The sequence below is a fragment of the Spea bombifrons genome, chromosome 1, assembly GCF_027358695.1.
Source record: "Spea bombifrons isolate aSpeBom1 chromosome 1, aSpeBom1.2.pri, whole genome shotgun sequence".
Lineage (NCBI taxonomy): Eukaryota > Metazoa > Chordata > Amphibia > Anura > Pelobatidae > Spea > Spea bombifrons.
Window position 1 is genome coordinate 53946682 of NC_071087.1, and position 144179 is coordinate 54090860.

Below are 144179 nucleotides of genomic sequence, written 5' to 3' on the forward strand. Positions count from 1 at the left end.
ACAGCATTTGTAAGGATGAGAAGGCTTGGCTCGCAATCTCCATTCCTGGTCATCCCAAAGGTGTTCGATGGGTTGGCGCTCAGGGCTCTGTGCGGACCAGTCAAGTTCTTCCACATCAAACTCATTCAACCATGTATTTTTGGGCCTTGCTTTCAGCACTGGACACAGCCATGCTGGAACACAGAAGGGCCCCAAACCGATCCCTGGAAGTTGGAAGCATAGCATCGTCCAAAATGTCTTGGAATGACCCCAAAATCTTGTGGAAAGCCTTCCCAGAAAAGCAAAAGCTGTTATAGCTTCAATGGGGCAACCAACTACATATTAGTGTATTTAGAATGCAATGTATTAAAAGTCCCTGTTGATGTTATAGTCAGGTGTCCCAATACCTTTGTCCATATAGTGTACCACCCATAGGGCTAAAACCTTGCAATGCATCCTTTCCCCATCATTTTCTATGGAAAAAACTCTAAAAACAAAAACACTTGGTTGAATATTAACAGATCATTTAAATGTGAACATAATATCTGTAAGAAATTTAACTCCACTACCAAAGAAAACAGTGTTTTGGACTAAGAGAATATGTGAATTTCTGCACAAACAATGTCATATTTCTCATTAGATGTAAAAAAATGTTTTAAATAGGCTGCGCATATAGACAAAGTTAACGTATACAAGAATATCTAAATGTTTAAACATTAGGTAAGTAAACACTAAATTTTTTCTTTTTTTGTTGTTGAATGTATTCATAGAAGTTCCACAGGAGGAAATACATTTTGCAAACTGTGCATTTTTACATTGGGGACAAGTCTGTGTGTGTTATGAGTGTGTGTGTTAGCATGAATGTGTGTGTTAGCATGAGTGTGTGTATTAGCATGAATGTGTGTGTGTTAGCATTGAGCCTATATGTGTAAATGTGTGTGTTAACATGAGTGTGTAAATGTGTGTGTTAACATGAGTGTGTAAATGTGTGTTTGAGTGTGTATTCATTTATCCATGTTTGTAGAAAAAATGTGTATGTACAGTCGTGTGAAAAAGAAAGTATTCCCCTTTTCAAATTCTAATATATGGTCTTACATAATAACAATCATTTGTTCCTTAGCAAGTCTAAAATTAGGTAAATACCGTATTTGCTCGATTATAAGACGACCCTGATTATAAGACGACCCCCCAAAATCTGAATATTAATTTAGGAAAAAAAAGAAAAAGCCTGATTATAAGACGACCCTATAGGAAAAAAGTTTTACCAGTAAATAAATAATAATTCATGTAAACTATTTGTTTGTTTTTAATTTCCTTTTATTTACCAACCTGCCTTCCAGTTATGCACATCTGCCCCCAGGCATGCCTTATACCCTCCTATATGCCACTCTGTCCCATGATATGCCTTTTAACCCCCTATATGCCACTCTGGCATATAGGGGGTTAAAAGGCATATCATGGGACAGAGTGGCATATAGGGGGACACTTACATACCCAGACACTAATATACCCACCCAGACACTTACCTACCCACTGAGACACTTACACTTACCTACCCACCCAGACACTTACCTACCCACTGAGACACTTACACTTTCCTACCCACCCAGACACTTACCTACCCACCCAGACACTTACCTACCCACCCAGACACTTACACTTACCTACCCACCCAGACACTTACACTTACCTACCCACCCAGACACTTACCTACCCACCCAGACACTTACCTACCCACTCAGGCACTTCACTCACCGCGATGCCTCAGCAGGCGCTTGCTGCAGCTCCCACGGGATTACAGCATGACGCTATGTGACCCCGTTAGGCCCCGCCTCCTCCAGAAAATTGAAGAGGTCTGCTTTGGGACAGCGCAGTACCGCCGGATTCCGGTCCTGCTTCTGGAGGAATCTCCCCAACCGGCTCTGCTTCCCCACAGTGGGCGGGCTATCCCGGGAGCAGGAAGGTACGCGCTTATGCAACCTCGGCTGCTGCTGGCACTTTCGCCGGCGCTCGGTGATAGACGCCGGCAGCAGCTGAGGTTACCATACAGGAGGATCCAGGTCCCCTGCAGCGATGCGGGGGATCTGGATCTTAGTCTAAGAGTCAGACCTCATTTGAGGTCTGATTAGAAGACAACCCCGATTACAAGACGAGGGGTATTTTTCAGAGCATTTGCTCTGAAAAAAACCTTGTCTTATAATAAAGCAAATACGGTACAATGATGTAATGATATATTTAACAACAATGAAGCCATAATCCCTTGATTACTTGATCATCAGTAAGTGTGACCACCTTTAAAAGTCAAAGGTTTAGCAGTTTGCTGATCTAAAGCATTCAGATGTGTGCTAGTACATTGCCAAGGAGGAAAGACATTAGCAACAATCTTAGAGAAGAAATTGTTGCTGCCCATCAATCTGGGAAGGGTTATAAAGTAATTTACAAATATTCCATCAAATTATTTAAAAGTGGAAAACATTCAAGACAGTTGACATTCTCCCCAGGAGTGGGGGTCCTAGTAAATTCATCCCTAATGCAACATTATTTACACATCTGAACCACAAATATACCTAGATAGACAAAACATTTTGTACAATTCTCTCTCTGCATTCTTACTTTCCAATGTGAATATAATATACCCCTATTTCCCCATGTATAAGACGGTGCGTTAATTTTGGGGCCCGATGTATTATCATGGGATGTATTTTATGATAAATGTATTATCATAAAATTCATACTCATCCTCATCACTCCCATCCATTAACTGCCCCTAAATTAACCCTAAAGACCCCATCAACCATAACTGCCCCTAAATTAACCCTGAAGGCCCCATCAACCATAACTGCCCCTAAATTAACCCTGAAGGCCCCATCAACCATAACTGCCCCTAAATTAACCCTATCAACCGTAACTGCCCCTAAATTAACCCTAAAGACCCCATCAACCATAACTGCCCCTAAATTAACCCTAAAGGCCCTATCAACCATAACTGCCCCTAAATTAACCCTAAAGACCCCATCAACCATAACTGCCCCTAAATTAACCCCCACCTCCCCTAACTTTCAGCAGCCCAAATACTAATAATATATTAGTATACTTACTGTTAGATGAGTTGCTGTCTGAGCAGTGTGCATGCCATAAGGAAAGGGGCAGGGCCAATCGGCAGTGAGTCAGAAAGGGGTGGGGCCAATCGGCAGTGTGGCTGCAGGGAGTTACTGGGAAGTACCGTAGTAACTGCAATCTACAACCACTGTATAAGACGCACCCAGTTTTTAGACCCTGCATTTTTTCGAAAAAAAGGTGCGTCTTATACGTGGGGAAATAAGGTAACCATTGTTAACTGGCTACCTCTTTAATCCAGACTCTTTACCTTTTATGCTTAGTGCACAGTCACGTCTCTATCTAAGCAGATGCTGACTTCAGCTTTCTATAACTGTGCTAACTGTTAATCTTATTTTTTAGCTAATTTTGTATGTAATTACTTTTTTCAAGTAATTATGTTTATCTGTACATGTCAGTGCCCTCCAGAACATACTTAAAATGAGAGAAAGCCCACTGCATTTATCCTGGTTAAACATGTTCTAAATAAATATTCCCTGATCTCACATGCCTAGTAAAATAAAGTTATTTTGTAGATGTTTGCATGCAAAGGAATGCAAAGTTGAAACATGTTAGTTGAGTTAACCCTAAACTTCACTAACCGCTCAACTTCTTATTATTAAGTAAACTCACAATAAAGGCAGATAACTGCATTATGCAGTTTTAATACTAAAAACAGGATAAAAAATACAACGCTTAGTTGAGACTATATAGAGAGGTGAAGGATAGGGAAATTTCTTCGTAATAGTAGCAACTTGAGTTTTGAGAGGAGACTTTGGAGCACGTTTGTCACATCCACTATAACTATGGTATTTTTACAAAAAAGCTAAATTTAGGGCGTTTGTTTAGATCATCAACACCAGTGACCTGAATCTATAATTTATTATTGAACCCCACAAATAAAAAAATGTTTCTTGAATCTTATGGTCCTTAAAAAGCCTGACGGTAAATTAAAACAACTATTTATCACAAATTCCTACAACAATCAGTATCTTATTATGAGGAAGTCTTTATCCTGTGAAAATGGCAGTATTTAATATTGCAAAGGAATTACACATAAGATTAAAATTAGTTGGAGGAAGCAGAAAAACATTCAACAATAATTCAGCAAAAAGAGGTTTCCAAATAAACATTTAAAAGGATGCTAAAATAAAGCCTTAGAGTCCTTCATCAAGAACATCTACCCAACTCTAAACCAATTATGTTGCTAGAATTCATCATGTGTATTGTAATCTTTGATTCACCTTGGACAGACATTAAAAACATTTTCCATGTATACTGGTCTATTCTATATTAAGTAATCTTAAAAAGGTTATCCGGCCCCCTCTGTCACCACTCATATGGCATCCCATGATGGCAGATAGGAACCATTTGGCCCATGTAGTCTGCCCAACCTCCATATTTTGTATGGATGTTTTAGACAATCATAAGAAGATTTTGATGTGACCCCTTTAAATGGGTAAATATTTATAGCTTAATTTGACCTGAAAAAATGTATTATTTATTTTTCCCTAGTACAAGGGTGGGTTCTTTCTAATATTGTTATCTTAATGCAGCTATAGCAAAACTATTAAAATATGCCTGGCCTCCCAATATTTCTGGGAAAAAATGTATCCCCGGTTGACAATATATTATGTGAATATGTTAGCCCTCTTTGGAATGCTGAGAAATATATATTTTGAATTGTGTTGGGTATAAAAAGGGGTTCAAGTGTAAATTAAAGCAAGGTGGCAGTCTATTCAATCTTTAGAATTTGAACTAAATATTGATGTTTACCTTTGGCATTTAAATACTTACTACAGCCAACTTACATTTATAGTTGCATAAAAATACTCTACTTGAATCAACCCAACTTGTGCTGGGAATTGATTATGAGTATTAAATGAGACTTATAGGAGACAAGTAATAAAACATATACCTTATCTTAATTTAAAAAAATAATAATTAATTGGACAGACATTAACCCTACCTGGGGCGCTTTATTTGTATCTTAGTTCATTACCTACGCCTCTTAAACCCACAGACTTCAGTGGAATTCCACTGGAGATTTATACATAAACTCAACAGTATTATATTTCTGTAACTTTACATTTTTTATCAGAAGAAGGCATCTTTATCTATGTATGACAGGCTTTTGTTAAACATTGTATTGTGTAATGTAATTTGTTATTGAAACACCATGATTTTCTGAAACTTTACCTTTGGCTCTTTGTGACAGCTAGTGTTCACTAGAAGTCTTTGCTTTCAAAATAAATATTGTACTTCTTGACATTTTAGAATGCTAACACATTACTTCCTTAGTGTGTATTATATTATTTTAAAAAAGAAACACATTAAAAGCATGGTAGATTTTTATGTACCTGTATAAAAATATATACTATAATGTGTCAATGTTTCATTTTTTTTTAGAACTTCTGTTTAGTTTGTTAGAAGAAAAAATGTATGGAGGATGTTATCTTCAAAAGTATGTTAGCTAAAACACAGATAATAGACTTATTTTCTAGATCCCATCATGACTCCAAAATATATGAAATAAAGGTTGCTGAGTCGGACTAAACTAAAGATGTGCTTAAAATCTTCCAAAATGGCACAGAGACTGATATAAGAATCAGCGCTATTCTGATTTTGAAGCAAATGTGAGAACCTGACCATCAAATATCTATCCTATTCTTTTGTTTGAGTGGATTCCATTTTTGTCTTTTTAGCTTGTGCACTTGTGCGTGTTTATATACAATGAGCAGATGTTCCTTTTTATTACTCATTTGTGTCTATTCATTAAATGGCACGTAAACTTAAACTCCTATAACTACTATATTAAAATAAATATTTAAAAATAAATATATACAAAGAATAATATCCCCACTTACTTTGTGCTGTAGAGGGAGGTTGTGGGTCACACAATGCGATCTTAGTTTTTATAGAATGTGCACATTGTATCAAAATATGTACTTACCTGTAACTAAGTACAGTAACTGAAAAATAAAAGCCTAAGCATATAACATAAGTTAAATTATTTCTAAAACACAATGTTACAAATTCTTTTTATACCATACCATACCCAGTTAATTATATTTTAAATTTAAAAGGTAAGGTGTGGAGGGCATCATTTAGTTGGGCATTTATTAAGTTCAATATGCCATTTATACAAATATTTAGGCAAATGCTAAAATCAGGTATAGATCAGCCTACATGGTTACATTTATAGAATCTTTCTGGAATAATAAAACTTTTGTGAGCTGAAAAAAACACAGATTAATTAACCCACAAATTGCTGGTAAATGCAAACTGAATTTTTCCCACTAACAAATTTTGTCTCAGCTCCTTGAACAAGCCCCACCTCTAAATATATGTGTGGTACAGTTACTGGCACCCTTTCAGTCAATACTAAGTCTCCTATAATGCCTTACAAGTTTGGAGAATACGTGGCAAGGGATCTGATACCATTCCGTAATACAGAATCTCTCAAGATCCTTCAAATTTCGAGGTTGACACAGGTTTTCTATGGGTTTCAAGTCAATGGAACGGATGACAATGGTAGGACCATGATTTTGTGGTCAGTAAAACCATTTGTGTTGATTTTTATATATGTTTTGGATAATTGTCCTGCTAGGAGATCCAGCAAAGGCCCAGTTTAAGCTTTCTGGCAGAAGCAGTCAGGTGTTAAGTTAATATCTGTTGAGTCCATGATGCCATGAATCCTAATAAAATGCCCAGGTCCTCTTATCTGGCAGAAAAACAGCCCTAAAACCTTAACCCCTTAAGGACAATAGGGGTTATTACTCGTAGTATATTGTGGGACAATGGCTATTTTAACATTTTTCGGTGTTCCTGTTTAGCTGTGATTTTCTTCTTTCTCATTTCGTGCTCCCACACATATTATATATTGTTTTTTTCAGGACAAACAGGGCTTTCTTTAGATACCATTAATTTTATCATATCATCTAATTTACTATAAAAAAATGATAAAATATGGGGATTTTTTGTTAAAAAAATACTTTTTCTCACTTTTTAAACAAAAAACTTTTACTCATCTGCAAAAACGAATGAAAAAACCTGCTAAATAGATTCTACTATTTGTCCTGAGTTTAGAAATACCCAATGTTTTTGTGTTTTTTTGCTTTTTTCTGCACGTTATGGGGCAATAAGTACAGGTAGCGTTTTGCTATTTCAAAACCTTTTTTTCCAAATCTGGTAATTCTTCCCCCCATGTGCCATTTCGGGTATCTTTGAAGCCGGCCAATGCAATTTACCCCATCAAGTCATATATTTTTAAAAACTAGACACCCCAAGGTATTTCACATGCTGGTAATTTAACCCTTTCCATGCACTAATTTTACCACCAGCCTTTGTGAAACTTTATGGTAGTAAATTTTTTTGTATTTTTTTCACACACGTTGTACTTCAGGTATAAATTTATCGCTCCTGGTATATGTCCCTGTCAAACAACACCCCAATATGTGTTCAGTAACATCTCCTGAGCGCAGTGATACCCCACATGCATGGGTTTGTTGGGTTATTTGGGAGGTAAAAGGCCGCCTTTGTGAGGTGTGTATTTTTTGGCCATTTAGACATCTGATCCTACTGCCCCCATGTCCCATATTTGGGACACCTTTGAACCCGGCCAATTCAATTTATCCCATCCACTCATGCATTTTTTAATACGAGACACCCTATGGGCATTTGTAATGCCAATATTTTAACTCTTTCCATGCTGGAATTTTTGTAAAGATAAAGAATTTTAGGACTTGCTTATTAATTTTTTTTTTTTATTTTTTTTGGTGACAGTGGGGATTTTTATATGTTACCATATTATTTTTATTATTTTTAAACATTTTTTTTAATTTTTTTTTTTTAATTTTTTTTTTTTTTTTTTACTAATCTCTCATTAGTGAGCTGGGCTCCATTGACCTTGCATGGTTGGATGCAGTACCTGCATTCAACCTGCAGGAGGAGCTCGAGAGTTCACAAGAGGGTCTGGATAGACCCTCTATGAACTCATTTCTATTGTTGATGCCATCCTGTGAATGACGGCAACGTCATTTACAGGATGGCACTTGTGGTTGCTCTTCGGAGCAATCACAAGGTGATCGGGGTGGGGGGGTAGTGTTACTGACATGCCTCGATATCGAGGCATGTCAGTAACACCATTTATGCTTAGGAAGCGATTCAGTTCGCTTCCTAAGCTGTTTTAGCCGGGCGCCGCCGCGATCTTTCATGATCGGTGCGGCGGCGGCCATTTTTCTTCCGGGGAGGGCTGCCAAGGGCTGCCCTCCTCGGATCCACGGTCAGCCTCACTTAGGAGGCTTCCGTGGATGCTGCAAAGCCGCCGATCGCGGCGAAAACGCCGCGATCGCGGCGATGCAGCTATTTAACGGCAGCCCGTACATGTACGGGCATTGTCGTTAACCCGTTGCACGGCAACCCCGTACATGTACGTGGATTGTCGTTAAGGGGTTAAAGAGCCACCACCATATTTAACCATGGGCCTGAGGTACTTTTCGATATGGCTACCTACTCTGTGTGTGCCAAACATACTTCTGGTGTTTATTGTCAAAAAGCTTATTTTTGGTTTCATCTGACCATAGAACCCAATCCTATTTGAGGTTCCGGCAATGCCAGGCAAACTGAAGATGATTCAGTTTGTTTTTGGATGAAAGTAGAGGCTTTTTTTCTTGAAACCTTTCCAAACAACTTGTGGTGATATAAGTGACATCAGATTGTAGTTTTGGAGACTTTCTGATCCCAAGATGCAGCTAACTTCTCCAATTCTCCTGCTGTAATCCTTGATAATATTTTGGCCTGTTACAGTGTGCTGAGACAATATAGACACACAATCTCTTCTAGGTTGATTCATAACATTTCCAGTGCCCTGATGGCGTAAATTGGCATTTTCAGTGCTTTTGCTATTTTCTTATAACCGCTTTCCATTTTGTGAAGCTCAACAAGTTTTTTGTCACACATCACAGCTATATTACTTGTCTTACCCATTGTGATGAATGACTAAAGGAAGGCCTATTTCCTAAAATGTATACCCATGTGGAACAGGAAGTTATTGTTGAACAATTTTCTGTTCCTACAATAGGTGTACTAAAAATTTAAAATATCAATGGAAAACGGGTCTGTGTTTATGAATCTTACTGTAATTATTGAATAACATTTACTGTATGAATATATACATATATATATATATATATATATATATATACAATGTTATGCTATCAATAACCACTAACTATTGAGTATAAAGTCAGAGTCCATACTCCTTGTTTTCTGCAATTAACAATATTTATTAAGAGAGGCGAAACAAACTAACAGTACATATTAGACTTGGGCACCAGGGGGCTCTTCGTGTTCGTCTTCGTGCTTGTCTTCGGGGAAAAAAAATCTCTGTATTCCGCGAATATTCGCCTGTTCCTGTCTTCTCTTCGGGCGAATATTCGTGAACATTCTTCGTGTTCGGTTTTCGTTTTTTCTTCGTTTTTTCCGGTTAAGGGTTTAATACGGGGTTAACGCGTACCGCAGCAGCTCTGGTGCCAGGAGTTTAAATGTCTGTATGAGCAACTCTATTGGTCGTCAGCAGAGGGCTCGTCTGCCAATGGGAGACCAGTGGGATCTGCCGGGTAAGTTGCAGCATTGGGGTTTTAAAAGTCTGTACGAGCGACTCTGTTGGTCGCTCGTACAGACTTTTGGGCTCCTGGTGTACTTGTTGCACCTTAAGGGGTTAAGGGGCCATGCAAGTGGGCCTGTTGGTCGCTTGCACGGCCATTTAACCTACGGATTTCCGCTCCCGTTATGTAACGCAGCATCGAAGGGGCTAACGGGAGCGGAAATCCATAGGTTAGCTGTCAGGGGTTACAAAGGCCGTGCGAGTGAGCCTATTGGTCACCTGCAGGGTCTTCATCTGGCATCAACCAATTGGTTGATGCCAGAGGAGGTCCCTGTAGGCGACCAATAGGCTCATTCGCACTGCCCTGTAACCCGTGACGGCGAACCTGCGGATTTCCACTTCCGTGAACTGCCGCGATGCCGCGATGCCGCGGTAAGTTAGAAGGGGGGGAGACTGGTAGACGAAGACGATCACGAAGATCTTCGTGGTGTGTGTCTTCGTCTTCGCCTACGTTTTACCGCCGCTGTCTTCTCTTTGGTGTGTCTTCGGAACGAACACGAAAACGCACTCTTCGTGTTCGTTTTCATGTTCGCCCGAAGACGAATGCACAAGTCTAGTGCATATGCAAATTGCTACAAATTAGTATATGCTGTTACCAAACTATCTATTCATTGATTGAATGGAAATAACAAAGAAACAGCAGGATAAACCTGTAAAAATGTGATACAATTACTACTCCCTTGTGATCATCTCCATGCAGACTCAGAGAGAGGGGGAGTTAGCAGGACTTTATAAACACAATAAGTCCTCCTTCTGCTTTCCTGGTAACCTATGTTCTCCAGTGACCCTTAGAGACCAAGGTGAACAGAAAAGGGAAAGGACATTGCACTGGGGGAGGGAGTGGAAGGTGACCAAATGCCTTAACTGATTTGCCATGTGCTCTGCACAGACGAATCTCCATTAATGTTTGTGACCATTTTAAGGTCTTGTATAGAGAGGCTGTGCCCATTCGATCTCTGCATCAGAACACCATTTCACTTCATTGGCATACAGTTGGTTGTCAACCATGCCTTTCTTTTTACAGGAATGTACTTTAAATAATTTTTTTCACATGAATTCATTAGGGTTGCGACTAATTGTACCACACATATATTTCACAATTATTATTATTTCTTTGGATAAACCTGTGTTATGTTTGCGATTGTTTGATATCCATGAAAGCAGAGTCATTTTTGTGTATTGTTTGTGTATTGTATTGTTTATATATATATATATGTTTATATACAGTTGGCTGAACTAGAAAATACACCCTCTTTGAAATCAATTGTTTTACAAATCAGTAAACACTTAACTGCTCCTTAGGAGGTCTAAAAACAACACATTAAATATTATACCGTGTAATGATTTATTAAAAATAAAGCCAAAATGGAAACCGTGTGTGAAAAATAAGTACGCCCTTACAGCTGCTATATGAATTAAGATGCTAGGTAGCAGACAGGTGCTTCTAATCAAATCCCTTGATTAATTGAGCATCAGCAAGCATGACCACCTCTATATAAAACATATATAAGTTTTAGCAGTTTGCTGGTCTGAAGCATTCATGTGTGTCTTAACACAATGTCATGGAGGAAAGACATCAGAAATGATTTTAGAGAAGCAATTGTTGCTGCCCATCAACGACTAGCTTGGAAGCTCGCAAGAGCAGGGCCCTCTTCTCCTTTGTACCAGTTTGTTATTGTGTGTTATTTCCGAATAGCAGTTTGATAAAAAAATATTTCCCATTCTGTTTTTTACCTTTACTGTGGTAATCATAAATTGTATGTCTTACAAGAACACAAGAAAGACTTGCTTCCAAGCCTCAATTTTGTTTTACAAACCTTTTACTCCTTTGTCTACAGCTACTTTGGCTCGATGCGTTTGTTGGGTTATGTTGCTTTAACTGGATGAATACTGTTTGTCCATATAGTATATCTTTAGCTGATTTACAACTAAAATAATAATAATAATAATTATCAGTGGAACAAGAGCACTGAAGTACGTGTTCAGAATATAGATTAAACATTAAAAACTAAAATTTGTGGCTCATGTCTGTGTATGAAAACCAGAGGCTCAAATATATGAGTCTTCCTCTTTTGTGGACTTAAAATGGGGATCAGGGGCTCAGCTGATCATTGCTGAATGGGATCTAAAAAGGTGATTATTTTTCCCCCTAGGTTTTCACCTATTGAGTGCTTAGGGGGTAGGTAGTGATTTTCACTATCCACCCAAGGTGGAGCCAGAATGGTGCTTGAATGGACCTTATTCTGATACGGTTAGGGTTTTTTATTGTTTGTATTGATATCCCCATAGAACACAAGGTGTGGGTGGATGCAGGCACATCTTGGAGTGTGTGTCTCAAATTAAGTTTAGGTACTTTAATTTCCTGTCACACTGAGCAGGTGATTGGGGTAAGGAGGGGTGTTTATGGTTCCTCAATACATCCCCCACATGTTTATTTATTGACTTCCCATCCCACTGTACATGGCTAGTAGGAAGAACTGGACAATTACTGCCATTCCCGTTGATTAACAATGGTCCTGTGCCCTTATTATTTATTTATTTATTTATTTATTTTCCAATATATGTAAAGTTACAGGACCTAGCTAACAACTCTCAGTGAATCTGCGAGCAGTTTGAGAGTGTTAGTTTGTGGGGCATGTAACCTCAATCACGTCAGGTTAGTGGAGTTACTTGACTGACTACTCGACTTCTCTGTGAATAGACATTACTGCATTGTGTGCTGTAATGTAATGAGAGAGGTTTACACCGGTCAATTGTTTTTTTTATATTTTTATCTTTAAGTGAATTTCCTGCATGTATAAGGAAAATGTGTTTGGTTTTTGTCATGTTGATAAATGACATTATTTTCATAGCCTGTGACTACTGATACACTAATGAAATTCCATGAACACAATATTATTATTAGTGCAGACAGGGCTAAAGCACCTGAGTCTGTGCAGATGCGGCACTGTCAGAGGAATGATTAGAGATATACCAGGGGTTTTCAGTGTTTTTGTGCTTTAATTTTACTGAATACATGTGTCTGTGTCACTGTAATATAATTTTTAATATCATTTTGCATTTGGAAAGTCTCAGGGTCAGCTTGTATCTAAAGTCCTTCAGTATGAATATACTTTTTACCCAATCATAATTTCCCTCTTCAAAAGTAATCATCCCCCTTAACCTGACACATGGAAACATGAAATTTAAACCATTTGACCTATCTAGTTTGCTGATTGTTTTCTGAATGTACAAACCTCAAACATATTTGTTTTTCAGCCTTGTCTTATGCTCAGGATAGCCTACGGCAAACCCAAAGGTGCTTAAATTCCCTCATTCTATTAACTTCTACCAGACTGTTAAATGTATGTAACACAAACCGTGAGACTACCTCAGCTGAGACCAGACAGTGCTAAAAAATAGCTTAACCTCTAGTTCCCATTCAGAATAGGCTATAGGATTTTATACTCCTACTAGCAGGTACTCACTGTAGGACAGGCTATTGAAGCAGCGTCTGTTTTTGGCTGAGCTAGTCTCACCTTTTGTTGTACACAGTTTTTCTTTATTGGGACTCTCTAGGGCAAAACATGCAGCCAGCGGACCAAATACTGCCCTCCATACACCGATAAGCGGCCCACATGAGATTTGCAGCAGTAACCACACTTCCAAACAAAGCCACACCTAAGCTACACCTAGGCAGGTGCACAGGAAGCACAGTGCAAGGGGTGAAGTCTGTGCCAGCTGAACCTCCCTACCTACTTCGCCAACTTCTTCCACGTCCCTGTCTCCTGTCTCGCAGCGCTGCTCCTTCTCCTGCCTCTTCTTGTTTGTTTGTCTTCTTTTTTCGCCAACTTCTCCCTGTGTCTTCTTTCTTCGTCTGCTTCTTCATGAACCAGGCCTCCTAGAGCACTTCTGCAAGAATGAAACCATCTGGCACACACTCTTCCCCAATTGGAGGAACACAAATGATGATGATACCGTACCACTGTCACTGTCTGGCTTAGTATATAGTCATGGGAGTTATGCTGAACCACCATCAATGATTTCATCAAAGCTATTTTCATGTTCCCAGAATAATGAGACATTGACAGTGGTAGAGGATAACTTCCATCACTATATACTGGACCTGACAGTATGGAAGGCATGTTATGTTAAGATTATTTCCTGGAAAGTGTTTTATGTGTTTTTAAACCTTTTACTATGTTTATGTTTATCCAGAGTTGATAGATCAAATGACGGCTTAGTAAAATTAAATTACATTGTGATTTTTTATATATATCTAATGCATTTGTTTGTTTATTGTAATTGTTGTGTACATTACAATTTGAGGACACTTTATGAATAAAAAATAATGGTTTACTTTGACAAAGTGACAAAGACTAAGCACACATTTATATAATAAATAATTTCAGTTAAATCAATTAAGTTGCTGTTGAGTTACAGCAGAATGTGCCTTTCATGCCTTTTTTTCCCTCACCACATGCATTAGGGGTTGAATAATTAGGGGAGTGAAGATGTCCTGGGCTCACCCTTTCTTCAGTACTGTGCGGGTTGGGGGGGTTATAAGTAGGGCTGAAACAACTAATCGATAAAATCGATAATAATCGATAATGAAAATTGTTGACAACGATTTTCATTATCGATTAGTCGAATCGATTTTCATCGATTATAAAAAGAGGTTTTTTCAGAGCAAATGCTCTGAAAAACTCCTCTCCTTATATAATTCGACCTCAAACAGAGATCGGATTATAACACCGGAATCCAGATCCCCCGCAACGCTGCATGGGACCTGGATTCCCCTCACTGTCGGCCGGTCTCTCACTTCCGTCTTTCTCCCCCCTCCCATACACCCCTCTGACTCCTCCCCCTCCCATACACTGCTCTGCCTCTCTCCCGACTCCCTGGTGTTTTGTGAACCTCCGTTGCTGACAGGCACTTCCACTGCAGCTTCATAGAAGCCTCAGCGTAAGTGAAGGGCACACAGTAAGAGGAGCTGAAAGGTAGCATGCAAGCCATCATTGACAGCCCAGAGTACATGCTGGCCACCCTCTCTGAACCAATGGTTAAGATTAAAATAATGTTAAAACTTGGTGCATGAGAAGCAGCATAAAAAGAGACATGCTACGCGAAGGAGAGATGCAGAGATGGAAATGGAAATCCTCAGCAGCACCTTCCTTAATCTGAGGGATCAATTAATTAAACTGGTCCAGTTTATGGAGGGAATCCCTTAACATACTGCTGGATGTGTGTATCCATTAGTCATCCAGTGCAATACCAAGTGTGGTTCCTTAACCCTAACTCCATAAAGTGTCAAGGACCTCCCCCTTTGGGAAACGCCCTTTAATGTCATTCCCAAATCGAAAAATACCCCCAAAGTGTATTGCCCAAAAACAAACACAGAAAAACAAATGAAAATGTTGTCTGCATACTTGCTGTGCACAAGTTGAGTGCTCAATGTATTCATGATGTTGTGTGCTTCATTCTTGTATGGTTTTTGTAAACCAGCCCAGGTAATTGCCAAAGGGTACTTGACCTTGATATTTTTAAAGCAATTATTCATTCATATACAGTAGGTAGAGTATGTAATTTTCAAAAGTTAAACCTTGCACTCTTGTTACAGGATAAAGACAGCATACAACATGCACAAGCTGCAGTCTATAATACTTTATACACTTAGAATGACCTTATTTACTTAATCATCACTTCCTTTGTACTAAATATCACATAATTATAGAGAAGAGGCAGAAAACTATTCTTTTCATATTTATAGGAATTACTAATTTCCTGCCAATTAAGATTTCTTCATAAAGCCTTGATTCTTTTCAAGATATTTGCTTTTCTCATTAAGATCAAAATATAAAACCATAAACAGACAAATTATTATGGTTCAAACAATCATGCAAAATATGCAATGTAGCAACTGTGTTCATTTTTTCTAAATGTAAACTACTTGCATATGCCCTTTAAATGCAGTCGCGACCCCTGCGACCCCGGTAGTTCCGCCACTGACACCACTCACTTGACCCATAAAGCAGTCATCCATCCAGTCCCGAGACCTGCAGCAATCCTCCTCCCTCACTGACACTGCACATCCAGAAATGGTATCACATCTTGGCATGCACATACTCTAACAGTCTCTAATATCCCAGGATAGTCCCTTTTCTGGGTTCTTTCCCATCAAATACAGGTCTGTCCAGGTATAAAAATAGTGCTTATCCACAGTGCATTACACTGTGCACAGGACACATTGCGTTTTAACTGTGTATGTCTAAGATTTGTAAATAAGTTCCAGACTACCCAGTATCTGGCACCTGTCAGTGGGTGGGATATATTAGGCAGCAAGTAAACATTTCATTTATGTGTTAGAAGCAGGAAAAATGGGCAAGTGTAAGGATCAGAGAGACTTTGAGAAGGTCAAAATTTGGATGGCTAGATGAGTCAGAACATCTCCAAAACTGCAGCTCTTGTAAGTAGGGTGACCACATATTACCGCATTTGCTCGATTATAAGATGACCCTGATTATAAGACGACCCCAAAAAACCGGAATATTAATTTAATAGGAAAAAAAACAGAAAAAGCCTGAATATAAGATGGCCCTATAGAAAAAAGTTTTACTCGTTAATATTAATTAATGTAACTTGTGTAATGCATTATACCCCCCATATGCCACTGTGCCCCATGATATGCCTTTTAACCCTCTAAATGCCACTGTGCCCCATGTTATGCCTTTTGACCCCCTATGTGCCAACACAATCATGGAGCACTCTGCCTACAGAAATGCCTTATGCCCCCATTTAACACCCCCCCTCCCCAAAATTACCGGTGCTTCTGACTCCCTGGTGTGTAGTCGGAGCAGCGGGAAGACATCTACGCAATTCTCGTAGGTAACTTCCGCTGCAGCCACAAGGAGGTGCAGTTAGCAGCGGGGGTTGTCTGGGTCCATGGCGCATATACCCTCTGGCTGTCAGAGAGAATTCCCCACAGCGAAGGTCTACCCACGCTGCTAACCACACCACCTTCCGGCTGCAGCGGAAGTTGCCTACGCAAATCGCGTAGACGTCTATCCGCTCTCCCGACTACACATCAGGGAGTCAGAAGCACCAGCAGCAGAGGTTACCAGACAGGAGAATCCAGGTGTGGGGGATCTTGATCTTAGTCTCATAGTCAGACCTCTATTTGAGGTCCGATTATAAGACGAGGGGTGTTTTTCTGTCCCCCCCGAGTTATGCTGCCACTCTGTCCCCCCCCGAGATATCCTGCCATTCTGTCCCCCCCCCGAGATATGCTGCCACTCTGTGTGTTTCCCTGAGATATGCTGCCACTCTGTGTCCCCTCTGAGATATGCTTCCACTCTGCCCCCCCCCGAGATATGCTGCCACTCTGCCCCCAAGATGTGCCCCCCTCCCTTAGACTTACCAGTGCAGACTAACGGGTGTCTTACGGGGCCGGCGAGGGACATCTACGCAATACGTGTATACAACTTCCGGTGCCGGCACTTCCCACGGCGGAAGATTCCATTTAAGATTGTTATAGTGCATTGTGCAGACGTTCACCGGCGAGCGTAAACAACCTCCGCTGCCGGTACGTCTGCATGATGTGCTTTAACAATCTCCCTTGCCGGGACTCCCCCGTGGGAAATCCTGGCAAGGGAGATTGTTAAAGCACATCGAGCAGACGTGCCGGCAGCGGAGGTTGTTTACGCGCATCGCCGCAGCTGGTGAACGTCTGCACGATGCGCTTAGACAATCTCCTAACCCTGCTGCCTGCCTGCCCGGCACCCGGAACTGCATGTCCCGGGTGTCGAGGGGTACGAATTGCGCATTCCTGCTATAAACCCCGAATATAGGCCTCACCCCCACTTTAATTCGGGCAAATACGGTATATATATATATATGTATATATATATATATATATATATATATATATGTGTGTGTGTGTGTGTGTGTAGAAACCGCATATACACAATGATTCACAAATACTATTATATAATAATTATTAGCAAGCCTTGGAAACGATGTTGATTTCAGATTTAATAATATACTTAAAATATACATGCAATCATTACAGAGTCATCATTATGAGTAGATTCAGAGTGTTAACCCCTCTATTATCAGGCATGAGCAGATTCAGAGAATTAACTCCTCTATTATCAGACATTACACACACAGTCACACAAACAAACACAGTCACACAAACAGACAAACACTGTGACTAACAGACAAACATGTCACATACACACACTCAAACACACACATACCTGGTGCTGGCTGCAGCTTACACTGAGCTTGTTGTGAAGGAGGGACTCAGCCTATCAAGTGAGGCTTCTGATCTCTCAGGCAATCAGGAGAATTGAGAAGTCTCTCCTGATCAGCAGAGACCTCCTTCACTCAGACTTCTAAGCGGATTGAGGCTGCCAGGGACCTAGGACTTAAAGTCCCATTGCGCGACTGTCCCGAGCAATCCGAGACATATGGTCACCCTACTTGTAGGGTATTCCCAGTCTGCAGTGGTCAGTTCCAAACGTGGTCCACCGAAGGAAAACCAGCAAACCAGCGTCAGAATCATGGGCAACCAAGGCTCATTGATGCATGCAGGGGGTGAAGGCTGGTCCGTGTGGTCAAATCCAGGATGCATCCATGGAGGACTCGCCTCACAACTTACAGGATCTGCTGCTAACTTCCTGGTGCCAGATATCACAGCACACTTCCTGAGGTCTAGTGGAGTCCATGCCTCGATGAGTCTGGGCTGTTTTGGTGCAAGAAGGGGGACCAACACAATATTAGACAGATGGTCATAATGTTATGGCTGATCGTTATATACACTGTGTTACAAACAAAAACCTACTGTTAATGAATCCCAGTATACTGTAAAGTATAAAACTGCATTCTCGACTCTTACATAAAATAATGCCAGGATGAGATTTAACACATATATTTGTTTTATTTCATGTCTTCTTGAATAATGAATTTTATTGATGCAATCTAAGTAATGGCTAACATATGTTGAAGTCATGTTTAAAGTATATGTTCCTTTAAGACTTTGTTTGTAGTGCAGCAGAACATTAACTTTTTGATAGCAACATCAGCTGTTAGAGACAAAGGACTGTCATTTCTCAATCCTTATCATTTTACAACAGAGAGTAAAATATGTAATATGCTGAGATAAAATGCTCTTTAGAGGTAGGCCATTCTCTTAAAAATCAATGAATCCATGCAATGAAACAATTAGTTGCCATGTTTCACTAAAGACATAACAGTTTGCATAGATGAAAGGAACACACAGATGTTCAGTTCTCTCACTAAAATTCTGTTAGTCATGTGGAAAATAGGAAATGATCCCATGCATTCCTTAAACTGTAGCAATAGACATTGAGTCCAGTATTGGTTGTAATTGGGCCATGCATACTGTATATGCCTTTCCGTGAATTCCACAATATAATTCTTCAGTGGCCCTGTTTTTTTCTCTTTACATGCTGGTGTTTTTATTGTGACAATTGTGACATTTTCTTGGGCAGAGCTGCTCAAGCTGATGTTGGAAAAACTGCCACAAGAGGGATGTTCAAGAGCTGTACCTCTGCTGAATGCTAAGGAGATCTTTAAGGGATAAGGTGTTATAGATTATCATGGAACTAACTGCCTGCTTGTTCCTGAATATACTGCAGTTGACGGGTGTTAGTTAAACACGAGTTACATTTATAGCTTATGGTTAAACCAGGGAAATTACTTTAGGAGCTTGAATTTTTCATAGTTGGAAAGGATGAATCCATGGAGATCAACCCCTTAAGGACTGAAGCTTTTCCATTTTTACACTTAAACGCTAAAGGATTTTTAGGACTTTTGCTATCTTGTTTTCTATCATAATTGCCCGTTATCAGCAACCATCACTCCTGTGTCCCAATGGCACATTGTATTAGCTAATACAAAGTTTAAGTTTAAAAGGTTAATTGATCATTAGAAAACCATTTTGCAATTATGTCAGCACAGCAAGAAATGAAATTGTTTCCCATGAAAACAGCTAAGTGACCCTAAATGTTTGATTTCATCATTTAGTAAGAAAAAAAAATAGTGGCAAAAATAAGTAAACAAACCAAAAATTGTATGGGGCGCAGGTACATAAAAAAGAAAAGAAAAAAACAACACAATATAGTGTAGATGGTATATCCAATATAGTGATGAAGTGTGGTATTGCACTCACAAATAAAGAAGGTGATTGGAACCCATCAGCATGGACTGTGTAAAATCTTTAATGTTCTTCATATAAATCTAGAAAACAAACTAAAAATGGTGCAGTATCTCTAGGGAAAATATAGATGTACCAATAAGAATGCACTCACAATTTTTCATGCACCAAAAGTGCATATGCCGGCGTTTGATATAAAAGTCCACCAAAAGGTAGGATGTAGTGAAGTCCAATTGAGTCTTTCAACGCGTTTCGCCTCTTGGGCTTCTTCAGTTGATTGCTGCTAACAGTCCATGCTGATGGGTTCCAATCACCTTCTTTATTTGTGAGTGCAATACCACACTTCATCACTATATTGGATATACCATCTACACTATATTGGGTTGTTTTTTTCTTTTCTTTTTTATGTACCTGCGCCCCATACAATTTTTGGTTCATTTATAATTTTACACTTTGAGGAAGAGTGTCGTTTGGGCAGCTGCGGTCATTTTTTGGGAAGTATTATTTTACATATTGATTTATTTATTTATCATTCACTATATTCCACTTGAGTAGCACGTAATTTTAGGTTTATTCACGGAGTTATCAAAAATAAGTAAAACATAAACTATACACAGCCAGTGCAAATGATAAAACAAAATCTATTTAGATATTTGTCATAATTTAGGAAACACCTCTTAAGCCTACTTGTAGTTACAAGGCTAATTATGAAAGATAAACCCTTATAGAAATAGGAATACTAAATAGATTAAAATATAACATTTATTAAAATGACTAAAAAGTCCCAAAATAACTAACCATGTACTATTCCCTGTCCATACTCCTATTCAGTCTATTCACCCAAGTAAACAGATACTACTGCTCAATACAGACTATAAACCTCAATTACCGACTGTTCTGAGCCTCACGATGCAAGATCACATTCTATCCCTGCATTTGATTCATTCTTCAAGCAATCACATTCTCAAGAAGGGGGCCGACATGCTATTGTGGACTTCCGGGCATGGAGCAGCAGTGGTTCCTCCTCCAATTGCAGTAAGAGGACGCACTATTACACCCCGGCTATAAGTGTGAGCTTTGAGGGGACGTAATATTCCATCCTCCGTCCTAAAGGGGTTAGTATAAATGACACACAAAAAAAAAACAATATTCTAGGAGACATAGCAACCTGGTTCCTGGGATTCATCAAGATTTAGTTTACCTTAGTAATAGCATATACAAGCCATCGCAAAGTTGTGGCAATATTCTGACAGCCTTGTGTACGATATTCTTTTTTATGAGGTAATATTACATGTTTGTGTTATCTGCCAACATCTGGAAATCATGCATTTGTGAGACACCTTGCATTTATGTTGATGTTACCCAGGAGTTTGTTGAAATGTTCATAAATAAATGTTCATAAAGCCTCAAGCCTGTCAAGGGTATGTTAGGATACCATGGCCTTTGTTCAGCTATATGTTATAGATAGCCTTAAAAAAATCCTTACAGGTTATTGTGTGATATAAAATGGTTCTGGTTTGATGACATCCATCATCCAGCTGTATCTGACTTTACATTTAATGTATTTCACTTGATGCATTATGGCACCCCAGCATCCTATTGCTCCATCCTGTGTCCCATATCAGGAAACGTATCAGGATTTCTATCAACGCTTTCCGAATAGAAAACTCCTTAAAATTGCTCTTTATGAACGTTTTGTAGATCCTAGCATTGGGATCTCATTGCTGCTAACACAAAAAATCCCCAGTTTTATATACCACTGTATGACTAGCAGGCTTGCAGTGTTTCTTTTTTGATAGATTTATTTGTGAATTTTTTTTTCCGCCCAAATGACTGATGACAGGAATTCTTAAGATGAGGAGTGAAGTTACATTTTTTCTTGTCTCTGTTGTCAGCAGCTCTTCTTTATACTTTAGCAGAAAAACACACAGGAAACAAAATCTGTGAAAACTGAATTTTTCTACATGTCATATTTTCTTTGCATAAAGTTTCTCTCTCTTTTTTTAAATGCTCATCTCTACTGTCTGCAGTCTTCTGTCTGTGTTGCACTTTTACTGACTCACATGTATTTTGAGGTATATGAGGTATTTTGAGGTATATGTATATGTAAAACGTATATGTAATTTATTTATCAACAATAAATCCATATGTAATCACATTTCCAGGGCAGAATGTTCTTTTCTATTTATGTACTGAACTGTGTGATTTTATTAAAGCTATCTGCTTATCATGAAATAAATATAATTAGCATTGTATTTCCTGGCATGCATTGTATCCATAATTAAATGATTCGATTCAATGATATCTGACGTTTGAATGATCTTACATACATTTGAGGAGAGAAAAAAATATCTTTATTCAGTAACACTAGCAGAGTAGTTTTGTGGGAAAAAGTGATATTTTGTTTCTGTAAGAGAATATTGCATGCTTTTCTTCTTTTATTCTGTAACATCTTCAGTGGGGTGCAGGGAAAAACATTTTGCTGCATTATCCATTGGAATCTACAGGCTTTCTATTCAAAAGCAGAGGATTTTGCCAATGTGTGGTTCATGGAGGTACCTGGGAATTTACCAGAATAGGCTACTTAGAGCCCCCCTACTTCTCGCTTTTTTTCTCGTTGAGTGGCTTCAAGGGGGAGGGTAGCCATGTATGGGACTGGGGATTGCCTTATCAGCCTTAAATTAACTGGGAGTAGGAGGGCAAGTGGGCACATAGTCTGTATGGAAAAACACTGCTCCAAGGCCGGATTAAGGAATTTTGGGCCCTGGAGCATTTATACAGGAAAAGCCCTTTCTCTGGATTTTCTGCCTGTAGCAAGCTCTTTTTTCCCGTTTTGCTTTCTGTCTCTTCCTTCTGTTTAATTCTTTCCTCCCTCTTTGGCAGTATTCCCTCCTGTATGTTACTTGTGGTTTGCAGCTCCTATCAGTTTCTGCAATGTCCAGCAATCATTCTCTCTCATCTCCATTGCATGCCAAGAAGTGATGTCATTTCTGGGTGTGCAGTGTGGGTGAGGGAGAATGACTGCTGGACGTTGCAGGATCCAGTTGGATCGCTGTTTCATAGCGCAGGTGAGAGTTATGAACCTATTGTAACGCCAAGGCTTTGGAGCAATTGCTCCTTGTGTCATTATTCTGGCGCTGCATTGCTCCCTCGCTCTCAGAAAGAGGCCTACCAGTCAGAGCGATCTTTAATAGTGATTTTTGCCTTGCATTAAGGATGGCCCTGATACCAGTGACTCACTTATCTGTGTTACACTGATCATAGCTGGACTCACCTCTTTATGTCCTTAGCTGGAAAGTACTTCAGCCCCAGAGTCTCCATTCCTACTGAAACCCTTTCGGGGATGAAGGATCCTTAATGTCAATGATGATTCTCATGTTTATAACAACTTGTGGCTTAATGTCAGTTTCGGATTTACATGCATGGTTTAGTCTATGTTAAATAATAACAAATATACCCACCGCAGAGGATTGTAAATTGCACCTGAGTATATGTATATAACAAAATTTGTCAACAACTCGCATATTAATGAACAAGAGTCTTGCCATAGAAATTGAAGAAAATGTTTCTGTGTTTTCTATGTGATTACCCTTTTCTCTATAGGGAGTTTTACATACCCTAAATACTGGAGCTTTATTGCCGTTTTTACTATATGTTGGTTTGACCATGGTTTTCAAAGTTTTTTTTATTCATGCAAATTAAACATTTCCTTCAGGGCATGTTGGGCTTTGCTGTGAAATCTTAAAACACATAAAATTTAATAATCATTAGACTTTCCTTTTAGTAAAACCTTTTTTAATGAAAAAATGCCTGTTTTGTGTGTTTGTACAAACCAACGAAAATGAGAGCCACCTTCAACGAAACTGCCAAAAGTGTTAAAAATTCATCATGACGCTTTTGACGCTATTATAATGCGTTTTGGCACTCGTTGATGAGGGACTGTGTATAGGAGGATCAATGACTGATAGGTAGAAGTAGTCAAAAAAACAGGGGGTTGTCATGATTGTTATGGCCGTGATTGATGGGTCCAACAAGATGAGGGAGGTTTTCCTTTTTTCTCTTTGGCCAATCAACATTTACAAGTGGAGGGGACAAAGATTACATATATAGCGTATTTGCCCAAATATAGGACGTACTTTTTCCCCCCACTTTAAGTCTTTAAATTGGGGGTGCGGCCTATATTCGGGGTCTAGCGCCCGATGCCCGGGACATGCAGTTCCGGGCGCTGGGCAGGCCGCAGGGTTAGGATACAGATCCCCCGCAGTGATGCAGGGGACCTGCATCCTACTCTCTGATACACTCAGACAGCCTCCCCCCTGCCAGCACTTATAGTTACATAGTTACATAGTTACATAGGCTGAAAAAAGACATGCGTCCATCAAGTTCAGCCTTTCCTATATCTGTTAATTTGTTGCTGTTGATCCAAAAGAAGGCAAAAAAAAACCCCGGCTTCGCTCTTTCCAATTTTGCACTAACCAGGGAAAAAAAATTCCTTCTTGACCCCAAAATGGCAGTCAGATTTCTCCTTGGATCAATAAGCTGTTTCCCCATAATTAAAGATTATATCCCCGAATATTACGTTTTTCCAGGTATCCATCCAGTCGCAGTTTAAACGTCTGTACAGACTCTGATAAAACTACCTCTGCAGGCAGAGAATTCCACATCCTTATTGTCCTTACTGTAAAAAACCCTTTCCTGTGCTTTAGTCTAAATCTCCTTTCTTCCAGTCTAAATGCGTGACCACGTGTCCTATGCATAGTCTTGTTTATGAACAGATTTCCACAGAATGGTTTGTATTGGCCCTGCATATATTTATATAATGCTATCATATCCCCTCTGAGGCGATGTTTCTCTAAACTAAACAGATTTAAATTAGTTAACCTTTCTTCATAACTATAGTGCTCCATTCCTTTTATTAATTTTGTAGCCCGCCTCTGCACCCTTTCTAGTGCTATGATATCCTTCTTTAGAAAAGGTGCCCAAAATTGCACAGCATACTCAAGGTGCGGCCTTACCATTGATTTATACAGAGGCAAAATTATATCTTTATTACGCAACTTGATGCCCCTTTTTATACACGACAATACCTTACTGGCCTTAGCAACCGCAGACTGACATTGCACATTGTTGCCTAGTTTGTTGTCTATAACAATTCCCAAATCCTTCTCATTTGTCATTACCCCTAATTCACTACCGTTTAGGGTGTAGGTTGCTTGTATATTCGCTACCCCGAAGTGCATAACTTTACATTTATCTACATTGAATTTCATCTGCCATTTGAGTGCCCAGTCCCCCAGTCTATCTAGATCCCTCTGCAGCACAGTAATATCCTGCTCGCCCTGTATAACTTTACCTAGTTTAGTGTCATCTGCAAACACAGAAACATGACTTTCAACGCCTATTGCCAGGTCATTTATAAATATGTTGAATAAAATTGGTCCCAGAACAGAACCCTGTGGGACACCACTTACCACTTTTGACCAGCTTGAAAATTTACCATTTATAACAACTCTCTGTTCTCTACCTCTAAGCCAATGTTCTACCCAAGAACAGGAATTTGCATCTAGGCCAATTTCTTTCAGTTTGAATACTAACCTATTGTATGGAACCGTGTCAAACGCCTTGGCAAAATCCAAGTAGATTACATCCACTGCAACACCCTGATCGACACTTCTACTTACTTCTTCATAGAATGCAATTAAATTAGTTTGACAGGACCTATGTTTCATAAAACCATGCTGATTTATGCTAATAATACTATTCTTCCCAAGGAATTCTTGAATATTATCCCTAAACAGCCCTTCAAATACTTTCCCAGCAACGGAAGTTAGGCTCACAGGTCTATAATTTCCGGGCACAGAGTTGGAACCCTTTTTGAAAATAGGAACCACATGTGCCTTCCTCCAATCCTCTGGTACAATTCCTGAAAGAAAAGAATCCCGAAAGATTAGAAACAGAGGTTCACTTATTTCCTGACACAGCTCCTTAAGTACTCGTGGGTGAATACCGTCAGGCCCCGGAGCCTTGTTAACATTAATTTTCTTTAGTTGCTCCAGCACCTTGTCCTGGGCCATCCACTCACAGTTTGACTGAAAATTTTTCTCAGTGGTCCTATGTATATCCATTGCCATAGGTCCCTCCTTAATATATACTGAGGAAAAATAGTTATTTTAAGTTTCTGCTTTTTCCTGGTCCTCCTTAACCAACACTCCCCTCTCTGTTTTTAATGAACCTACGTTTTCATTCACTTCCCACGGGGGAGTGCCGGCACAGGAAGTTGTCTAAGCGCATCGTGCAGACGTTCACCGGCAGCTGCGATGCGCGTAAACAGCCTCCGCTGCCAGCACGTCTGCACAATGTGCTTTAACAATCTCCCTTGTCGGGAATTCCCACGGGGGGAGTCCCGGCAAGGGAGATTGTTAAAGCACATGGTGCACACGTGCCGGCAGTGGAGGTTGTTTACGATCACATCACCGCAGCCGGTGAACGTCTGCGCGATGTACATTAACAATCTTCCGCTGTGGGAAGTCCCGGCACCGGAAGTTGTATACGCGTTATGCTTAGATGTCCCCCGCCGGCCCTGCAAGACCCCGTGGAGTCTGCACCGGTAAGTCTGGCGGGGGGCACATCTTGGGGACAGAGTGGAAGCATATCTCGGGGAGGTAGACTGGCAGCTTATCTCGGGGGGGATAGAGTGGCAGCATATCTCGGGGGGATAGAGTGGCAGCATATCTCGGGGGGGCAAATCTTCGTGACAGAGTGGCAGCATATCTCGGGGGGGCAGGAATTTTTTTCTTTAAAAAAGCACATAACTTTTAGGGTGCAGCCTATATTCGGGTGCGGCCTATATTCAAGCCAATACGGTAAGTGCGCTGATGCCATTTTAAATTATCAGTAGCAACAGTTACAGACTAATGAGAGTTGGAGCGTGAGTCAGTGGTTTGGAAAAGCTGTACTGACTACTGTAGTATATTACAGGGACTGCAGCAGACATTTTCCCCCTGTTTCTGAGTTGAGTATAGTTGATTAACATAGTTGGCCATTTATGCTACGAACCAAACTTATAATTTGTGGACAAGTTAATTTTTGCTATAAAAGACAAGTTAATTGTCTTTTATATAATCTATTATTCTTAATTGATAAATAAATATTGGTGGCTTATTGCACCTATCATCTGCCAACTTCTGCCTGCCCATGCCCAGTGCTCTACTACTGCCACTGCACCTCTTTGACCGTCCTTACTAATATTTTGTTTAGACATTTCTATAGTATTGTCTTAGAAATTCAGTCCTACTTCACAGGGCTGCAAACACTTATCATCTGCCAGCATCTACCTGCCCAGGCCCAGTGCACTACTACTTCTGCTGCACCTTTTTGATCGTGCTTACAGTACGGGAACTTTTTTTGAAAGAAAATTCTATAATATCGTCGTGGAAAATCCGGTCCTGCTCCACAAGGCTGCCTATCACTTGTCAGTGTCTACTACTGCCACTGCTGTTGCACCTCTTTGATCGAACCTTATTTTTGAAATGTCTACAATGAAAGGTGAGTCCAGAAGATGTCAGGGACCTCCTCCATTGCGACTGCAACCCCAGCAAATGTCGTTTCCGAATTAAAAAGGCCCCCAAATGTTGTCCAAGCCAAACGGCCGGGAAATAAAATTTGTCGCTCAAAAACGAACGTGGCAAAAAGGAAACAAAAATTTAATCCGAAGCGTTTTTGCTCGCAGTGCACATGTCTAATAAGCATTATATATACTTATTAGATTTGTGCATTGGTACGGATTGCAAATTGTCAATTCGTACTAAGCCCCGAAAACAAGGCCAGACTCCTCACGAATCGGATGAAAACTAAGCAAAAACTTTTTGGCTGAAATTTGTGGGTCCACATTCATTTACACTCTCTCACAACCTCACAGACACACACACACTCGCATTCTAAATCACTCTCTGAATGTTTCCCTACCTTCTCTGCCGAGCATTGCCGCTTCTTCAGCACCTTCTTCTTCCTCATCTTCTCCATTCTCTTCCCTATTCAATTTGAAATCCTTTATCCTTTATCTGGTATCTTCTTTCTTTGTACACATAACCCGTAACCCGGTGTGAACTTCTGCCAAAGTGGCGGAGCTGTGGTGACGTTTTCCCCAATCCTCCAATTGGGGAGGAGGACGCCACCGAAAACAGCAACTGAGGGCAATATGGCAGCACTCACGGCGACGTCCACTCTCGATCCTTCAATAGAGGGTAGTCACGCCTGGTAACTCCTATAGTTAAACCAGCTAGCACTACTGTTGCAACATAACAAATAAATCAACAATAAAAATTAAGGCCTTTTCCAGTTTGGAGACTAATGTAAACATTACTTACTGTAGTGTAGAGACTGGAGGTTATTATCCTTTTTGCTATTTTGATTTTGTTTTTGTTGGATTCACACTGGGCAAAGTTTGTTAACACTAACTTCAACAACTGAGATAAGAAACCCATTATTTCTTTCTTGATAGGACAGAGTTGATTGCTAAATTCAATCTCTTAAAGATGCAATCTCCACAATATTTAACCACTACCCTTTGCCAGGGCCAGGCCAACGCATTGTGCTGCGTAGGTCCATGGAAGAAATGCTGTCCCTCCCCTAAAAAAGCTTCCACTTAGATAATAAAGCTTGCACTCTAATATAATTTAGTTTACCAATAATGCTCACATTCTAATGTAATTCTGTTTACCAAATAAGCTCACACTCTAATGTAATTCAGTTCACCAAAAAAGCTGGAACTGTAATGTAATTCAGTTAGGTAATAACGTTTGTAATTAATTTTACCAATAAAGCTTGCACTCTAATACAGCAAATGACAGTGTTCGGTGTGCATACAGCACAAAAGACTTGTCCAGATGGACCAAAAACTATTCAGACAATATTGTTTTGCAAAATATGCAATATACAAAATATATACCGTATTGGCTCGGATATAGGCCGCCCCCGTATATAGGCCGCACCCTAAAAGTTTGGTGCTTTTTTAAAGAAAAAGTTTTTTTTCTTTAAAAAAGCACCAAAAAAAACATGCTGCCACTCTGTCCCCCCCCCCGAGATATGCTGCCACTGTCCTCCCTCCCCGAGATACGCTGCCGCTGTCCTCCCTCCCCGCGATACGCTGCCGCTGTCCTCCCTCCCCGCGATCCGCTGCCGCTGTCCTCCCTCCCCGAGATACGCTGCCGCTGTCCTCCCTCCCCGCGATACGCTGCCGCTGTCCTCCCTCCCCGCGATACGCTGCCGCTGTCCTCCCTCCCCGCGATACGCTGCCGCTGTCCTCCCTCCCCGCGATACGCTGCCGCTGTCCTCCTCTGCCCCCCCCTCCTCGACTTACCGGAGCAGACTCCCGGGTGTCTTGCGGGGCCGGCGAGGGACATCTACGCAATACGCGTATGCAACTTCCGGTACCGGAAGTTGCATGCGCGTATTGCGTAAATGTCTCCCGCCGGCCCCGCAAGACACCCGGGAGTCTGCTCCGGTAAGTCGGGGGTGGGCAGAGGTAAAACGCTTAGATAACCTCCCGTGCCGGCACCCCCCCCCCGTGGGAAGTGCTGGCAGGGGAGGCTGTCTGAGCGTATCGGGGAGAAGGATGCAGGTCCCCTGCACTGCTGCGGGGGATCTGTATCTTAACCCCGCTGCCTGCCCGGCGCCCGGGACTGCATGTCCCGGGCGTCGGGCGCTAGAGCCCGAATATAGGCCGCACCCCCACTTTAAAAACTTAAAGTGGGGGAAAAAAGTGCGTAAATAAATAACACCGTGAACAATAAAACCAAAATTACGTGCTCTTATAGTGAACAGTAAAATAAAAGTAATACTTCCCTGATTTGGACCGCAGCACCCAAACAACACTCTCCTCCAAGTGTTAAAATATGAAACCAACGAAATTTAGATGGGGCGCAGGTACATATAAAAGGGAAAAATAATAATACAATATAGTGTAGATGATTTGTTCAATGTGAAGCTTAAGTGATATAATGCACTCACAAATTGAAGAAGTGAATCCAACCCATCAATAGGACTGTAAATAATCTTTAATATTCTTCTTGAGAAAATCTAAAAAACAAACTTCAATGGTGCAGTATTCCAAAATCAAATATAGAAAAATGGAAAAAAATGCACTCACAATTGTATATGCACTACAAGTGCATATATAGGCGTTGAAAGTCCACCAAAATGTGGGGTATATCGAACTCCAATTGAAAATCGACGCGTTTCACCCGTAGGCTTCTTCAGGAAAATCAATTGAAGCATATGTCCATAAAAATTCAATGTAAAATCAGCATTCCGAAAAAAGTGCGGCCTATATTCGAGCCAATACGGTATATTAAATTTATATGATCAAAATATGTAATATACAAAATGACAAGATGACAAAATGTGTCATCATTATATAGCTTTATAAAACTAATACGCAGCTGAAAACATTATATTATACAAAAAACAAGAACTCCTTCAGGCTTGAAGACATAATATTATGTCCTCCAGTGCTTCAATTATCCGCCATTGGCAGTAGGAATGCTGCTGTCTGTCCGGGGGCCACTGGTAAACCAGTAGCAACCAATAGAAGTATCAATACAATATTACAATATCCAAAATACATGATACAAACACAGGAAATGCAATACACAGGTACACACTAGGGTACCTAAACAGAGCAGATCCAGATTTTTAAATATGCTGCACAGCCTGCCCCAAGGGCAGAGTATAGAATATTTTATATTGTCCTAGGCAAGGGGATCCAGGTTTTTGAACCTGTTAAATGACACCTTCATGTCACAACTGGTACAAGCACCAACTAGAAAGGATACTTGTTTGGATCTGGTGATAACAAACAATGTTGATCTTGTGTCTAACATTCAAGTGGGGGAGCACTTGGGTAATAGTGATCACAATATGGTCTCTTTTGAAATAAACTCAAAAAAGAAATTGCCCATGGGGAATACTAAAACGTATAATTTTAAGAAGGCCAATTTCAATAAGATAAGGGCAGCTCTACAACTTATTGACTGGCAAAAACTCTTCAGGGATAAAAATACTGAGGAAAAATTGAGTATTTTCAAACAAATATTAGCAGGGTACACTTCTCAGTATGTACCACTAGGAAACAAATATAAAAGAAACAAATTGAAACCGATGTGGCTTAGTGGAGTCGTTAAGCAGGAAATTAAAAATAAGAAAATGGCTTTTACAGCATTTAAATCAGACGAATCAGAGGCATCCTATATAAGATATAAGGAAGCCAATAAAGCATGCAAAAAAGTGATTAGATGGGCTAAACTAGAAAATGAGAGGGTGATTGCCAAAGAGAGCAAAACTAACCCCAAAAAATTCTTTAAGTACATAAATTCTAAAAAAACGAAGAATGACAACGTAGGTTCATTAATAACAGAGAGGGGAGTGTTGGTTAAGGAGGACCAGGAAAAAGCAGAAACTTTAAATAAGTATTTTTCCTCAGTATATGTTATGGAGGAACCTATGGCAATGGAGATACATAGGACCACTGAGGAAAATTTTCAGTCAAACTGTGAGTGGATGGCCCAGGACAAGGTGCTGCAGCAAAAAAAGAAAATTAATGTTAACAAGGCTCCAGGGCCTGACGGTATTCACCCACGTGTACTTAAGGAGCTTAGTCAGGAAATAAGTGAACCTCTGTTTCTAATCTTTCGGGATTCTTTTCTTTCAGGAATTGTACCAGAGGATTGGAGGAAGGCAGATGTGGTTCCTATTTTCAAAAAGGGTTCCAACTCTGTGCCCGGAAATTATAGACCTGTGAGCCTAACTTCCGTTGCTGGGAAAGTATTTGAAGGGCTGATTAGGGATAATATTCAAGAATTCCTTGGGAAGAATAGTATTATTAGCATAAATCAGCATGGTTTTATGAAACATAGGTCATGTCAAACTAATTTAATTGCATTCTACGAAGAAGTAAGTAGAAGTGTAGATCAGGGTGTTGCAGTGGATGTAATCTACTTGGATTTTGCCAAGGCGTTTGACACGGTTCCACACAATAGGTTAGTATTCAAACTGAAAGAAATTGGCCTAGATGCAAATTCTTGTTCTTGGGTAGAACATTGGCTTAGAGGTAGAGAACAGAGAGTTGTTATAAATGGTAAATTTTCAAGCTGGTCAAAAGTGGTAAGTGGTGTCCCTCAGGGTTCTTTTCTGGGACCAATTTTATTCAACATATTTATAAATGACCTGGCAGGAGGCATTGAAAGTCATGTTTCTGTGTTTGCAGATGAAACTAAACTAGGTAAAGTTATACAGTGCGAGCAGGATATTACTGTGCTGCAGAGGGATCTAGATAGACTGGGGGACTGGGCACACAAATGGCAGATGAAATTCAATGTAGATAAATGTAAAATTATGCACTTCGGGGTAGCGAATGCACAAGCAACCTACACCCTAAACGGTAGTGAATTAGGGGTAATGACAAATGAGAAGGATTTGGGAATTGTTATAGACAACAAACTAGGCAACAATGTGCAATGTCAGTCTGCGGTTGCTAAGGCCAGTAAGGTATTGTCGTGTATAAAAAGGGGCATCAAGTCGCGGAATAAAGATATAATTTTGCCTCTGTATAAATCAATGGTAAGGCCGCACCTTGAGTATGCTGTGCAATTTTGGGCACCTTTTCTAAAGAAGGATATCATAGCACTAGAAAGGGTGCAGAGGCGGGCTACAAAATTAATAAAAGGAATGGAGCACTATAGTTATGAAGAAAGGTTAACTAATTTAAATCTGTTTAGTTTAGAAAAACGTCACCTCAGAGGGGATATGATAGCATTATATAAATATATTCGGGGCCAATACAAACCATTGTGTGGAAATCTGTTCATAAACAGGACAATGCATAGGACATGTGGTCATGCATTTAGACTGGAAGAAAGGAGATTTAGACTAAAGCAGAGGAAAGGGTTTTTTACAGTAAGGACAATAAGGATGTGGAATTCTCTGCCTGCAGAGGTAGTTTTATCAGAGTCTGTACAGACGTTTAAACTGCAACTGGATGGATACCTGGAAAAACATAATATTCGGGGATATAATCTTTAATTATGGGGAAACAGCTTATTGATCCAAGGAGAAATCTGACTGCCATTTTGGGGTCAAGAAGGAATTTTTTTCCCTGGTTAGTGCAAAATTGGAAAGAGCGAAGCCGGGGTTTTTTGCCTTCTTTTGGATCAAACAGCAACAAATTAACAGATATAGGAAAGGCTGAACTTGATGGACGCATGTCTTTTTTCAGCCTATGTAACTATGTAACTAACTATGTAACTATGTAACTAGGTAGGTAGGTAACAGAATGCTTGCTTGTATAGAGAGAGCTATCAGAAGTAGAAAGAGGGAGTTGCTCATGCCACTGTACACAGCAGTGGTGAGACCTCACTTGGAGTATTGTCTACAGTACTAGAGATTGTTTCTCCAGAAGGATATAGATATGTTGGAGAAAAAATGATACTAAAATGGTTCATGGATTACAGGATAAAACTTACCAAGAAAGGTTAAAGGATCTTAACATATATAGCCTGGAAAAAGACGTGACAGGGGGGATATGATAGAAACATTTAACTACTTAAAGGGAATCAACACGATAAAGGAAGAGAGTTTATTTAAAGGAGAAAAACTACCACAACAAGAGGACATAGTATTAAACTAGAGGGACAAAGGTTCAAAAGTTACATCAGGAAATATTACTTTACTGAAAGGGTAGTGTTTGCATGGAATAGCCTTCCAGCAGAAGTGGTAAATGTTAACACAGTGAATACATTTAAGCAAGAATGGGATAGGCATAAGGGTAAGCTAGAGATAGGATAGGGCCAGGGACTAAGGAAAATATTCAGAGGTTTCTGCAGACTGGATGGGCCGAATGGTTCTTATTTGCTATCACTTTCTATGTTTCTATTTCCAGCAGCACATCAAGGGCCTGCTGCCTGTCACCAGCGTGCCTACAGACTGTACCATCCACTGTGATTGCACAGCTGGCTGAGATGAGGTGAGTGCACCCCTCACAGGACCCTGGTGCAGCTTGCAGCAGCCTGCCTGCCGGTAATGGGTCCCGGTGACGTGACACCTTGGGTACTCACAACCTTTGCCAAACTGGAAAATGTTTCATTAATAGCAATGCTCTGTATTCTGTCTTTCAATTACTTCTCCATTTAAGTACAAATAATTTCTGACAACATTATACAACCTATATTGTGTCATGATATCAAATGTCTTTGCAAAATCCCGGTCAGCCACATCCACTGCATTTCGCTGGTCTATATTGTGTTTTACAATTTTATGAAAAGCAGTAAAGTAAGTTTGACTGAGCTACGCTTTCACTGAAGTCACGCCCACTGCCAGACCATAAGGCCGTTTCTTTAAGAATAGAAAAGTAAAGAAAGGAAGAGAAGGCAAAACAAACTAAGATAGAAGAAGAAAAGGTGGAGGAAGAGAAATAGGAACAGCAGGAGAGGAGATGCAGGAAAGGTAAGGAACCATTGTGAGTGTGTTAGAAAGCACAAAGCATGTGTTGGATGGCCCTCTGTGCCTGGCTCCACATAAAGTGATGGGAGGTAAGGTGCACAACCCCACCTTAACTCCTATCACTATATACTGAGCCAGACAACTATTGTGGTACCACTATCGGTGTCTGTCTCAGTAAATAGTGATGTCAGTTATGGTGTATCACTATCAATGTCTGGCACATTATATAATGATGCCAGTTATACTGTAGCATCTTCAGTGTCTGGCACAATATATAGTGATAACAGTTATGCTGTACCACCGCTAATGCCTGGCTCAATGTAAAGTGATAGCAGTTATGCTTTAACCACTGTCAATGTCTAGCTCAGTGTATAATTGTGGCAGTTATGCTGTACCGCCTTCAGTGTCTCGCACAATATATAGTAACGTCAGTTATGCTGTACTACTGCCAGTGTCTGGCTCAGTGTAAAGTGGTGGCCAATGCTGTATAATCATCAATGTCTGGCATAGCATATAGTGATGGCAGTACCACTGTCAATGTCTGGCTCAGTGTAAAGTGATAGCAGTTATGCTTTAACCACTGTCAATGTCTAGCTCAGTGTAAAGTGATGGCAGTTATGCTGTGCCACCGTCAATGTCTGGCACAGTGTAAAGTGATAGCAGTTATGCTGCACCACTGTCTTTGTCTGGCTCAGTGTATAGTAAGGGCAGTTATGCTGTACCACTGTCAATGTCTGGCACAGTAAATAGTGATGGCAGTTAGGCTGTACCACCGTCAATGTTTGGCTCAGTATATAGTGATGGCAGTTATGTCACATTAAATATATTTTATAATTTTCAGATTGATTTTTTGTATTTATATATTTATGATTAGAATCACTTGTATTTTTCAATTGCTGCCGAAATATAATGCATATTTAATAGAAATTATATGTATGTGTAAAAACCACAAATTGTTTAAGAGTTATCTTTTTTTATTTACTACAAATACTAAAAAATAGATATAAGGGGTGAGAACCACAAAGGATTTCTATTCAAGGGATCATTTCTGTTAAAGATGCTATCTTAAAAAATTTTTTAATATAGCCCCCAAACCCCCAATACCAGTTCTAAATGAGCTCTTTTTTTATACTAAATGGCTTAGATCTGTATATTAAAAAAAATATGTGTATCTTTTTACTGCCCATAAGATAACAAATATTTATAAGGAGGGAACTTCATGTTTGATGTCAAGTTGGTCACTATATTTCTACAAGATGCTTCATCTTCATATCTGTCACTCCACATTAATTAATGTCAATAAATGATATGCAAAGATACTTAAACTTCCTGTAAGAAAACTTGCTTGGGTCACTTCCAGTTCTTCGTGATTATCGGTTTAGGGGTTCTGGTGCAAAAGATGATCCGCTTTTTGCTAGGACTGGTTCATTTTATATGGCACATTTTGCAGTCTGATATGTTCAGAAACATAGCCTTCTTTTAAGCAGGGACCATGTACCAATGGGAAATGACTTTCCTATTTGCTTTCCAAAAGTTTGTGCATTTTGATTCTCCTTTGGTGTTATGTATAGCTTTGTTTCATAACTTCAGAAAAAATCTAACCTTACTCTCCTCTTCTCATTTTCCCATTTATAGTAGTATAATAGTGTATTTCACTCTTATGTAATAAAAAAATATATATATTTGGAATTGCAAATTTTGCTTGTATTTCTGGGAACTGCCAAATTTCCTTCTTTTGAACAAAGTATCCGCATGAAGGGATGCCAGATGCTTTCCAACTTGTTAGACTAATATTGTCTGTGAAAAGGTGTAGAGATTCATGGTGACCTTGATAGATTTTATTAAATCTATTAGACCTTTAGTGTTAAAGTCCCAATTTTTTAATGCCAATCTTGAAGTTGGAAGCATGTTAATAATTTTAGGTCTCCTTGTAACTGGGTTTCAAACTAGTTGGTGAAGGGTGGATACATGTTTTCATTTTCAATTTAAAGCTGAGTGATTAACGGATTTTGAAGTTGTTTGCGCCAGGATAACTGCTTGATGATATATATATATATATATATATATATATTTCTTTAAAACATTACCGATTGTGCACAAACTTAATGAACTGTGTTACTATAGTAACCAGAACACAATAATGCTACACTGCACCTCCGGGTATGTGCGGTGTCATGACACACATGCGCACTAACGGCAATTCAAATATATGTCCTGATGAAAGTCAGCAATGACTGAAACGTCGACTTGACTTTGTTTGAATAAAGAAAAGTTGTTAATTTGAAGACCTGGAGTGCTGACCATCCTTTGAGAGTGCTTTGTATGGAAACTGCTGGTTACTAGCACCAGGCTTGGAATATTTGGAATGGTGTGCAATGGACTTTGTGAGTAAATGTAAGTAAATATATGTATTAAGACCACTCTGTGTTAGAGGAAGTTGTAAGATGCTAACTTTTACTGTTGGTCTTGCTTTTCCCTAGATGAACACATTGATCTATGTTTGATATAAATTGATTATAGATTTTGGCAGAAGAACAGTGCAGAATAAGTATAACAGCCTAGAAAGTATGTTGATTTTTTATTGTGGCTGTCATGCCCATCCATTAAATGTCCAGCGGTTTCCATTCTGTTAAATCTATTTTAGTAGATGACCAAAGTTTTGGAAAGTTTTGTTGTAACATGTTCTCTAGTTTCTTTGTTAAATTCCAAATCTGCTTTTGATCTCCCTGTTTCTTCTAAAGTGAGTCTATGTTTATATGGGTTGTTCAACCCTTTGACATTTAGTGAGAGAATCGAAACTATTCGGTATAGTGCTGAGGGAAACTATTTTGATGGTTAAATTGTAACTGCTGTCAGCAAAGAGTAAGGATTCTGCTTTGACGGAAAAAAGAAACAGCAAAATGAATTCCACATTATGATACATCTGTTTGTCCCCCAAGGAGGTTTTATATTTTAAACAATACTGTACATCATTACGCAGTGTTATTCTGTGTATTGGTCAAAAGGTGATGTTGTTTTGAGTTGTTTTAAAACATGTTTTATACCCTTAGGTGGTAGCGTGTGGGGGAAATGCAGAGGGGTGGATGGAACTGGGGTTGGGTATGCAAAGTATAGTGTGCTAACATTTTTTATTACTTTCAGTTCCCTTACAATTGTTAAATCAGGTTTTGGTCGCAGAGGGCTTATAGAGGGGCTCTATGGAATTATATTGCCTGATCATTTTAGTTAAGGCATTAGTTTTGGATTAAAGTTTGTCTTTAACTTTAGTTAAGCTAGTACAACCAAGTTTTAATGCCTTAATTTTTTGGACACTGCTGGCCATTCCTTTGTTGTTTTGCTTAAGGGTTATTATTATTTTATATTGATCATTCTTGAATATTATTTGTGTTACTGGAAACTCCCAATGGTATTAAATATCATGTGTTCTTAGAAACTTAGTTTCTTGAACAAAATGGGGCACGCATGCTACAAATCCAATGTCCCATAGTAGTAACCAATGTATTCAATTGGCTGCACCAGCACTTAAGCATATTGAGTAGCTGTCAAGTGGCACCAGCTTCTGCACTTTACTTTTGTTCAGTCCCCAAGGTTTATTTTCATTGACCACACTATGTTTGAAATACACTATGTTATCAAAAAGATGTGGACAGCCCTCCTAACTATTGAGTTTAGATGTTTCGGCTTCAATCATTGCTAATGTGTATACAATAAAGCATATGGGCATGTCATTTCCATAGACAAATGTTGGCAGTAGAATGGGTCATACTGAAGACATCAGTGACATGATAGGATGCCACCTTTGCCACAAGTCAGTTTGTGAAACTTTTGCTCCACTAGATCTGCTATTATTGTGAAGTGTCTAGGAGAATAACAGCTCTGCCAGAAATCAGTAGACTATGCACACTTACAGAGCAGGGATAATGTGTGCTGAAGTGCTAAGCACTTAACAATTGCCTATCCTCTGTAGCATCATTCACTACAGAGATCCAAACTCCCTCTATAAGCAACATCACCACAAACAGTATGCGGTATGAGTCTCATGAAAATGGTTTCCATGGCCAAGCAGCTGCACACAAGCTGAACATCACTATGTGTAATGCCAAGTGTCAGCTAAAGTGGTGTAAAGCACACCACCAATGGACTCTGGAACAGTGGAAACATGTTCTCTGGAATGATGAGTCACACTTCACTATCGGGATTTAGTGGATGCCAGAAGCATGCTAACTACAGGAATTGATAGTAAAGTTTGGTGGGGGAGGTATAATGGTCTGAGGCTGTTTTTCAGGGTTTGGGTGAGGACCCTTAGTTCCACTTTAGAGTAATGTTAATTACAGCATATAAAGATATTTTAGACACTTATGTGCACCAATGGCACCAGGTCTGAGAAGGCACTTTCCTGTTCCAGCAAGGTTGTGCCCCTGTGCACACAGAAACGCCCACAAGGACATGGTTTGACAAGTTAAGTGTAGAGAAACTTACGTGACTTGCACATAGCTCTCCAATTGAAAACCTTTGGAGAAAAGATAGCAGCACATGTTTGAAAAGTATAATCTTAGTTTGGATATAATTTTTCATTTTTTTTTCTAACTGTTTCAATTACGGGGAAATAATAAACAGTGTGATGTTGGAATATAATTGTCATAAATGTCCCAAGTGGATGGTTACAGAGGCATTCTGTTACTTGCTACCAGGAATTAACCTGAAATATGCAATAAGATGTGACACACGCCTACACCCAAGTAACGCCTTTTACTAACAGCTGAGCTAAATAAGTATATCACTATCAGCTGCTAATTGGCTTAAATGTTAAAACTACTTGAAAAAAACATGTCTCTATTCTGAAAATAAACTTGATATTTTACTTGCTGGGTTTAAGACTCACATCTGCATCTAATTTTGGTCTTTTAAAACTCATGTTGCATACCGATGATATAAAATGCTGTTACACACACATTAGTAGTATATGTTTTTCCTAACGAAATAACTTTATTTTAGCTTATTATTTTAGTTTATTAACAATTATTTGCATCACAAGTCCCCTTAAACCCCCAAACAATCATCCCTATCTTTTGGGGGGATATAGTAACTTTCCTCTAGTGGCAAGGGGTTAAAAAATGAATATAAAATGCTCCCAAGCATTTTTCATATAAATAACAATTCAACTTTATCTCATGAATCCATCATTCATTTCTGTTCCCTTGTTTGCAGATGTTTTAGCACTTTAAGAGATTTTATCAATTGAATTTGAAAATAACCATGTATATGCTCTGTGATACATTGTGGAAAAACCATACAAAGGGCAAGAAGGGTTTGTTGGTCTGTATGTCCTATCCAAAGGGTGCTATACTGGCCTTAAAAAAGAAATCACCGTTATCATTAATGGCATTTGAAAACAGCGGCCTCTGTATTAGTTTGTGTTAAACGTTTTAATACTAGTAATTTGGTTCTATAAAAAGAGTAGGATAGGAATAAGCTGCTGACAGAATAACCCAGGTCTTGAGGTAGGAGCAGGCGGCAGACTGAAGTCATGGGAAAATAAAAAAGGATGGATAAAGGAAGTCTAATAGAATGCAAACATTAATGAAAATGAATGAATTTATGAAATAGTGTGTGAAATAGGATAGTGTGGTCTAATATGCTCATTATATAAATATTATAGAAAAAAAAGCCCCCTTCTGGTCACATATTCTCACAATGGTCAAATTGATAACAGCTTCTGTTAACTCTCTGACCCCAAAGATGGTTCTGTTCAAAGTGATTCCCAATGTTATTCCCAAAGTACAGAGAATTATCCTTTCTCATTTATTCATTGCTGTCACTTCTATTCTCCCTAGACACTGGGGTAAACAAACTGTCCCAAGTACACAAGAATTGTAGACACTTTATAAGGAAAATAAATCTCTAGAACTCAGTGTACGTCATTTGACGATAGAGTACTCTACAATAAAGTACCATTGGGGTGAATTTGATAGGAAGCTTCATAACAAGTTTAGGTCAGAATGGGACTCTACTTAGGAAAAAAAGAAAAAAGAGAAGTGTATTGTGTCATTTTCTAAGTTCAACTGTGATATATTAAGATTGTACCTTGTGATTGTACCCCTCATTATACTCTCATGTGGATGTACTGCAGTATATATAAAAAATTAACATTAACTATTGTAAGTAACTGAACCCCTCCCCCTCCCCTTTTTTCTTTTTTCTGTATTCTTCTCTTAAAAGTTATACTTATTTCTTATATGAAAAACCTTTCAATAAAAATGAATTGAGAAAAACAAAAATATTGAAAGTTTGAGAAAGAACCAAATTAAGAGATTCTGCAGAATCCCACCATGAATGAGATTCAGCTATTAAATTCATGTAAGTGCATATGATGGCTGGGGTGTCTCTTTAAGAACAGAGATAAGAAAATTAAATCAATCAGCCAGCAGCAATTTCTCAATCTGTAGCCGTAGGGCAAAGAAACATTACTTTGATTTTAACATACACTTGAATACACTCAACTTTTTTTTTGAAAGTTAGGGTTTTGTCCAACTTGTGTAAGCTCACTCAAACTTTAGTGAGTAGATGAGAAACACATTCAAGCAATAGAGATAAAAACATAATGAAAGGATTTTATTGGTGTGTCATAAGGGGGAAAGGGTTAAAGCGAATTTATGAAATTATGTTGTTGTTAACCTCAGTTAAAATCAGACCATATTATTAAACTATTATATATTTTATCTGGAAAGAAGAGAGAATAATGGAGGGTATAAAGTAAAGATACTAAGTAAGCCATTTCAACAAAACTGGTGTAAGGCTAATTATACTGGTATAACAATGATAATAATATGAGAATGTATTAAACACCAACACTCTCACTGAACGGAGAACAAAATACAGATTTAAGTGGTTGAAAATGACACATGAATTCACGTACTCTCACTCTTGTTCCCTTTTAGAGATTGTTCATTTTCTAAATGCTAACCTCCATGAAAGCGCAAAAAAAAGATGAATTGAATGCATGCTTTTACAATGTTTCATTGCTCTGGAAAACAAGACAAAAATGAATGCTGGGTTATGTGAAGCCCTGTACATTATGTAAGAGAAATGGAAACCTTTGATGTTACTTTGGTATTCCTGCTGCTGTCTTTGTGAAACAACTAGAGGTGTTGCATTTCTGCAAAGGTTTTTGTGCAACTAAAAACGTTGTCTATGTATTATTCTCTTTCTTCCTACCTTTTTTTGTCTATAACTATTGCTCAAATAAAAAGTCTAAATGCGTTTTAATTGAGTTTTAAAAAATCAGTGAAACCTAGACAACTGGCATTATACTATTAAATTTGAAGATCATTTTGAGAAAGTATTGACTGTGCGGAAAAAAAATTTTGCAATGTGGTTTTCAAGTTCACTGTTTTTATGTCTAGTTATGAGTAACTTTCATGCAGTTGTTATGTTTCGATAAATGTGACTGTCACAATTATTACACAGATTCACCTAGACATCAAGTTGAAAACTGAATTTTGTTGAAATGTACAGGAAGGGTCGGTTAACATACATTTTTGTCTTAAAAAAAAATGCCTACTTGTAATGTAATGCAGCCAAAGTGCTCAATAAAAGCGCCAAATACCAACGTGCACTTGTTCCTGTTAGATCCTCTGGAAATCTCACATGAGCCAGCAACGAGTACCCTACACATAGGCATTGCTGAGAAGGCAAATAGCTGGAGGGGCAGAAAAACAGACCATAAAATGGAGAGGATTTTGATGCTTTTGGATGAAACAATGTTGATAGTATAGTAACAGTCAGGCATCATATGCCTTAACGTTATCTTTAAAATGGTTTTATTGTAATGTCTTAAGTTCACTGCTGCTTTGTAGTTTTTGTTATATGTAATATTTCTGGTGTGATCCCAGGCATAGATGACAATAGGCAAATATGTTGCATCTTTTCCTCTTTTTGTGGGAATCCTTTGTTACTTCTGTTGTCTAAAAGTTAGGCTTTTTAATGTTGTAACACCCTTCAGATGAAGAAAATTTTAAGCAGGCTTTCAGAACGTTTGCTCCCTTACTCATGCATTCTGTAGGCTCCATCATCTTCCTCAAACAAGTTGGTTTCTGGTAGAAATCGAAGCATATACTTTGAAAAACAGATAAATAATTTGTGTTTGATTTTCAATTGTAATAATGTGACTTTAAATATCACCGTCTTGATGACTTTTTGGTTTTTTTTTTTACTTGTGGGTCCCGGGGGATATGCAAGTTAGAATCATTTTCAAGTGATAAGGCGAGTTGGCTTTAGTGCTGGGCCATTATCCAACTTGTGCTTGATCCTGCAAACATTTACAGTTTAGTAAATAGACCTCTTATTTCACTGAAGTTGACATTCGAAGTGCCCTGTTGTATACCTGTATCGGTGTTAAGGTTATGCTATGTGTATTGTTTCCGAAAGACAGGCTCCTTTGCCTATGTGGGATTGGCGAACCTCTTAGGATCAGTAAGGATTGTGGAATTGTCTAGTGCATGCTCCTTTTACCTAGATCACATTGCCAATATTCTTCTACTTAAATAAATGATCTTTAAAATAAATTTATATTTTAAAATAAATTTATATAGTGCACTCTGGGGCTCTATGCGTGACATTTGTATTATGGAAAAACTAACATAGCACTGCAGCCCAGGTGCCATCTACATATAAGTACTGTTTTACTGCTAACACTCAATAAGGGCATATATCTCAACTCCTTCAAATGGCTCATGCTCCTTCCCTTTCGAGGGCGACAACTAGATCTGCTAGCATTTATTATGTATTTATTGTAACTTAGAAAGGTGCAACTGCCTTCTCCTCTTCCAGCGTAGGTTGGAATGTATTTGTCTTGGCTCGAACTCTGCCAGGTTGCCACATTCCAGTTCATGATCATGTCAGGTAATTTAGATATTGGAAAGGTTGGCGTTAAGGAAAGCAATAAGTCAATAAACCGAAGGGGGAGAAAAAACCTTAAAGGGTAGAGTAAAATCAATAGTATCTACAAATATATTATCATATTAATTTTGCCCACTGCTGACAGAGCTTGTAACCTTATGAGCTGGGTGTGGTAGTACTAGAGCAATAGATTCCCTCCAGTAGCAAAAACTGCTCCCCTGCGATGTAGAATGACTATTATAGCAAACCTGTTATAGCACCAATGTCTTAAGTAACCCCCTCAGGTCTCTTGGCTTAATTTTATCCTAAATTGCAGTATGTTACAGGTAATTCCACCTCTCTTTTCCTGCTGTTAGATGGGAAAACAATGTCAGGGGCAAAGTTTTCAGGTCTGCTTCTTGTATATATTCTGATACTCAATAAAGCCTTATGTTGTTTTGCCTAGACCTGTCTTTCCCCTGCCGACTCTGGAAAGCAGGGCTGTCTACGGGGTCCTTATCTGTTCGGTCACCCATCTGTTCGGTCATCCTCCTTGTGGTCGACCTGGACACCATCTTGTGACAGCTCAATGTGAAGAGCTAAATATTTCTTCTGCTGCTTTGGTTTAAAGTACTGGACCGCTTTCCCTTGTGCTTTTACCTTTGTTGTGTTAACATATTGTTGGGGAGTCTTTTGTTCTATTAGTAGTCATAAAATCACTTTTTTAACTGTCCTTTTTCACCCCAGTTAGAGCAGGAGCTCGCTCAAGGTGCAGCCAGTCTTGTTGTGTGCTAAGCCACACCCCAGTGAACTTAGATAAAATTGTTTGCTTTTGACAAGACAAACAGTGAACTTTGAGAAATCCTTTTTTTTAAAAAATAGAATACACTAAGCCCTACCTTTTCAGCCCACTTCCGGTCTGGTATCATGACTTGGATGTAACACTCCGATTACCATATACACTGTTTGATACTCTTGTCTGGATCAAGCTCATGCCTGTAGAAGAACACAAAGCAGAAAATAGAGGGTGCTTCAGCCCATAGATGAGCAATTGTGAAGAAGACCTTGGTAGACGCTGCTTGTGAGATGATTGTATGCTTTAGAACATATTCAGGGAAAAATACTTAGTTTATTTTACTTATTAGGATAGGGCTTTCAAAATATGTAGTGCTAAAAATTTTCATTATCTCTTCAAGTCTGGTGTGTACATTCAAGAATAGTAGCCTCATGCTTCTTATAGTCACACTATGTGCTCTGACAAGCATGGGATCCAGATCAATAAACCATTTTAGAAGAAAAAATGCATATGAAGCACTAAATTACAGAAACCAGCAATGCATTTAAATGTAGAACAACGTCTTTACTATAGATAATCTTTAAAATGTTTTGAGTAATTAAAATTGTATGCATCAGGAGAGCTTTTCTCTCTGTGTTGTTTTTTTTCCTTATGGAACAGTAGCCCAATCTATATTAACTAATAAGGAATTAATTAGCTTATTTGTACTGTATGTTGTGTTGTCAGAGCAATGGTTTTAGTTGGCTTTCATTACATGCTTGAACTAGTTTCATCATCCATTTTAAAGCAACAAAGATGAAAAATGCATATCTCAAGCATATAATCTCATGGAAGGTAATAACTAATACATATTCAATCAATGACCATTTTTAGTCATTGGCTTATATGCACTTAACTCTTCAGTTTAAAAGGGGACTTAGGCTTTTGGCACAGGTGATAAATGATCTACTGAGAACAGAGTATATAGCACATATTAGAGTGATGAAGTATTCTTAACTCAAAAGGCTGCCAGTGATGTGTGAATCATGGTTTTGTGGCATGCCTAATACTTTCTTCCCCATGATCCTTTTAATGGTGGTTATCCATTAGCTAGACTGCATGTCAATTTGCTAATGGGACCAATCATTTCTACTGTAGTAGAAAGTTTGGTCCAGAACCCAATTTGTCTGGAGAATTTGGAGAAAGATAAAACTAGAAAAGTGTAAAGGGGAGACTGGGTAATGAAGGATGCAGCACAGCTGTTCATATATTACCTCAAAGTTTAGGGATTGTATGGTATTTAGGTTTTATTTTGTCCTCATGTTTCTACACTTTCCTGTCTATTGCATTGGAACACCATTTTGCCGTTCTTTTCTATAATCTTTGTTTATTAATAAAATGATAGCAGACATTTGAAAGAGGCACATTGATAAACCCAATTAAAGACAGAAATGGGTTGCAATAATTAAAGCTATCCTCTGCTTTTCTTTAGTTCCTCTATATCAAAACCACAAATCAACAAACCAAACAAAGAAGAGTAATTGTGTGCTCCTCCTGGATAGCTTGCAATACAGTGTTGGGGTTTGGGTATTACCATATGCATAAGCATATAAGAAAAGTGTGATATTTAGGAAAGGCTGGATCAAATCATGAAATTACCCTCTCCCACTGTTTTTTTTTTTTACTTTTTTCAGGCCTCCTTCCATTTGATGCCTTCTCAACTAAGGATTGTGTGGGTAGGTTACGGTACGGTGAACTTGGGTTTATTTTACCTTATAGGTTGTTGGTTTTGTTTGTTATTATTAATATTTCCTGATCTGTAAATGAAATGTATTTCTAATGTCAAAACAAGTTCCAAATTATGTGCAATTGGAAACTGTATTCCTGTGCTTTAAAAATCCATTTTGACCAGCAAGACACATTTAAGAAAAATGATAAATCACCAAAATCATAGAATCTTTGTTATGCAATGTTTGGATTGGTTAAATTCACAGTCAATCAAATGAAAATCATTTGATCCTTGAGTGTAATAGAATTAATTAAGTACATAAGTAATACAGTCTTGATATTATGAAGCATAAAGTGCCTTATCAGAGTAGTTGATAATATACCCATGGAACTGACGGAAGAATGTGACCCTCATGACTCGGTAACTGCAAAATAATGACGACTTTAGAGAACATGAAGTTTATCCAAGGAAAAAAGTCAAATGATTAAAATAATGTCAATGGTGCGGATTCTGAGTCAAATATTTAAAGGGTGACAGAAACACTGCACACTAGTGGTAGGATTGAGGACCTTTTTAGTTTGTTTTTTTAAAGAACTCTGCAGATAGGTTGTTCGAAACCTCTTGGAGAACAAACTATAGTTCGTCTGTGGATTTAGGCAGCCTCATATGCTTTTCTCTTTTTATGTAATCAGAGATAGACTCAATGATGTTCGGGGCTCTGTGGGGGGCCATTCCATCACTTCCAGGACTCCTTGTTCTTCGTTAACCTGAAGATAGTTCTTAATGACATTAGCTGTATGTTTGGGGCCAATCAGATGCCTCTCTGATCTTTATATTGAGATGCTGCTGTCTATTGTGAGGATGGTTGCCCAATCTAAGGGTGTTTCTTGGATGAAAGATTGTTTTCAGGACCTGGTGGAGGTAAAGGACAATACCTACAGAGAGTACCATGTTTAGGAGGCCACCAGCCCTTAATTGTGTCACTATGATCATACATGCCCATTTGGCCCAGCAGAGAGGGCTGGTGCTCAATGCTAACTGTATCTCCCACTCCAAATTTCAACTCCTGGCAGTGTTTACGCAATGTCTAAACAGTGTGGGGTTACCAGATTTTACCAGAGGGGAAATAATTAAGTGCATAGGCAGATGGGAATCAGGCCAGTTTAGGAGAGACATCCGGCCCAGTCTTACATGAAAAAATTGATTGTTTTACAATATGCTTGGAAGTTAACTTCTGTCACGGTAACCCCCTGAGGCTGAGGACCCATGGGGTAAATTTCAGATTGGGAGGGGAGCACTGATGAATTCCTGGGGAGACTCCTTGCCTGCCAAGTCCCCTCTTACATCTAAGTCACCCTGAAAATCCCATCTGGTTTGCCCTAACCTGACTCCCATTAACTAGCCTGCTATGGGGGCTCTATATGGCCAGAAACACTCCATGCCCCTGTGGAACTGCACAGCGGCTAAGAACCTCGGCGATGACAGCTGAGAATTGGAACTGTTCCTCTACAAACATCCATTGTCCCACCACGTCACTCTTTTGAGGATACGCTATGCTCATGGTGGGCAACACTCGGAGGTGGTTACGGAGAGGGAGCTTATTTGACAACCCTGGTTTTATTACCCATCTTTAGGACCGCGCAGACTATTCCTGGAGACATTTTAGACGGTGTCACTCAAAGTCTTGATGTCAGATCAAGTCACTTTTTGGAACATAACATCCTTGGACCCTGAGCTCTGCATTGGTATCACGGGATTGACACCGCTTTCTCATTATCACCTCAAAATAGTGACTTTTTTGGGGTGGGCATTGCTGGTCATAGAACAGTATAAAGGTGTTGGGCTGTCTGGTAGTTTATGAGATTATACTCCTGATCCAATTATGTTGTGTGTATAAATATCTGTGTTGTTCCCAATAAAGTCAGTTCTTGTTAATACCTTAATACGAGTTCTGTCTTGTTACTGGGGTAAGTCTCTGCGTTGTCCTTGTCAGTAAAGCACTGTATTGCAATGCCTAGGCTCCTAAAGAGCTGTGTTTCCTGCCCTCTTCGACTCTAGCTCTACCTGAACATTGAAGTCTTGTATTACTAGTGGCTATGGGGAGAAGGAAGCAACGTTTGGCGGGTGTACCCAGTCAGGGGACGGGTCAGCCCCCTCACATTTTGCACATGCGTAATAATGTTAATATGCTTTTTTTGCAGATGGCAAGGCTTGCTTAGTGTGGATTCTGGACACTCTTGCGTCTTGGCAGCACGGTAGGCAGAGAGGTTTGGATTTCTCACAGATCAGAAGGTTGGGCTTTAGGAGACTGAGTTGGGAAGCGTGCATTTTGAGGTTAAGCATCAGGCAACTGGTGTGGAACACCAGGCTTTCTCCTCATACGCGCTGGGGGTAATTATGTGTGCAGTAGGGCTGTCTGTAAGTTAGTTATGTGTGTCATGCTAACATTTAAAATGGCTTTTCCACAGAAGTGCTAGTATGGTCCAACATAACCCTATGTTTGTTTTGGTGTGGTGCTGCAGTAGACAGGGCCAGCAAGGTTACTTCTAGGTCTGCAGCCTACAATGGTGGTGTGGCCATAATGCCTGGCGAGATTAAGACAAATCCCTCGGGATGTTAGGGAGAGATGTAGTCTATTTGAATGCCATTGGTATGGGTCTGCGGTGCCTTGATGTGGCTAAGGATGTGGGTAAAGCAGTGCAGGTGTGGCCAGGCAAAGTGCTTAAGTAGGGTCAAAAATTCTGTAACAAAGTGGCCCAGATTGTTAGTTTGGAGTTTTGAAGTTGCCTAAATTATGGTGGGAAGAGGCATGCCCATGTGGTTACTCATCGTGTCAGGAGTTTTATAATGATCAGCAGCATATGGCAGGCCTGTAGCGTTGTCAGTAGACACATAGAATGTATTAGTTAGAATGTTGAGAAGTTTATATATGATGTCATGCCATTTGGTAAATCTAATATGTTTTTGTATGTTTTATTGGTGTCTTATTCATTTGACAGGTGGGGTGAGCCAGCAAAATGTGTTTCAATCAACATATTAAATTGATGATCTCTAGCACCTTTTTGTTTAAACACACCTAATTGTATGCTACATTTTGTACCTCTTCAAGTGGTCCCTTTTTAATCATTTCCTGCCGAAGCTTTTAGTGAAATTTTTCCTCTCTTTTACACAAAATAAATACACTTTTTGTGTGAATTGTGTACACCTGGTGGGTGCTGCTGTCATAAAACCCACCATTCTGCTATATCCTTCCAGTACAGCTGCGTCCCCAGTATATGCATGTACCAGGCTTTTCTGTAGTTATACGGTCCTATAGGAGACGCACACTTTATAGCTTGCAAACGTAAAATTTTACCATTTCATTTTATGGGCCCATGTTTGTTTTTGGACCCCGTGGCATTTTGCACCTCTTGAAGGGGCCATTTTTTAACCATTTTGCCACAAAACCCCTCATTTTGCATTCTGCTGTATCCCTCAGTATATGCATGTACCAGGCTATTCTGTAGTTATAGGGTCCTATAGGGAATGTGCACTTTTTAGTGCATGGCAGGTGGCAATTTGTGCCATTTTCTGTCAAGGTTTTTTGGGGCATTTTTCTGTATTTATCAAACACAGTGAACTTTATATGAAAAATACAGAAAATGATGTGTAGCATTAGGTGATGGGGTTTTCAGTCATCAGATGGAAGTTAAGAATTGGCAGCTGCTGGGGGGGTGAATGGGAACTGCATGGTACTCCCTAAAGCAATTGCAGACAGGCAAGAGGGACAATAAAATTAAGTGTCCTTCATTTGCCTTTCCTTCGGCACACTCAGCATTCCTTTTGGGGATTTCTCTTTGTGGTTGTTGGTGGGATTTAATAAATGAAGTGGGCGTCAGCAGTCCTTCCCACTCCTTGAACTGTCGAAGGGCCAGGTGCATCAGAAGTCTGCACCCCTGAGATCAGCTGAAATTGCAGAAATGTTATTGCTCTAGGGCGTGACTTTTTAAAAATGAGGAAGGCATTGTGGGTGGCAATCTGCATTGTGTACCATGCTTTACACTTCCTGATGATGAGGTATGGATGTAGCAGCTGGTGTGCCAGGTCAACACCTCCCATGTGCTTATTATAGGCCCTAATGCACACTGGGTCTGCAACAGACAGGGACAGGGATAGTGCTCTTGTCCTGGATGGTGCTGGGCATGCACACATACTTCCTGTCTCTAAACTTAAGTGCCAGCAGCTCCTCCGTGCGCAGAGAGGAGTAGTCACCCTTTTTTAACTGGGTCTGTGCTAACTGTGCTGGCAGCCCCTTGCAGTTAATACCGCAGGCAACTTTCTTGAAACAGTAAATCAGTCGGAATGAAGGGACGCTGGTGTAAAAATGCAAAGTACAGATGGTACCCTTTGTTCATCAGGGGGATATAAAGTCTCACACAATTTTAGGACTGCTTCCCAGATGTCCTGGCCAACCAGTCGTTTCCCTCATAGACCGGGAATGTTTGAACATACCGACTTTCACTCTCACAGTGAATATAGAACTTCACGCCATATCTGTTTTGAAGGTATATACTGTTTGAATACGAGTCTCCCCTTGTACTTCATGAGAGACTCATGAATGGTCAAATTCTGCTCGGGGGTATACACCTCTGCAAACCTGGCCTGAAAGTGGGTAAGAAGGGGGCATCCCATATAGCGTGGCAAATCAGGCTACCATGTACATGTACAAATGCATTGCATCTTGAGCTAGTACATGTACATGGTTTGTCGTGAAAAGGGTTAAGTGGCTAGTTTTTTTCAGTGTATGCTATGTCTTTAAATTTCAAAGCAACTGCATTAAAATTATGAGAGTGCCAGTTAACAAAATGATCTGTTCACCCTATATTATGGGATTCAAATGAAAACAAAAATAACATTTACATTTGCAATGCACCAAAAATAGCATTAACTTTATTTACATTTTTGTTTCTGAAAATGTTAATGCATTACATACAACAGAAGTTTAAGTATATACAAGCATTCACATTAACATCTGTACAAATCATGTATATTTTTTATCATCATAGACCAGTGTGGGGTATATGTTTGGCTTGGAAATGATTTGTTTACCTTATTATACACACACACAAAAAAAATAGTCTCTGGCAAATACATAATGTACACTTGTTTTCAAAGCTAGATTGTTGAGGCAATCATACCATGTCTTTTTGAATTCCATTGTTATTTGAAAACATTTCCAAATCTTCCATTACCAAATCCTGGTCGCTTGTTAAAGGCCTGCGTTTTTCTGATTCCTTTTCATCATTGCTTTGCTTTTCAAATGCAGAGTCTTGGTGTCCTTGGTTTTGGGACATTGCAGGCAAAATGGCATTACCTTGAGCTCTGTGAGAATACATAGTTCTTCTTTCTATTTCCTCTGAGCAGAGCTGAAGTTTGAAGGCAGCCTGAAATCCACGGCGGAAATTCTCATTGAAGAATCCATAAATTATTGGGTTGATACTGCTATTGAAAAAAGCCAACCAGTGTGCAAAAGGATAAATGTAAATATTAATCACCTGATGCTGGTTTTCTGTTAGGTTGGCATAGTCTGATAACATCATTAGAGTCCACAAAGGCAACCAAGAAAGAATAAAAAGTAGAGCAATAACAATAAGCATTTTGATGACCTTCTGCTTTCTGCGAGATACAGCATGTCTTTGTTGCTGGTGATTCTTACTTTCAACATTTAATTCACTCTTAAATAAAGTAATTCCTATCCTAGCATACATAATCACAATCAGAGACAGAGGAGCAAGATAAATATTAGCAAACAGCACTGTTGTATATATTTTCCTCATCTGTGGATTTGGCCAGTCCTCACGGCACCAATAAATAGGACTTGTTTGGTTACTACCACCAAGAACAATTCTAAAATGTCTGTCTTCTTTAACGTGGGACATGACTGCAGTTGGACACATGATAGAGACAGCTAAAACCCAGATGACTACGATAATTACAACAGCAGTTGATATGGTCAGCTTTTGCTTGAAGGGGTAAACAATGCATCGAAATCTGTAATTAAAAAAAATATATATACATAATTATTGTAAGTGAAACCCTTCAAAAGTTTGCAGACATGATGTGCATAGGGAAAAGAAATACGTGAATATGAATTATATAAGATAAACAACTTAGTTTTTTATCATTTATAAATCTTAGTTTAGTTTAAGTTAATAAGAGGGCACTACTAATGTTCCCAATGTACCACAAACTACCCCAAAATACTGGCTCCATGCTAATTGATAAACATAACAGGGCTTAACCAATATCTAAATCAATGTTGACAAAACCTTAAACACTATTGAGAACAGCAAGGACTGGGATCTCTGATGAACCCACCCATGTCGGCACCTAACTGTAGCACCTGGGTCATGGAGAAGCAGATGAAGAAAGAAGACACAGGGAGAAGACAGGAAAAAGAAGACATTAGAACAAGAGGCGAGAGATGAAGCGTAGATGCAGGAAAGAGGGCAGGGAAACAAAAGCGGTCCAAGGAGAAAATAGGGATAGTTTGAGAGAGCGTGAGAGAGTCTGAGAGAGCGTAAAAGAGAGTGAATAAAGGTGAGGGACATTGAATATCTCTTTTCCCAATCGGAAAACACTTTTGAATTCCATCCCAGCTGAAAGAGTAGGAAACAAAATTTGTTGCCAAAAAAAGGAATGAACCAAAAGCTAAAAGAAAAATTAGTCTGAATCATTTTTGGTCCACTTGCCTAAGTCTAGTGTGTATACATGAAAAAGAAGAATTATGGTTACACTGAAATATGGTTAATATAGAAAAAACGGTAAATCGGTTGCTAAATTTTGAAAGGGGTTAATTACTCATTAACAGGTGAACATAGGTAATGTAAAGTGCTGTAGGTGTCTTCTTGCTTTTATTCCACCACTCACCAATCTGTATTAATCGCCACCATCTTCATCTCCTATACTTATTTCATTGCATCTGATCCACGCCTGAATCCCTTATCTCCTGCTGTAATCATGTTTTTCACCTGGTATGGTTATTTTATTGCATCCGATTCATCCCTACATCCCTCATATCCTGCTGCAATCCCATTTTTTACCTGCTATGCTTATCTAATTGCATTTGATCCACAACTGAAATCCTGTTCTCCTGCTGTAGCCCCTTTTTTCACATGCTATGTCTCCCTCTTGTCTATTTGTAGGATGCTGTGTCTTGTGTAGCTTAGTTGCAATTGTTAAGACGAGGTGTGAAATATCTGATCGTCCCAAAGAAACGAAGAAGCGAAGATAGCGGCGGTAAAACGTACACGAAGAAGACACACAACACGAAGAATCTCCCTGGTCTGGTTGATGCCAGAGGAGGACCCTGCAGACAACCAATAGGCTCGCTCGCACGGCCTTTTTAACTCCTGATGGCGAACATACGGATTTCTGCTCCCATTAACCCCTACGATGCTGCGTAGATAATGGGAGCAGAAATCTGTAGGGTCGCCGTCAGGGGTTAACTTGGCCGGCAGATACCACTGGTCTCCCTGCTATAACAGTTAAAGGTCTGTACAAGCGACTTTATCGGTCGTTTCTACGGACTTTTAACTGTTGTAGCAGGGAGACCAGTGGTCTCTGCCAGCTGGGCCAGGATTTTAAAATAGAGTTGCTCGTACGGACATTTAAACTCCTGGCGCCAAAGCTGCTGCATAGTCCATCCCGCGTTAACCCCATATTAACCCCTTCTTAAAAAAAACTGAAAAAACAAAGAAGAAAACGAACACAAAGAACATACACAAATATTCGCCCGAACAGAAGACAAGAACGTGCGAATATTCGTGGAATACGAAGAGCTGGCCGGCGCCCAAGTCTAACACATATGAGAAATTAAACTGGAGAGAAACTACAGTAACTGCAATACCACCTTCCTTTGCAGTCAGCAAGTAACCACCTAATCTTTTTTGTCTAGCTCACCCTAATCCTTACTATGACCCCTACATGGTTTTATTCTTCTTTTCTTTTCCCCTACTCTTTAAACACTCATCTTCCCCTTAACATCCCCTCCACAGTCCATATCTCCCCTTCCCTCTTGCCATCACCCAACCTTAGCTCACATGCCCTTCTCTTCTTCCTTTAAACCCAACCCTAACCAATTTTAGATGAAGGGAGTCTATTCCCACAAATCACTATCCCATTTGTTATTGAACTGAATCTGATACTGAATCTTCTTCCTTCTGTGCTCAGGGGACATTGAATCCCACCATTCTAACCTGCTTCTGCCCCTGCAATCCCAATCCACTGTAATCCCAGCAATCCATGTAATACTGTAATCCTGTGCCCTCTGGAACGCATGCTGTGTCTGCCACCAATTCCATCTCCCTTGTTCTAGTCTTTTTAAATACATTTTTTTCTGTCTGTTTTCCCCAATTGTTGCTGTGATCTACCGGCCTTCTGACCCTAATTCACAATTGTTTGATCACTTTGCCACATGGTTCTCTCTCACTTTCTTTCCTTCACTATCCCTACACTAATACTGGTGGACCTATATATATATATATATATATATATATATATATATATACCTATTAATGATCAATCCTCAGCTTCTGCTTCTTAACTACTGTCACTCTCCTCCTCTTTTGGTCTCTCACAATGCACCACCTCTCCCACGCAGCATGATGGCCACCAAAGTGACCTAGTGTTCTCCCACTTTGTTCAATATCTAATTTTTCTCTGTCCCTCTGTCTGACCACAGCCTGTTGACATTTAACCTTGCCATAACTCCCACACCTCTTCTACCTAAAAAAAAAACCACCACAAACCTTCAGATTATTCCCATTCTCATTTAAACATGCCATCATCTAGCCCATCCTAAAGAAATATTTCCTTAATCCAGCATCCCCATCAAACTACCATCCAGTTTTCCTCTCTTGTGAGTGATATTCTGTCTGGATTATTGCAACTCCTTACTAACTGGCTACCCTTCTCCCACCTTCTCTCGATTTCAAATTATTTTTGTTGCCTTTGATTGGAAAGCTCTATGGAATCTGCTATTTATTTATATTAACAAATCTAATCTCCCCAAAATGAATTTGGCAATCTAGATGCTACAAATTTGTATCTGGAGAAAAAGAGATGTTTTCACTAAAACCCATTTTTAATGTTAGTTTCCTAATAAAATAATGGCAAATTGACTGTTTGGCACACTTTTTAAATCATTCACACTGCTTTTGCAAAAACAAATGAGGAATTACTGGTATGTTTCTATTCTGTTGCAAATCGTTTATTAAACATTTGAAATTTGGCAGCTGAAAAGCCAGTTGAGATCAGTTGCTTTGGGATAATCTTGAAAGGTTTGTTTGATTATTAACATCTAGGAAAAAGTAGCAGTTTCAATAGAAAAGCTCCAGATCCTCCAAGGTTAACATGGTCAACAACTTGTTATTGTTGGTCATTTACGCTATCATAAAAGTGACATCTGGATATCTGTAATTACACCAGCAATAAGCATCAGATAAAGTAATATCTCAAGCATTATTGAACTACAGCTTACATTATACATACGGTAGTTGCTGTAGTTAAAGCTACACAATTATTCTATAAATGAATCATAGAAAAACTATAAATTGGATAGCTTCTCTAGGTAAGGAAAATTCTACAAACTCTAACTAAAGAATTGACTGTCCAGATTATCCCTGACCTTACCTACATATACAGTGTACATACAAGTTACAATATATTAACCATGTGTTCCTTTTCTTTTATCCGTTCACCTCTTTCGCTTTCGTTTTCACTTTTGCTGTACAGATATGTGAGAACTGTTATCTTGCATATCTTATTATTATTTTAAACTAGTTCCATATTTATATTTATGCTAAAAGCTTAGGGTAACTGCACAGTTGTAAGCAATCTCAGAGTACCAGGGATGCATGTGTAGTGTGCTAATACAATGCAGGTGGAGTCTAGGGAGGGTGTCCCAGCTTTCTACTTGCTATTTCACAATGAGAATCTAATGTAAATGTCACTAGGTAATTACTGCCATTGAAAGGAATTTTGCAGGGAACGCAGAAAAGGCTATGCCTTTGATAGATGTCACAGCTGGAAAACAGAAGTATAACAAATTATATGTGATTTTTAGTCCTGGATGGATTATGGTTTTGTCACATTTTATAAAATCCCTGTAAAACTTTTCTAACAAATTGCAAAAAATGTCACCATCATTTCAATCCCAGCTTGTTCTTTTTTAAGTAATGGTTGCTCTTTTGATATATTTCTTTGCAAAATGGGCAGGTATATTCAATAAAAAGTGAGTGCATGTGATAGCAAGGCATAAAATACATGTTTGCCTCTCCAGTAAAGAAAGAAGTTTAACTTAAAAAAGAAAAAGAAATATAAAAAAAGAATCTTCTTCACCATGTGGTGGGGTAAATAGAGATGTACCCACAGGGAGTATAGAACCTACCTAAAACCCCATTACTGCCTATGCCATGCTCAGTAATGTATAGAAAGCTTTAATCTGGCAGCTAATCCCTACTAAGCAAAATATAATTTATGTTATGTCTAGGTTAAGTGACATTTTTTTGGGCACCTACTGTTTTCTTCACATTTGTCTGCAACATTTCAATCTGAAATACCCATAAGGAAGAGATAAAAGCTTATGTGAAGTTACATCTTTCTCTACTTTGGCCCAAAAGGGGTATGTGCTTCAACTAAACAAAGCTAAATACTGGAAACAGAGCTATTTTTTCCGCAGGTCACATTTGCCAGTTGTCTACACCGTCCCAGCATTTAATTAAATTGCCACACGAGAGATAAAATGTACTAGATTCATCCATCTATGACATCTATTACAATGCAGTCATACATTTTCCCTTAGGTTGCTTATTTTCTGCCTTAAATTGCAACTAAACTTCATGCCCCTTCATCCTAAATTATTTTTTGTTACCAAGCATGAATATTGTCTGATAATGCATTATTATCAAGGAAATGATCAATTTAACAATCATGTCAACTGTCTCAATAGTCAAATAATCAACTCAAGTAGTTGAAACCAAAACTCCTCCTTAATGGAAACATACAAGAAAGTCCTAGATACTCAGCCCGAAATACTCAAAGAGGGAGCTGGCTCTTAGAATATAGAATAATAATAATACCGGTAAATACTTTTCATACGAGATCAACTTAATTGTAATTACATACTTAGATTCTGTACAGCCAGCTGTTGGTATATTTTTAAGCTGCTTTATTGAGGCTTATAAAAGTAAAAAATACGTAGCAGCATTAAAATGTTCCCTTAAATTGAATGTTTTTAGATAAGAGGTATAACGTTCTTTATTTTTCCATTAAGATTTAATGGCATTTCCTGTCTAATCTGTTCTTAGAAAAAAACCTTGACTTGACTTCTTACAGTTTGACAGTTTCTCCTAATTGATCCTATCTGATGTAGGCACTGTGTGTACTGTAATCCATTGAGGATTATGACACTAGAAGCCATTTATTTCTTCAGCCCATATTGGATAAAAGAACTTGTTAGCTGTTAAATTTTTTAAATAACTTTGGCTTCTCTGATGGTTCCTCATTGGAATTATCAAAAAAATGTGGCAGAACTATTGTTACACGCATCATTTTCTGTAGCTGTCCAACTGAGAGCTGATGGGCTTCCTTGTGCACTGAAGATCACTCATTTTCACTAACAGTATAAGAGATTAAGTTAAGATTCCCTCTCCTAACCTTAGTAAAGTTTTTGGCACTGCAGGGGCAGTAAGAAACTGGATCACCATCTGCAAGCAAGCAGTGCAAGATGCCCTAAGAAAATAGCTTGTACAAGTCGCCTCCACAAAATAGTGGATAGTGGTTTTCTTTTGGAGAAACGAGTGGCATTTTTAACATTTAAAAAGCCAAGCTGACTTTCATGCATATATGCCCATAGAAGAAACACATATGATTTTTCTATATCCATGAACTCCCCTTCAGGAAGTTTATCTGGCCTTGCGTGATACATAGTTAGGTCAGTGAAATGGCTTTCAAGAAATCTTCCCACATTATCAATGTAATAGACAGGGCCACATCAGCTCTTTTTGCAGGAGAACTATTTGATGAAAGAAGAAAATTATAGGTTCCACTTTACTGAAAACCAGCTATTTAGAAACGATGCCCAACAAGAGAAAATAGAGGCAGTGTTGTCATACAACTATACTACTTTTGTAATTTTATAACAAAGGCTAGTGCTGGCAATGGCTATTACTGGCAAGGATCCTTTTAAAAATAACCTATTCTAGATGCAGACATACACACTAGAAACCCATCTGGATTTCACAGATGGCTGACCTGACCATTGAATAAAGCAATAATTCTGAAAACGTATTATTTTGCTGGGTAATCAGAAAACATTGTTCAAGAGGAAATTGGCTCAAATACTAAATTAGCTGAAGTCCTTCACTGCTTTGCACTCCAGTAATGGTAATATAACGTACACTGAGTACATTTACTGAGTTGCCAACTTCAGGTCAAATGCAGTCTGTAGATGCTGGCTAATCATTCATGTGTGATTTTCTTGTATTGCTTTGCATTTCATTTTGAATTTCTTTTATTGTAGAGCTATTTGAATTTTAATATTGAATAATGGCACATTTTGACTTTTTGTGTTTTAACAAAGTGCAGTATAATTTACTTTGATTCACAGGGGCTGAGCAGTCCTGAGTTTCACTAATTCTAGCAACAATTAAACCGTGACATAAGTGAACTAAACCCAAGTAGTTGAATGTCTATTAAATATGCATTCATGCAGCGGTAACATAATGAGTATGCAGACATTTAAAAACAATTCAATAATGACTTTCAATGTCATCTTTCAATTATGCATTTTTTTGCTGTAAATAGACAAATAGATCCCAAAATAACTGAAAGAGCCATGATTTACCATTCTTAGCAGCAGAAGGTTAAATCTCTTAGAGAGACACACCAGTCATCAGATGCTCTTTAATGCATATAATGGCTGAGTGATCCCTTAATTATGCTGTCTTCCTTACAAATGCTTGGAGGGATTCTAGAGAATCCTCCTGTATGAATTAACCCCTTTCCCTGGACCTCAGCTTTTTACTGTGCAGGAAATGTGTTTCGGGACTGTTCAATAAACTTTTGGGATGTCGGAGTGAGTCTTATTAGATACCATATGCACATGAGCAGGAAGCTCTCCTACTGATTTCAGTGTTGCAAAACTTTGGCACACAGATGAAATGTTCCTTGGTAGCTTTGGTAGCTTCCCCTGAAGGTTATGCATTTTCTATTGTATTTATTTTGCATTTAATGAATGCGTATTAAAGTTCAGGAGGCTGTATGAGGATTTGGGGTGTCTGTTTATTAATATAGATGGCGTGAGTTGTAACCATTGCCTGCTTTAATGTGAAAATATGTGCCATTTGTTGAGACTGCCTATTATTGGTCCAAAAGTAGGCGACTGACATGGGTTGTAGAGAAACATAAGAGAAGCAAACTGACTTAGATTACGGTTATATTCTAATTAAATGTTTGCTATTTTGAGCCAATCATATTATTGATAAAAATTCCAAAGCATTTTAGTGGCAGGAAACAACTGATTTTGTTTAAAAGGCAGCCATGTCTCTTGTGATACGATAAAAATGTGATATATTATTTTACATATGATAAAATCATTCTTATGCTATAAAGTCTGAAAGGCTAATGCCTGCTTTTCAAATTACACCACATATAGTGGACCGGCTGACATAGTGTTCTTTGAGTGGGATAAGAGGAGACACCAGGAGGAAAAGTAAGTGAGGAAAAATACGAGAAATATGAAAATAATGAAAACAAAGATGGAGCAATAATGATCAAAATGAAAAAATAATTTGCTGTGCGAGCCATCCTAAAAACATAGTGTGTTATGACATTAAAGGCTATATTCACTATACTGGCTAATTAAATATTTCAGCTAGTGGAGCTAGTTCAGTGTAACATACAGTTAAAACTGTCAGATAAGTTTACTTCCTCTCTTTACTATCCATTATATAGGGCCAGCTTGGCCAGTCGTACAGGAGAAGTATGCCCCCACCCCGTTCCAGATACAGCCTGTTTTACACTAAAAACATTAGGTGGACCTTGAACCCTTATTGTTACTCACCTATCCACTGCTATTGCTACCAAAGTAAAAACAGAGGCAGATACAGATACCCCTTGAACCATGCCGCTCATCTTACATATTGTGTTGCCAAATGGCCAACCTGTTGAAAAACAGATCATATATTAATGTCACACCGTGTATAACATAACAAATGATGCTTGAAAAATCTGAACAAGTACATAAAGCAGTCATAAAACTATTTCTGAATGCAGTTACTCTGTAAACCACATTTATTGGCAACCACTAAGGTGAAAGAGCAAAAGCTTTTAAATGTCACCTTAACAGCATTAACCTGGTCTGTAAAGAACTGCAACGAGAATGAAAACTCTCATAGTGATTAACTTCATTATTATACAAATAAGGGAGACTGTAATAACATTTGTTTCATTTAATGGTTTATAACCTCAATATTTATTGTTTAATGTACAAAGTTTTAGTCAATTCAAATGAATAATTTACATAATAAATACTGTGTTTCCTAGCAAGGTCCGCCTAACAGGGTTACTGGCTGTTATAGGGTTAAGACCTGGATGTAAGCGTATTCGCTTAAGTATACCACTTGCTGGTTATTGTCACCGTAATTTAAGTTCACCTAGCTAACTCATGGGTTTCTTAAAATCCAATAGCTGCATATTGGATTTTTCAGGCATTTAAACATAAAGTTGACAGTAATTGAGTGAATTAAAACATAATCCATAAAATTTATGATAACACATGAATTAAAAAGTACTGTAAAAAGAATTTTCTATGATTGCAGTGGTACAAGTTGTACAGTAGAATCACAATATGTCCCCTTTAACTGAATACAGTTGCCCCCCCCAACATCACAGCTGGTTTGTGCCATCATTGACCCCAAATTGTCTGTGTCCCTTGCCCCCCTTCCAACATACACTCTGGCACATATGTAAACACACTTACACAAATAACACACACTTACTCATTCTCATCCATGCCAACACATAAACACCTACACATCCATGCTCACACATAAACACCTACACATCCATGCTCACACACACAATTACACATCCATGATCACACACACAAATACACATCCATGATCACACATACAATTACACATCCTTGCTCACACACACAATTACACATCCATGCTAACACACACGCAATTAAACATCCATGATCATATATATATATATACAAACACATATAAATACCCCCCGCTTACCTCTCACTGTTCACCTCTCACCACTCCAGCAGCTTTATCTCCGGCTGCTCGCACAATGCGCATTTTTCAATAATAATTATATTACTATTGTTTCAAATTCTACTGATCAAATCTGCCATTTTTTGTATTTTCTTTTTTTTATATAAATATATATACATTTCCCTGATTCTTTCACATATATGTGATGTAATAATCCCTTAAATATGCCTGCATGATCAAACCCACCCCAGCTCATTGTTGTTTCCTCGCTGTCTTCAACTAAAGGAGGAGCAGACAATGGTTGTATTAATAACCAAACCAAGGGGATCATGTATTTTAAAAGCCCCACTAGTTTTGCTATTATACACAATGACACCATAGATCAGTTGAAATATTTTTTTATTTAACGCTATGCAACCAAAAGAAAATTTAAAAAAATACTGAGAACATAAAAAGCTTTACTTCTTTACATTACGTCTTAAAACATTAACCAAACTCTGGAGAAGAGAACTATTCTATAAGGCCCTTTACCTAAGCATTTTGAAGACTAGACACTGATTAATAATTATGTGTGATGACCAATTGCTAAATTAACTAAATTAATTTAGTTTAGCTAAAAGCTATGATGGTTACAGTTCCTCTTTCACTATGAAATAATTAATTTGTCAGTATTTTTAGCAACCCCCGTTTGGCAATATAAAAAAAATTCTGTACTTAATGCTATACATTAATAAATACATACATACATGAATAAATAATTAAATTCTTTAGCATTGCCTTTAATAGATTATGCAGTACCTGCAATTATATTGTCCAGCAAAGTTGTTGGCATGCAGAATATTCCAACCAGTAGGTCGCTGACAGCTAAGTTCAGAATAAATAAATTTGTAACAGTTCTCATGTGTTTGCTGCTCAGAACAATAAAGCAAACCACGCCATTACCAAGCATACACAGAATAAATATTAAAAGATATGAGATGATGAAAATTGCTGCCACTGGAGTTCGGTGAAGATAAAAATCCACATAACTAATATTCAGCTCAGCATGCTGAGTCCTGTTGATGCCTTTTCTGGGTAACCAGGTTACTGATAAATTTGCGTCCAGTTTCTCATTCATGATTCACCTTAAAGATAAAAAGAAGTTACAATTATCAGTTCCATTTTTTAAGTATGAAGTTCTGCTATTAATTGCAAAATGACTGCGTATAGTATGTAGCAAGAGTGTCATTAAAATACAAAAATAAAACTGCAAACATTAACAAAAACTACACTTAATCAAGATGGTTCAAACAAAGCATGCTATATCTCTTGGTTTCCTTTTTACATTGCTTACAATCAAATTTTATTGCGTGGACTCTAATGTGTGATAATACCCTTTAGAAACAACAAAGGTGTTACTAATTGTAAAATAGGCAGGTGCTTCCAGAGTAAGAATTTGTTTTTGGAACTTTAAAAGCTGAATATTGGGTTTGAGGATTTTATTATAAAAGTGAGTAGTCACATGTGTTCCATGCAGTACTTAGGGGTCTTCTACTGTGTAAACTTATAGTAGGACTTGCTAACTGAGCATTTCATACTGTTATCCTGTAGCTGGATCTCCCTACCTAGCTGACAACATCTCAAGTCAGAGCTTCTTTAATATTTTGACTTATTTGTACGTCTCTCAGGCAGAACAAAAATGAATAGGTCACATGATGTCACTCAGTGTTACTTAAGCTTATAGTCCCTACTTGTACACATGTATTTGTAAATAAGGTGCAGGAAGTGCACTGATAATATAGCTGGAGAATTCCAGCAGAAGTTGGAAACCGTATTTTGTAGGGCACTGTAGAGACATTCATATCAGCTCTAGTTGAAGCGAGAACTCTTCTTTTGTTTTCTTTCTTCTACTTATCAATAGTTGTTTTCTCATTTTTAAAACTTGAAATGAAGACACCACGAATATACAAACATCCTATGACCATGCAATACCTGAATTGCATGTGCGTGACCATCTTCTAATAAATGTTAATTTGGAAAATCTTTCCTGTGCAAGCTAATATGAACTGTATAGAACTCCAGGTGGTAGATGATTCATTTTTTTGCAAGGGTAGTAATCTACAGCTTAATCTTTTCCCACTGGTACAAGTAAATCTTATGTGATATAATTTGTGGATTTTAATATTAATATTCTGCTCCTGCATACAACTATCAAGGGTTGTCCAATGACTTATATTGCTCTTTAACACCAAGTACATAAATACCGTATTTGCTCGATTATAAGACGAGGTTTTTTCCAGAGCAAATGCTCTGAAAAATACCCCTCGTCTTATAATCGGGGTCGTCTTCTAATCAGACCCCAAAAAAATGGCTGGGGCCATGCTGCTTACCGGTCGCGAGCAGCGTCTCTTCCGTTAGAAGCAGGAGGACAGGAAGCTTGTAGCTTCCTCACAGAACTCTATCTCCCCCTCCCTCCTCTGGGGGCGGGGCCAGAGAAGTTGCTGGTACAGCCGGTCCCCTGCAGAAGTCTTCGAGTGAGAGATCTGCAGTTCAGGTAAGGGGGTGGGGGAGGGTTTTTGGGTAAGTATGTGTGATTAATGTGTGAAGTATGTGTGATTAATGGAATGAATGAGTATTTAAATGTTTGTGAATGTGTGTTTGTGTGTGATAGCATGGGTGTGTAAGGGGGGTGGGGGTTGTAGCATGGCATAGGGAGGCTGTAATCCCACTACTATCATCCCCAGGTTCCAGCATGTACTGGCTGCCTTGGCTTGATAGGAGTGTGATTGCTGTTAGCAGCAATCACACTCCTATCAAGCCAAGGCAGCCAGTACATGCTGGGTTAAAAGGCATATCATGGGGCTGAGTGGCATATAGGGGGTTAAAATGCATTTCTGGACCTCCAGAAATGCATTTTAACCCCCTATATGCCACTCAGCCCCATGATATGCATATATACCTCCAGAAATGCATTTTAACCCCCTATATGCCACTCAGCCCCATGATATGCCTTTTAACCCCCTATATGCCAGAGTGGCATATAGGGGTATAAGGCATATCATGGGGCAGAGTGGCAAATAGGGGGGGGGTATAAAGCATTTCTGGGGGCAGAGTGGCATAACTGGGGGGGGGCAGGTTGGCAAATAAAAGGAAATGTAAAAAATATATTTACATGAATTAATATTTACTGGTAAAACTTTTTTTCCTATAGGGTCGTCTTATATTCAGGCTTTTTGTTTTTTTCCTAAATTAATATTTTGATTTTGGGGGGTCGTCTTATAATCGGGGTCGTCTTATAATCGAGCAAATACGGTATATTTTGCACATAAACATGACTGCTTAGGCCTATAGCCTTGCAAACAACCCCACCCAAATTACCTGCAGGCAAATAAACAACAAACAAATCAGTGTGGATAGGGCTTTGGTCACAGCTTTATTCATAACCTTCATGACCAGGAGAACATTAAATAACCTTAAATGAACCGCATACTGCGAAGTAGCACTACCAACAAAGGATGACATCCATTAGATAACCTACTCCACTTCCACCCTTTTACCAATTTTCTGATCATAAACTCACCAGTTATATTTTTTCCAACTCAACCCAAACAAAGAGGACAGGGCAGAGAGATGACCACCATGTCCTACCTCCCTCCTCCAGGAAACTCTGCTCTCTCCAACTGTAGCCATGCCTTTTAAACCCAACTGTAAGCTTGCCTCAACTGCAACGATAGAGTCCCAAAGCAACCCTATGATGTCACTGAAGCGAGGTTTCATAACCACTGGGGAAAAGGTAGACCAACAGGGGATGCCTCTGGAGCTACAGCTCAGAACCTCTGAAACTGCAATCAAGACGATGAGTCAGCTATTTCATAAGAGGTCCTCTGCCTATTCTTTATCCATCTGTTAAACTAAAGGCATCACAGCATCAAATGCCATAACAGTGCCAGAACTTGGGAGATCATAGTGCATGATCACATGCACTATGCTTATTTTGTCTGTGTGGAACACCACACACCGGTTGGTAAGCTCAAAACCACAGAGCTCAATGGCTGCCACAAAAGGGAACAGCTCAAGGAAAGCCATATTTCTCATGAGCCCTGAACCCCCCCCACCTTGCAGGATAGGCCTCTGCACACCACTGGCCCCAACAATAAGTGCCAAAGTCAACAGAGCTCAATACATCTGAAAACAATTTTAGCTCTGAATTCCAGAAGTAAGACGAGTAAGCTTTTCCATATATTCAAACCTTCTTTGATCTGCCTTATCACATTCACATAATGCCTTGCACACTTGATACTAATAGTAGCCAAATACAGACTCCTGCAAAACACCCTCCCAATAGGCATCACTTTATATGCAAACACAAGATACCCAAACAAAGACCTGACCTGCTTGAGCTGAACTTTCAATGACCCCAACAAACGTGTCAATCTCCATACCCAGGGACAACACAATTGTGCAAGGACCTCCTGTCTTATACTCCTCCACAGTTACACCAAATTTCCTCACTCCCTCCCTGAACTTTTCTAGCAAGTGTGAACAATTCTCACTTTCCGCATGCCCCAAGAAAAGAAAATCACTCAGGTAATGCAATATATTAACCGAATCACCCACTCTTTCAAAATTTCAAAGTAATAGCACAATATTGAGCAGCTCATTGGCAGACACATTTAATAGTAAGCCCCTCCAAAATAAATGTCCCAGTTGGCGGAAAGGTCAATAAGTCCTAATAATTTAGTGCATATTTGTGTTACTATAAATGAAAGACATAAATACCAACTAAAATTCACCTGCAATTCAAAACTGGAGTATCATCCATCAGTAACTCATAGACAAATCATCTATGTATACATCAATTAAACTTTTTTTGAGTGAATCGATAATGACATAGGTTTTTTACTGCTTTTTTACAACTTTTTTAAATTTAATAGCAGACACTATGATATATATCGGCAGACATATCAGAGGAAACAAAATGCCAGATGTATACATTCATTAATTATGTAGGCATATGTAAAAGGCATCTTACTTTTTCAATGTCAAATACTGTTGCTGATTTACTCTATTTATAGAGAAGCAAGTGTCTCAAAGACTGCTCATGACTGCTCTAATGCTTGTTCACTCCCAGTAATACTAATTACCTACCCCTGTTATCCTAGACACTTAATGAATGGCACAGCATGTCAGACAGAGATGGAACCAAGTGAGCTGAAACCAAGAGGACCTGTATGTCTCCATATCTGTATTTTCTTTGTGCGCATCCGTCTTTCTGTATGGGTAAATGTTCCATTTTGCTAGTATAGTCCAGGGAAGACAGGTCTGGGTCCGGCTTGGATCTAACTCAACTCCTGCCTAACCATTAATTGGCTTGCCAACCTCTAACATCAACCCTAATGCGTTTTTCTTTCATTTCACAACACATTAAGTAGCTGCTACTAAAGTAGCAGCCCGCTGATGCAGCTCTGCTTTTTCGACATGCTACAACCTTGTAGCTGTTGTTTACAGTATAAAAGAGCACACTGTTGTATCTCTACTTATATAAACAAAAATGAACTGGTATTAAAAGAATGTTTCAGGAAAGTGGCCCCTTAGAGTGGACCTGATTAGGTTATAAAATGTAACGCAAAGTAAAAAATGTAACTGAAAATAGCAAATAAAGAAAATACATTTAGGAAATGAAAAAGAAAAAAGTGAGAGGTTATCAACTTCTTTAATTATTAGTTGAGTTATGTCAAAGGTCATTATTTCAAGCAAAGCTATGACTTTTATTAAAAAAGAAAATTTGTACGAAATGGTAATGCTGATGTTTTTTTTAAGTTTCTACAAAGCCTGCATCATGTTAATGGGTCAAACATACTAGATTAAAATCGGTTTCAGTACAGGCGTACGCTAGAGGATGTTCAAGGTTTCTACATAATTATTTATGAAATGTCAATTTTAGCATCAATCATTTTGAGAGAGTATTGTCTGATCTAAGCTGAATGGCAAGTATTTATATAATTTACATCATCAGTCTATCGGGAAAAGCTAAATTGTTTCAATATAATATACAAGAAAAGGTCAAACTGCTTAAAAAACGTGTATTACTGTGAAAGAAAATCAACTTATAGCATATGTTTACATACAATTCTAGCTAATTGATTGTCATTATTTACAAGACATTATTTTTAATTTCAACACAAATAACTCGGCATATTTAATGCATTCAGATGAAAGACAGGAGTATAGATTTACTTTCTTTTTTACCATAGAAACCGTAAATTGTTGTCAAGGGACACATACTATCCATCTGGATGAAAATAGGAGCATATTTTTGAGAACATTTCCCTTGAAAACAAATATATATGCATTGCCATGAATGATCTATTTTTTAATTGCTTGCAATGCTACAACCCAGTTACACTAGGGCTTTCTAGTGAACTCAGTATTTTACATTCAAATTAAATTGTATACCGTATATTCCGGCGTATGAGACGACTTTTTAACCCGAGAAAATCTTCTCAAAAGTCGGGGGTCGTCTTATACGCCGGATACTAAAACTTACCGAGCCGGACTGGAGAATCTGCAGAGAATCTGCGGCGCGGTGCAGCAAGAGCGGCGCGGTGCAGCAAGAGCGGTGCGGTGCCCAGAAAAACACGCCTCTTTCATCCGTCTGGCCCGCCCTTGTATCCTAGTACCTCCTTCTCTGCCTCTCAGATCGCTTTACTGCAGTCCTCAGAAGCAAGATCTGAGAGGCAGAGAAGGAGGTAAGCGGATACAAGGGGCGGGCCAGACGAGTGAAAGAGGTGTGTTTTTCTGGGCACAGCGCCGCTCTTGCTGCACTAACGCTGCCCCTGGGCACTAATAAAGGTACGGTACTTACGGAATGTGGCCAAAGCAGTCTATAACCTGATCTGAGTGGTCTAAAACGCTCAGATCAGGTGACAGATTCCTTTGAAGCAGCCCCCTCTCCCTGCTCTCTATCTCCCTGCTCTCTTCACAATTTTTATTTGGTGTGCGTGGGAAAGAGGGGTAGTCTTATACGGTGAGTATAGACCAAACTCTATATTTTAACTGGAAAAGTTGGGGGTCGTCTTATACGCCCAGTCGTCTTATACGCCGGAATATACGGTAATATCCAAATGAGAAAATGGACGTTAGGATATTACACAAACAAGTTCTTGGTTCAGTTATAATCTCATGTGAAAAGCCTATAAAATGCTTATGGGCAATGAGTATATTTGTATGTAACATATTATAAGGATTCGTAAATATCTGATGAGTTATTTAAACATCTAAAATAATTACAGTAGCATTTAAGCATAACAAGTATCTGTATTTATTTACAAGTGATTAGCATCTTCCTAACAAAACTGATAGATATTTTCACATAGTTGCAAAAAACACCATATTAAAGTAATTTCTGAATGCTGCTTGCTGCTTTATTAATTTGTTCTCCTTATAAACCCCTTATCACTGACTTAGAACATATATATAGCTTTATGAGTGGTTAACTTATAGTGACTCCACAGTGAGGACATTATAAACAATGTATTAAAAGACGGTACTGGAGCATATGTATACTCTAAGTACATAATTCTTACATAAAATATAATGTTGAAGAAATGGAATTGTACTATTTGTTAAAGTTAAAGGGGTGGTCTAATGCTCCATAAAGTCTCATCAATGAAGAGTGTATATTAAAGTATTTTCATTTGCAATGTGTACCTGGAAAATAAATAATTAAATAAACAAATAAATTACTAAATAAGAGACTTTCCTCCTCTGGGGTCCGTATTTGGCACCAGTTAGGCTAGCTCTGTTCTAGATGCACTATATGGACAAAAGTTTTGGGACACCTGACCATTACACCAACGGGCACTTTTATGGCATTGCATTCGAAATATATATACATTGATATGTAGTTGACCCACCCTTTGCAGCTATAATTGCTCCCATTTTTCTGGGAAGTGTGTCTTTGGGAATTTTTGCCCATTCATCCACTACAGCATTTGTGAGGTCAGGCACTGATGTTGGATGAGAAGGTCTGACTTGCAATCTCCATTCCAGTTCATCCCACAGGTGTTTGATGGGGTTGAGGTCAGGGCTCGCTGTGGGCCAGTCAAGTTCTTCCACACCAAACTCATCCAACTATGTCTTTATGGACCTTGCCTTGTGCCCTGGGGCCAAGTCATACTGGAATAGAAAAGAGACTTCCCAAAAATGTTCCCACAAAGTTGGAAGGATAGCATTGTTCAAAATGTCTTGGTATTGCTGCTTCAGCATACCTACCCATTTTTGACAATGCTATGCTTCCCACTTTGTGTTTTTAAACATAAAAATGTGTTTTACATTTTATGCCACACACACACACAAGCCATTTCATTATTCTTGAACAGATTTCCATTTTTGGTTCTGTGCTTTCTGTTGCCATAAGATACAAGCAAATTTGACAATTGTATCAATTCATCTCGTCTTCTGTGTTCTTTTTCAGTGTCAAGTGTTATCCACTCCTAGAATTGTTTGGTATATGTGTCCCATGTGAACCTAAGTTTTTGAATGGTTTTGAATACAATGTAGAGAGGCAGGCTGGTCTGTGCTGCTCTACAATTTTCAAAAAAGGGTCTGACAGGGATGTTACAATTTTACGTTACCTTGAAGTGAAGGTGCAGCTTCTTGCACACACAAATAAGAAGCCTCCCAGAAGGTAAGTTAGTGAGGGAGTGAGAGAAATGGTGAGTGAGAAAGAGCGAGGGAGGGAGGCAGACATACACGCAGGGAGAGAGTGAGATTTTAAGGAAGTTAGAAAGGGAGTGAGCATGTCTGTATGCATGTGAATGTGCATGAGTGTGTATGTGTGCATGTCAGCATAAGTATGTATGTGTGTGCTCATTAGGAGGACTGTATGTTAGCTTGAGTGTGTATATGTAAATGTGTGTATGTATGTAAAAAGCATGAATGTGTATTAGCACAAGTGTGTTTATGTGTATTTCAACATGAGTGTGTATGTATTACCATGAGTGTGTATGTGTGTGTATTAACATGAGCGTGTATGTATAAATGCGTGTTAGAATGTAGTGTGTATGTGTGTTAACATGAGTGTGTAAATGTATAGTAACATAGTTCATAAGGTTAAAAAAAGACCAAAGTCCATCAAGTTCAACCTATATACATATTGTGTCCCTACTGTGTTGATCCAGAGGAAGGCAAAAAACCCTTATGAAGCAGATGCCAATTGCCCCATACCAGGGGGAAAATTCCTTCCCGACTCCAAATATGGCAATCAGAATAAATCCCTGGATCAACGTTCTGTCCCTATTAATCTAATATCCATAACTTGTAATAATATTGCTTTCAAGAAATACGTCCAGGCTCCTTTTAAACTCTTTTATTGAGTTTACCATTACCACTTCCTCTGGCAGAGAGTTCCATAGTCTCACCGCTCTTACTGTAAAGAACCCCCGTCTGTGCTGGTGTAGAAACCTTCTTTCCTCCAGCCGTAGAGGATGTCCCCTTGTTATAGATACAGTCCTGGGTATAAATAGGTCCTGGGAGTGATCTCTGTACTGCCCCCTTATATATTTATACATAGTTATTAAGTCCCCCCTAAGCCGTCTTTTTTCCAAACTAAATAACCCTAATTCTGATAATCTTTCTGGGTACTGTAGTCCTTCCATTCCCCTTATTATTCTGGTTGCCCGTCTTTGAACCCTCTCCATCTCCACTATATCTTTCTTGTACACTGGTGCCCAGTACTGTACACAGTATTCCATGTGTGGTCTGACTAGTGACTTGTACAATGGTAGAATTATTTCCTTGTCGTGGGCATCAATGCCCCTTTTGATGCACCCCATGATTTTATTTGCCTTAGCAGCAGCTGCCTGACACTGGTCGCTACAGGTAAATTTACTGTTAACCAAGACTCCTTTTCCATGTCAGTCGTCCCCAGTGTTTTCCCATTTAATACATATTCCCAGCCTGGATTTTTCTTCCCCATGTGCATAACCTTACATTTATCTGTGTTGAACCTCATCTGCCACATCCCAGCCCAAGCCTCCAACCTATGTAATCGTGCACTGTCCTCTATTGTGTGAACCACGTTACAGAGCTTAGTATCGTCTGCAAAGATTGATACTTTACTATACAATCCCTCTACAAGGTCATTAATAAATATATTAAAAAGAATAGGACCCAAAACTGACCCCTGTGGTACCCCACTAGTAACAGTCACCCACTCAGAGTATGTACCATTAATAACCACCCTCTGTTTCCTATCACTGAGCCAGTTACTTACCCACATACACACATTCTCCCCCAGCCCAAGCATTCTCATTTTATGTACCAGCCTTTTATGTGGCACCCTATCAAACGCTTTGGAAAAATCAAGATATACGACATCCAGCGATTCACCCCGATCCAGTCTTGAGCTCACCTCCTCATAAAAGCTGATCAGGTTAGTTTGACAGGACCGATCCCTTGTAAACCCATGCTGATATGGAGTCATACATTTATTTTCATTGAGATTCTCCAAAATAGCATGTTCGAGTACATGTTAGTGTACATATATTTGTAGGATGAGAGTGTATGTGTTCATACTGTGAAAGTACTGTGAAATGTTTGTCAGCGTGTATGCTTATTACTGAGGTGGAGGGGTGGCAGTAAATATGACTAAAAGTATGTGGACATCTTGATTGTTGGATCATACTGAAGAGCTCAGTGACTATAAACATGGCACATCCTAGGGTGCCTGAAGTGGAAGCATCTAGGAGTAAGAACATCTCAGCCATGAAGTGGTAGCCCATGCACACTGACAAAGCAGGGCTGCTGGCTGCTGAAGCATGTAATGTGTAAACATTGCCTATCCTTTGTAGCATCACTCACTACATAGTTTCAAACTGCCTCTGGAAGCAACATCAGCACTTGTGCAGCAGGAGCTTCATTAAATGGAATCCAATGCCAACCGTAATATGGACTTGCCACTGCACTCTGGACTAGGTCCCTTAGTTCCAGTGAAGGGTAATATTAATGTTACAGGAAACAAGCACATTTTAGACAATTGTATACTTCCAACTTTGTGGTACCAGTTTGGAGATGGTCCCTTCCTGTTCAGCATGATTGTGCCCCTATGCACAAAGCAAGATCCATAAAGATATAGTGTGACGAGTTTGGTGTGGAGATACTTGAGTAGCCTGCACAAACCCCTGACCTTAACCCTGTTGAATATCTTTGGGATAAATTGGAATGCCAATTGTGAGCCAGTGCCTGACCTCAAAATGCTCTTTCGGGTGCATGATCACACAGTCCAATATCTTGTGGAAAGCCTTCCCAGAAGAGTGGAGACTGTTATAGCTGCACAAGTGGGCAACTCGATATTAAGGCTCATGGTTTTGGAATGGGATTCCCAACAAACTCTTATAGGTGTGATGCTCAAGTGTCCACATACTTTTGGCCATATAGTGTACATGTATGTGTAATAGAACTGGGAGGACAAATTAATCAAAAACCTTTTGTTCAGACAAAGCAGAAAATGTATTCTGAAGACAATAATATGTCGTTCAAAGGTTTGCCATCACAATTTTAAATCTTCAATTCTATCACGATGTTTCCATCTGTTGATATTTCTTGGCAGAGGTAATATTTTCTACTTCTAGTTCTTGTCCTTCATCTGTTTTCTTGTTTTCGTACTTTAAATCTCCAGCATTTTCTTAGCATTTTTCAAGTATGTTGGCAAAGAGTATGATATCAGCCATTTGATCATCCCCATTGATCTGATGCCTTTTATTCCCCCAATTCTGCACACATTTATTCTAACTTTGCAGAAAATAGCTGGATCTTCCAGATGTCTTTTATTATGTTGATCTGAACTTCATTTCTTCCATATATTTAGCATACAAACTGCATACAAACTTTTCTCTTAAATTGGAAGATACACCGATCAGCCATAACATTACGACTACCTGACTAATATTGTGTAGGTCCATTTTTTTCTGCCACAAGCCCTGACTCATCGAGGCATGGACTCCATTAGACTGAAGGTGTGCTATGGTATCTGGAACCAAGGCGTTAGCAGCAGATCCCTTAAGTCCTATAAGCTGCAAGGTGGGACCTCCATGGATGCAACCTAGTACCATTTGTTCTCCAGGTAAGCAACGCACACGCAACCGGCCATCCACGAGATATAAAAAGAAAACGTGATTAATCAGAGCAGGCCACCTTCTTCCATTGCTCTGTGGTCCAGTTCTTGTGCTCACTTGCCTATTGTAGGTGCTTTTGGCAGTGGATAGTGGTCAACATGAGCACCCTGACTGATCTGTGTCTACACAGCCCCATACGCAACAAGCATTAACGTTTTCAGCCATTTGAGCTACGGTAGCTTGTCTGTTGGATTTCACCACAAGGGCCAGCCTTCGCCCCCTACGGGCATCCATGAGCCTTGGCCGCCCATGACCCTGTAGTAGGTTCCCTGCTTTTCCTTCCTTGGACCACTTTTGATAGGTACTGACCACTGCAGACTGGGAACAACCCACAAGAGCTGCAGTTTTGCAGATGCTCTAACCCAGTCATCTAGCCATCACAATTTAGCCCTTGTCAAAGTTGCTTGTCCATTTTTCCTGCTTCTAACACATCAACTGTGAGGATGAAATGTTAACTTGCTGTCTGAATATCCCAGCCACTGACAGCTGCCATGATAACAAGATTATCAGTGTAATATAGTTCACCTGTCAGTGGTCATAATGTTATAGCAGATAGGTGTATTTCTCTACATAAAGTACATTTTACTTATTCCATTGTTAATGAAAGACAATATTATTGTTTATTATAAATATTTCCGATAATGTATGATACATTTTCAAATATCTATTTTGTAATTGTAATAACATAGTGTTCTATTTGGTAATTGAGAGACTAACAATGTATTTATAGCTGTCATGCCCCATATCCCTGTCGGCGCCAGGCATGTTTAACTGCAGCGGGACACATTGCAGGTTGTGCCAGGGTCCAGTGACCACGAGGTAGGCCGCATCCTTTGTTTGGATTTCGGGATGCTGCACAGCCGCCTACAGCAGTCCCTATTGCGGTGTGAGCATCAAGAGAGGGCTCCTGAAGCCCTGATGGCTGATCTGAGGTGACCTCCTACACAGAGCAGCATGGAAGGTGTAAAGGGGCCGAGCCTCGGTACTTTGCTCCCTTAAATGAATTATAGGTCATATGTCTTGGACCTCTAGAATTAGAAGACTATCTGATCCTTGAAGCTGTCCATGTTCCAAACAGAGCTGACTTTGATGCCTGAGTAACAACCAATTTATTCACAACATAGGAAGGGCTGTATTTATGCATTCATTTTTCCTCTGACACCCATAAAGATATTTCTGGTTGTTGCATTAGACCTCATTGTCTTGGGGACATTAGTGAGCCCCAGGAAATGTATGCCTATGCAAAGTCCCTGGTTCAAAACAGTTGATTCAAACTTTCTGTTTAGTTGCCTTTAGAATTAAGAAATACCACAGAAATAAAACATATACCTGTATGAACCTCACAGACATCCTAAAAAATATTGGCTGGTTTAGCTTTTGGCACTGGAAAAAAGTTGTTGGAGAATTTTGATTATGTAAGGCTCCATTTTTGTGCACTTGTCATGAAGTGATACTCTCCCTTAAATGAAGAAAGCACTAAGTTTAAGATTTCATTATCACAAAACTGATGACATTTTTCTTACTTGTCTACATGAGAAAGTACAGGGAGAATAGCAAAATATGAGTGCATACAAATGTTTTATCACAATGCAGGGCCGTAGGAAGTGTGAGGCGAGAGAGGTACTTGCTTCGGGCGTAGCTGCGAGGGGGCGCACAGCCACCAAATCAGCAGCCTCCAGGACTGGTTGGGGATATCACGGATCTCCCTAACCAGCTCAACAGGGCCCCGTGGTGAATCACTTTGCTGCCAGCAATTTGATTCACCACGAAGCCCCTAAAAAAACTGTAGCAATTCTATAGGGGAGGGGGGAAAGGCTGCCTCCCCTGGGCCGGTCTTTAGGGGACTGCCGAGGCTGCTGCATGATTGTGCTCTCCCCAACCAGCTCTGCTCATCAGACACCCCCGTGGACAGTGCGCACCCAGGCACCATCAGCGCTGGTCTGGGGAGGAGGTGTCGGATGAGCAGGGCTGGTTGGGAAGATCACAATCAAACCAGCCCAACATTAGGGAGCACGAGGTTTGTCAATTCAGACCACGGCTTCTGTTCTCCCTAATCACTACACACCGGCAAATGATGCAGAGCGCCGGTATATGACGTCACCCCGGCACTCTGCATCAATAGCCGGCGCATAGTGATGAGGGAGCACTAAAGCAGCGGCCTGGAGTGACAGACCTTGCGCTACCACCACAGGATGAAAGATAGAAGATGACGTCAGCCCGGCACGCTGCATCAATAGCCGGCACATAGTGATGAGGGAGCACTAAAGCAGTGGCCTGGAGTGACAGACCTTGCACTACCACCACAGGATGGAAGATAGAAGATGATGGAAAATGATTGAAGATGATGGAAGATGAGAAAAGTAAGGGGTGTGTATATGTGTGTGTGTATGGGCAGTGTAGGTATTTGTGTGTTTGTAAGTAGGTGTGTGTAAAGGCAGGGGAGTGTGAGGGCAGTGTATGTGTATACACGTGTGTATGGACAGGCTTGTGTAAGGGCAGTGTATGTGTATATGTGTGTTAATGGGAACGTGTGTGTAAAGGCAGCATGTATGCGTGTCTGTAGACAGGTGTGTGTAAAGACAGTGTGTAAGAGCAGCATAAAGAAAACAACCTCTGTAAAAAATAGCTGGGGGGGCACAATTTTCTATTCTTGCCTCGGGCCAAAAGGAGCTAGCTACGGCTCTGTCACAATGGTTTATAGCCAGAGTGATGAACCCATTTTGAATAGCTCATGTGGTATTGGAGCTAGTATTTGACTTTTCTTACTATATAAACAAAACCTGTTTTATAATCTAATTGAGGTTTTGTGACAAGAATTGGTCTTTTCACCATAGCAATCAATGCAACCAACATGTATGCTGATTTGGTTGCTATGGTGATAAGACCACTTATCACCATGCACCATAATTGTTTTTTTATGTATAGCCCCACTATATTAGCTTGTTTTACCATAGAATAGAAATTAGATTTTGTGTAGTCCATCCTAACTCACATTAAATACAGGTAATTTTCAATACGTGTTGTCTATTTACACAAGGATATTTCTTTCCATAATAGTAACTGACATTTCTATGAATCAAATAAATATTGGGACTATATTCAGAATGAAATGCTATTTTAAGTGTATATCTCAGCCCAACTTACTGTACATAAATATCACATGTCAAAAATCACTATGACATGTATTAATTATCTAAGTATCTCAGTTCACTACTTTGTAATTAAGTGACAAATTACATACCATGAGCATATGCTAAAGTCTCATTTATAAAATAGCAAATAAAGAGTTATGTTGATTCTCCCATAATGGCAAATGACCAAGATGCAGAACAACCCACATGCACGTTAATTAACTTTCACATGTTTCCTGATAAAAATATACACCACATACTTGTGCTATATTAGATGTGGTTATGATTACTTTTGATTTAATGCACGTAAAATATTTTAAGGACATATTCATTTTTACATATGGCCTGTTGGCTTTTTATTTCAAATACTGTAATTGTTAAATAGTAATTTTTTTCTCTTTCTTCAGATTAAAATGGTATGGCCATAGCTAACCTTTTCATAATAACAGTATTTAACATTTAGTATAATTGTCAATGTCTAGAGACTAAATTATCTGTGTTTGATATTTAAAAATCAATTTAATTAGGGCAGCTCAGATTTTTAAGGCAGTACACCAAAATAATTGAGGCAGCTTATTTTACAAAACATTTAAGCTGTACTGGGACATGTCCCGGGAAATCGGCAGTCGTGGCTGTATGCCAGCGATTGATGCCAAGTTCCAGGATATGACGTCCACAGCAAAGGTGTGCTGAAGCAGAGGTCAGAAGGAACAAACCTTGTGTTCCCAGGACAGTCTGTGGCAGAGGGAGAAAGGTAAAGTATGGGGAGGGCAAAGGGAGAAATGTAAGCGATGGGGAGAAAGAGGGGGAACAAAGGAAGAAAGGTATGAGATTAAAGAGAAAGGTAAGAAATTATGGCTAGATGGGATGTTATAACAAGAAAAATGACTGGGTCAAAACAACACCAATTTTTATATAGAAAAGACAGGGAGGGCAAGAAAGGGAAGGGGTGGCCCTATAAAACAAAGATAACAGAGAATCTAATCTAACACAAGTTAGTGAGGAGAACATAGAGTCAGTAAAGTACAGTAAATCGTGTAGGTGTGATTTATAGACCTGCTAAACAAGTAGAAGAGTTAGATAATCTACGAATTGAGGAAATGGCTAAAATGACAGTAAAGGGGGAAGTTATAATCATGGGCGGCATTCATCTTCCTGATGTGAACTGGAAAACCCAGGAGAGCAGAAATTCTAAATTCACTACTGGGATTATCTTTAAAACAAGTAGTTGATGAGCCAAGTTGTAAGGAGGCTATATTAGATTTAGTGTATGCAATAAGAGATTTGGTATTGGCTATTACTGTAAATTAACTGTAAAATAGTACACACTAACTCATCTGTACATTACTGCACTGTACGTTTAGGAGCTAGTAATCATTAGTCACTGTGGTTTAATCCCTTCGGTCCCCAAGAATCCCACAGTGTGATCTGTGCAGGGGGATCCCATGCTGAAACACAAAACGAAGAAAAAAAAAAGGTTAGTGATTTTTAAAAAAATCACCAAAATAATACAATAAATAATAAGTTTAAAAAAAATACAATAAAGTGAGCTAAGTGATGTCATTGCGACATCACTGGCATTAATAACATGTTCAAGAGGTTACTAAGAGGACCTCTAACCATTTAAAAAATATATATACCGTATTTGCTCGATTATAAGACGACCCCGATTATAAGACGACCCCCCAAAATCAAAATATTAATTTAGGAAAAAAACAAAAAGCCTGAATATAAGACGACCCTATAGGAAAAAAAGTTTTACCAGTAAATATTAATTCATGTAAATATATTTTTTAAATTTCCTTTTATTTGCCAACCTGCCCCCCCCAGTTATGCCACTCTGCCCCCAGAAATGCTTTATACCCCCCCTATTTGCCACTCTGCCCCATGATATGCCTTATACCCCTATATGCCACTCTGGCATATAGGGGGTTAAAAGGCATTTCATGGGACTGAGTGGCATATAGGGGGTTAAAATGCATTTCTGGAGGTATATATGCATATCATGGGGCTGAGTGGCATATAGGGGGTTAAAATGCATTTCTGGAGGTCCAGAAATGCATTTTAACCCCCTATATGCCACTCAGCCCCATGATATGCCTTTTAACCCAGCATGTACTGGCTGCCTTGGCTTGATAGGAGTGTGATTGCTGCTAACAGCAATCACACTCCTATCAAGCCAAGGCAGCCAGTACATGCTGGAACCTGGGGATGATAGTAGTGGGATTACAGCCTCCCTATGCCATGCTACAACCCCCACCCCCCTTACACATCCATGCTATCACACACAAACACACATTCACAAACATTTAAATACTCATTCATTCCATTAATCACACATACTTCACACATTAATCACACATACTTACCCAAAAACCCTCCCCCACCCCCTTACCTGAACTGCAGATCTCTCACTCGAAGACTTCTGCAGGGGACCGGCTGTACCAACAACTTCTCTGGCCCCGCCCCCAGAGGAGGGAGGGGGAGATAGAGTTCTGTGAGGAAGCTACAAGCTTCCTGTCCTCCTGCTTCTAACGGAAGAGACGCTGCTCGCGACCGGTAAGCAGCATGGCCCCAGCCATTTTTTTGGGGTCTGATTAGAAGACGACCCCGATTATAAGACGAGGGGTATTTTTCAGAGCATTTGCTCTGGAAAAAACCTCGTCTTATAATCGAGCAAATACGGTATATATTAAAAAAATACAAAAAATAAAATAAAAAAAGATAAAAAAGATAATAATAATAAAACCCTTACATCCCGTTTCCCCTACACAACATCTACCCAGTATAACCCTCCTGTCCCGTTCACAGCCCCCAAACCCGTTAAGCCATAAGCATAAAAATTCTACGAATAATGTACACCTTATAGTATGTTCCCTATAACAGTATACACAAAAACAAAAGTTTTAGATTTTAGAAAAACTGACTTTTCTAAAATGAGACTATGTCCCAAGTCGATATCAGACTGGGGCCATTTTAATGGAGTCCAAGAGAAATGGGATCATTTAAAATGAATTATTAAAGGCAACAAAAAATGTATTAGGCTTGTCAGTAAGAGCAAAACATTAAAGAAACTGTGGTAAAGTGGCCAGAATAGTAAAGCACAAAAAGTTAGTATTTAGTAAGTGTAAAAAATCCCAAAGTGAGAAAGACAGACAGATTTATACGATTAGACAGAAAAAGGCAAAGCGAGTTCTAAAAGCTGCCAAAGCACACGCAGAAGAGAAAATTGCCCAGTCAGTAAAAAAGGAGACAACACATTTTTTAGATACATAAATGAGAAAAAGGAAAGTAAAAAAAGGATTAGTTAGATTAAGAACAAAAGAAGGAAGGTATATAGAAGATGATAAAGGACTAGCTGACTGCCTCAATTAATATTCCTGTTCAGATGAAAACACAATGATGAGTCATTTAAAACATATGAGTTTATCGAGAAAAAGGTTTTACTTCAGCTGTCTAAGGTAAAGGCAAATAGGGCCTGATGGATACACCCCAAATTATTAACCCCTTAATGACAAAGCCCGTACATGTACGGGCTCAAAACGCATTGTTTTCAATGGGTTTTGGGATCGCCGATTGTCCTTAAGGGGTTAAAAGAGCGTAGTGGTGTATTAGCATAACTGTAAACATATTTATTTAACCAATCATTGTTAACAGAGTAGTCCCAGAAGATTGTCTTGTTACCAGTGGGGTACCCATTCTCTTTAATATTTTTATTAGTGATATTGCAGAAAGTCTTGATGGTATATTACATAGGTTCTCATCTCGAAACATTTTAAATAGCCAAAGACAGACAACATATTTGAAGGTGTGCTTAAAAACATTGATAGGTGTCATGTATTTACTAGGATTTTTTGTATGTGACTTTGTGACATGTTCTATGTAGCAATATGTAGCTATTTATGTATGTTAGTATTTATGAAAAAAATGTATCTGTATACTATGAGAAATAAAAGGATTTAGATATAGTCCTCGAAATGGATTTCAACCATTTATCACATATGCAAATTACTTAATTTATAATCTCTTACTTCTGATCACTACTAAATGGAAAGCAAACTGGAAAATTATTTTCAAAAATAAGCAATATCCAAAGGACAACCTTTTCTTTTTCCTTAGGCTAATAAAATGTCTTATTTAATAAATAAAAGTGATGTGGTAATATGTGCTGTTTTACAACACATTCTGAGTAAATATATTTGTGTGGGCTGAACTAAGATTGAACCATGACACACAAATAATAATATGCAAGGGACCTCAGATAATGGTTTTAAGCACTATATCTATAATTCTGTTATTACAAAGAAAATTAGTACATGGGATGAATAGTAGAGAATATCCCACCTGGGCATTGTTGTCCACCAGAAGTGATTAATTTGTGGATTTGACTGTGATTTATGACTCAATTCTTCCTTTATCTCAGCTCAATGCTCTGTCATTACTTGACAAATTACAAATTTGCGTTTTACATTCCAAAATAACAGACAAAAGCAGGTAGTCAATAAATAAATAAACCAAGCTTGATTATTCTGTAATGACAATTAGCTGTCTCAATCAGTTTTACTTGCACTACCTCTTAATTTTCTGTTCTTAGATTTAGATTTGCAATTATTTTCATTTGAGAATAACTGTTAAAGATTAGGCATGTTTAATAAGCCTGCTTGATTGATTTAGATGTACAAACTCAAATAATGGTGTTGACCTTAAGATAATTATGCAGTTCCATAAAATATATCACTGTCTCACTTTTGCATCAGCCTTGCTACTTCTTATTAATAAATTGCATTCATCTTCTATGTTATCCCATCATTTTTAGTATCAAGGGCTCAAAACTGCTAACCATATTTTGAATTTCCAACACTACATGCACCTTTATTGATATTGATGTCCAAAATATTTTTTAAAAGACTCTCCAGCCATCACATTCACTTTAACGCATATTAACTGCATGGTCCCTTTACATTTTTCATAGTTGCAAACGCATTGGAGATTCTGCAGAATCCTCCCACGTGAATTTGACACTATACTCCTGCCCCCCCAGCTATTTTCTGTGCAGAAGATGTGATTACTTTCAGTGAGCACTTGGCGAACGAAGCAGTCTGTTCAGACCCTAGTGCGCATGCATGGAAATCCCATTGATTTCAAGCCAGTGTTGGACTATATATATATATATATAATTTTTTCTTTAGTAGGGCTGTCCCTTTAAAACATTTAGAACACCATTTCTTACATAAAATGTTTAATCTGTAATATTGTGTGTATATATATATATATATATATATATCTATATATATATAAGCAAAAAATATGGTATGTAACGCACTCACTTGACTGGAGACAGAACCTTGAGAAAGGCTCATTGAGAGCCGAATAGTTTGACCTTTACTAAGCCAATAAACTTTCTAAAAAGAAGACCCGCTGAGGACATCAACTTTATTTGCATGCTGTATATATATATATATTATTTTTTTTTTACAACATGTGTTCCTATTTGTGGTCTTAGTTATTTATTTATAATCTTCCTTTAATATATTCTTCTTATGTGTTACATAACAGCATGTCTCATTTGACTCCCCTGACTATGCCATGATAAAACACATGGCAACACACGTGTTGAGAGTGATTTTAAAGCTAGAAGAATAGACATTACAAGATAGCAATCAGAGAGCAGACTTTGATTAGGGCATTTGTAAAAACTTTTTTTTTGTTTATTATTTTCTAGTTTTTTAATGCAAGCATAATAAAGGTTACATTTTAACCCTTCAAAGGTCCACACTGTTTTTTTCATTTTGTAGTTGTTTCTCCTCTCCCATTTAGTGTACCCACACAAGTTATCTATAGTTTTTTTTTTCAGAAGAAGGGCTTTCTTCAGATACCATTTTTTGATCATATTATCTAAAAAAAAAAATATGATGAAAAATTAAAAAAAGCACTTTTCTCACTTTTTTAAAAATAATCTTTTACTCATCTACAAAAGCTAATGAAAAACCTGCTAAGTAGATTTCACTATTCGTCCTGAATTTAGAAAAACCCAATGTTTTTATGTTTTTTTTGCCTTTTTTGCCAAGTTATAGGGCAAGAAGTACAAGTAGCGTTTTGCTATTTCAAAACCATTTTCTTTTCCAAATTCTGCCCCATGTGTTATTTGGGACATCTTTAAAGCTGGCTAATGTGATTTACCCCCATCAAACCATATATTTTTTTAAACTAGACACCCCAAGGTATTTTAAGTGCTGGTATTTTTACCGTTTCCATGCAGAAGATTTGGGAAGTGCACATTTTTTAGCTTGGGACTTTGAGATCTGGTCCTTCTGCACTATGTCCTAATTGGCAATACAGCAAGACCGTTTAGGCAAAGAAAGCTTGTTTAATGCTATGACGTGCTTCTACTGCTATTCTTTCATAATTTGACTGAAATAACCTTTTTTACATTTTGGCAAATACTTTAAAATGTCAGATTTCCACAATTTTAGGTACTTTCCCCATTAATAAATAGAAATAAGCTTTACTGAAATAAGTCTATTATGCCATATACCAGTAACATCAGAATTATAAAGTAACTTTCCCATTATTAGTACTCTGTTTTTTTCTGTTTTAATCAACACTTGACATGGAATAAATGTTGAAATATGTGTGTTCAGTCACATATGTAGAACCTATACAAGCATACCAAATTTTAAAATCACTTAAGTATGAAAATAAAGAATTGAATCACTCTAATTCACACTTATACACGTTGAATTGAAAACCACCACGCATTAAACTGCAGATGCCTGTAGTTGTCAAGATAACTAGCGCAGATGCACAGAGGCCCAGTGTTTAACCCCTTAAGGACAATGGGCGGTCCCTAAACCCATTCAAAACAAAGCATTTTGAGCCCGTACATGTAAGGGCTTTGTCATTAAGGGGTTAAAAGTTTATCAGGGAGCAAAGGGGATACAAATAAGGAGTAACATTTAAAACATGGTTTTAGCATCATAGGAACCTCCAATACACAGGCTATGTACTATCTACAATGGATAGTATAACTGGCTTAGCCATGAACAAGCTTTACAAGGCCCACAATTGTGAACAAGAGATTCAGCCTGGGTTTAGATGGAATCTTTCTGTTCAGGTGTGCTCAATTAACTACTGATGTGCTGTTATGAGTATTTCAGAAACTGCTGGTCTACTGGGATTTTCATGCACAACCATCTCAAGGGTTTATAGAGAATGGTCCGAAAAAGAGAAAATATCCAGTCAGCGGCAGTTGTGTGGACGAAAATGCCTTGTTGATGTCAGAGGAGAATGGGCAGACTGGTTTGAGATGGCAGAAAGGCAACAGTAACTTAAATAACCACTCGTTACAACCTTGGTATGCATAGCATGTTAAACCTTGAATTAGATGGGCTACAGCAGCAGAAGACCACTTTGGGTGCCACTCCTGTCAGCTCAGGACACTGAGGCTACAATTCGCACAGGCTCACCAAAATTGGACACTAGAAGACTGGAAGAACGTTGCCTGGTCTGATGAGTCTCGATTCCAGCTATGACATTCAGATGGCAGGGTCAGACTTTGGCGTAAACAACATGAAAGCATGGATCCATCCTGCCTTGTATCAATGGTTCAGGCTGGTGTGGGGGACATTTTCTTGTCACACTTTGGGCCTCTTAGTACAAATTGAGCATCGTTTAAACGCAACAGCCTATCTGAGTATTTTTGCTGACCATGTCCATCCCTTTATGACCACAGTGTACCCATCTTCTGATGGCTACTTCCAGAAGAATAATGCACCATGCTACAAAGCTTACATTATCTGAAGCTGGTTTCTTGAACATAACAATGAGTTCACAGTAATCCACAGTCACCAGATCTCAATCCAATAGTGCACCTTTGGAATGTGGTGGAATGGGAGATTCGCATCATGGATGTGCAGCTGACAAATCTGCAGCAACTGCATGATGCCATCATGTCCACATGGACCAAAATCTCTGAAGAATGTAGCCAGCACCATGTACCACAAATGCCAAGTAGAATTAAGGTAGTTCATTCTGGTACTAGCAAGGTGTACCTAATAAAGTGGCCAGTGAGTGTATATACTATACTGTTATACAGGACTGGACAGGGGATGATAAGGCCCCGGGCCCAGATGGTTTCGATAATTCTTTTTATAAAACCTTTAAAAACCAACTAAGTAAACACCTAGTTGAGATGTTCAATGAGATAGCGGAGAAAAATAAAATTCCAGAAGAGATGTTAAAAGGAAATATAATCCCTATTTTAAAACCAGAGAAAAATCCTGATCTAGTTAGTAGCTACAGACCTATATCCTTATTAAATGTTGACATCAAATTTTATGCAGGAATAATAGCAGAGAATCAAAAAAGTAATTAGTGAATTAGTCCAGTAATGACCAAGCGGGATTCATCCCCGGATGATCGGCCTCTAATCATATAAGGAGAATCCTTGACATCTATGAGTTGGCTATGAGAGAGAGGAGGCCTTTGCTTACCCTCTCACTAGATGGGGGAAAAGGGTTTCATAGGGTAAACTAGCAATTCATCAAAGAAACGCTAAATAATTTTGGCTTTACGGGGAAGATCCTAAACTCAATCGTGGTTCTTTATTTCAATCCTTCGGGTTGAATGGTGGGCACGGGTTTCCAATCGGAATGGTTCAAGATTGGAAACGGAGTCAGACAGGGATGTCCTCTCTCCCCCCTGCTTTACATCCTTTCGGTGGAACCACTAGCAGATGAAATTAGAAAGAACTGTAAGATTTCAGGCTTTACATACAAAGGAGAAGAGAGTAAACTCAATCTATACGCTGATGACATTTTAGTCATGATGACAAAGCCTGTTATTTCCAATATAGAACTCATGAAGACAATCAATAGTTATAGCCATTTTTCAAATTATCAACTAAATAAAGATAAGACAGTAGCCATGCCGATGTTTGTAAACCAAGGACAAATTACCCAATTAGACTCCTGATTTAGGTTTATTTGGACTCATAAAGTATATAGCTATCTAGGAATTAAAGTTACAGCTAATCCCGCTAAACTTTTGGAAGTTAATTTACTCCCTTTAATAAAAAATATAAATAGACAACTAGGCCAATGGAAAAAGATGGAAATTTCATGGTGGGGAAGAATCAATACCATAAAGGCATATGTTATGCCTAAAATTACCGTATTTGCTCGATTATAAGACGAGGTTTTTTTCAGAGCAAATGCTCTGAAAAATACCCCTTGTCTTATAATGGGGGGCGTCCTATAATCAGACCTCAAATAGGTCTGACTATGAGACGACTAAGATCCAGATCCCCCGCAGCTGCAGGGTACCTGGATCCTCCTGTCTCCCGCCCCACTTACCGGTACTTCTGAGTCCCTGGTGTGTAGCTGGGGCAGCGTGTAGATGTCTACGCGATTCGCGTAGACAACTTCCGTTGCAGCAGGAAGGAGGTGTGGCTAGCAGCGGGGGTTGTCTGCGTCCATCGCGCAGACCTTCCCCGGCTGTCAGAGATCAGAGTTCGCCGCGCCGGTGCCGGTGACCTTAAGACATATTTTAGAGTTCTTCCAATAAAGGTGATATCTAATAATGTCAACAATCTCGATTTACGAACCTGGACCCAAAGGGGCATCATTAGTGTCTCTGATCTAACTGATGGAAATAAGATAAAAACTTTTAATCAATTGAGTATAAAATTTGAGTTACCACAAGGCCAACTGTTTAATTATTTGAGGGTTAAAAAACGTGTTACAAAAACATTGATATACAGGAGAGCGATCCCAAAATATAGTAAAATTAAAGAGATTATTGAAGACAGAATTATATAGGAAACTACTGAGCAGATGTATAGAAATAATTAACATGAACAAAAAAGATCGGTCAACACATGCACTTACAAAATGGGCCAGAGATTTAAAAGTAGATATCTCCGAAAAATATGTTTTTACGGCTTTCAACCAAATGTGCAACACGATACATTGTTTGAACCTTTGTGAGGTCCAATATAAATTAAATAATACATGGTACCTCATACCCACAAGATTGACCAAAATGTCTCCAGATTATTCCCCCTATTTTTTAGAGGGACTTTTTGGTAATTTTTTGGTAATATAAGGTGAAAAGGATAAAAGTACTATTTGTTAAAAATCTTGAAGAGAAAGAAGAATTACAATTTTATAAATAAATATATTTTTAATAAATACAATTTAATTTTTGCAAAATTCTTTGTGAATGAAAATAGAAACCAGTCTTTTTAAGACAGCAATTTGTGTTTTTAGAAGACTTGACAATGATTTATATAGTGCTGTGTTTGGTTTTTAGCAAGAAAACCCATTTTAAATTGTTTTATGTGATCATATGTCATGTATGACATTTTTTGCATGGCTGCTAACATATTTTATCTTTCGAGAGGGTTGCTAAAAATCGTTGTTATAAATCTTTTTATAAATCAAACGTTTCACTTTAATCATCAATTAAGAACAAGAGAATTATTTTGTCCTAGGATTTTACATTACATTTTCACACATTCAACAGCTAATCAATACATCATTTGCTTACCCTTTTCACACCATATCTAAGCTGTCGAAATACATTTTAACTTATTAAAAAAAACCTCTGAACTATTTTCTTTTCCTACTGATTTATTATATCACCTATAGCTTGAATCTTATTTAACTGTGCCTCTTACTCCTGCCACCAAAACATGTTATTGACCTTAATAGACCCAGTGGTAAAATGTCCGTAGCGTTAAAATGGGTTTGGTTTAACACAACCGTGCCTACATATTTACAACTTATTCATGTATGGAAGAAGCTGAAACAACCTACTTTTTGTTTAAACATTTTTTGGATCTGTTTTATTACATGTTCTTTGTTATTGCATGTAAAACAGTAAACATCATAGCTGGGTGAGTCAGTGTTGGCTTGAGACAAGTGGTTGGCTTGCCTTGACCTGTTGGCTAAAATGCCTACTAATTTTTGGTAGTTTGCATTGCAATATTTACATTTTTACAGTTGGTTGTAAAGACTTGAGGTATTCAATGAATGAGTCTGGCATTGGGGTGCAAAGCTGCAGACAGGAAGCATCTTTTAGATTATAGCTAGTCTATAGTTTAAATGACTGATAGCCTCGTATTAAAAGAAGTGTTTACTGCACATAAAAGCAGATGCTGAACGTTTGTACTAATTATGTTTAACAAGACTCTTAGGATTCATTTACAATATTCAGTAATAATAATCTCATCCCTTTGTTGAACGTGTAGCTTTGATTGTAGTACAATCAACTCATTTTGTCGCACAATAGTATTATTCAGAAGTCAGTCAATTGGAATCTTCTTGGCACAATGTCTTCCTTTAATAACCTATTTATAACAGATTGGTTCAATTGTTTGATATATCATTAGGCATCCAAATTATGAACTTCATTAAAGAATATACATGTTAATGTGCCAGTAATTATGGTATATCCATGAAATATATTTGTTCTACTACCATCGGTATTGCTATTTTATAACATTATGTTTTATCTATTATTGGAGCTTCCTCAATTTAACATGCTTAGGTCATTAAAAGGACAATGGGCGGACCCTAAACCCATTGAAAACAATGCATTTTGAGCCCGTACATGTACGGGCTTTGTCATTAAGGGGTTAAGTGTCTTATTTCTGTTACACGTTGTCTAATCACTATTCAAAAGCTAGATGCCCATTTTTGTTTTTATATCACTGGACTAACACCACGGTCATTTAAATCATAACTACAATAACTAGCAATATACCATTTTTAATTGCCAAAACACACATTTATGCTAAGCAAATGTAGACAAGATGGGGCATTGTGTATTTTGTCCTAGCAAAAGATCAGTTACCATGCATATTCTAGATACGACAAATATAGGGGCGCATGTAGGGTAAAAACAGAAAAATAAATTAGATATATGTAATATTGTCAAAAGATAAAATAATATACCGTATTTGATCGATTATAAGACGACCCTGATTATAATACGACCCCCAAAATCTGAATATTAATTTATGAAAAAAAGAAAAAGCCTGAATATAAGACGACTCTATAGGAAAAACGTTTTACCAATAAATGTTAATTCATGTAAACTATGTGAACATTTTTTTTTTTAATAAAAGCTATGATTGAGAAAAATATTTTGTTTTTAATTCCTTTTTTCAACCTGCCCCCCCCCCAGTTATGCACATCTGCCCCCTGGCTTGCCACTCTGCCTCAGAAATGCCTTATACCTCCTATATGCCACTGTGCCCCATGATATGCCTTTTAACCCTCTAAATGCCACTGTGCCCCACGATATGCCTTGACCCCCTATGTGCCACTCTGCCTCCAGAATTGCCTTATACCCCTATATGCATATTATGGGGCAGAGTGGCATATTGGGAGGTATAAGGCAATTCAGGAGGCAAAGTGGCATATAGAGGGTTAAAAGGCATTTCTGGAGGCAGAGTGGCATTAAGGGGGTTAAAAGGCATTTCACAGAGCACTCCGCCTCCAGAAATGCCTTATGCCCCCTATTTAACACTCCTTCCCCCTCCCTCCTCCAAACTTACCGGAGCTTCTGAGCCCCTGGTGTGTAGTCCGGGCAGCGTGTAGAGCTCTACGCGATTCGCATAGACAACTTCCGCTGCAGCCAGGAGTAGGTGTGGCTAGCGGCGGGGGTTGTCTGCGTCAGTCGCGCAGACCTTCCCCAGCTTTCAGAGATCACGCCACCTCCTCCCGAATGCAGCGGAAGTTGTGTACGCAAATCGCGTAGAGCTCTACACGCTGCCCGGTGATTATAAGACGAGGGGTATTTTTCAGAGCACTGGAAAAAAACCTCTTCTTATAATCGAGCAAATACGGTAAATGTGATGTGAATGCACTCACAAATACAGCCGATGTAAGAGGCTCTTCAGAATAATAAAAGGATCTTTATTTCTTCCATAAGTCTAAAATTAGATAAATAAAAGGACCAAATGGTGCAATATCTTCCTGCAGATGTTAAACAAGCAATGAAATGCACTTACAGGATCGCAGGTGTAAATAGAGCACTTCAACTTAAAAGTCCGGAGGTGGAGGGAAATAAATCCCAAACTGCTTCTATCGGATGATACCGCTATGTTGCGTCCTCCTTCTCTAGCGATAGCGTTATCATCCGATAGGAGCAGTTTGGGATTTTTAAGTTGAAGTGCTCTATTTATAACTGCGATCCTGTAAGGCTCAAAATCCGTTTTTCATAAGGAGGGGTTAACGCTGCACTGACGCTCTCATGGAGTGAACTGGCAGCTTCAGGCAAGTGACACAACATTCCCCTGCTGCCTGATCGCTCCATGAGAGCGTCAGTGTAGCGTTAACCCCTTCAATGATGCGGCATTTTAGGGGTTAATACCCGTTTTGTACGGGGATCTGCTGCTGTGGTCAGATCACTCCTGGCCAATAGGAGTGATCTTATCATTATGGCAGCTACTGGATGACCCTGTCCTACAAAGAGAGAGGGGCCATCTAGGGTAATTATGAAAAATTATTAATAAAAAAAATACATAATTATTAACTGATCACTTGTCAGTGACATTTTAAATCACTGATTATTGATCGGTCTCCCTGATCAATGTCAGCGGCCTAAACTTGTCACTTACAAGTAATCTGATAAAAAAATATTTAAAAAGTCTAAAAATTGAAATGCCCACGTTCCAGTTTTGACTCCACAATGTCTGAGAAACATGACTTATCTATGCATGTGAGGTATTGCTGTACTCAGGGGGTGTTACTGAACACAAATCACAACTTATTTTGTTTTTTCACACATCTACTCAGAAAAATAATCATGGTGAAATTGCAAAGTGGACGTGAAAAATGTTTTCTTTTTTTGTTAGAATAAATTTGGAAGGCGTCGGTGTGGAATCAGTTGCATGGGACAGGCCAATATGCCCCTAACTAGATTCCCTGAGCTGTCTAGTTTTAGGAAATATATAGTTTTAGGGGGTTAAAATGAAATATGGGACCTCTACGTGTCTCAGATGAGACCTGGACCCAACAAACTGATCTGTCAAAATTCCATATTTGAAAACTGAAATGTGCATGTTCCAATTTTGAACCAGCAGTGCCAGAGAGACATGCCCTACCCATGTATATGGGGTATTCCTGTACTCGGGGGGTGTTTCTAAATACAAGAACTATATACTTTTGTTGAGCAGGTTTTCTTTTTCTGGCCGCTTTTAGGCGCAACTCCCAGGATACCACATTTAAAAAAAATCTTGTTTTGAAACAGTGATGTGCATCATTCCTATTTAACCCTGTAAGTGCCAAAATAAATGAAAATACCAGGCATTTGAGGTGTTTCCAAAAACAGGACAAATACCTAAATACATTGGCACTGGTTATATTGAGTATATATATATATATATATATATATATATATATATATATATAGTATATTGTATAAGTGAAACTGTGAAAATATTTCCTTTTTTTCCTAATTTCCCCCACATTTTTAGATATTTTTCATACTTAATGATGGTTTATTTATATAATTATTATTGTGCTGAAAAAAAACAATATATGATTTGTGTGGGTTCGCTAATTGAGAAGAGAGAATTTACTGTTGAAGAAAGACATAGCAAAAACACAAAAACTGCTCTGGTCCTGAAGGGGTTAATACTAATGTATTGTAATATTTACTAAGTATTTTGCTTCCTAAACAGACATATTAAAATACTGATAAATAAAGATGTACTGTATACCAGTTGTTGCTATAAACACATCCATACATATCCAATTTGACTTAAGGCTTCCTAAAATTGAAAATGATGCTCAGTCTAATTTCACAAATAAACATTTTTAATTTACTTGATTTATGTAAACACAAATATTCTAACTTTCAAAACCTGAGATTTAGCAATGACCAAATGATGTTCATGTATGCCATAAATTTTAACTTCAAAAAGCTAATTGAAAGTAAATAATCCAAATGTATCCAGAAACTCAACGCGTCAGCCACTGTTCGGGGATTTTATCAAGACCTGAGATATCCAGTTTCAGTTATGATACTAAAAGTGAATAAACTTTCCTGAACCTCAGCAAAAATCCTTGGTGTCCTATTTTACTTCTTTGTATATGGATCTTGGTTTGAAGATGCATATATATATATATATATATATATATATATATATATATATATATATATAAAATAGCTCAAATGACACCCTCCCAACATTCAAAAAAACATCTGAAAACCCACTTCAGAGAAACATACCATCTTAGCTACTAGAACTTTCCTGTCACTGATACAACCCCACACTACGTCTCACCCTTTCTCTGTGCCTTATGTTTGTCCTCACCCCATTCCCTCAAGATTGTAAGCTTGAGAGCAGGGCCCACTCCACCTAATTTATAGGTTTGTCTTAGTCTATCAATTCTAGTCTTGTCATACCCCTTGGAATATATGTATTAAGCCCTGCGTAAATTGTTGGCGCTATATAAATAAAGGATAATAATAAATTATATACATGTATATAAATATATATCACTAGCTGACTTATGAAGGCTTACATTTTGACATGTATTATCCTGCTTTTGTGAAACACATTGAAAAATGTAATTGTGGTATTATGAACTTGTATGTTATCACATGTATAAATAATTATTCAGGTTCAAAGCATAGTATGTAAGAGTATATAACAGCAGGTCCAGATAAGGACATTCCTAGTGGGCCACTGGCCAACATAGCTCCATACTCCCTGAACCTGATCTGCTGCTTCAGAGGCAGATCTGTGGTGTATGGGTGTCGGCTGGAAATGCACATTGTGTGAGATTAAAAATGTAGTGTGTAGCTGCATATATCCAACTGGTAGCCGTATTTATGTAATTTAGGTGAGCATTGGCCTTAAAGAGCCATGGGAACCTAATTCTCTTTTAGATTATCAATTGGTTTTTTTTATCTTCTATTAGGGTAAACGGTTTGTTCAGCTCTTCAAGTTGTGGAGCTGATAACTTCGGGAGTTTCTTGTTTTTAAAATATTTGTCCATATTTAAAGATGATTTTCTCCTGTTTGTTAGTCAATAATTTATTGGCTTTATTGCCTCTATAATACCAGGTTTGTTCTGAGATAATTTAGTTGTTTATTTACTCTATTAATTAGATGTTCATTTATCTTGGTCTCTAATTCTCTAATTTTTAAGGCTGTTTCTTTAGAGGGCCAATTTTTGTTAATTTTCGTTTGTTCGGCCAAAATAATATATAAATTTGAAAGACTAATTTCTCTGGTTCTCTTATTTTGTTTTCTAAATTTTATGAGGTATCCTCTAACCACATGTTTACATGCATTCCAAATAACTGTCAGTTGCATGCCCTCTGTTTTATTTTCAACAAAATATGCCTCAATTTGATGTCTTAATTTTTACTCGTCTTCCTCTCTATAAGGCTAGGTTTCCACTTGGGTTTTTGTCCTGCGTTTTTTTCTTGATGAAAAACGCCAGGAAAAACGCCAAGAAAACCGCCACTGCATTTACCTGCGTTTTGGCGTTTTTTCTGGAGTTTTTTCTGGCGTTTTAGCCTTTCTGTGGAAATTGCTTTTTTTGACCTTAGGCAGTTTTTCCAGCCTTTACAAGTTAGAAGTTTCACCCAGCTAAAAGGGATTAGGATAAATGGCAAGTATCTGCCCCCTCCTGATGTCATTTACTTGGTAGAGTTCTACTTAAACGCCCCGGCGGACCCTTTTGTCTCTTTTCTGTGGTTTGTAAGGCATGCTTTATTCCGAATGTCTGCTCCTCTAGGAAGATTGGCCCCAAATGATGGTGCAAATTGTTTGCTGTTGCTTTTGGCACGCAGGATCCAGTCGCGTATGTTTGTTTGTAATGGCATGTTTGTTCCCAATGGTGTACAATTCAATATGAACTTTGTTTTGTGTGAAACTGTTTGTTTCCAGCCTATTTCTCGTAGGACACACAGATACTGGGTCCATCCTCTGCATTGTAACTGTGGAAAAAAACGCCATAAAAAACGCCAAAGCAAAAAACCCACATAGACTTCTATTGGAGAAAAACGCCAAGATTTCCTTGCAAAACACGCCAGAGTGTCAACATGCTGCGATTTTGAAAAACTGCCACAGAGCCCAAAAAAGCAAAAAAACGCCAAAGAGGACTGAAAAAACGCCAAGTGGATATGGCATTCTGTGATTTCCTATTGAAGAACAGCTAACATCTGGCTGCAGCGTTTTTTCACTAAAAAAACGCCAGGTGGCGCTATTGGTGTTTTTATGGGCGTTTTTAGCACAAAAAAAAAACAAGTGGAAACCTAGCCTAATACAGATATTTATCAATCCTGCAGTCTTTAATATTTCTTACATAGTTTGCTTTTAAAATAAGTTCCCCTTCTCCTAAAATGAAATCTATTCGGGAGTATGAGCAATGTGATCTAGAAAAACAAGTATAGTCTCGGTCTGTTGGGTGATAAGTTCTCCAGATGATCAAATCTTTCAAGTATTCTCTTTAATTGTAATGCTTGGCTTTTAATATTTTGACAGGGGCCTATTCCTCGCAATGAGATTCTATCTCTTTGATGGTCAAGAATTGAATTAAAATCTCCCATTATTATATATATTCCCTGTTTAATATTTTCTGATTTGGATAATACCATAGATATAAAACTTGAGGGTGAACGGTTTGGGGCATAAATGTTTACTAAAGTATATACGGTATCATCTATCTTACATACCAATATTATATAGCGACCGTTTGAGTCTAATTCTTGATGGGGTCGTCTTATAATCGAGCAAATACGGTATTATCATAAAATTCATACTCATCATCCTCATCACTCCCATCCATTAACTGCCCCTAAATTAAGCCTAAAGACCTCATCAACCATAACTGCCCCTAAATTAACCCTAAAGACCCCATTAACCATAACTGCCCCTTAATTAACCCTAAAGACCCCATTAACCATAACTGCCCCTAAATTGACCCTTAAGACCATCAACCATAACTGCCCCTAAATTAACCCTAAACACCCCATTAACCATAACTGCCCTAAATTAACCCTTAAGACCCCATCAACCATAACTGCTCCCAAATTAACCCCCACCTCCCCTAACTTTCAGCTGCCCAAATATTAATTGCTTAGCCATGTGGACGCTATAAGGCAAGGGACAGGACCAATCGTCAGTGTAACTGCAGGGGGGACTGTTAATCAGAAAGGGGCAGGTATGATTATCAGTGTGACTGCAGGGAGGGACTGGGAAGTAGTAACTGTAATCTACAACCACTGTATAAGACGCACCTAGTTTTTAGACCCCAAATTTTTCGAAAAAAGGTGCGTCTTATACATGGGGAAATAAGGTATGTTTGGAGAGAGGTATATAACATTGGCATTAGATAAGCTTTGACACACGGCTGGAAATTAGATCCGGTGTTTTTTTGTTGTTTTTTTTTAAGAAGGAGAGATAATGGCAACCAGAAAAGCCACAGAAGCTAAACAGGAAATTAAGAAAGATAGAAAGAAAGATAAAGAAATCAGAGCAGAAAGATCTTTCTTCTCTCCCCACACTTTTAAAAGTGGAATAGACACTATGTCTCCAGAATATTTGGCATTACAAATAATTGCAAACTAATCAGAAGGCTCATTAGACCTAAGAGACAAAGATAATACTCTAGAGCTCCATGCAATTATTAAAGAGCAACTCTCCATATCTTTAGACCATCAGTTGAAGAAATCAAACAAGAAATCAATCGCACTACAAATGTTATAAAAGAAGAGCTGGGGCACTTAGCGAAACGTGTATTAGAAAGTGAACAGAGAATAGGACGGCTGGAAACCCAGGTAGCCTCTCAAGATACAAAACTGCTTGATAGAGAGAAGAAAATACTGGATTTGGAGAGTAAATTGGCAGACCTGGAAGATAGAACCTGTAGAAAAAATCTGAGACTGAGAGGCATCCCAGAAGAGATTACAAAAGAAAAACTGAAAAGTTACGTGGAAGGATTGCTTAAAAAGATGGGAATCCCATCAGAAAGATACCCCTACTACATATCTACCACGCAATGTTGTTATATGTTGTATATCATATAAGATATGCCAAGAAGCTCTCCAATTTTTTAAAGATGGGAAAAACTTAAAAGGAACCCTATGAAAAGATTAAAATATTTCAAGATCCCTCGTTCCATACAAGAAATAAGAGAAGGAGATTCGCTTTAACTACGGCTATATTGAGAACAAACAATATTAAATATATATGGGGCTTTCCAGTTAAAATAATTTTATGGCATGATGATGTTCAACTCACATTTGACACCCCAGAAAAACTAAAACTCTGGATAAAAAAGAAAAGTTTGAAATAATAGCTGTACCCTAACAAAGATATTTTATTTAAAGGGACGAAGAAAATTGAGATATGGGCAAAGGAAAGACATTTGAGATTGAAGTGAAGTTACCAATTTATGATACATGCCGTACTCTCTTGTCATATTCTCTATATTACCTTGTTTGCAGTTCTTCTTACCACTTCGGAATGTAAGATATACATATGCACTTTTTTCCTTCACATAGATGTACTAAACAATTGTATTATAATTGTGTTTTGTTTATAATACGGTTTTTATATTTTCTTGATATATCAGAGTAACACTTAGATTTATTATTTATACTTTAAGCACTAGTATCCCTTCTTGAGAAGGAGTATATACATTATTATTATATGATTTAAATTCACTAGTATATCATTAGGATACGCTTTCTAATTATTTTTTTTTTGTATCTAATTATTTTTTTTGTATCTCGGTCACTAAAGCAATATCTAGTTTTATCATATATAAACTTCATGCACTAGTATATTACACATTATTATATACCTCTCAACACGCCAATACACTATTTATTTATTTTTTATGTGCACACATTAAACATGGTTTCTTATATCACTTATAATTTCAAATATACTCACTCACTCACTCAATATATGCCGGCATACTTATGTTATACCATAGTAACCTCTAGACTCTCTATATACACTTTATGCACTGATAATGGGTTCACATATTATTATACTTTTTTATGCACACTAATGCACTACAAGTTTTCCCTTTTTTTTTCTCGTATCTCTCGTCACATTAAAGCAATATTTAGTTTTATTCATATACATTTCACGCACTATTGTTTTACCCTAATAATCGGTTTACATATTATTATAGACCTCTCAACACGCCTATACACTATTTATTTATTTATTTATTTTCCCAGCCTTCTCTTCCTTCTCTTCTTGTCTCCTTCAAACCCTCAAGACCACCTTTTCTCATAGTGGGTATGAGGGAATTTTGCCATAGGCTTGTCTGTTATTTATGGCATCCCAGGTACCATGGGGGGAGGGGGGGTATTACCTGGGATATATATGTTACATGTTGTTTAGTAATCTTTAAGGTAAACAAACATGTCATTATTTAACTCTTTCCATGTGAGAATGTTTGTGTAGATATAGTGCTTAATATAGGACTTTCTAAAAAAACTTTATACTTTATACCCATATATTTTTGGACTTTTTTCTTAACTTTTTTTGTTGGAACTGGATGGTTCCCCTGATAATTGTGATATCAGTGTGGAATTATTTTTACGTTACTAATTTTTTTCCCTTCTTCTTTGTTTTCTAATTTATTTTACTAGTCACATTGTGATTAGAAAGCTGGGCTAGAGAGACCCTTTTGAAAGCTTGATTATTTTTTTCAAGAACACCGCCATCTTGAGAGCAAAATCTCTTGCAGTGGTGCTTGTGGCCGCCCTCTGAAGCAGTTACAGTGCATCCTGGGGTGCGTCTTCGGTGTCGCTGAGTGCCTTGCTATGGAGGCATTTCAGTGACACTGTTTAAACGTAAGAGGCGATCTTTAATTGCTCTTTTGAATCATGTGTCCATCGCCATGTTATATATGGCAGATGTTGATGCCTAGGGAAGGGGCCACACAGGGCCCCTGCTGCAAGGCTCGGTGTTGTTGAATGCCTCGCAACACCGTTCGGGTGAAGAAAGTGATTGTAGATCACTTTCTACACCCTTTTAAAGTCACAACATGCCAGGCACGTCAATTGTCGCCAACAGGATGTTTTTCCATGACGTGTCTTGCACGTCAATTGTCGTGAATAGATTAAAGAAAAAAAGTAGTATATAATAATCCCCTGCACAATTAAACAGAACTTTTAATGACACTAATTTAAAAGCTAAAAAAGAAAATTACAGGTCACAAGGGAAAGTGTAGCAAAGTATTTCATTGATTTGACTGAATTCCCCTACCGAGAGATGCTGGTTCAATCTGAGAGGACAGAGTAAGCTTTGTATCAAGTAGCTAGCATTTTGTTCACAAGATTTTACCAATCTACAGGTGAGATTGAGTATAGTTATAGATAAATTCTCTTTCCTTGCATGTAGCCTGAACCTGGCATGCTTTTCGTCAAGATATACAGATTGGTAAAAAAGACTGAAGAATTCTGACTGATTTTACTATTTTGGACTTTCTGCAATATAAGCTTACGTTGGGCCTTCATTGTGTATCATAAAGTGAAAGAGTTGAAACCATAACTCTCCTGCTAACTTTCCTAAACTGACCCCACTGACACTGTAACAGTGCTTAGTGTGAGTGCCATTACACTTAAAATGTTTGAATGCCCAAAGAATTCCATCCATGTTGTAGGGAATCAGTCCTACCCTGCCAATGACCATACATACTGCAGAGCACTTCTTGATCACTGTGTGAACAGCACAGGATGTAAAAAAGATTTCTCCTTTAAAAAAAAGATAATTATCAGGTTGTTACAACATACAGGTCCTGTTGTCCTGTTTCACTTCTCTGTGATGAGTTGAATAAAGAAAAAATAAATTACTGAAAAAGAAAAAAACAAAATACAGCTATACAAAAACTGATCAAACTCCTTGTATCACTTCCAGTAGAAATATAAATTAAAACAAACATTCACTGACCACTAAACATTGTCCTTATTAAAGAGGATATATATACCGTATTTGCTTGATTATAAGACAACTCCCAAAAATTTGAATATTATTGTATTTGCTCGATTATAAGACGACCCCCCCCAAATCTAAATATTAATTTAGGAAAGAAAGAAAAAGCCTGAATCTAAGATGACCCTATAGTAAAAAGTTTTACTTGTAAATATTAATTCACATGTAAACTACATTTCATATTGAATAAAAACTATGATTGAGGGAAAAACATTTTTTGTTTTTATTTCCTTTTATTTGCAAACCTGCCCCCCTCCCCAGTTATGCACATCTGCCCCCAGGCTTGCCACTCTGCCCCCAGAAATGCCTTATACCCCCTATATGGCACTCTGCCTCCCTGATATGCCTTATACCCTGCTATGTGCCACTCTGCCTCCAGAAATGCCTTATACCCCCCTATATGCCACTCTGCCCCATGATATGCCTTTTAACCCCCTATATGCCAGAGTGGCATATAGGGATATAAGGCATTTCTGGAGGCAGAGTGGCATATAGGGGGTTAAAAGGCATATAATGGGGCAGAGTGGCCCCAAGTTATGCACATCTGCTCCCAGAAATGCCTTATACCCCCTATATGCCACTCGGCCTCCCTGATATCCCACTTTGCCGCCAGATATGCCTTATACCCCCTATATGCCACTCGGTCTCCCAGATATGCCTCTTGACCCCCTATTTGCCACTCTGCCTCCCAGACATGCCTTATACCCCTATATGCCACTCTGCCTCCCAGATATTCCTTTTAACCCCCTAAATGACAGTCTGCCTCCCACATATTCCTTTTAACCCCTTATAACCCCCATATGCCACTTTTACCCTCCCCGACTAACCAGTGCTTCCCTAGAGTTCTCTCTGTGCTTCAGATTCCTCGGTGTCTAGCGGTGGCAGCGATGCACACAGACAACCTCTGCTGCGTTATAGAAGCATCACACAGGAGAATCCAGGTCCCCTGCAGGGCCGATTAGAAGATGACCTCGAATATAAGATGAGGGATATTTTTCAGAGCATTTATTCTGAAAAAAAACTGGTCTTATAATCGAGCAAATACGGTATAAAAAAAATGGAATTATTGTTTCACTTTTGGTTTATTGGTGTTTAGAAAACAAATTTTGTTTCCTCGAGTTTCTGTACAGATAAAATTCAGAGGGCTTTTTCTATTTGGAAATGAAATTCATCCTTACTCTTTCAAGCTCTCTCTCACTCTCTCCCTGTTCCTCCAATAAGGGGAGAGAGTGTGCATGGAGGCTCTACCTTTTTGTGTAGAGCTTAGGGAGGCAGAGAAGGTAGGGAGACATTAAGAGAGAATGTCAAATGCTTATAATTTATATATTCTTGCTGCAGAATAGTTTGTTTCTTCTAAATATATTATGTTTATTATAAAAAAAAAAGTTTTTTGATGGGGAACGCATGCCTGGATATAGACCTTCTGCAGGATAGAGAGTTGAGAGTGGAGATACTGTGACTGATATTTTCAGACTGAAAAAAAGCACCTGATGTTCTTAAGGCTTCAGTGCTTAGCTCAATTATTTTTAGTTGGCTTTGAAATAACTTTGAGGTGGGTACAGAAAGCAATTATGGACATATCATTAAAATATGTTCAGTCAGAAAACCTGTGTGGGGTGTTGTTTAGCTACACAGAGATTAGAATAGAATAGGAACATGAGCTATTAAACCGAAGATGAGCTTGAGCCAGTTAAATCTGAAACAATAAAATTAACATGAAATAAAAATGTTTTTTTACCCCTTTGCAACCATAGAGTATACTGAAACCCTCTGGAAAAAAATTGTCACAACACCCACTTGTATTTAATAGTATATGTAACTGAAAGTAACATGTCTCCACCCATTATCCCCGGGAACTCTCCAGGCTTGGGCTGGAGCCTGTGGGTGATGAGCTGCTTTCCTGAGTCTCCAGGTCAGTTTCTTAATTTCCTGAACAGAGAAGTGGGGATGATCAGCCCCCCTTCCCACCCAGGTTCTGCCAACTCTCTGATCACTACCACATACTTACCATTCACTAAAGGCTAACTAGAGCTAGCCCCACCTCTTGAAGAAGCTGCTTCCCCAACCAATCTCTGAAAAGTTCCCAGGTATGGCACCCATGCAGTCTGGTAGTCACCAATCCCTACTGAAAATAGTTGTCTCAACTAACTATCCAGTCCACAGGCAGGAGAGACAGAGCACTGTATTTCTACGTAAAAAATAAACCATCCAGATTCATCTCCCTTATTTTTTACAGCTTTTTATATACTTACCTTTCATATATTATTTCTTTGAGGTATTGTTTTGTAGTGCTAGGTTAGTTTGGTTAGTGGTAAAAGGGAATAGTGAGTAGTAAAGTGAGTTATTTTTGACTGTCCTTGATTCTTATATACATTAGTTATAATAAATTTTAAATTATGCAAACAAACTGGTATTAAAATGCAGCCATCTCTGTCCTTGAAAAGGATTATATAATTTGTGTTGGTACAAAAAAAAAATCAAAAAAAATCTGTATGTCAATTGCTGTATTGTACCTGTCGTTATCTGAAAAATGTTCATCTTGTACAGCGCTGCGGAATCTGTCGGCACTTTATAAATAAAATATAATAATAATACAATACTCTTAGTCATTAGAGAGTTTAAGCCTTGGTTAAAATTAGCATAGTGCGTTGTACTTTAAGTTTACTTAACCTTTGTGGTTCCTATGTGTGCCTTTTCTTTATAGTCTAAGTAAATATAAGTACTTACATTTGTAAGTGAATCCTATGTACAAAACCTGCCAGCTTCAGTCTGTGTTTATACATCTACAGAGTAGTAAATTAGGGCCCCTTCCGTTCCCATCTGTTTTTGCAGAGCCAATGCCAAAATGTGAAGTCATGATTTTAGAGGGTCAATAGTCTATATAAGGCTTCCTAAAGTATACCAGGGTATACAAATTAGAAGTACATCTTCAATTTTATTTTTTTTACACATTCGATCAGTATTTGAGATGATAAACTTCAGGTCACAAGGCGAGCATAAATTAATTATACCTGTCTGTTTCATCTCCCCTCCATCTGCGGTTGTCACAGCAGAGATCATATTCATTAAGTGTGCATTCAAACCCATGGAGATTCAGAGTGGGTTTTCAGCAGCTGGCTGGTTGTTTTATGGTTGGTTTTATATGTGCATGTTTTTATTGCTGGCATGAGATTAATACAGCTGTGGGCAACGTCCTTACCCATATTTCAGTGTCATGTTTTCATATGGGAATGGGTTAAGGGGTTGGGATGCAGGGTTCTAGGCCTAAGCAGTCATGAAAAATCCCAGTGAAGTTTGCTTGCAGATTAATGCAGAGGTACAAATGACTGTAAGGGCAAATGCCCACCTTAAGCTACCTCTCAGACATCTATTTAACCCCTTCAATACATCCATAAAATGCAACTCAAGAAACCCTTATGGACCTCACCTTGCAGCGGCAGGGACACATTCCCTGCCCCCGTTTACAACCTCAAACCCGTTAAGCCATAAGTATGAAAAATACTACCCTATAGGGTACTATATGTAAGGGATGCACATGGCCCTCTAGAAAGAAAAAAAATAAGGATGTGGGATATTTCCGTAATCAGCAGATGCAGCTAAACAATTTTGGCCGGGTTTATCTGCTGTAACACATAGCCTGTGCAAAAAAATCTAAGCAACACAGAAGTGTTGGTGAAAAAAGCGCCGAAAATAATTTCTGCTGCCACATTTGACAGTGATTGGCAGCCAAATAGCTGCATGAAGAGTGCCCAAATACCCCTGATAAGATAGTCTGGGTTGTCCGATTTACACAAATATATACTTTTGTGGGTAGTTTTGGTTTATTTGTTTAAAATTAGAGTTGCAATCCCATCATACCTAATGTAAAAATTCTACGGCTTTGTAAAGAATGATGTACACCTTTTAGTATGTTCCCTATAAGTGCTGGGAAACTATGGAACTTCTATATAAATTAGGTATTTCTGAAATCAGGACACCTGAATTGATACATTTGGAGGGGTTTTTCCATCACTTTACCTAATCTAATTTTCGCTAGTTTCTCATCCTAAATTTTCAGCTAATTATCTAACTCTGGTATCAAAAGAAAGCCCTCTCTCCTTGAAAAAAACAATATATAGTTTAAATGGGTAGACTATTTGCAGGAAAGGGGATAATCGCTGAACCAACATACCGCAAAAATGGCAAAATTGCTCTGGAACCTGAGGTACCAAACATCCCTGGGAATGAAAGGGTTAAACATAAACTAGGCAGGATTTTGTAAAGTCACTCCATTTTTAATAATCTTCAAGACTACCATAGAGAGGGTATAAATCAAAATCCTGCTGATCCTGGCAATCATTTAAGTAGGATTAGCAATCATAGAAAAGTGAGGTAACAATCAGGTAACAATCAATTTAAAACACAGTTTTATACATTTTCACCTTATTTGTAAAAAATCTGCAATGAATATTCTAGACCTAACAATGATGAATGATGAGTTAAATAACAGTTAAATAGGCTACATTTGTCATTCCTTGTTATTGTAAATGTATTACAATTTCCTTGCATATTATGCTATTTATAAAAAGTGTTCCAATCCACTCTTATACTTTCAAACTAGATTGTGGCAGCCATTACTGTATGAAGTATTTTGTTCTGAGGCAGGAATTTTCTATGTATATGGAATCCAACCTCTTGGAAAACTGTATGATCTTTATGAGTCTTTCAGGTTTGTCGATCATAGTCATAATTGCATATTGTATAGTGTTCATTATAGCCCTGTCATTACTATTGATCACTGGCTACTATGTTTTATATAAGCCTTTCTAAGAAATTAAAACCGCATTATAGATGTATGCTTATGCACTAACAATATTCTAATAGCATTAATATATTGTATTTATTTCTGGCATGTCTCTTTTTTGTGTTTATTGATCTTGATTGATTTATTATATGTATTGAATAAAATGTATTTTTATATAAACATATTGTGTCATTAAGTAATTTTAGTGTTGTCTTTTTCTTTTTGTATAAATACATTCAATATAATTTTATAATGGTGGTGAAAAATATGTACTGTGTACCATTTGCTTCTAAGTTGAGAGTTAAAGATTCAGATTCAATTGCTACTGCATCAGCTGAGTTTTTGTATCTTATTTATTAAAATGGGAAGTTGCAGGGGAGTTGCTAACTCTGGACAGCTTTTCCGACAATGTGAAATGGAATGAGTTTGCATAATGTTTATTTAAATTAGTTATGTGACTCAATATCTATGCAAGGTGATATGATACCATTAATAGAAATGGCAGTGGTTCTCCTTTAAGCTTGAAAATTGTCTGGATACATATATGTAATGATTAAAAAACTACATTGACTACTGATCAGAGAAAGACATTTCTCATACAAATGACGTGCAAAGAGAGCAGCATATCCTCTAATGATATGGCATATAATGGGTTAACCAAAGTAGAACATTTTTTATCTTGGCTAGAAAAAAAGGTTCTTCTTCAAATGCCATCTGATTTGCTTAATTTTTAGATGTTAACTCAAAGTCATGAAAGTTGTCAAAGCTAACAAATAATTTATTACTAAAACAATTAGTTTGTAGTCTGGATTCAAATGAATTGAAATTATTTTGCCAACGGTGCATTATATTCTAAAACTGGTGATATTAACATATAATATTTAATAAATATTTCAGAAAGTTGTAAGAGAAAATATGCTCACTTGCATTCTTTTTTCACTGTTTAAAAATTCCCAATTCCAGTGTATTAAATAAAAACATTATATAAAGTTCTTATTTAACCTCTTGCACTTGCTGTTCATGACCTATTTCTCTCCATTAGCTGTAACAGTAAAAGAAGAGGAGATGAGGAGAAAGACATTTGCTTCAGTTATGCAGGATTTGCCACTTTGCTGCTAAAAACATTTTTCAAACTATAAACAATTACACAGATTGAACAGAAGAGAGCAGAAGAATGTAAGTTATTTTGATAATGTCAGATTCTGCTAAAAGTTAAGCAGGTAACAGATCCGCTTTAACGGGCTGTTTAAATTAATCGCTATTTTTGGGATTTATGTGATTTAAAGTGATTAATAATGATAGAAATGAAAGTAACAATAACAAGGACACTGTTATCCTCTCCAGATTTTCAGGAGTTTGTTTCCATTAAACATACAAACATTTATGAGATCCAGCTGTTTCAGAATAAAATTGAAATACTGTTATCTTGTAATGTAAAACAGACATAAGCCTGTGTAATTTGTTAATAAAAAGTATTTCTATGCATTCGTTACTTTAGAGTGAACTTGAATGGAGGAAACTATCTTTTCTTATCTAGTATGAGAGGCTATATTCCCTAAAAGTCTTAAAGTATGCATTACAATTAGGGATTAATCTAACCTTGGTGGTGTAATGTAAATTTTATTAAAGACGAGTATATTGCATATCCTTCTTTACTGATTAACCTCCAGCAGCAAAGGAGTTAATAATAACAAGAAGAAACAACCAATCAAAAACAAGCAGCACAATATATCAGTCCCAGAGCCCAGCCATTCCTCCTCTTTCTTTGCAGGTAAGCAGAACAGGATCAGAACCGCCATGCAACTGAGGAAGGCATCAAACAGCAGGGATGGGACCAGGACTGGAACACCTCACAGAGCCGAAGAAAGACCTGAAAGAGTAAAAACAATGTGACAGTACCAGACGAGATATATGAACACCTGGCAACAATAAACAACTGATCATAGGAGACAGCAACATGATGACAATAGAAAACAGCCCAGGGAGGGACAGAACAAGGAAGGGAAATACTCGCCTCCTGTCTTTAATAAAAATTAGATTAATTCTGCACCAAGGCTAGATTAATCCCTAATTTTATAGCAAGACAGGAGGCTTCATATTTAGCAATATTAACCCAGTCCTAGACGCGCAAGCGAAGCGCAAGGATGAGGACGAAAATAAAAGGTCTGAAACGTAGATTCCCGAGACCAATCTGCCACGGACATAATGTCTGAAAGGGAGCTCCCTGAGGAGAAAGCTGCGGAAGCCGTGGCGCCCTGCACCGAATGAGCTCCGAAAAATTCCTCAATCAAAGCCAACATAGGGACAGAAACAGGTCTGAACGGACGGACATAGGAAATAAAGAGAGGCCCAGACAAAGAAGCTCTAAACTGATGTGAAACCGCAAAATAGGAGTGCACACAGCGTGCCACAGAGAGCCTAGGCCGATCAGGGAAATAGGGGTAGGACACCCGAAACGGAGTGAGACTTGGTCCTACGAGAGACAGAAACCAAGACACCCTCGGGAGAAAAAGAATTGACGTCAAAGGCCCTGACGTCAGAGACACGGCGAAAAGAGATAAGGCACAAGAGAAGCGCAGCCTTCGGGGATAACTGGCGAAAAGACAGGTGGTCGTTATCCGGCCATGCTTCTATAAAACTAAGGACCCAAGAGACGTCCCAAAAGACCGTATAACAAGCAGATGGAGGACACGCAGAACCGAATGCCGCGCAGAAGACGACAAACCGAAGGATCTTTCCTGACTCCCAGTCCCTCCACGGGAACATGGGCCGCCAATGTAGCCGAACGGAACAAGTTAATGGTCCCATAGGACTTGCCCTGAGAATAAAGATGGGCGAAAAAATTTAGGACGGATACAATAGGGGTTGTAAAGGGATCAAAACTGTGTTCCAAACACCAGCAACGCCAAATACCCCAAGTCTGGAGACAGGATTTTTGAGTGCCAGGAGCCCAGGATCCCCAGAGTGAATCTCTAGGCGTAGCCAATAGTCCTGACACATTTCAGGATCCCCTGAAACAGTCCAGGCCACCAGCGACAGCCGATCCTGGAGAATGAGGGGATGAGGATTCCCCTCCAGATCTAGAAGCAGATCCAGAGACAAGGAGAGGACCAATGGATCCTCGCACGACATCTCTAGAAGTGGGAAGCACAGCTGAGTCCTCCATAGGGGGGTGAGCACCCTGTCTGCCGAGACAATGGAGAGTCCGCAGAATCATGGAAAAGGGAGGGAAGGCGTAGGCACCCCTGGGCGGCCACGTCCACCACCAAGGATAGTGGGTCCGGCGCCAGCTCAAGAAGACGTAGGTCTGGCAATTTGACCTGGACGTGAAGAGGTCCAGATGAAGAGGACCCTAATGGTGGTTGAGGGCACGAAAAACGCTCGGAAGGAGGCGTCAATCGCTCGTGTCCCTCCAGTGGCGGGAGAACCAGTTCACCACCAAATTGTCTTTCTCGGGAAGGTATTCCACCCGAATGGACAGATGATTGTCCAGGCAGTACTGGTAGAGATCTTTGGTAAGTTCCGTTAAAAGTCTCGACTGCGAACCTCCCAGGCAGTTGATATAGCGCACTGTGGACACGTTGTCCATGTGAACCACCAGAGAGCAGTGGGTGATATATTTCGTGAAGCTGGGGACTGTAAAGGATCCCGCAATGATGCGCAACTCGCGTTCCTCGCTGGTCCACAGGCCCCCCCGTCGCAATCTCTCCAGGACAAAATCCAGAACCGAACCGAAAATGACTCGGCCATTCCACGCATCCATTTGTACGAGCCACCGGCAAAGTTCCAATCGGGCCTCGTCTGAAAGAGAGATAAAACCTTTGTAGGGCCCTACAGGGGTCCTGGGAAAATAACCTGACAGAGGCAGACAGAAGGCCGACAACCCTCGCGAGATCCGTTGAGTAGTCTCTGAATCTCCTTCATGATGGATGTCACCTTGGAAGGAGGCAACCAGAGAACCGCCGCCACGGAGTCCACTGTGAAGCTGAGAGAGTGATGAAACCGAGATCCTGGAAAAGTTGATCCTCCAAAAAATTGGAACGAATGCCACATGCTTCAAAAGCTTTGTGAAGCACCAGGGTGCGGAGCTGAGGCTGAATGGGAGGCATGTGAATTACCAAAGATGCCCCTGCCAACGAAACTGAAGGTATCTCCTGTTGTCCGGATGGATAGGGACCGTAAGATAGGTGTCCTTCAGATCTAGTCGTGTGAGCCAAGAGTTCTCGGGGAGAAGGTCTTGCAGAAGATGGATTCCCTACATCTTGAAATGTCTGTACACAACATGGGAGTTCAGTGAGCGAAGGTTGGTAACAGGGTGAAACTCCCCCGATTTCTTGCGCAACAAGAAAATGTTGCTCAAGAAACAAGAAGGGCCGCAACCCATTCGATTGTCTCCTTGTTGCGCAGAGAGGAAAGGAGGGAAAAATTGATGGGGAGGAGAAACAAACTCTAACCGAAACCCTAACACAGTCTGTAGAACGCAAGGGTTGGAGGCAAGGACAGACCACGTACGGGGAGAAATGGGCTAGTCTGCCCACCTTAGGAATAAGGGGAAATATAGGAACAACTGATATGCTGGTTCAAGTCTTTAAGAAATATCTCCCAGAAGAGAAGGTTGTTAGCTTCCGGGTCCAGTTCCTTGGGGGCCAGCTCTGCTAACTTGACGTCTCGTTTGAAGACAGCGGCCTTGTGCTGCTCTGCCAAAATGGCATAGTTGGCGTTGCAGAGGAGGCAGAGAGCCCTCTGAGTCCGCTCGGTACTAGGTGTGCGTCTAATGGGGTGCCATCCGCCAGTGCCTCGTCGGCCAGGCTCCTGCATCAAGCGTAGCCCCTGCTCAATACCCTTCCTGGAATCCTTCCCGTTTTTAGTGAGGAAAGTCACAAAGGACTGATCGAACTCTGGGATGTTAGACACCTTGGCTGGTAACATGGGGCGCAGGCATTCGGACCTCAGCCGTTGACGTACCTCCTTGTCTAAGGGGCAACGCAGCTAGAATTTGAGGAACTTCGCAATATGGGCAGATGGAGTCCACTCTGCCGAGCGTGGGTGATAAAGAGCCATCGGGTCAAATAAGGGAATGCCCAATTCATCCGTAATTTCAAACGGCTGGTCTGGCCCGGTGGCCGTAGATTTGAGGTTCTCCAAAATTGGCGCCCGACTTCTGCAAGGGGTGACGAGGCAAGCCCCGAAGAGCCGGTGTGATATTCGTCCAGCACCTCGTACTCGGCCGCCAAACCTGTGGTTGGAGAGGTGGTATGTTCTGGAACAGCCGGAAGGGAGACAGCCCCGGATCTCTTCAGAGGACCTTTGCCAGCAACAGGGGGAACATCTCCCCAGGGCCGCCTAAGAGGATTCTCTGGATCCTTTGAGAAAAAAGAGCCATCTGCCTCTGAGTCCTTGCCACTAGCCGGGGATGTAAAAGCCTGTGTAGGGCAAGACAGTTGGGCCTCCGCTAGGAGGTATGTAATTGGAAGGTTCTCACCTGGAGGCTAAGCAGCAAAGAAAAAGGAGGAGTGGCTGGGCTCTGGGACTGATATATTGTGCTGCTTGGTTTTGATTGGTTGTTTCTTCTTGATATTGTTAACCTGCTGGAGGTCAATCAGTAAAGAAGGATATGCAAAATGTGAAGTCTTGCTATAAAATCATAGATATGTGCAGTAAGCAAAGTGTTCTGATTTTAATCATAATCAACAGGAGGCAATATACTCTTACAGGGTCTGTTCACACTTCTCCCATTTCATAGAACTGTAACATTATAAAGATTTAAGAGAGAAAAGAAACAAAGGAGTGAGGGAGATGAAAATTAGTCAAAATTGGTAAACTAAGTCATATTGATGACTATTCCAGGGAATCATTTATATTGAAATGGCTCTTTCTCCACACCTTCACATGGAATGATATATGTCTACAGAATGCTTAATTTACGTTTTTATAAAGTTACAGTCTGATTAGTAAGTACCCGTTCTCTCCATTACATAATTACATATTGTAGACAGAACATTCCAATAGCAATCATTAAAAAAAAATTAAATGCTTACAATTTTAATAGATAGCACTGTAACCTGTTAATGTGCATTGTTAAGGCAAAGTAAAAATACATCAAAAAAAGAAATACACACTATTTCCTAACCAACTTAGGGCAAAAATAATTGCTTTTTTCTTGTACAATGACAAGTTTTCATTAAAATGAGGAAGCCGTGCATATCACAGATCACAGTAGCTGGTTTGATGTTACCATCTAACTATAAAATACCACACGTATATCAGTGTTTTTTTCCAAAACATATAATTTTGAGGGTTTTGTTGTTTAGTCATGGACGAACGCTTCCAATTTAATTTACCAAACCCTTACATAGTTATCTAGACCTTTGGCGTCTGAATTGTCTGCATATTTAAAGTAAAAAGCTGCTAAACACTTCATCTTGTCAGTTTTAGACTGACAATTATTGTACAATTAAATGAGCCTTTTGCTTACTGTGTTGCTGAAAAACAGCAGGAAACATTTAAAATTTTGTAATCATTAATCCTGAACTTTTAGAAAGGATAAAATCAACAATTAGCATTTTTAATTAAACTAGCAGAGAAGGTGTCAAGTTTTTTGGCCTTCAGGTACCATGAGTGGCAGGTGCTTTCACTAAGCAAACAGAACTAATGGACAAAGCCTAACTTGGAGACACAGAACAGGTCAGAACAGTTGGTAAGCCAGCAGTGTCAAAGCAATAATCAAAGACAAGAGAGACCAACAAACAAGGAAGTGCACCCAAAAATCACCAAAAGGTTCACTACCTGGGCAAGTTGGTGCCCCCGGTAAGATGCCATCAAAGCGCAAAAACACTAATGATGCATGTACAGCCGACAGCTGTATATGCACAGCGGCATGCTACGATTTTATGTTTACTTAGTATGCGGCTGGATATATCTTTAGCTGAATTCCAAGAATCACTGTTTCTATAACTCAGAAGAGACATACCATATTTACTCGATTATAAGACGACCCTGATTATAAGATGACCCCCAAAATCTGAATGTTAATTTAGGAAAAAAAGAAAAAACCTGAATATAAAAGACGACCCTATAGGAAAAAAAGTTTTACCAGTAAATGTTAATTCATGTAAACTATTTTTTTTTTTAAATAAAAGCTTTGATTGGGAAAAATATTTTGTTTTTATTTCCTTTTATTTTCCAACCTGCCCCCCCCCCGTTATGCACATCTGCCTCAGAAATGCCTTATACCCCCTATATGCCACTGTGCACTGTGGTATTAAGAAGGTTAAAAGGCATTTCATAGAGCACTCTGCCTACAGAAATGCCTTATGTCCCCCATTTAACACTCCCCCGCCCCCCCCAAACTTACCGGTGCTTCTGACTCCCCGGTGTGTTGTCCGGGCAGCAGGTAGACGTCTACGCGATTCGCGTAGGCAACTTCTGCTGCAGCCGGAAGGAGGTGCGGTTAGCAGCGGCTGTCAGAGAGAATTCCCTGGTGCGGGGAACTCTGATCTCTGACAGCCGGGGAAGGTCTGTGCGATGGACCCAGACAACCCCCGCTGCTAACCATACCTCCTTCCGTCTGCAGCGGAAGTTGTTTCTACGCAAATTGCGTAGACGTCTATACGCTGCCCCGGCTACATGACCGGGGAGTCAGAAGCACCGGTAAGTTTGGGGGGGGGGGGTGTAAAATGGCGTGCATAAGACAGGATGATCCAGGTCCCCTGCAGGACTGCAGGGGATCTGGATCTTAGTCTCATAGTCAGACCTATTTGAGGTCTGATTATAAGACGACCCCGATTATAAGACTGAGCATTTGCTCTGAAAAAAAACCCGTCTTATAATCGAGAAAATACAGTATATGCAAAATATGTCACTTTACTTCTAAATTTGTTCACATTTCAGAAACTATAAATAATTTAATAGTACTGCAATTATGTAAGACTTAATTCTGCCTGTATTGTGGGATTTATGATTTTCTAGTATTTAGCTCTCCACATGAATATATCCACTCTTAAAACTTAATAAGTAAACTAAATGTGTGTACAGGTAATTTGGATGTTTACTGCACCCCCTATTGGGAATAACTCAAACAACTGTTTTCTTCCAATTACATAATCTGCTTGAAATTACCCTGAGTTATAAAACAGTCCTAAATTTTTTTTTTAGATGTGTTTGCCTATTCAGAATACTCTTTGATGTTGAAATAATGGTGAATAATCAGGCTTCCCTGTGAGTTTCTAAACATTTTGCAAAATGTATGCCAATGATAGCAGATATAGTGACTTCAAACATCAACACATCTTTAAAAGAAAACTATCATTAAATGTCACAATTAGTGCATGAACAATTCATGACATACATATCTAGTAATACTCATTCACACTGACATGTACAGAAATACATTCAGGCAGTCCTCATTTTATATCAACTCATTTTACATTCACATAGGATACCACCTACGTATCTCCTAAGTAGTAAAACTTAAAACATAACTTTTTGTACTTCGGACAGCTAAGACCATTGGCGTTTGGCGGGTCTTCCCCTACCTTCCCCAGCAGAAGTCTCATGTGTTTAAGTTTAAACCTGAGATTTCTATTTGAGAGCAAACGCTTGTATTTACACTTCATTTTTTAAGCATTCAGGGAGAAAAAGCCTGACACCTGCTAAAATGCAGTTGAAGGTGTTATTCCCCCAACTGTCACTTAGTAAGAAAATGGACTGATTTAGTTTTTGAGAATACAATTCCCATACTCCTCAACCGCAACAGTAGTGAGAGTGCTGGGACTTGTAGCTCTGAACAAGCGGGTGCACCAGGGGAACAAAAAGAAAATGTGGACCTACAACTATGTGTTGTTTCTTAGGCAAAATTAGGAAACGTAACCATTTATTATGTATTCCTACTTCTTTTTTTGTTGTGTACTGTCACTTACATGGTATTTCTGTGTGATATTTATATTATGTAGAACCCAATCTACTTGACAAATATACTAAGAGGCAGGGGTGAGCCTACAGATTAGAGGCACCTGGCTGCAGTATCTCTTCAGTGCCCCTTCATAACTAAAACACATTCACATTCTCTCTAACACGCATTCACCCTAATGTCATGCATTTACACATGCATACACACCTCCTCTACTTCACACCACTAAATCTATGCTTCCGCTGACACCTGTAACACCATAAGACGGGTGGTAGCTTTAAAAAAAACATTGTTTTCATTACTTTCACTATTTTAAACTAGGAATCTATCAATATGCATTTTTGCCATGCTACCACCTCATGACCAAATTAAGTATAGTGCTAGGATATGATTTCATATCCAGCTATTTGTGTCAACAGATCCGAAAGTACAGGCAAGATTGTTTTTTACAATCTGCTTCAAATCGCACCCACAATGAAAGTATCCTGCATTAGGTGCCTGAAATCTTGGGGGACTTGGTAAATCTGATTCTGGGATTTTTAACAGTAAAACATGTAATAACTAAACTCTAAACTGTGATATTAAGTGGACTGTATAAGCTTTATATTATTAATATTAAACATTGTATAACGTGAACAGTAATATACCAGATCTTAGGTCAGGATCGTTTATTAATTTTATTTTTTTACATTTATTTATTTTTCACATTTTAATTTACATTTATTCTGGAATGTAGGAAGATTACATAGGTAACTGCATATGAATGAAAAGTGGTCTGCTGATTATATGATGATATGACCACTTTAAAGACTGCATTGGAGATGCTGTTTTTTTGCAAATCCTAATGTGTTAAAAAGCAAAAAGAATAATTTAATTAATTATCAGGTGAGAAGCCCATGTTGAAAATAGGGCACTGTCTGCAACATTTAAAAGGGTACACTCTTAACCCCTGATGACTATTGATTGGAACGCCATGTGGTTAAATGGTGTTGCTGTAATGTCTTGATGTTGAGCCATTCAGCAACACCATAACTGCAGCAAGGGCCCTGTCTGATCATGGCAGCGTGCACCATATTAGATATGGAGCTGGTCACCTGCTTTAAAAGAAGTTAGGAGGTGATCAGCTCAAACTAAAACCATCCAGTTCCTCAAAAAGTAAAAAAAAGTTTAAAAAATGATATATATATATATATAGCGCCATATCTTCACAAAAACCCTGGCGTGGAAAGAATAAAAATACTGGAATTTGAAATACAGAGGGTATACCTAGGTTTGATAGGGTAAATTGAAAATTGAATTGGCCAGCCTCAACTATCTCCCATGCACATGGGCACAGGCTGAGCAGATGTCAAAATTGCAAAACAAACCATTATGCTCATCTATTAAGCAGGTTTTTCCATTAGCTTTTGTAGATGGGTACATAGTAAATTAGATGATATGATCAAACTTATGGTATCTAAAGAAAGCCTTTCTTGTCCTGAAAAAATGAGAAAGAACATTACAGCTAAACATGAGCACCACAGAAAAGTTTAAGCCATTGTCACAAAGGATACAGAAAAAAACAGCTCTGCCCTTAAGGGGTTAAAGGTTTTATACCTAAACAGCCGAGAACAAAAACAACCCATAAAAGCTTCAGTATGGTAAGGTTCAATAGCAGTATGTTACAAATGAGAGGTTGCATTATGTCAGATGCAAGACTACTTATGGCATTTAAGATGTGTGGAGAGCTTGCAGTCTGTAGATTCAGATGCACATGCCCTTACCTACCTTGGAAGCCAACATGTCCTTAATCACAGTCTGTTTACAGTGTCTTGGGACACTATAGTATTTAAGCACTGGTCAATAACAAATTGACAATAACATTGCTTTTCAATCATCTGCAGCCCGTTGAAAAAAGGGAGGTTGCGATAAATAAATGTTTGCAGCAGCAGTCCAATTTGCATAAAGGTATGCACAGTTGAGTCGAGTCAGTACTGAGCATCTGGCAAATGGCTGGCTGACAGCACCTCATACTCACCAGGCCTGTTGCTTCAGCAGCTGATTGGGTAGTGAAGTGTGCATGTATCTCCAATCCATACTAGTCAGTTGCATAAACCCTTAACTAGACTGGACTCTCAATGTTTGAGTATATATATCCAAAAGAAACCTGTCAAAAATGTATTACATTTTATTCTTTATTCTTATCACTTAAAATTAATGTTGTTTTAAATAGACACGTTAATATAAATTCGGCTACTGGTTTTCATTGCATCATAATTTCACCCTGTGGTGGCTCTACCATATTAGTGTATTAAGTGGCTGCTTCTGGGACTCTGGGTCAGTTTCTCCTGCCCAAGAAAATCAGGTCTGCTTTATCCTGTTCGGAAATATACTCTCAATTCATCTAGCTCAACTATCACTATGTTTTGTTTAGGGCACCAAAAACTTATAGTTGCTCCTGTTTCTACCATACGAAAACCTAAGGCTGGCATGTTAAGATTTTTTTTATAGTATTGTTTCTCATGTTAAATTTTAAACAGTTTGTCTAAAGTCATTCTTGGCCAAAACGAAAGGTAAATTTGGTGTTAAATATGATACTTGAGGCCAAACTTCAGCCATGGTTTTAGAAGGATTACTCTTTATTATGTTTTTCTGAGAATTACATTATGTTGAAAATCTGGTGTTTTCTTGGCCTTGAATAACTAGAGTATGATAATCTGATACTAAGAACACTAATCTGTTGAAGAAACAATTTAGTTCATACCATAAGCATTTAACAAATATTTAGACACACAATGCATAATTAAAAAAATAATAATAACCGCATTGCATAATTCACATAATTCACATAGTTTCAGAATGTTCAGTTTCATTTTGTCAAAACCCGTAAGGTCTACAGTTGTATACAGTAGTTGCACACTGGAGTGTTTATTTTAAACCTTGCTTGCGCAAAATGAACACCAATTTCCAGGTTTATTCTTTATGCATTAAACATGTGTTGTAATCAAACATGCAGTGACAGAGGTTAGGTGGCCAATTTAAATATCCATAGTAAGGAACATAGCATTTTACATTATACTAGTGCACCACCCCTGATGTCATTGAGCTGACTAATTACAATGCTCTGTACCTGAGCTTATTAATGTATGGTTTTACCCCTAATTAAATTAAATTATGACGTGTCAAAGAATATGGATAAATGTTTCTGACAGCCCCACTCTATTGTAAATGTCATCTTCACATTATGATTACAATTTCTGACAACCGAAAACAACGTTTTTGGCAGATGTCCTTCTATCCATAATATCTGTTACCATTCTGTGGCTCCCTCAGACCTGCTGACGATAACAATGTGCCCTGTATGCTAAGTATACAGCAGAAGCATTCTGTTAGGAGAGTTTTATTGTCTGCTTTTGTTGACAAGCCACCACTGAGAACAAGGACAGTGACTGAATCTACATTGATTACTATATTTGCAGGAGTAGCATTTAAAGGACACCAGCCCAATGTAACCAACATGTCGAACCACAGAAAACACTGGCACTACACAGCTTGTTGCATTCCACACAATCCAGGGGTACACATGCTTAAGTAACACTGAGTGAAAGACCTAAAGGAAGCTGCAGTTTCCCTGGTGACTGTGTTAACTAATGGAATTTACTGTCCTTGAAGAAAACCTGTTCTATCAGCATTAAAATATGTATGCTTTTTAAACTTCTTCAAGATTATTCAAACTTAGACAGGCTCACTTATGGAGGAGGAAGTACAGTAGGTCTCATAATGTGATGTTACATGGCCCTGCGGTGATATCACAGCTGTCCGCGATTCTGTGAACCTAAATATGTAAGAGGTGTGTGAGGTCAGAGGTATGTGTAAGAGCTTTATGTCAGTTGCAGTTTGAATATCTATTTTGCAGATAAAAATGTAGTTATCCCTCTGAATAACCAAGAGCTTGGGGGCAGAGGTGGCACAGGCAGGGTGTTTAGGGACAGAGACGGAAAAGGCAGGCTGTTTAAAGGGCAGAGGTGGTACAGGCAGGCTGTTTATGAGCAGAAGGCAGGTTATTCGGGGGCAAAAGACAAGCTGTTAGGGGACAAAGATGGCAAAGACAAGCTGTTTGGGGGCAAAGGCGGCACGGTGGGACATGTTGCTTGTGAAGCTGGAGTGCTCCTGTGGTTTCTCGTTAACGCTCCTTGTGTGGCATGTGAGCACATGAGCTCAGCTACGCAATAAAATATATGAAGAAGTATATTTCCAGGGCTGCTTTTCCTTTCCATTCCGGCCGTGCTAGGTAATTGCAAGTCCCTTAAATTATTATTATTATTATTATCTTTTATGTGTATAGTGTCAACAAGTTATGCAGTGCTTCTTACAATACATATATTTAAGGGGAATGACGAATCTTAGGTAAAGAATCTTAGGGGAGAAGTAGTGTGGAAGTTGTACAGATGGCGTTTGAGATTTTTCTTCAACATCGAGAGGTAAAGTAAAAGATTAGGTGGAAGTGAGTTGCACAGGTATGGGGCAGCACGAGTGATGTCTTGTAAACGGAAAAAGAAGTGGTGATAAGTGAGGAGGAAACCCTTAGCCCACGGGGAGAACATAAAAATCTACAAGGAAGTATTTTGTTATGAGGGCAGAAATGTATGGAAGGGCAGTCTTATGGAGGGCTTTATATGTTAGTACACGGATTTTTAATTTAATTCTTGAGATAATAGGGAGAATGGGCAGGATTAACATTTAACATTTTACTGGTTGTTGCTATGGTGATCACACCAATCTTTAATGTTTTGTTTTTTATACATAACCCCTAACTTGAGTCTTACCATTGATAAGAGTTACTTTACTTAGAATGTGGTAGATAACTGGCAGAAAAATGGAACAGTCTCCTAGCAGAGGTGGTAGAGGCTAAAACAGGAAATATAAACCTGCATGGGATAGGCATAAGGCTATCCTAAATCTAAGACCAGCCATTGATTAATGACAGGCAGACTAGATGGGACAAATGTTATATTTCTAAGAGTTCTAACAAAATGAATTCATTTATGTCTATCTTTATATTGAATCACTTTGCTTTTATTGTTCACGATGATTCAGAAGTGCATTTCAGATGTGCACACAAGTAAATAGATTATCTTGTGTCATGGTATTTCAATTTTAGCCTCAACCTCTGTTGCTTAATGGAAATATAATATGAATATAAATTGTAGAAAATTATGTAATAACCAAGAGGCAACAACATGCTCCAATGCAAAGGAGGAAATATACACTTGATGAAATAGTTCTAGGTAATACGCTGGGGTTCTGAAAATAAAATGTAATGTAAACTTAATGTACACTGTATGCTACAAATTAGCCCATAATAAGTACACATCACGTAGTATATGTATTTCACACATGCACCTTCATAACACACTTCTTTAATGTATCCTAAAACGTACGTAATTGTGACTAATACAAAAAATTGGTAAAAGCTATTTTATTTCTCTAATAAAATACATGAAACCTGAAATAAAACCTTCTATTAGCCATTTACCTTGCAGAGATTGAATGTTTAATGTGAGGTCAACGAAATTCAGACACCGAGGAACTAAACTTCATTAAATCATAAAAATATAGACAATAGGTAACACCATACATCACACAAGTGAATGGATGACTTGGAGGTTTCTACATAGATAACAAACCTTAATAACATTGCAACACGATGTAGGCAATGTATCAGGTTAAGGTCACATCAATAAAAATGTATGTACCCAGTGATCTCGTTCTCGTATAATTCAATGAGGACAGAATTGTCCATGCAGTAGAAGGAAGAATCTATGACATAAAGGCTGAAATAAAAAAGCCACACTGTGATGTCTTAAGGGTTGAAATAAATCAACAGGGTTGTTATCCAAAAAGAAGGTTAATAGGTCACACCATAGTGCTGAAAGGTAATTTTCCTGTACATGTACTATTTTGTATAAGTTATCCTGATTATTATTTATCTTTTATTTATATAGCGCCAACAATTTACACGGCGCTCCTTACTATACATTCAAAGGGTATGAGAAAACTACAACTGACAGACTAAGACAAACCGATACATATATATAAATACAAAATATAAAAAAAAACATATAAATAATAATATAATTATATATATATATATATATATATATATATATATATATATATAAACACACACACACTTTTCCCTCTGCTGCACAGTTAATAAAGTTTGTTACTGAAAACAATATCAAGAAATTCAAAGTACTTAAACTATAGTAGCAGAGGTGTAATATAAAAATGATGCTTGTCTATGTAAGTGTAAATAAAGAAATGGAAGAAAAAAAAACCTTTACATTGCTGGACCTCGTAACCGCGCGCTCTCTCCCTGAGTCACACACCGCTGGCCCCGTTACTCCTTCACAGTAAAAGCGCATTAACATCTCTGCACAACGTGTCAATCCCCTAATTGACCCTCCATTCTTCACACGATAGAATACTACACTCACGGACCATACAACGAAAGCCATGCCATGCTTAATGCTGAACAATGTAGCTAACAACATCAAAGCGGTTTCAGCTCCAACAAAAACGGACCAACAAACTGACCAAACTGCCCGTTGTGAACTGCTGTGAGAATCTACTAATACACATATCTATAGCCATATATCTATATATTCACACACACACACACTATAATATATATATATATATATATATATATATATATATATATATATATATATATATATATATACTGTTTGAAATGCTTGAGCATAGTATTGAGGTATAGAAGTAGTGTCCGGCACTTACCCCAGCACAGGAAGAGTTGCTGCTGCTGCTACTGCTGCTGTCTGCTGTACCGATGAACACAATGCAGAATGTAAGGCTTTGACAGCAGAGTAGCGGGCAGTGTTCCTTTACGTCTCTGGTTACAGCTGATCAGGTCTCACTCTCTAGGGAAAGGGACACGGATGATGTGCAGGGGAACACTTCCCAGCTTCCAGCTGCAGAGGGAGCAGGTGCCTTCTCCAGAGCACACGATGGCACTAATGCCGCTGTCTTCCCAGATATAGGAAGACAGTACGAGGGGAGGTATCATTACGTTTCACCTCCCCCGGAATACGCTGCTGTTTACTGCTGCTTGTGCTGAAGATGATGATGATGATGATGATGATGATGATAATAAATCCGCAAAGATGAAGATGTTTTCTTGTTCAAGCAGCTTTTTATTTACTGGACTATTCAACCGTCTTCTTATTCAATCACCCACACACTAAACCTTTTTTTTTTTTTTTTTTTACTATGCTAACATTTAAGCTGTTACAGTACTAGAGTGTGCACAGTATGTACAACAGATATAACATTTATATAAAAAATATGTAGGGAATTCAACATAAAATCTCAAAATGCTGTAACGGGCAAAATCAGTGCTAATCTAGTCTCATGTTTCTTAATTAAGATAATTTGGATAATTATTGATACTGTTTAAATCCACTGATTTCAGTTTGAAGATGCAGAAAGTAAACTATTTGTACATGTACAATTTACCCCATTCATAGCTTTTGTTGAAAAAGATGTATTTGTAATCTACAAAATATTTGCAGAATAAATATTTTCAGAATAGACTGAGGAATCTTAACAGACATCGCTAAGAGGAGAGAAGAGGGAATGTGATACAGACATTTAAATAGATTTAACAAAATACAGGAGACAATGGTATTCTAGAAGAAAACTGTTAGATCGTGAGGCTATAATCTAAAACAGGGGTGTCCCAAGTTTTTTCTGCAATGGGACACTTCATCAGAATTGTATACGTGCAAGGGCCGCACTCATTTTTCACTGTGAGAAAATGTGGCCTTTAATAAAATATGCAGATTAAAATAAAGTAAATGACACAAAACGTTTACTTTTCCTCTCACTGATTTCTGGGCCTAGAAAGGTTTGTGACTACAAATTCAGGATAATTAAAAATGAAATACTTCTATTTATTCTAGGGATGCACCAAAATGAACATTCTGGACCAAAACATTCACAGTTCACTTAGCCAAAACCAAAAATGACCCACCACCTTTATAAATAATAATAAAAACTCACATTTTTAATAAATGTAGGAAACACGCCACAATTGGACAAAAAAAATAGCAATATGACTTGGCATGATAGGAGTGTGATTGCTAACAGCAAAGTCCCATCATGCCTAGGTTCCAGCACTTACACATCCAACTAGTAAATGCTGGAACCTAGGCATGATGGGACTGTGATTGCTGTTAGCAATCACACTCCTATCATGCCAAGTCAGCCAGTACATGCTGGTACAGGGTGGCTGTAAGTGATGTGCAGACCCCATACTGCTGGCAGCATCAATACACAAGGGGGGCAGCTAGCTAGGTTTCAGCATGTACTGGGTGACTTGGCATGATAGGAGTGTGATTGCTAACAGCAATCACAGTCCCATCATGCCTAGGTTCCAGCACTTACACATCCATGCTATCACACACACACACTCATTCATTCATTCATATACTCATTCATTCACAGATTAATTCCCTCAATCACGCATACTCATTCAAACACCCTCCCCACCCTCTTACCTGCACTGCAGCTCATCGATGCCGCTCACAGACTTCAGCAGAGGGCGCAGCCTCCCTCTGCGTTCTCTGGTACTGCACAGAGGAAGCAGGACTGGAGCAGAGTCATGTGATGTCACGTGAACTCTGCTAGGTTCCGCTTCCTCTATGCAGTACAGAAGACCCTCCCACAGGTAAGTAGCAGGGCTCGAGGTGCGGCCCGCGTAAAATCGGTTGCCCTGGCTGCCGATCTTACGCGGGCCGCACCTCGAGGTCTCGCGGGCCGTATTTGGCCCGCGGGCCGCATGTTGGACGCCCCTGATCTAAAACTAGGGTGTCAGAGGCTTGGATGTAATGTAAGGAATTTTTATTGACATGGTGGTACATAAGTAGCACAGCCACCCAACATAAGTGGTAGAGGTTTACACACTAAGGGACTTTAAACATGCATGGGGTAGGCATATGGCTATCCTGAATCTCAGACAAGACCAAGGACTGATTGTGCCATCTAAAAGGGGAGACAAAATGAGCCTACAAATTCTATTTTAACTTGAAACCCTGTCACCTGTTTTAATCAGTTTAAACAAGTAACTGCGAATTTTAAGTATATATGTATTTGAATAGGCCGATCAGCCATAGCATTATGACCACTGGCAGGTAAAGCGAATTATTCTGATAATTTTGTTATCATGGCACCTGTCAGTGGGTGGGACATATTAGGCAGCAAGTGAGCATTTCATTCTCAAAGTTGATGTGTTACAAGCAGGAAAATTGGGCAGGTGTAAGGATCTGAGCCACTTTGACAAGGGCCGAATTGTGATGACCAAATAACTGGGTCAGAGCATCAACAAAACTGCAGCTCTTGTGGGGTGTTCCCGGCAGGGGCGTAACTAGAAGCCTCAGGGCCCCGATGCAAGAATCTGTTAAGGGACCCCCAACCCAATCTACCACCTTCTCACACTATCAACTCCCTCCCTTCTCACTATGTACCCTCTCCCTCTCCCCCTTCTCACTATCTACCCTCTCCCTCTCCCCCTTCTCACTATCTACCCTCTCCCTACCCCCTTCTCACTATCTACCCTCTCCCTACCCCCCTTTGTAGGTCACTTACCGTGCAGTCCTGTGGTGGGACTGAGGGGCAGCCCCTGAGTGGCTGAGCCTAGTCAGCAGACTCCAGCAACCAATCAGCAGCCTGCCCAGGTTCACCTCTCTCTGATTGGTCAGCCCTGGTCATGTGACACCACTCACCAATCAGGAGGCTAGGGCTGAGGGACAGCTGCTGCTTTACTAGGATAAGTCTGTCTTGGCTCATCAGGCTGGAGAAAGTCTCCCGCAGTCACTTCCTTAATTGGAGAGTATTCCCTGGAAGGAGGGTTGACGGGAAAGCCCATAGGGCCCATACTTACAAGTTCCTCTTTCTAGAAGGGCTGAGCTGCTCCTGTATAGTGCATAATTGGAGATTAAACTAGCCTTGGTGCAGAATTAATCTGAATTTTGTTAAAGACAGGAGGCGAGTATTTTGCATAACTTCCTTTCCTGAATAACCACCAGCAGCAAAACAGTTAACAATAAAGAGAACAATAACCAACAAGAATAGAGCCCAAAGACCCTATAAGGCTAGGTTTCCACTTGGGTATTTTTTGCAAAAACGCCCATAATAACGCCAATTCAGCCACACGCGCAGGACCCAGGAAGAGGAAGAGCTGCCATTTTCCCAGTGCTGTGGTAAAACTTTTATCTGCTTGTATACTGTGTGCTGCACCCAGAATTGTCTTTGATGTGTCCAAGCTTATTCAACTAGTGAGTATCCCTTGCAATTTGCACCATCATTTGGGGACAATCTTCCTAGAGGAGCAGACATTCGGAATAAAACATGCCTTACAAACCACAGAAAGAGAAAAAAGGGTCTGCCGGGGCGTGTTTAAGTAGAACGCTACCAAGGAAATGACATCAGGAGGGGGCAGATACTAACTTGTAAAGGCTGGCAAAACTGCCTAAGGTCAAAAAAGCAATTTCCACAGAAAGGCTAAAACGCCATAAAAAACACCAAAACGCAGGAAAATGCACTGGCAGTTTTCCAGGCGTTTTTCATCAAGAAAATAACGCAGGAAAAATACTGAAGTCCGGTCACTCCTCCTCTTTCTTTGCCGGGACAAGCCGAAAATGAAAAAACCAGGAAACCGTAAACATCCCAGCAGAAACTCAACAAACAGGATCCACGAACACCTTAGATAGCAGAGGACCAGCCTGAAAAGGAGAACAGACACATGAGAGTACCAGGTAATCACAACAGAAGACACCTGGTAATAAAAAATAGAGGCATGCGTAGAATCATAGAAAAAATGAGAACACACAATGAAATAAATACTGCCAATAAACACATTATAACAACCCCAGAAAAGGCGAAACAAGAGAAAAAACCCTGGGAGGGAAGACAAGGAGGGGGGGAATACTTGCTTCCTGTCTTCAATAAAATTCTGATTAATTTTGCACCAAGGCTAGATTAATCTCCAATTTTACAGCAAGACAGGAGGCTTCGTATTTTGCAATTTTAACGCCCAGCCACAAAACTAAAAGAAGCATGAGACTGGGGACGAAAGTAAAAAGTCCGGAACGTGGACTCTCTAGACCAGTCCGCTGTCGACATGATGTCGGCCATGGAACTGCCCGCAGAGAAAGCCGCCGAAGCAGCCGCACCTCTAACCGGGTGGGCCCCCAAAAGAGTCCGGGACACCAGCCAACTGAAGGACCCAACGAACCCACCTGGCCAAGGTGGGACTCGGGCCCTCTGTTCATCTCTTACCAGAGGAACGAAAAGGCTTAGACGCGTGAATGTAAGTTAGAACACAACGCGCCACACATAACCGAGGTCTGTCCGAGAAATAAAGATAAGTGATTTAGTCTGGCGTGAGACACGAATGGAAACACCTGTAGGAGAAAAAGAAGAAACATCAAAGGCAAGAACATCGGAAACACGACGGAACGACACAAGACGAGACAAAGAAGCAAGGCAAGCTTGGCAGACAATTGACAGAGAGACAAACGATCGTTGTCCGGCCAGAGCTCCAGGAACTCTAGGACCTTGGAAACGTCCCAAAAAGACGCATAGCGGGGCAAAGGGGGGCTGGAAGATTGAATGCCGCGCAGGAGCCGACAGACCGCGGGGTCTTTACCGACCCCAAGGCCCGGCACGGGAACATGCGCAGCAGAGATGGCCGCCCTTAACAGGTTAATGGTCCTGTACGACTTTCCCTGGGAAAAGAGGTGAGCTAAAAAATTTAGAATGACCGTTATAGGGGCCGTAAAGGGATCACAACGCTGTTCCAAACACAAGCGACCCCAGACCTTCCAAGCCCGGAGGTAAGATTTTCTGGTGCCAGGAGCCCAAGATCCCCAGAGTAGATTTCGGGCTGTCGCTGATAACCCTGACATGTCCCAGGATCCCCGGAAACTGTTCAGGCCACCAAGGACAGGCGATCCTGCAGGACAAGAGGGCGAGGATGCCCTTCTGGGTCCACCAAGAGGTCCTCCAATGATGGGAGAAGAAGGGGATCCGCACATGACAGCTCTTGTCACACCCTGACGAGCTAGGGTGTGGAGAGCCAGAAGGATCATAGAGAATGAGGGAAACGCATAAGCTCCCCTGGGAGGCCACAACTGAAGGAACGCATCCACAGCTAACGAGAGCGGATCCGGCAGCCAATTTAAAAAAACGCCGGAGTCTGACAGATGAAAGGGACCGCGGCGAAGCTAGTCGCTGGCGTCCCTCCAGTGGCGAGAGAACCAGTCCGCTACCAAATTGTCCGTCCCGGGCAGATACTCCGCCCAAATGGACAGATTATTGTCTAGACAATATTGATAGAGATCCTTGGTAAGCTCGGTCAGAAGGTGCGAGCGAAAGCCCCCCAGGCGATTGATGTATCTCACCTCGGACACGTTGTCCATGCGTAGAACCAGGGAGCAGTGCGTAAGGTTTTTGGTAACCTGGCGTCTGAGTCCAGAACCGAGCTGAAAATGGCACGACGTTCCAGGCCTCCATGTGCACCAGCCACCAGCAGAGTTCCAGACGGTCCGAAAGAGTGATAAGGTGATCGTAGGAGCCCGACGCGCGAAGATGGAAAGTTTTTAAGCGCTGAAGGGCCTGATAGCGGAGAGGACCTGGGAAGACCGCGTGGATGGACGAGGATAAGAGGCCAATAACCCTTGCGAGGTTCCGAAGTGAAATGCAGCGACGACTGAGCAGTCAACGAATCTCCTTTTTTATGGATTGGACTTTGGCAGCTGGTAGTCTAAGTACCGCTGCCACGGAATCCACCGTGAACCCCAGGAATTGGACAGTCTGAGTGGGAGAGAGAGAGCACTTCTCCACATTGATAACGAACCCCAGATCCTGAAGGAGACAGACTGTGGTCGAGGTGTCGCGAAGAAGGGTCTCCACGTTGCTCGCCATCAGAAGGATGTAGTCTAAATAGATGATGGCGCGGACGCCCCGTGTGTACTAAGAAATACCATAACTGGCTTTAGTAGCTTTGTGAAGCACCAGGGAGCCGAGCTGAGGCTGAACGGGAAACATGTGAACTGCCAGAGGCGGTTTCGCCAATGGAACTGCAGAAAACCCCTGTCGTCCGGGTGCAGGGGAATGGTAAGGTAGGCGTCCTTCAGATCGAGCCTTGTAAACCAATCGTTGGTACGCAAGAGGTCGCGGAGGAGATGGATACCTTCCATCTTGAAATGTTGGTAAACTATGAACGCGTTGAGGGCCCGCAGATTTATTCCCGACTTCTTGCGCACTAGAAAAATGTTGCTCAAGAAACGAGGAGAACCCGATGCCCGTTCTATGGCCCCTTTGTCCCGGAGCGAGCAGAGCGCCGAGTGCACGAGGGCGGCCACCGTGCGCGCAAACTGAGGGGGGGCAAGGAGGTGACACCTGAACAGGGACCGAGACAAACTCCAGACGAAACCCTACCACCGTCTGAAGAACCCAAGGGTCCGAAGAAAGGACCGACCAAGCATGGAAAAAATGGGGAAGTCTGCCCGCAATAGGTAGAAAAGGATAAACAGGAGTGATTCTTACCTGATGCAGTCTTCCCCCTGAAGGACGAAGATCCTCTGCCACAGTAGGCTCCACGTTGGAATGGTGTGCGAAAACGGGACCGGAAGGTGTTAGCTGAGTCCGGGAATTGGGGTTTTGAACCAAAGGAGGCCGACCAGCTCTGGTGGAAAAACGGTCTCTGGACCTGAAGACCTTCTTTATAGACGCCTGCGCCTTGTCCAAGGAGGTGAAGACTGTGACGTCACGCGTGAGATCCTTGAGGAATTTTTCTCCAAAGAGCAACTCGTTTGTTTCGGGAACCAGCTCCTTGGGGGCCAATTCCACCAACTTGGCGTCGAACTTTCTTTGCGGCATTCGGCCGATAGGGCACCGTTAGCATTCCCTAAAAGGCAGAGGGCTCTCTGGGTCCATTCACGGACCAAACGGGGGACCAATGGAGATCCATCGACAAGGGCCTCGTCTGCCATCTGGAATATGTGTGTAAGAGGACCCGTGACGTCCATGAGCTTGTACTGAGTGGAACGCAGACCTAGCTCAATCCCCTTCCTGGGGTCCTTCCCATGCCTTGTAAGGAAAGAAACGAATGATTAGTCGAACTCGGGAGTGCTGGTGACCTTAGCGGGAACGGTAGGCCTGGGGCATTCAGACCGGAGCCGCTGGCGGACTTCTTTATCCAGGGGCTTGCGGATCCAGAATTTGATAAACTCTGCAATGTGATCCGATGGGGTCCATTCGGTGGAGTGTGGATGGCGCAATGACCTGGGGTCAAAAAGAGTGGGACGCCCAACTCATCGGTGACCTCGAAAGGTTGATCCTGCTTGGAACAGGAGGGTTTAGGGTCGTCAGGTGGCAGGACAGGAGCCAAAAAGGAGGGAAACCCGTGGCCGGAGGAGCCCGCCTGGTACTCATCCAGTACCTCGTATTCCGCCTTGAGGTCGGCCGTGATAGGCCTAGAATGCTTTAGAGAGGCCTTGCCCTTGTCGGAAAGGGATGGGGCAGCCGCCCGACTACATTTGCAGGATGTATCCAGGTCGGTGGGGGAGATGGAAACCCCAATTTCAGATTCCTCGACTTCAGTCAGAGGAATAACTGCCTGTCCCAGGCGAACTTGTTGAGCTTCAGCCAGAGCAGCGGGCAGAGAGGGCGCCAATGCAGAACGGCGCCATGCCTGAAATGTCACAGGGATGGGTGTGTCTGATTCATCTGCTATAATGCCCAATAAAGGGGAAAAAATTGAAAGACAGACGCAGGATAAGCTGCCTGCACACTGGGGATCAGCCCCTACAAAGGATAAATACAGTGGAAGGGGGGTCACCCCAAATTTAGAACAGCAGCATAGAGGCAGGAGAGAGGGGGGTCACCCCCAACGGCCCGGTAGTGGTAGGGAATAGCAGAGGGGTTCACCCTCGCAATCAAAAAGGGTATGTGACCATGTATAAATGGTGGGCCAAAGACCCAGATAACAGATAAAGGAAGGCGGTACACAGCAGAGAGGGTCACCTTAGCCAGCATAAAGGGCAAATAACCCTGTAATAAATGGGGGGTCAGAGATGGAGGTAATAGATGGAGGGGGGCAGTCAGGCAATCAGGCAGTCAACAATAGCAGGACAAGCAGGGAAAATATAAGAATAAATAAAATAGAAGCACAGAAATAAAGAAACTGAAAAATAAATAGCAGAACTGGGAATTGAACCCAGGGTCTTATGCATACAAGGCGTGCACGCTACCACTAGGCAAGGATGACCATGTTGCGTGGTCAGACTTAATAAAGCTGAGCCGGCGCACAGGAAAATATTGCGGTCAGCGTGTAAACTGATTGTGACCGCAGCGAACATGAGGGCTGAGCGATCCTGCCGCGCAGTCTCAGATACTAGAAACCACGTGGCCGGAAAGTTCAGCCGAGGAGAAAAGACTGTCGCAGGACGAAACAGCCGCGGGGACGAAAACCCTGAAGTCGCATCACGCGGCAATAAAGCCGCGGCGCGACTGCGAGGCACTGACACACAGGCAGTAAAAAGGTAGGTAAAAACCGTAGATAAGACCAAAATAACAAGACGAACATAGAAATTTGGAAATAATGAAAAAGTAAAATAAAGCACAGGAGAATAATAATGTATAATTAAGATAATAAAAAACAGAAGCATGGAAATAATAGGAAATCAAAGAATAAATACAAAAATACAAATACAGAGGGAAAATTAGGGCAAAAACACCCCAATCAACCCAAACATAAGGAAAAATATAAAAAATATAATATCAGTAATAGGCCTGAATAAGGCAAATAAATTGGAAGGTTCTCACCTGGAGGATAAGCAGCAAAGAGGCGAAGCGACCAGACTTTGTATCATTTATAGGGTCTTTGGGCTCTATTCTTATTGGTTATTGTTCTCTTTATTGTTAACTGTTTTGCAGCTGGAGGTTATTCAGAAAAGGAAGTTATGCAAAATACGAAGCCTCCTGTCTTGCTGTAAAATTAAAAGGTCACAGATTTTCCAGCGACATCTCATTGACTTAGCTATGCATTATACAGGGCCAGCCAAGCTCTTTACGCTGCAGAAACGGATTAATAATTTGGCAATTAGAATGTATAGCAAAGTCAAGGAGTTTAAATCAGGTCTCTGCCGTAGACTTGCTTCTGATATTGAGGTGGTCTGTTTTAGCAACAATCCACAAATAGCCAGGACTATCTTGTCCAGAGCTGCAAATTCACTCAAATTAAACCCCTATGTTTGCATTTGTACAACAGTCCACGAATCGTCACACTGGAGGAGGGAAAGCAGAAGGCTACATACCAAAGGAATATATATATAAAAAACAAATAATCATAATACACACACACTTAAATAATTCATTTTATTTCCATAAAAGATAAAAAATGTGAAGTTCCTTAATGTGCCACGTCAAGTCACTTCCTAGGTGGGAGTTGCATCTCTATTGGCTCAGCAAGACTCCATTTGTGATTGGGTGTAGCATTTTCCATACTTCCGTTAACTCCAAACTGGGATAGCAAACTCCACCGAGCCGTTAATGTGACAAAATAGACAACTGATGCAGGACACACTGCTTGTTTTATCCCACAGGTCTGTGCTGTTAGCTGAGCCCTCTGACGTGGGGGTGTTTTGTGGCCATCAACTTGGAACAGAAAAACACCATTTTACTACCAACAACAAGTGCTGCCTCTATCTTCTCTTTCCAACCTGTTCACTATCTCTGCTCCCTGAAAATCAAATCTAACATTTTAGCATTTGTAACATTTTGACTCATGGTACGTAGACTGTGGAGGACCAATTTATAGCATGCTATTCTGACAAGCCTAATGCGCTTCATAGATGATTTTCTCATCCAGCTTCTCATCAACCTGTGCGTTGCCAAAGGATTTTGAGCAGGTTCTCCATCGACGTAGTTCTAAATCGACGTAGCAGCTCGTCCTGCATTGATCGTGAAAGAGGAAAAAGAAATAAAGGTTAGCACGAAAGGGAAGCCACATTCCAGTAAGATTTGAATAACCCCCAACCACCCTGAAGGTCTGACTCCAAGGTATGAGGGGTGCATGGTTTCATTGGCTGATGCTGGCAGAGTGACCCAAATCCCTTTGACAAAATCATGCAATTTTAATGCATGAACTGACTATTACACCTGCACTACGGAACGCTTCATAAGACATTTTTAAGATTGTATCATTTTCGATTATACAGAACGTTCTAGAGAGAGAGTTGATACATACCAGGGTTTTTACATGTTTTCAAATGGGTAACCTGTACCTCTGATTTGGAGTAGCGGTTAAGGCATTGGTCTTCCACCATAAGTTCAAGTGGCTTGTCCTCACACCAGTGACGTTCTAGTAAACTAAAAAAGTTGCGCATGTCTCCGCTGGCTTAAAGGCCAAAGGGAGAATAATAGATGGGGTGATCTCTACACTCTGGCATGGCAGCTAAGTAGTACTGTGTCACAGTGGGGTGGGGGGCTGCAAAGGTAAGTGAAAATGAGGCACCCTTTGTAAGGTGTTTTCAAGGTCACCAGGCAGCTAGCTGTGATGTATCCGGATTCCAAAGCGGAGGCGGCTTTATCTATGGTGAATGGTTTGCAGGAAACAATTTACAAAGACTAAATACATATACCTTATAGGAGAGAGAGAGAAGGTGTCACAGAAAGATTGAAATACTTCAAAGGATTTAACAAAGTACGGGATGGTTTTTTTTTTTTTTTTTTTTTTTTTCAAAGGAGGAGAAATGTGGGAATAAGAAGTCATAATCTAAAAGAAAGGAGTCAGGTTTAGATGTAATAAAAGAAAGGTTGATTTTAATCAATGCAACACCCGGGCAGCTAAACTGGCAGAGGCTAAAACAGTGGGGGAGTTTAAACATGCACGAGCCAGGCACAAAGCCTTCCCCCACTCTAAAACAAGATCAAGGACTTGGATTAAGGTCAGAGTCTTTACATGGGCAGACTAGATGGGCTGAATGGTTCTTATGGAATCAGAGATTTTAACAAGGGTAAGGGACCTGACAATTTTAGGCTGGTTGTGCATTTAGCTGTAACATGGCCACTGAGATCAGACCGTTAAGGGAAGAAAGAAAGGATGGGGGGGGAATGTTACTAAATTGGCAATGGAGAGAGTGCTGCGCAGACGGTGTTGGTACTTAATAAAAATGAACCTACATGCTCATACTCACTCGTTGAAAGGATCACTCAAAGGCTGGTTCCACACTCTGTGGCCACATAATGGTGGTTTTGCAAATGCTTGCACAACTACGCACCATCTTGCCTCTGATCGCACGTTCATGTTAGTTTTACCAGCTGCAAGGGCTCACGGCATGTCCTAGAATTTAAGATCTTCTCATAATTGCCAGGGTCTCTGTCAAATCTCTGTGGAGTCCACCACTGTCGCTTGTAAAGCAGAAAAAGAACAACTTAAAAAGTTAACAACTTAATGAGCCACCTTAAAAGGGTGTTCTATTGAAGCAAGCAATTTCCCTTACCACCTAGCCCTCTTTTACCCAATAGTGCACTGGCCCAGACAATAGCCCGATGCAAAGATGACCATGCAGCATTCAGGAGCATCGCAGACCTTAATGGCACTCGCTCTTGCTCTTGGCAACAGTACCCCGAATTTTATATTTTCATGTAATTATTGCATTTGTTCAAAAACTGAAAGTACGGAAACATTTTGGGGATAACTTTGGAAAGAAGATACACTAAAGGAGAAGTTTTAATATTTTGGTCTTTTCCTGTTCCAATGAAACTGTAGTCTTAACATAATGCAGGGTGTTTGACAGCTTAACATATTAGCCACACATATCTCTCTTGTCTATGAGATCTCAACCAAATCTTGTCCTAGACAATGACACAACCTTGTGATAAGCAGGTCCTCAACACCAACAGGCGCACCTGGGGACTAAGAGTATATCTAAGGGAAAGGATTTTATTTCAATTGCCACCAAAAACAATCAGCTCAGGGTGGTGTCTGTGGGGAAAGCCATTAGAATACAACGGTAACCTACATGGCAACACATATTGTAAAACAACACCCACTGCTCTTTACACACAAAGGAGAAGATGATTTTTGTTAAGCAGAAAGGTCTTACCTTTAATGAAGGGCTAAGTCTTCTCTTTAGCCAGTCTCCATGGATGGGCCGTTTTGTGTATTTGAATGTTATGTAGATGTTCCTCCAAACACAGACAAGCAGTGGAAGATAACTTCTTTACTTTTCTTCAGAAACCACATGCTCACATAAAGATATATATACAAGAGATCTAACACAACAGAACAAGTGCACATTTCCATTATGCTGCCACCTACTGGCAAAACAGACTGTATAATACCCCAATACATAACACTCCTCCCCCCTAGACCTCAAAGTCTTTCAGATAACTGGGAGGGTGAATATTTCTTCTTGGCCGCCCCAAGGTTGGAGCAGTTTCACCTGGACCATCAGCTGGGCCGTCGTCCTGTGCTCTGTCCTGTGGACTACAAGGAACAGGCTGCAACAACAACTCCTGGAGAACTGACACCTGCATCATCTAGTGGTTCTCCAACATCTGGCATCACAGGAGACCCAGTACGACTGGGACCCGCAGCAGGCACAATCTCGTTACTTCGTTCACGAATCTGATCTACGTGCCTTTGTAATATTCTACCATCAGTAGTCTGTACTTTGTATGACAAAGGTCCTGTGGCCACAAGTACTTGTGCAGGTATCCATCTAGGCCCAGGAGCATAGTTCCTCACATAAACAGCACTGTCAGGTACAAATACTCTCACAGTAGAAACATTATAGCGCTCATTGAATTGCAATTCTTGCTTCTCTTGCAGCTCAGACGTCAAATCAGGATGTAAACGATCCAGACAAGTTTTTAGACGGCGGTTCATGAGGAGCTCTGCTGGACTCCTACCGGTGCTTGAGCCTGGTGTCACATGTTGTTGTAGAAGGAAATTTGCAAGCCTACGATTCCAGTCTCCCTCAATAATTCTCTTGAGCGAGTCTTTTGCGGTCTGAACCATACGTTCAGCTTGACCATTTGAGGATGGATGAAATGGTGCAATTGTGACATGACGAATAAGATTACTTTCCATAAAGATTTTGAATTCTGATGAGGTAAATTGTGTGCCATTATCAGACACAATTGTATCCGGCAACCCATGTGTAGCAAACAGACTCCTTAGAATCTTTATGACAGTGACCGAGGTAGCAGATGTAACTGGAACAACTTCTAACCATTTTGAAAAGGAGTCAACAACTAAAAAAAACATTTGTCCATGAAAAGGGCCAGCAAAATCTATATGTAAACGGGACCAAGGTGACCTAGTCACTTCCCATGGGTGTACCGGGGCTTTAGGTGGAGCATGACGTGTGGATTGACATGGTACACAGTTCTTTACCCACTTCTCAATAACTTCATCCATTTTAGGCCACCAAACATAACTTCTGGCTAAAGCTTTCATGCGAACTATTCCAGGATGTCCCTCATGGAGGGCATGTAAAACTTTAGCTTGTCCTGCATTTGGAATTACCACTCTGTTCCCCCATAAAAGACAACCTTTATAGGCAGATAGTTCATGTTGGCGCACTACAAATGGCTTGAACTTGTCTTCAACTTTTGCTTTTGGCCACCCCCTCCAAACCCAGTTGAGCACACGGGAGAGCAATGGATGCTTGGCCTACATACGAGCAATATCATTTGCATGTAAAGGAGGGTTTGAAACAGATTCCAACATGAGAACCTCTGACATAGGAGGAACAAGGAAATCAGGAGAAGGCAAAGGTAACCGGCTTAACCCATCAGCATGTGTGATATCCTTACCAGGACGATACATGAACTCACAATCATAAGCATTCATCATAAGGGACCACCTGAGCATGCGTGGGGAAATAATTTGAGGAGTGGGAGTATTTCTGGTAAACAGACCCAGTAAAGGCTTATGATCTGTCACAATAGTAAACCTCCGCCCATACAAATAGTCATGAAACTTTTTTACCCCGGACACAATAGCTAACGCCTCCTTGTCAATTTGGGCATAATTCCTTTCTGTTGTAGATAAGGTCCGTGAATAAAACGCAATAGGAGCCTCAACACCATTTCTCAAAGTGTGACTCAAAACAGCTCCAATGCCGTAAGGAGACGCATCGCAGGTAAGGTTGAGTGGTTTCTCTAAATCATAGTGTACAAGGACACTGTCAGAAGACAACAGCTTCTTTGCAGCATTGAACGCTTTAGTATGAACGTCAGTCCACCTCCATGGAGCGTCTTTATCCAGTAGACGATGCAGAGGTTCAGCAACAGTGGCTTTGTCAGGCAGGAAAAAATGGTAAAAATTAAGCAACCCTAGGAATGCTTGCAATTCTTGTTTGTTGGTTGGAACTGGAGCTCTATGGATAGCTTCAACCTTAGAATCAGTTGGATGAATGCCATGTGCGTCAATTCTGTAACCAAGGAAATCCACGCTGCTTACACCAAAAACACACTTTTTTAGAGTTTTAGACCAGCGTCAAGGAAACGTTTCAAAACAAGTTGTAGCTGTGCAGCCAATGATTGTAGACAATCTGCTCCAATAAGAACGTCATCAAAATAAGGAATTACACCCGGAAATCCAGATAAGAGGTCCTCCATTAGTTTCTGAAATATGCCAGGAGCAATGGAAACTCCAAACTGCAAACGTTTTACTCGGAAAGCTCCTTTGTGTGTTATGACTGTTTGTGCATCAGCAGCCTCATCGTCCACAGGTAACTGCTGGTAGGCTTGAGCCATATCTAACTTGGCAAATACCTTCCCTTTTGCCAAAGTAGTAAGAATTTGATTAACAGCTGGAATTTGATAAGGATGCTCTTGCAATGCTTTGTTGATTGTACATTTGTAATCCGCACAGATTCTGACATCACCATTTGGTTTCATCACTGGAACTATGGGTGTACACCACTTAGGATGTGTCACAGGTTCAAGAATACCTTGTTCTACAAGACGTGTAATCTCAGCATCAATTTTGGGTCTGAGAGCTAATGGAACTTGGGGAGGCTTCATACGAACTGGAGGTACTGTAGGATCTAATACAAAAGAAACAGGAGGACCTTTATACATGCCAAGACCTTCCTTGAAAACTGCACTAAAGTCATCAACCACACTCTGTAGTGTATTTGTGGATACATTATGAACTCCAGTTAATTTGATTCCTAGGGGTTCAAACCATTCTCTACCCAGCAAACTTGCTCTTTGTCCCTTAGTAATTATTAAACGTAAGTGTCCTCTGAATTTACCGTACTTGACTGGTATAAAGCAAGCACCCTTGACATCCACAACTTGTCTATTGTAATCTACCAGATGAACATCACAAGGTACTATTGAAGGGCCACTATGAGGCCATAACAAGACAAATGTCTCTTCTGAAATCAAAGAATATGCGCACCCGGAATCTACTTCCATTTTGCAAGGAACATCTTGGAGCACAATCTCAGTGTATATCTTAAGCCCTGATGGCGAATTTTCCACTGTATTTACATAGTCATTTGAGTAAACCTCTGTAGTCATTTCACTACCCCAAACAGCATGTGGAATATTAACAGAGTGCGCTGCGGTTTGCATTGTACTTGCATTTTTATATTGGTTTTGTGTCCCGCTGGCTTTACTTTGGCAAACTCTCTGTATATGACCTGTACGTTTACATTTGTGGCAAACTGCATTTCGGAAATTACATGTATTACGTCTGTGTTTTCCGCCGCAACTATAACAAGTCCCTTTAAATGAAGCAGTGACATTAGTGTGTGGTCAAAAATCCTTTGATTTAACATCCATTTTCCTCACTAGATTTACTCCAGGTGGGTTATCTTTGCTGGAGGATTGTATCTCTTTGGAGTGTAAATATGCAGCCTCGTATGCAAGTGCTTCTTCTTGTGCAGTAATAAAAGTTAAGTTTTGTTTTGCAAGAAGTCTCCTCTGTAATGCTTCATCATGCAATCCACACACCAGCCTGTCCCTAAGCAAGGATTCTAAACTGGCACCAAAATTGCAATTTTCAGACAGCCTGCGCAGTTCTGCAATGTATGCTGCAATACTTTCCCCTGGTTGCTGATTTCTTCTGTTGAAATGGAAACGCCTCACTGTTTCAGATGAGGTGGGTGCAAAATGATTTTTTAATAGTGCCAGTATTTCTTCAAATGAGCAGTCTTTTGGTGTTGCAGGAATTATCAATGAGCGGACAGTATCAAAAGTCTTAGATCCAATAACACTCAGTAACACAGCTCTTTTCTGAATAGCATCAACCACCTTATTAGCCTCCAGGAAAAACACTAACCTGTCAGCATATGAGTCCCATGAAGATGGATTAGCCAGATCAAATTCCTCCATGTGCCCCAGAGAAGCCATGCTGGATATATTTGTATATGTATAAATCCAACAAAAAATGAAAAGTTCAACTTCCTCACTCTGGCTGACTTTTTATATTTTTTCTGCAGTGTCCATTAAATGAAATCCCATCCTCGTCGCCAATTTTGTGTATTTGAATGTTATGTAGATGTTCCTCCAAACACAGACAAGCAGTGGAACATAACTTCTTTACTTTTCTTCAGAAACCACATGCTCACATAAAGATATATATACAAGAGATCTAACACAACAGAACAAGTGCACATTTCCATTATGCTGCCACCTACTGGCAAAACAGACTGTATAATACCCCAATACATAACAGGCCGCAATCATTTCTTGCTCTATTTCAGGAAAGTATGACAGTGTTAAAGACTTTACTGTAATTAAGGTGCCAATATTCTTGAGATATTGTGGTGCCACACTCCCTTGGCTATTGTGAGGAACCCTGTGGGACCACATTGGCCATATTTTCTTCCAAAACAAACAGATAGAGAGATTGAATTACAATATGAACCATTGGGCCCATCCAGCCTGTGTGTTTCTTAACGCTGAAGTCCTTGTCTTTGTTTCAGGGCAGCTATACGATTTCCCGGCAAATGTTTATCTTCCATTACCCTAGTAAACTCTACCACTTCTGGTTGAGAGGCTGTACAACTGATCTACAACCCCCTCCAACAAAATAATTACATTTTCAGAAAGAAAAATCATATACAGGATCAATGTGACTGACCAGAACAGACATGGAGAGACTGAGGATGGACACAGACAGGAGGGAAAAAGGCATTGTGGAAATCTCCAATGGAAATCCCCTGGTAAAGGCATGTTTTGTTTTTTTATTTGTGTGTGTGTGTGTTTTAAAGATTTCTTGTCCCCCAATTTTTTTAGGTTTATCAGGAAGTGGGGTGTCAATCAATTGCACATTTTGGTGGCCATCCCTCAGCATATAAAAATTAAATATCACAGGTTACTGGGGTTCCTACTTTTATCTGTTAAAGTAATCATTGCAAGAAACTGAAACAGACTGATCCACCTACTATAGGGGAAGTGTTGGGGACACTCACATATTTATCAGATGGAGAGGGTGGCCAAGTGTATAAACCATGCAATGGTTCAAATTTGATCTAACATGGCACTTAACTGGCATTTTGGATTTTCTTTGGATTTTCAAATCTGTACTTTGATTACATTGCCTATGCTATACTGAACAAAACATTGTATAATTTATGTGACATGTTTCATTATCTGGAATATGTACAATGAATATTAACTCATGCTGATCCAACAAGATTCTAACAACAACAATAACAACAAAAACAATTGCAAACCAGAGAATATGGGTAAAAAGAGAAACAACGAGAGAGGATAGGCTAGAAGAGTAAGAGATACCGGCCTTGGGAAAAGGGATGAAGACAATAGCGAAAAGAAAAGTAAAGAAGGAAAAAAAAAAGGAAGGAAGGAAGGAAAGAAGAAACACTGATTTTATGCATCTCTACATGTAAAGAAGCAACACAACTCTCTGAGGAAACTATGAGTACTAGATAAGTTACAGTGAAAGGAAATGTTCAACTTACCATTGTAGATAAGAATAATGCAGGCTCAGGATCAGGAAAGACTAGGGAATCTCGATATGTATAAGCTTGGAGAAAATACTTGAAATCATTAAAGGCCATTTAACAAATCACAGGAGGGATGTTTGTTTCAAAAGAGGAGAAATGGTTAAACAAGGTCATAATCTGAAACTAGTGAGTTAGAGGCTTAGATGGAATGTAAAGAAGTTTTACTCCTAGAGTGGTAGAGAAATGGAACAGCCTCCCAGCAGAACCGGTAGAGACTAAAAAAGTGAGGGAACATTAGCTTCAAAGACACAACACAACAGAAAATGGATTGAACAGGACATGTTAAAGCTATGGAAAGAAGAAGAACTACTCATGATAAGTGAAGGAAAAGACATTAGTATTATTGGAGATGATAGGGTCTGAGAGGCCTTGTGCCTTCAGTAACAGCAAAGGTGGAAGCAGGAAAAAACAACTAAAACACAAAAGAATAGGGCCAATGGCAATGCAAAAACAGAGACAGGGGAAATACTGTACAAAGATAAGCCCTGGCCTGGACACATCCCACTGCAACCACAGCACCTGGATTTCTCAAAGAAAATGAACATCAAAAGAACCAAGAGCTGCAAGTGAAGCTTAAATCCCCCCTGGGTCTCAATCCCAATGCCTGGTTGGCTGGTGGAGTCACTTGACCAGGTTCAGCCAATCAGATACATCCCACTGCAACCACAGCACCTGGATTTCTCAAAGAAAATGGATGAGGACAATGCACAATGGGGCATTCACATAAATCAATAAACAATGTGGGGATGTATGGTGGGATAAATATACAATGCAGGGGTCATTTTTAAGTTGATGATTTTGTATGGCCTGTCAATGATGATATAAATATCCAAATGTGGGGAAAATGGCTAATGCTGACAGAGTGACCCAAATCCCTTTGAGTAAATCATTCAATTTAAATGCATGAACTGGGTGGCTTGTGTTTTGGTCTACCTGGTTGCTAACAATAGCTTTTTTCTCCCTCACCAAACAAAAAAAAACCAAAAGAAAAACACAATGTAGAAGAGAGCTGAGAGAATATGGAACACAAGGGAATTGAACCCAGGACCTTAAGCACTGGGGCTCAGCTCCTTAACCATTACTCTACACAGTCATGTGGGAGTGGCACCTGGCTTGTCTCCCACACAAACACAATTCATAAACGAAAGAAGGGTAGCATGTACACTACAGACACTAGCAAACCTGTCCCCTGCAAACAATCCATTGGTTTTTGACCTCATTGCAATCTTGTAGCGTGCCTTCCTCCCAAACAAACACACCAAATAAATCAATTGGAGTGAATTAAACCCAGAACCTCAAAAACTAAATCCAACATCTCAACCATTGTACCACGGAGAACAGGTATAAGGCCCTACAGAAGCAATTCTTTCGTTTTTACAGCCCTTTAGCTAGCCTGACTCCCAAACAAATGCACTAAATAAACTAAAGAAGGGTGGCTTGTAAGAGCAAAGACAAAATGGCTTATGTTTTGGTCTATGCGCTTGCTTAAAAACCAAAAAAAAACAGAGCAGACACTGTTGAAGCCTTGGGTAATTGAACTCAAGACGTCAAGATACCAAACCCAACACCTTAGCCGTTAGGCTACAGAGACTGGATGGCAGTGATGAGAAAAACAATCCTTTATACAATACAGTCCTCCAGCTGGCCTGACTTGCAAACAAACACACTAAATAAACTAAAGAATGGTGGCTTGTAGGGGCAGAGACAATATGGTTTAAATTTTGGTCTACGTGGTGATCCACGTAAAGCCTCAGGGAATCACCTAAAGCTAAACTAACATCATGCTAACACCTAAACCAATACACTACAGAGACGGGCGTATCTCAGTATCTCTGACTTGGAGTTGTGGTTAAGGTGTGAGACTTCCACCCCGTTGCGCATGGGTTCGATTCCGGCTACTGCCGGCTCGTTCCCGCACCAGTAATGTCTGGCGTAAACTCTCCACGGCAAAATGGGTGCCCGTAAGTTTAAGCGGCAAAAAAAATAGTATCAAATTCTTAATGATTCCTTTAACAATTTAATAATTCATAATAATTCATAAAAAAATAATAAATATGATACCTAAATCAGGAGGCTAGGGCTGATGGGCGGCCCCTGATTGGCCGAGCCTAGTCAGCTGACTCCAGCGACCAATCAGCAGCCAGCCCAGGTTTCCCTCCCTCTGATTGGTCAGCCCTGGTCAGGTGACACCACCCACCAATCAGGAGGCTAGGGCTGAGGGGCAGCCCCTGATTGGCCGAGCCAAGTCAGCTGACTCCAGCGACCAATCAGCAGCCGGCCCAGGTTTCCCTCGCTCTGATTGGTCAGCCCTGGTCAGGTGACACCACCCACCAATCAGGAGGCTAGGGCTGAGGGGCAGCCCCTGATTGGCCGAGCCTAGTCAGCTGACTCCAGCGACCAATCAGCAGCCGGCCCAGGTTTCCCTCGCTCTGATTGGTCAGCCCTGGTCAGGTGACACCACCCACCAATAAGGAGGCTAGGGCTGAGGGGCAGCCCCTGATTGGCCGAGCCAAGTCAGCTGACTCCAGCGACCAATCAGCAGCCGGCCCAGGTTTCCCTTGCTCTGATTGGTCAGCCCTGTTCAGGTGACACCACCCACCAATCAGGAGGCTAGGGCTGAGGGGCAGCCCCTGATTGGCCGAGCCAAGTCAGCTGACTCCAGCGACCAATCAGCAGCCGGCCCAGGTTTCCCTTGCTCTGATTGGTCAGCCCTGTTCAGGTGACACCACCCACCAATCAGGAGGCTAGGGCTGAGGGGCAGCCCCTGATTGGCCGAGCCTAGTCAGCTGACTCCAGCGACCAATCAGCAGCCGGCCCAGGTTTCCCTCACTCTGATTGGTCAGCCCTGGTCAGGTGACACCACCCACCAATAAGGAGGCTAGGGCTGAGGGGCAGCCCCTGATTGGCCGAGCCAAGTCAGCTGACTCCAGCGACCAATCAGCAGCCGGCCCAGGTTTCCCTCGCTCTGATTGGTCAGCCCTGGTCAGGTGACACCACCCACCAATAAGGAGGCTAGGGCTGAGGGGCAGCCCCTGATTGGCCGAGCCAAGTCAGCTGACTCCAGCGACCAATCAGCAGCCGGCCCAGGTTTCCCTCGCTCTGATTGGTCAGCCCTGGTCAGGTGACACCACCCACCAATCAGGAGGCTAGGGCTGAGGGGCAGCCCCTGATTGGCCGAGCCAAGTCAGCTGACTCCAGCGACCAATCAGCAGCCGGCCCAGGTTTCCCTCGCTCTGATTGGTCAGCCCTGGTCAGGTGACACCACCCACCAATCAGGAGGCTAGGGCTGAGGGGCAGCCCCTGATTGGCCGAGCCTAGTCAGCTGACTCCAGCGACCAATCAGCAGCCGGCCCAGGTTTCCCTCACTCTGATTGGTCAGCCCTGGTCAGGTGACACCACCCACCAATAAGGAGGCTAGGGCTGAGGGGCAGCCCCTGATTGGCCGAGCCAAGTCAGCTGACTCCAGCGACCAATCAGCAGCCGGCCCAGGTTTCCCTCGCTCTGATTGGTCAGCCCTGGTCAGGTGACACCACCCACCAATAAGGAGGCTAGGGCTGAGGGGCAGCCCCTGATTAGCCGAGCCAAGTCAGCTGACTCCAGCGACCAATCAGCAGTCGGCCCAGGTTTCCCTCGCTCTGATTGGTCAGCCCTGGTCAGGTGACACCACCCACCAATCAGGAGGCTAGGGCTGAGGGGCAGCCCCTGATTGGCCGAGCCTAGTCAGCTGACTCCAGCGACCAATCAGCAGCCGGCCCAGGTTTCCCTCGCTCTGATTGGTCAGGTGACACCACCCACCAATCAGGAGGCTAGGGCTGAGGGGCATCCCCTGATTGGCCGAGCCTAGTCAGCTGACTCCAGCGACCAATCAGCAGCCGGCCCAGGTTTCCCTCGCTCTGATTGGTCAGCCCTGGTCAGGTGACACCACCCACCAATCAGGTGGCTAGGGCTGAAGGGCAGCTGCTGCTTGACTAAGATAAGCCTGTCTTGGCTCAGCAGGCGGGAGAAAGTCTCCAGCAGTCACTTCCTTAATTGGAGAGTATTCCCTGGAAGGAGGGTTGACGGGAGAGCTCATATTGCCCATACTTACAGGTTCCTCTTGCTAGAATGGCTGTGCTGCTCCTGTATAGTGCATAATTAAATGGTCAGGGATTTTTCAGCGACATCTCATTGACTTAGCTATGCATTATACAGGGCCAGCCAAGCTCTTTACGCTGCAGAAACGGATTAATGATTTGGCAATTAGAACGTACAGCAAAGTCAAGGAGTTTAAATCAGGTCTCTGCCGTAGACTTCCTTCTGATACTGAGGTGGTCTGTTATAGCAACAATCCACAAATAGCCAGGACTATCTTGTCCAGAGCTGCAAATTCACTCAAATTAAACCCCTATGTTTGCTTTTGTACAACAGTCCACGAATCCTCACACTGGAGGATGGAAAGCAGAAGGCTACATACCAAAGGAATATATATATAAAAAATTAATAATCATAATACACACACACACACTTAAATAATTCATTTTATTTCCATAAAAGATAAAAAATGTGAAGTTCCTTAATGTGCCACGTCAAGTCACTTCCTAGGTGGGAGTTGCGTCTCTATTGGCTCAGCAAGACTCCATTTGTGATCGGGTGTAGCATTTTCCATGCTTCCGTTAACTCCAAACTGGGATAGCAAACTCCACCGAGCCGTTAATGTGACAAAATAGACAACTGATGCAGGACACACTGCTTGTTTTATCCCACAGGTCTGTGCTGTTAGCTGAGCCCTCTGACGTGGGGGTGTTTTGTGGCCATCAACTTGGAACAGAAAAACACCACTTTACTACCAACAACAAGTGCTGCCTCTATCTTCTCTTTCCAACCTGCTCCCTGCTCCCTGAAAATCAATTGCACATTTTGGTGGCCATCCCTCAGCATATAAAAATTAAATATCACAGGTTACTGGGGTTCCTACTTTTATCTGTTAAAGTAATCATTGCAAGAAACTGAAACAGACTGATCCACCTACTATAGGGGAAGTGTTGGGGACACTCACATATTTATCAGATGGAGAGGGTGGCCAAGTGTATAAACCATGCAATGGTTCAAATTTGATCTAACATGGCACTTAACTGGCATTTTGGATTTTCTTTGGATTTTCAAATCTGTACTTTGATTACATTGCCTATGCTATACTGAACAAAACATTGTATAATTTATGTGACATGTTTCATTATCTGGAATATGTACAATGAATATTAACTCATGCTGATCCAACAAGATTCTAACAACAACAATAACAACAAAAACCTCAAACAACAAAATGTTATAAGCCAAAGAAAAAAAAAGGGTAAAACGTGAATTGCAAACCAGAGAATATGGGTAAAAAGAGAAACAACGAGAGAGGATAGGCTAGAAGAGTAAGAGATACCGGCCTTGGGAAAAGGGATGAAGACAATGGCGAAAAGAAAAGTAAAGAAGGAAAAAAAAAAAGGAAGGAAGGAAGGAAAGAAGAAACGCTGATTTTATGCATCTCTACATGTAAAGAAGCAACACAACTCTCTGAGGAAACTATGAGTACTAGATAAGTTACAGTGAAAGGAAATGTTCAACTTACCATTGTAGATAAGAATAATGCAGGCTCAGGATCAGGAAAGACTAGGGAATCTCGATATGTATAAGCTTGGAGAAAATACTTGAAATCATTAAAGGCCATTTAACAAATCACAGGAGGGATGTTTGTTTCAAAAGAGGAGAAATGGTTAAACAAGGTCATAATCTGAAACTAGTGAGTTAGAGGCTTAGATGGAATGTAAAGAAGTTTTACTCCTAGAGTGGTAGAGAAATGGAACAGCCTCCCAGCAGAAGCGGTAGAGACTAAAAAAGTGAGGGAACATTAGCTTCAAAGACACAACACAACAGAAAATGGATTGAACAGGACATGTTAAAGCTATGGAAAGAAGAAGAACTACTCATGATAAGTGAAGGAAAAGACATTAGTATTATTGGAGATGATAGGGTCTGAGAGGCCTTGTGCCTTCAGTAACAGCAAAGGTGGAAGCAGGAAAAAACAACTAAAACACAAAAGAATAGGGCCAATGGCAATACAAAAACAGAGACAGGGGAAATACTGTACAAAGATAAGCCCTGGCCTGGACACATCCCACTGCAACCACAGCACCTGGATTTCTCAAAGAAAATGAACATCAAAAGAACCAAGAGCTGCAAGTGAAGCTTAAATCCCCCCTGGGTCTCAATCCCAATGCCTGGTTGGCTGGTGGAGTCACTTGACCAGGTTCAGCCAATCAGATACATCCCACTGCAACCACAGCACCTGGATTTCTCAAAGAAAATGGATGAGGACAATGCACAAGGGTGTGGGGGGCAATGGGGCATTCACATAAATCAATACACAATGTGGGGATGTATGGTGGGATAAATATACAATGCAGGGGTCATTTTTAAGTTGATGATTTTGTATGGCCTGTCAATGATGATATAAATATCCAAATGTGGGGAAAATGGCTAATGCTGACAGAGTGACCCAAATCCCTTTGAGTAAATCATTCAATTTAAATGCATGACCTGGGTGGCTTGTGTTTTGGTCTACCTGGTTGCTAACAATAGCTTTTTTCTCCCTCACCAAACAAAAAAAAACCAAAAGAAAAACACAATGTAGAAGAGAGCTGAGAGAAAGTTCAATATGGAACACAAGGGAATTGAACCCAGGACCTTAAGCACTGGGGCTCAGCCCCTTAACCATTACTCTACACAGTCATGTGGGAGTGGCACCTGGCTTGTCTCCCACACAAACACAATTCATAAACGAAAGAAGGGTAGCATGTACACTACAGACACTAGCAAACCTGTCCCCTGCAAACAATCCATTGGTTTTTGACCTCATTGCAATCTTGTAGCGTGCCTTCCTCCCAAACAAACACACCAAATAAATCAATTGGAGTGAATTAAACCCAGAACCTCAAAAACTAAATCCAACATCTCAACCATTGTACCACGGAGAACAGGTATAAGGCCCTACAGAAGCAATTCTTTCGTTTTTACAGCCCTTTAGCTAGCCTGACTCCCAAACAAATGCACTAAATAAACTAAAGAAGGGTGGCTTGTAA

General features: G+C 39.8%; 1 protein-coding gene across 1 annotated transcript; it reads right to left on the bottom strand.

Annotated features, from left to right (window-relative positions):
• Positions 1-50675: 50675 nt before the first annotated feature.
• NPFFR2 (neuropeptide FF receptor 2) lies at positions 50676-119003 on the bottom strand. Its single transcript, XM_053461642.1, has 4 exons — positions 118790-119003; positions 61843-62168; positions 59880-59979; positions 50676-51805 (listed from the first exon to the last, which is right to left on the bottom strand). Exons 2-4 carry the CDS (start codon positions 62159-62161, stop codon positions 50947-50949), a joined length of 1278 nt encoding a protein of 425 aa, XP_053317617.1. The 5' UTR covers positions 62162-62168; positions 118790-119003; the 3' UTR covers positions 50676-50946.
• Between the last annotated feature and the right edge of the window lie 25176 nt (positions 119004-144179).

Bases quoted from the DNA above. Each gene is read 5' to 3' on its own strand.
- NPFFR2 (XM_053461642.1), bottom strand. From the start codon at position 62,161: ATGAATGAGAAACTGGACGCAAATTTATCAGTAACCTGGTTACCCAGA. The intron at 59,980-61,842 runs GTACTGCATAAT...GTTTTTCAACAG, and splicing joins GCTGGACAATATAATTGCAG to GTTGGCCATTTGGCAACACA. The intron at 51,806-59,879 runs GTGAGTAACAAT...TTTTAATTACAG, and splicing joins GTAGCAATAGCAGTGGATAG to ATTTCGATGCATTGTTTACC.